Raw genomic sequence first — 144,179 nt, 5'->3', positions numbered from 1 at the left:
TGTGAATCCCCTTGGGACATTTTACTACATTAAAGCTGTCATGTATTCAACTATCATTGTAAACCATGTATAAGCTGACCTAAGTTGTACACCTTGAGAACATTGACCACAAGGGGGTGAACTTGTGGGAGACACTCCTAACCTAGACTTTCAGGTATAAAAGGGGAAGCTCCACCCACCTTCATCACTTGAGTTCTTGGTAATAAAGGTAACTGGTCACAGAGTGACCTTCTCTCAAGCATGGGCCTCGTATGCATTTATACTGTGTAGTAAGGACATATCATTGGTGACGAGAGACTGGGATTTAAACCATGCGAGCATGGCCACTAGCAGCACAGAAGAGAGGTACTGTGTTGGTGATGATTGGGACAACTTTATTGAGAGACTACAGCAAAGTTTTGTGACTAAGGAATGGTTGGGACAGGATTCGGCCGACAAACGCAGGGCTCATCTCCTGTCAGTTTGTGGATCCAGAACGTACTCCCTGATGAAGGACCTCCTAGCACCAGAGAAGCCGGTGGACAAGACGTTCGAAGAGCTCAGTAAGTTGATCGGGGAACACCTTAAACCGGCGAGCAGCGTGCACATGGCGAGACACCAGTTTTACACGCACCGGCAGCGAGAAGGGCAAAGCGTTCAAAACTTTGGGGCAGATCTCTGACGACTGGCGAGCCTATGTAAGTTCCCAGATGCTTGCAGAGCGGAGATGCTGTGAAACTTTTTTATTGAGGGCATCGGACACGCTGGGGTTTTCAGGAAACTGATTGAGACCAAAGACTTGACCTTGGAAGCGGCGGCTCTGATAGCCCAGACATTTATCTCAGGGGAGAAAGAGACCAGACTGATGTATGACAAAAATCTTGGCTCAAATGCGGCAAACGACCAGAGAGTCAACATTGTTAACGCGGCACACAGTTCTCTAGGCAGGCAAGAGCAATCAGACATGCCCCAGCATGTAGTTGAACCCAAAGGGGAAATTCAACAGAGGCAATGGCTAGCTGAACGGCGATTCATGCCATCGCAATGAACAATGCGGCTAGTAATGGGGCCATCAACACCTGTTAATGGTGCGCTTAAGGACAGTTACAGAGACAGTCAGAGACGATCGACTGGTAATGGACCTTTTGTTTCCAACAATGGGGCCTCCAGCTCATGCTGGAGGTGTGGAGGCAAACACCCAGCCAGAGCTTGCAGGTATCAGCAATATACCTGCAGAAACTGCAACGTCAGCGGTCACTTGGCGCGTATGTGCAGGAAGCCTGCAGCCAGGTTAATGTACGAGGAGGACGGGCCCGATGTAAGCCCTACGAGGCCAAATGAATACTGGGGGAAATCGCTGGAAGCTGAAGTTCAGCGAGTTCATGTGGAGCACATATACAGTTCATATACCAGGACGCCACCGATAATGATGAAAGTGCTCCTCAATGGCATCCCAGTATTAATGGAGCTCGACACAGGGGCCAGCCAGTCCCTGATGAGTATCAAACAGTTCGAAAATTTGTGGGTGTCCAAGGTAGGAGGCCAAAATTATTGCCGATTGACGCACAGCTACGGACATATACAAAGGAGGTCATTCCGGTGCTAGGCAGCGCCACGGTAGTTGTGACCCACAAAGATTCGGAGAACAGGTTGCCACTCTGGATTGTCCTGGGGGATGGTCCGGCACTGCTGGGGAGGAGTTGGCTTGCTGTCATGAACTGGAAATGGGGCGATGTCAATGCAATTTCTTCTGTGGAGCAAGTATCATGCTCAAATTTGACTCATTATTTCATCCTGGCATTGGCACTTTCATGGGGGCCAAAGTAGTGATTCACATAAACCCGGATGCCAGGCCAGTACACCACAAGGCCAGCGGTGCTGTACATGATAGAATGTGAATTGGACCGCCTGCTGAGGGAAGGCATCATCTCGTAAGTCGAATTCAGTGATTGGGCAAGCCCGATCGTGTCGGTGCTCAAGGCGGATGGGTCGGTCAGGATATGTGGCGATTACAAGGCCACCATCAATCGGGTGTCACTCCAAGACCAGTACCCGCTACCGAGAGCGGAGGACCTCTTTGCGACGCTATCCGGTGGCAAACTTTTTTCAAAATTGGACCTGACCTCAGCTTACATGACCCAGGAGCTGCCGAGTGAATCGAAGAAGCTGACCGCCATCACGACACACAAGGGGTTGTTTGAGTATAACAGATGTCCGTTCGGGATTCGTTCGGCCGCCGTGATCCCTCAGCGAAATATGGAAAGCCTCCTCAAGTCGATTCCAAGGACGGTGGTTTTTCAAGACGACATCCTCGTCACAGGTCGTGATACTGAAGAACACCTCCACAACCTGGAGGTGGAGCTACGCAGACTGGACCGGGTAGGGCTGCGACTGAAAAAGGCGAAGTGCGTCTTCTTAGCTCCAGAGGTAGGATTCCTGGGGAGGAGGGTAGCAGCAGACGGGATCAGACCGACTGCGTCCAAAACGGAAGCGATCCAGAGAGCACCCAGACCCCGTAACACGGCGGAGCTGAGTTCGTTCCTGGGGCTCCTGAACTATTTTGGTAACTTTCTTCCCAAATTGAGCACGCTCTTAGAGCCGCTACATGTGCTCCTATGCAAAGGTCGCGATTGGGTCTGGGGGATAGCCAGGAAAGGGCTTTTGATAGAGCATGCAATTTGTTATGCTCCAACAAACTGTTAACGTCATATGAACCCGCGTAAAAAACTTGTTTTAATGTGCGATGCGTCGTCCTATGAGGTCGGTGTGTGTTGCAGCATGTGAATGCCAATGGTCAGTTACAGCCGGTAGCTTATGCCTCCAGAAATCTGTCCCAGGCAGAAAGGGGCTACGGAATGGTAGAAAAGGAAGCGCTAGCATGTGTATATGCAGTAAAAAAAAATGCACCAGTACCTGTTTGGCAGGAAGTTTGAGCTGGAGGCAGATCACAAAGCCCTAACGTCCCTTTTGGCCGACAACAAGGCCATAAATGTGAATGCATCGGCCCACATATAGAGGTGGGCACTTAAGTTAGCCGCCTATGACTACACAATTCGGCACAGACCGGGCACTGAAAACTGCGCCGATGCACTCAGCAGGTTCTCACTAGCCACCACTGAGGGGGCAACTGAGCATGATGCTGAGATGGTCATGGCTGCTGAAGCTTTCGAAAGCGAAGGCTCATCTGTGACAGCTGGTCAGATTAAAGTCTGGACAAATAAAGACCCGCTACTGTCTTTAGTTAACAAATGTGTCCTGAATGGGGACTGGGCAGCCACATATGGGACATGCACTGAGGAATTTAAACCGTTTCATAGGCGCAATGATGAACTCTCGATTCAGGCCGATTGCCGACTGTGGGGAAACCGAGTAGTCATGTCCCAGAAGGGCAGAGAGGTGTTTATCAGAGAACGTCACAATGAGCACCTGGGCATTGTCATGATGAAGGCAATTGCCAGGTCACACGTTTGGTGGCCAGGGATAGACGCAGACCTGGAACTTTGTGTTCGCAGGTGCAACACGTGTGCTCAGCTGGGCAACGCACCCAGGGAAGCCCCCCTTAGCCGTTGGTCCTGGCCCGCCAAGCCATGGTCACGCATCCATGTGGACTACGCAGGTCCTTTCATGGGAAAAATGTTTTTGGTTGTAGTAGACACCTACTCCAAATGGATTGAGTGTGCCATTTTAAATTCAAGCACATCCTCTGCCATGGTAGAAAGTCTATGGGCAATGTTCGCCGCCCATGGTCTACCAGATGTCTTGGTCAGCGACAATGGCCCGTGCTTCACAAGCACTGAATTCCATGGCAGGCAATGGAATCAACCATGTCAGAACGGCACGGTTCAAGCCGGCCTCAAACGGCCAGGCGGAACGAGCACCGGAACCAAGTGGAGGAGAGCCCAGTCACTGTGGGCAGTCCGGACAGGCCTGAGGCACCGCAAACTGCAAACACTCAGGCCAGCGCCCAACAACCGGAGCCCCAACTCAGGCACTCTACAAGGGAGCGTAAACCACCAGAGAGACTTAACCTGTGATCCCAATAAGACTTTGGGGGGAGGTGATGTCATGTATTCAACTATCATTGTCACCCATGTATAAGCTGACCTAAGTTGAACACCATGAGAACATTGACTTCAAGGGGGTGAACTTGTGGGAGACACTCCTAACCTGGACTTTCAGGTATAAAAGGGGAAGCTCCACCTACCTTCATCACTTGAGGTCTTGGTAATAAAGGTAACTGGTCACAGAGTGACCTTCTCTCAAGTATGGGCCTTGTGTGCATTTATACTGTACAGTAAGGACATATCAAAAGGTGCTACTTGGTTCCTGTCTACTTGGTTCCTGTCCTTGGGGACAGGCAATCTAAAGCAGCCATAGTGCCACCCATCCAGATGTGATTGAGAAAGTATAGAAAGTAACCTCTCGGCAAACGTATTGTGAACAAACACCTTCCTGAGATAGAAGAATAAAAAACATAAGAAAATAAGAAATAGGAGCAGGAGTAAGCCATACGGCCCCTCAAGCCTGCTCCGCCATTTAATACGATTATGGCTGATCTGATCATGGACTCAGGTCACTTCCCTGCCCGCTACCCATAATCCCTTATTCCCTTATCGGTTAAGAAACTGTCTATCTCTGTCTTAAATTTATTCAATGATCCAGCTTCCACAGCTCTCTGAAGCAGCAAATTCTACAGATTTACAAACCTTTGCGAGAAGAAATTTCTCCTCATCTCTGTTTTAAATGGGCGGCCCCTTATTCTAAGATTATGCCCCCTAGTTCTAGTCTCCCCTATCAATGGAAACATCCTCTCTACATCCACCTTGTCAAGCTCCCTCATAATCTTATACGTTTTGATAAGATCGCCTCTCATTCTTCTGAATTCCAATGAGTAGAGGCCCAACCTACTCAACCTTTCCTCCTAAGTCAACCCCCTCATCTCTGGAATCAACCTAGTGAACCTTCTCTGAACTGCCTCCAAAGCAAATATTCCTTTCTTAAATATGGAAACCAAAACTGCACGCAGTATTCCAGTGTGGCCTCACCAATACACTGTGTAACTGAAGCAAGACTAGCCTGCTTTTATACTCCATCCCCTTTGCAATAAAGGCCAAGATTCCTTTGGCCTTCCTGATCACTTGCTGTACCTGCATACTAACCTTTTGTGTTTCATGCACAAGTACCCCCAGGTCCTGCTGTACTGCAGCACTTTGCAATTTTTCTCCATTTAAATAATAATTTGCACTTTGACTTTTTTCTGCCAAAGTGCATAACCTCACACTTTCCAACATTATACTCCATCTGCCAAATTTTTGCCCACTCACTTAGCCTGTCAATGGTCTTTTGCAGGTTTTTTGTGTCCTTCTCACACATTGCTTTTCCTCCCATCTTTGTATTGTCAGCAAGCTTGGCCACGTTACACTCAGTCCCTTCATCCAAGTCATTAATATAAATTGTAAATAGTTGGGGTCTCAGCACTGATCCCTGAAGCAACCCACTAGTTACTGATTGCCGACTCTGTTTTCTGTTAGTTAGCCAATCCTCTATCCATGCTAATATATTACCCCCAACCCCATGAACTTTTATCTTGCGCAGTAACCTTTTATGTGGTACCTTGTCAAATGCCTTCTGGAGGTCCAAATACACCACATCCACTGGTTCCCCTTTATCCACCCTGTTCGTTACATCCTCAAAGAATTCCAGCAAATTTGTCAAACATGAGAAAGCAGTTGTGAGTGTGGAGTATTTGTTGCAGTATTTCCGTGAGATTGATTCAGCCTCCTCAATTGAGCTGTGTCACCCCCCTTGCCTTCGCTGGCGAGTTTCAGGTTGCCCGGGAAACCCGTGGATATGCCGTTAAATTTGAAAGTGATTTTAAATATCGCTCTAATTGAGCAATTAACGTACATTGATAGGCAACTCGTCTCTCCCGAGGGAGTTGCGCACGTAGCCTAGCTCGCTCCAGTTAAACCCGGAAGTTGGGGCCGGCTTCCTGATGCGCTGACAATTTTACGGATTTTAATCCCTCACCCGCACTCAAACCCATGTGCTCCTCCAATGTGGAAAAACATTATTACAATAATCAAAGCAACAAAAGCAAGTGCACAAAGTCAGTACATTACAACATGAGCATTAGAAAAAAAGGGTAAGGAATCTGCTAATGAGGGTTTAAACTGTGTAATTCTTATTCCTTTAGCAATGTGAAGTGACAGAAGACTTCAAAGGCATAAAGAATGTATTTACGGTTTTGTGGCTCATTGAAACCTTACAGTACAGTGCAGCTTGAGTAATAATTCCTAACTTGTTGGATACACACCAGCCAGCATCTGATTGACTTTAAAATAAAATCAAGAATGCTGGAATTACACTGCAGGTCCATTAACTCCTGAGGAGAAAAAAGAGAAAAGACAGGTTCATGTTTTGGGCGTAAAACTTCAGACATGTTTATGTTATGACAGTGATCCCAAATCCCCAACTCATGGGTTTTGCTTTGGTTAGCATCGCGACTCCAGGTGAATATTACTGTCTTCACAAACCAAGGGCAGGATAATTCCAGTTTATGCTGGGTCTCCTAGTCTTCCTCTAGACCCCGAAGTCCTTGGAACTGCCCAATGAACATGTGGATTTTGATTCAGCAAAAGAAAGAAAGAATTGCATTTCTATAGTGCCTTTCATGACCTCAGGATGGCCCAAAATGCTTTACAGCCAATTAAATACTTTTGAAGTGTAGTCACTGTTGTAATGAAGGATGTACAGTAGCCAATTTGTGCAAAGCAATGTCCTACATGTAGTGTCTCTGCACCTTATTACAAACTCACACGAGGCATGTATATATCAGACACAGTCACTCTGTGACCTGCACTTTATTCCCAGGACCAAGGAGTGCTGACCCTGGGTGGGACCTCCCCTTTTATATCTGGAAACCCAGGTGAGGAGTGTCTCCCACAAGCTCACCCCCTGTGGTTAGGGTGTGCATTTCAAGGGGACAGGTACAGTTTGCATGAGTTACAGTTACATAACTATTGTCATTGCAAGATGGTGAAATAGATGACAACACCTCCCCCCTTAAGTCTTTTAGTTTCAGAGGTTAAGTCTATCGGGTGGTCGACACTCTCTCGTGGAGCACCGCAGTTGTGGCTCTGGTGGCTGAGCCTCAGCACGCGTATCTGTCACTTGAGGTGATTCCGGCCTGTCCGGGCTGGCCGCCGGGACTGTGCATGCTGTCTTTGTTGCTCGTACGCTGGCAGTGGTGTGGGTGCTATCTCATCATGCTCTTCTTCGGGTTCCTCCGTGTCTATGCTGAACCTTGTCTTTACTTGGTCCAAGTGTTTGCGGCATTTCTGCCCATTGTTTAGTCTGACCACCATGACCCTGTTTCCTTCTTTGCCGATTACAGTGCCCTCAAGCCATTTAGGTCCCAAAGCATGATTCAGAACAAATACCGGGTCATCTATTTCTATACACCTCCCCCTTGAGCCTCGATCATGGAGCTCGGTTTGGGACTGGCGCTTGCCCTCAACAATGTCTGCCAGGTCTGGGTGAATGAGGGACAGCCGTGTCTTGAGCATGCGTTTCATGAGGTATTCCGCTGGCGGGACTCCCGTGAGCGAGTGCGGCCGGGACCTGTAGGCCAGCAGGAGGCGTGATAGGTGGTACTGAAGGGAGGGTCCTTAGATGTGTAGCATGCCCTGCTTTATGACTTGGACTACCCGTTCTGTCTGGCCATTGGAAGCCGGCTTGAACGGTGCTGTCCGGACATGCTTGATCCCATTGCCCGACATAAACTCCTGGAATTCATGGCTGGTAAAACACGGGCCATTGTCGCTGACCAGGATGTCCAGCAAGCCATGGGTCGCGAAAACCGTACGCAGACTCTCCACTGTGATGGATGTCATGCACGAGTTCAATATGATGCACTCGATCCACTTCGAGTATGCATCGACAACAATCAGGAACATTTTCCCCATGAACGGGCTCGCATAGTCTATGTGAATGTTTGACCATGGCCTGGTGGGCCAGGGCCACGGGCTGAGTGGAGCCTCCCTTTGGGCATTGCCCAGCTGGGCACACGTCGTGCACCTGCGAACCCAGTGTTCCAGGTCTGAGTCAATCGCTGGCCACCATACATGTGACCGAGCAATGACCTTCATTAACACGCTGCCAGGGTGCTCGCTGTGGCGTTCCCTGATGAATGCTTCCCTTCCTCTCTGGGGCATGACTACCCGGCTGCCCCATAACAGGCAGTGGGCTTGGATGGAGAGTTCATCTATCCGTCTCTGAAACGGCCTGACTTCCTCGGGGCACGCGCCCAATTCCTAGCCAGGACACATTTCTTTATCATGGAAAGGAGGGGGTCCCTGTTCGTCCAGAGTTTAATCAGTCGGGCTGTGATGGGGGAGCCCGCAGTGTTAAAAGCCTCAACGGCCATGGCCATCTCGCCGCTCTGCTCCAACGCCCCCTCGGTGGTGGCCAGTAGGAGCCTGCTGAGTTAGTCAGCGAAATTTTCAGTGCCTGGCCAGTGCCGTATGGTGTAGTCATATGCAGCCCGCGTGAGGGCCCATCGCTGTATGCGAGCTGATGCGTTAGCGTTGACAGCCTTGCTGTCGGACAACAGGGATGTTAACGGCTTGTGGTCCGTCTCTAGCTCGAACTGTCTACCGAAAAGGTACTGGTGCATCTTTTTCACACCGTACACACACGCGAGTGCCTCCTTCTCGGCCATGCCATATCCACGCTCTGCCTGGGAGAGTGACCTGGAGGCATAAGCCACCGGTTGGAGTTGGCCGTCATCGTTACCCTGCTGCAACACACACCCAACCCCGTAGGATGATGCATCGCATGTTAAAACCAGTTTTTTACAGGGGTTATACAAAGTCAACAGTTTTTGGAACACAGCAGGTTCCTCGTCTTATTGAAAGCCCGTTCTTGACAATCCCCCCAAAACCATACATACCCTTTAGGGAGGAGCATGTATAATGGCTCCAACAATGTGCTTAAGTTTGGCAGAAAGTTCCCAAAATAGTTCAAAAGTCCCAGGAATGATCGCAACTCCGACATGTTGCCGGGCCTGGGTGCCCGGCGAATCGCCTCAGTTTTTGATTCAGTGGGCGGATCCCGTCTGCAGCAACCCTCCTGCCCGGGAACTCGACCTCTGGGGCCAAAAACATGCACTTAGCCTTTTTCAGCCACAAGCCTACCCGATCCAATCGGCGTAGCATCTCCTCCAGGTTGCGGAGATGTTCCTTGGTGTCTTGACCCATTATAAGGATGTTGTCTTGGAATACGACCGTTCCAGGGATGGACTTGAGCAAGCTTTCCATGTTTCGCTGAAAGATAGCCGCTGCCGAACGAATGCCAAACGGGCACCTGTTGTAGACAAATAATCCTTTGTGCGTCGTGATGGTGGTCAGAAGCTTGGAATCTTCCACCAGTTCCTGAGTCATGTAGGCCGAAGTGAGGTCCAACTTCGTGAACAGCTTTCCACCTGCCAGCGTGGCAAAGAGGTCTTCCGCTCTCAGAAGCGGGTATTGGTCTTGCAGCGACACTCGGTTGAACGTGGCTTTGTAGTCGCCACAAATCCTAACCGAGCCATCTGCTTTAAGGGCAGGAACGATGGGACTTGCCCAGTCGCTGAATTCAACGGCCGAAATTATGTCCTCTCTGAGCAGCCTGTCCAGTTCACTTTCAATTTTCTCACGCATCACCTACGGCACCGCTCTGGCTTTGTGATGCACTGGTCTGGCGTTCGGAGTGATGCGTATCACTACTTCAGTGCCCTTGAACGTTCCGACACCGGGTTGAAAGAGTGACTCGAATTTTTGCAATACCTGCGAGCATGAACTTCACCCCACGGATGAAATAGCATGCACATACCCCCATTTCCAATTCATCTCAGCGAGCCAACTCCTCCCCAAAAGCACGGGGCCATTTCCCGGAACAATCCAGAGTGGCAGCCGGTTCTGTAATCTATTATGCGTTACCACCAAGTTTGCACTGTCCAGCACTGGGATGATCGCTTTGGTGTACGTACGTAGCTGGGTCTCAATGCGTTCCAGTTTGGGCCTGCTAGCTCGGTGTGGCCATAGTCTCTCAAATTGTTGGGCGCTCATGAGTGACTGGCTAGCTCCTGTATCCAGCTCCATGTGCACCGGGATGCCATTCAGTAAGACTTTCATCATCATGGGTGGCATTTTAGTGTATGAGCTGTGGACGTCAGCCACATGAACTCTCTGAACTTCAGCATCCATGGTTGTTCCCCAGGCCTCATCCTGCATTGCAGACCCCTTGTCTGGTTCCTCTGTCTCGCAGACTAGCCTCGCTGCTGCCTTTTTGCATATCCTGGCCAAGTGTCCACTGACATTACAAATCCTTCAGGTATAAAGCTAGAACCTGCAGCTTTTGGCAGTGTGTCTACTCCCACACCTCCAGCATGAGCTGAGATTGCTGTTAACAAAAGGACTATTCCCAGGCATTCCTCTCTGATGGCCCGTTTGGCTGTTTCTAAGCACTCTGATGGAGGGTATTATTGGTCCCATCACAGGATGCATTGTTCCTCGTGATGGCGTGAATTGCCGATCCCCTTTCCATTGTCCCTGTTGCGGGCCCACCCTGGAGCTTGAATTGCCCTTGCCTGCCTGCCTGGGTGGTGTCGCATTGCCCTTGCCTGCCTGCGGGGTTCTGTATCACTTTTACAACATTAACTCCCTGGTTCATCGCAACCAGGGCTGCGTGCGTAAATTAGCTTGGTCTCCTCTTCCCCTGCCATAAAGGTCTGAGCTATCAACGCCGCCCCTTCACAAGTCAAGTTCTTAGTCTTTATGAGCTTCCTGAAAATGCCGGCATGATTAATGCCCTCGATGAAAAAGTCCCTGAACATCGCCCCCCTGCAGGCATCGGAGAACTTACAGAGACTGGCCAAACGCCGCAGTTCCGCCACGAAGTCCGAAACGTTTTGACCCTCCCGACGACGGTGAGAGTAGAACTTGTCGTGTACGCTACTTGCTGGCTTGAGATGCTCATTGATCAGCTGGCTGAGCTCTTCGAAGGACTTGTCTGGCTTTTGGGGTGTGAGCAGGTCTTTCATCAGCGCATACGTCTGTGGACCACAGCTGGTCAGTAGATGCGCCTTTCGCTTGTCAGCCGCTGTCTCTTCCAGCCAGTCCTTTGTGACAAAGCTCTGCTGGAGTTTTTCCACAAAGTTGTCCCAGTCCTCACCCACACAGTAGCATTCCTCTGTGCCACCGGTGGCCATCCTCGTGGTTCAGTGATTCCCGTTTCTCGCCGCCAAATGTAGTGTCTCTGCACCTTGTTACAAACTCACACGAGGCATGTATATATCAGATACAGTCACTCTGTGACCTTCACTTTATTCCCAGGACCAAGGAGTGCTGACCCTGGGTGGAACCTCCCCTTTAATACCTGGAAACCCAGGTGAGCTCACCCCCTGTGATCAGGGTGTGCATTTCAAGGGTACAGGTACAGTGTGCATGAGTTATAGTTACATAACTATTGTCATTGCAAGATGGTGAAATACATGACACTACAGATAGCAACGTGACAATGACCAGATCATCCGTTTTAGTGAGGTTGGTTGAGGGATGTATATTGACCAAGAGACTGGGGAGAACTCCCCTGTTCTTTGAAATAGTGCTGTGGAATCTTTTACATAAATCACCATGTGCAGTTGACATCATAAGCCGCCACTGGGCTCTTGGCTATTATAGATGTCATGATTTCATAATTCAGTCATGAACTGTGACAAAAACAATCTTTTTACACTTCACTACAAAGTTAATTTCAGTTGTGCACTGTCAGAAAGCTGCTACAAATGTATTTCCTGAAGTTCATTTTTTTCTCTCTCTGTGACTCTCACTGCATTGCAGCAAAGTTGTGGTTTTGTATTTTCAAAGGAACTGTTTAAAAAAAATTGTGACAATTAATTGTTGGGACAGATGAATCAAAGAATCGCATGTAGATGTTTGTCATCAATCTAAAGACTGAAGTTTTACAATCAGTTGGGAGATATCCAGCGAGCTTTTGCCAAATTTAAGTGCGGTTTGAGACTCATATCCTCATACAGGGGGAGTGGAAAATGGTGCAAAGTTGTTTGGGAGGACAAGTTTCTTGGTGCCAAAAATGCAGTTTGGCAGGCAGAACCTGTACTGTCCGCACCTGGCACCATCATATCCAAGGTTTTATGAGAAGGTACCATGACCTGAAAGCTGGTATGAAGGCTGCGTCATTTTACAGGTTCCTTGAACGGCAGGACACAGGATGGAGGAAGAACAGGACACGTACTTCTGGCTTGCAATTGCACGCACCTCACCCACAATTTTCTGTACACCAATTAGAGGGAAAATTCACTCTAACATGCTTGGAATGCAGAAGTTGGCTTATTGTGTTGGAAAAATTGTTACAAATCTTGTCATTTTTTTTGAAGCATTGATGTTTCATTATAGCTTGCTCCCTGCGTGAGCTTCTGTTGCTATGGAAGACTCCATTTTTGCATTAAAATGATTTGGGGGGAAAAATTTGGTAGCGCCATGTTTGGGGCGTTAATTTTATATGATTGACTATTTAGCGCCGAGCGAGATGGGCTGCAAAATTGTAGCAAATTGGGCACTTTTCCCTCAAAAATGTGCCTCAGTGGGGCGTTGCAGGGGCGTTATTATCGGGGCTGCACCCAATTTCAGCTGACGTTCATTCACTGATAATAAGGCTGTTGTTCATTCCAATTCTGAAAGGGGATGTCATTTCAGGCAGCACATGGTCATTCTCATCATTTCTTGAGTTGACTGAGCTGCAAAGAAGGTGTGTGATGGCTGCTCCAAGAGCTCATGCAAGGACCTCTTGGTTGAACGACCTGGCGTTGGAGACATTGGTGGGGGCAGTAGAGAGTTGGAGGGAAGCACTGCTCCCTCCATCTGGGAGAAGGCCAACTCCACAGGTTTCTAGGGCCATGTGGGCAGAGGTGGCTGCGGAGGTGTCGGGCAGCACGGTCATGGATAGAACCGCTACACAGTGTTGCAAAAAATTCAACCACTTCACTCAGGTGATCAAAGTGAGTACATGTCTTATATACCAGCCTCTGAGCCTCTGTCTGTGCACACTCTGCAAACCAGCACTTAACCCAGTATACAACCACCAATTATCTGTGCCTACTCATAGTCACAGCTTCATTTCATGCCTTGCCTATATTCACAGATATTTACCCACAGCAGGCATATCTTCCACATACATAACTGGACACTTACTCACACAGCTTCCTTTGTTTTGCAGGCCAGGATGGCACACAACAGGATGCAGCAGCAGCAGACTGGAGGCGGGACGCTGAATTGCGCCAGCTTTCCGACCTGGAGGAGCGAGTGCTGCGGCTCATTGGCCCGCAGGTGATGGACCCTGTAGCCGCTGGAGACATCGAGCCTGCTGAGGTCACCAATGGTATCTTTATTCCTTCTTCTCATCCCACTTCCCCATTAAACCAGAAGGGCTCCAAGGCTCATACTGTCTGCCTTCCTTGCTCCATTCCTGCCCCCCTACCCTCACCGTAGCACAACTCTTGTGCCATTTATGCTTTCAGATAATCAGCCAGCAGATGAGCAGCCTGTGCCTGAGTCCACCCCCAACCCAGTCACAAGGGAGAAGAAGAGAAGGAGGAGGATGATGAGTGGGAGGAGGAGCTAAGCCCGCGTCAGTGCTTCTCTCACCCGCAGTCACCAGCTCAGATACTGGCAGTACCCGGTCATTAGAGGTTAGCTTAGGACATGGGTATGCACTGAGTGATGCACCAGGGCCTAGTGGGCTACAACACAGTCAAGAGGAAAGGGAACCTCGGGAGCCATCTCTCCGGAGGGTGAGTTTGGGCACCAGTTCTGCTGCACAGGACTCTGATGAGGACCCCGATAGGGAGGCATTCACACAAAGGGTGATGGTTATGCACTCCGACATGATAGGGGCAATGGCAAGGGTGCCTGAGAGCCTGTGGCAAGTGATGAGGAGCATGGAGGAGTCTCCCTCCCACATTGTAGACAGATCTGCACACACCTTGGAGCCCATCATTGCCAGTGTGCAGACGATAGTGCACTCCCGGACAGACCGTGCGATCCAGACCTCATGATGTGTGTCATGGTGCTGCCCGGGGGAGTGGCACTGGGTCAGTGGAGCAGGAACCTGCTGGTATCTCTCAGGAGGACAGCATTTCTGATCTCACCACTGCCATTCCGCCATAGCACTTGTCCATGCCTGTCACCCAGCCAGCCCAGACTGCCGCCACCCAGCCTGAGGTGATGCAGTCTGTAGCAGGGCCTTCCAGGCCCAAAGCTGATCAGAGGGCATCCTACAAAGCCATCTTTAGTCTCTGGCCCTGACACACAGCAGCCTTCCACCAGCCATGCTGCAGCCACAGGGGAGACACTGTGGAGAAGAAGTAGAATAGGTGGACGAAAAAGAGGCTATAAGGAAATGCACAAGTATGATGATTAAATGCGCAATTATACATTTTATTGTTTCATAAATTGTGACTGGAATGTTTAAGGTTTGCTGTTGTCTCTCATTTCAATGTTGAGGATTTGGCATGGAAGGGCAAATTGATGTGGTGATGGGGACGTCCACAGAAACCGAGAAGTGGGATGGAAATCAGTGGAAATGAGCTCTGTTGAGATGGTCACGGACCTTCCTTGCAGGATCGCGATGGACTCGCTGCTTCCTCCGTCGCAGCTGTTGCTGCTCCTGCTCCTCCTCGTCTTTGCCCTCCGAGTAACCAGCCGCAAGCTTCATTTGGGTTCTGGAACAGAGCTGGCAGACTGGTCTGGCACAGGCTGAAGGTATCGCGGCTGTTGCCAGTATAGCTGCCATTGACCATCATTATTCTGCATGTGTGGTCACACACCAACTGTACATTAAGCAAGTGGTAGCTTTTGCGGTTATGGAAGATCTCTGGATTGTGCTGTGGTGCCCTCAAAGCGAAGCGGGTGCAATCAATGGCACCCTGCACCATGGGGAAGCCCGCTATCCTGGCAAAGCCACATGCCGATTGTGCTGCTTCTCTCTGCTCATGGGGAAGGAAATGTATTCCCTCCTCCTTCTCTACAGAGCATCTGTCACCTCGCGGATGGAGCAATGGACGCCAAACTGGGAGATGTGGGAGATGGGAGATGTCTCTTGTTGCTCCCTGGAAAGATCCATTGGCATAGAAATTGAGAGCGATAGTGACCTTGACTGCCATTAAGAGAGCCATCCTCACCCTGGTGTGAGGCTTGAGGTCTGGTTGCAGTAGATGGCAGAGCTCTGTGACCATGTCCTTCCTGAATACAGCCTTCGCACGCACTGCTCCTCAGTGAAACTGAGGTAGGAGAACTGCTACCGGAATACCCTGGGAGAGTAAGGCCTGCTGTTGCCAGCCCTGTGGTGCCTTCTTCCTTTGGCAACATCTTGATATGCTTCTCCCTGTACTGCTGGATGTAGTTGTCCCTGTACTGCTGCCTGTGGCTCTCCCTGTGCTGCTGCCTGTCCCTTTACCTGTCCCTTTCCCTCTCCTTTTCCCTGTCCCTGTGCCTCTCCCTGTAGCACACTCCATAGGCTTCTCCATGGGCCTCTCCCTGTGCTGCTCCCTCTACTTGTCGTAGCCTTTCTCTCTCCCTCTCTCGATGCCTTTCCCTCTGTAATTGGCCGCATCTTTGTCTTCGTTGAAACATCCTCTGACAGTGAAGTCGGAGCAGGCGGTCGAGTGTCAGCACAGACCCCATGAAGTGACAGAAATGGTAGAAAGTCGAAGTCGAAGGGGAAAAGGTAGGAGGCAGAAGAATCTTTGAGCAAAAAATCGCTGCTATCGGTCCATCAGCCACTCTGCCCAACTGTTGGAAACCAGAAGTAAGTAATGGAGCGGTCACTTCAAGGTTAGGCTGCTCAATGTGTAAGCTCTATCAATCGATTCTTCAAAATCACATCAGGATCCTATTGATGTCATAGGAGCCCAATTTGCATGGGTTAATTAGTATTCACAAGGGGTCCCCAGGAATGTGTCGGTATTTGCAGGGGTCTCTGAGAGTTTGTCAGTATTTACAAAAAGGTCCCCAGGAGTGTGTCAGTATTGGTAAGAGGTCTCTGAACGCGTGTCAGTATTTTTAGGGGGTCTCCAAGAATGTGTCAGTATTTGTAGAGATTCCAAAGGAATACCAGTATTTATAGGAGGGCCCCAGGAGTGTGTCAGTATTGATAAGGGGTCTCTGAAAGTATGTCAATATTTACAAGGGGTCTCCAGCTGAGTGTCAGTATTTACAAGGGTCCCTAGGAGTGTGTCGGTATTTATAGGGAATCCCAAGCAGTGTGTCAGTATTCATAAGGGGTCTCCGAAAGTGTATAGGGAATCCACAGAAGTGTACAATATTTGCAGGGAGCTTTCCACACAGAGGCCGCGATTTCGCCTACCGAAGCGGGAGAGAGACGGACGACATCCGGGGCGGGCTACAACCCCACTCCAGGCTCCATGCCAGCTTCCCCCATAACTCTCCCCTGATTGAGCATTTTAAGCTCTCCCTCTCTCTCTCTCTTTATCTACATTATCACATCCCCATCTCAGTAGCCACCGCTCACACTCATCCTCATCCTTGTCCAATCAAACCAACTACCAACACACAAGGTTAGGCATTTGCAGCTTTTAGCCAATGTTTATGTAAAGTTTCTGTTAATGTGTTGTCAAATATTGAAATCTTTATTTTAAATTCTTTGCCTTCTTGGACAGATTTGTGTGCACCTTTGGAAGTGGATTAGTGAGTTGTAGTGAATGGTCAGAAATAACGATGCCGCCCGCAATGGTAATGTGTGTGAAAGGAATGGCTTAAGCGTTATAGGGATGCTTTATGGTGTTGTAGTCGGGTGGTGCCAATCCAGCGCATCATGTGACAGCCAGGATGTTCAGCATCACGAGAAGTAAATCTGGCCATGGTGAGTCCATCCCTGGCCTCCCGGGTAGCAATGTGGACATGTGCTGATGCCCTGTGTCCTGTGCAGAATCAGTTGATTGTGGAGAAGGTTGGTGTTGTTGTTGGTGCTGCTGGTGTGTCTAGTGATGTTGGTGTTGGGGCTGATCATGGTGGGATTCTGAGGACCAAGGTGAGATTTTTTCAAGGGCACCGATGCTGCTAGAATAGATGGCAGCTAAAGTTGAGATGACAGAAGCAATCTGTCAATGGTGAGAGAGGTTGCTCCAAGGAGGTGACACTGGATAGAGAGTTTACTCGAAACAGTTCCAACATTCCTAAAGCTAAAAAGTGTATTTCAAATCTTGAAGGCTTCAGCTTCTAAGATTGGAAAGTGAACAGCTATGAAATGGTATCTTTTACAAGCAGTTTGGCAGCTGTCACCTATTCAAAGCAATAGATAGTTGTTGAAAACCTGACCTACTTAGCTGACATGATCCCCGACCGGCATGAACCTCGTGGCAATGTTGGAAAAATGGTTAGTAGGTGGTAAAATGCTGTAAAACTACCTTTAAACACTCTTTTAACTATTTCAATTGTCTCACCCGCTGCTTAGTGCCGGGTCTGTAAAGCATCGGCAGATCCGGCATTTGGGAAACTTACACGGAGCCGGGTTCAGAGCGGGATACCGCCCCGCTGTCAATGTTTTAGATTTTGACAGTAGAGCCGCCTCCAAACCCGTCTTTTGACACCGGCTGTCAAGTATGTAACCAGCATACTACGTAACCCTTATACAATTGTAACCCTCAGGTAACCACTACAGATTATACATACTTACTAGAAATGCACACCTTGGCCACAGGGGATGTACTTGTGGGAGACACTCCTTACCTGGAGATTCAGGTATATAAGGGGAGGTCCCTCGCAGGGCCAGCACTCCTTGGTCCAGGTAATAAAGGTGAAGGTCACAGAGTGACTGTGTCTGCAGTACGTGCCACGTGTGATTATGTTTAAGAGTTAAGGACTCAACACCTGGCGACGGGAAACGGGAATGACTGAACCCAGAGGATGGCCACCGGTAGCTCAGAGGAACGTTACTGTGTGGGTGAAGACTGGGACGATTTTGTAGAGAGACTCCAGTAGACCTTTGTCACGAAGGACTGGCTGGGAGAGGATGTGGCGGACAAGCGGAGGGCGCATCTACTAACAAGCTGTGGGACAAAAACGTATGCGCTGATGAAGGACCTGCTCGCACCCCACAAACCGGCCGACAAGTCTTTTGAAGAGCTCAGCCAGCTGATCAGCGAACACTTAAAACCGGCGAGCAGCATACACATGGCCCGGCATCAGTTCTACACACACCGACGTCGGGGAGGGCAAAACATCTCGGACTTCGTGGCAGAATTGTGGCGCTTGGCCAGTCTCTGTAAGTTCTCAGACGCCTGCAGGGGGGAGATGTTAAGGGATTTTTTCATTGAGGGCATTAGCAATGCCGGGGTCTTCAGGAAGCTCATAGAGACCAAGGACTTAACTCTAGAAGGGGCAGCATTGATAGCTCAAACTTTCATAGCGGGTGAAGAAGAGACCAAGCTAATTTAAGCGAGTTGTCCTGGGTCCAACGTGCCGACGGACCAAGGAATTAACGTGATAAACGCGGCTCAAGATCTCGCAGTCAGGCAAAGGCATTTTGAAACTGCAGCAGTCAGACAAAGGCATTTTGTAACTGCCCAAGCTGAAACCGACTCTAAGGTGGGCCCCCGACAGGGACAATGGAGAGGGGAGCGGCAATTCACGCCATCAAGGGGACCATTAACACCCACCATCAGAGTGTTTAGAAACAACCAAGGGAACAATCAGCGAGGAATGCCTGCTAACAGTCCTTTTGTGAACAACGATCTCAGCCAATGCTGGAGATGCGGGGGCAGACATTATGCGAAAAGCTGCAAATTTCAGCAGTTCGTCTGAAGGAATTGTAATGCCAGAGGACATTTGGCTAGGGTTTGCAAACAGCTGGTAAAACTGAGGAATCAGGTGAGGGGCTTGCAGTGCAGGGCAATGTCTGGGGTAAAGCCATGGATGCTGAAGTTCAGCGGGTTCATGTGGCTGATGTCCACAGCTCATACCATGATGATGAAAGTTTTATTGAATGGCATCCGGTGCGCATGGAGCTGGACACGGGAGCTAGCCAGTCCCTCATGAGTGCACAACAATTTGAGAAACTATGGTCACACAGAGCTAGCAGGCCCAAACTGGAACGAATTAATACGCAGCTACGGATGTACACCCAAGAGATAATTCCAGTGCTAGGCAGTGCAAACTTGGTGTTAACACACAATGGGTCACAGAATCGGCTGCCACTCTGGATTGTTCCGGGAAATGGCCCCGTGCTTTTGGGAAGGAGCTGGCTAGCTGAGATGAACTGGAAATGGGGGGATGTGCACGCCATTTCATCTGTGGAGCGAAGCTCATGCTCACAGGTACTACAAAAATTCGGGTCACTGTTTCAACCCGGTGTCGGAACGTTCAAGGGCACAAAAGTAGTTATACACATCACCCCGGACGCCAGACCAGTGCACCACAAAGCCAGAGCGGTGCCGTACGTGATGCGTGAGAAAATTGAAAGTGAACTGGACAGGCTGCTCAGAGAGGGCATAATTTCGCCCGTTGAATTCAGTGACTGGGCAAGTCCCATTGTTCCTGTCCTTAAAGCAGATGGCTCGGTTAGGATCTGCGGTGACTACAAAGTCACCATCAACCGGGTGCCCCTGCAGGACCAATATCCGCTCCCGAGGGCGGAGGACCTTTTTGCCACGCTGACACGTGGCAAGCTGTTCACGAAGCTGGACCTCAACATGACTCAGGAACTGGCTGAAGAATCCAAGCTTCTGACCACCATCACGACGCACAAGGATTTATTCATCTACAACAGGTGTCCTTTTGGCATCCGTTCGGCGGCCGCCATCTTTCAGAGAAACATGGAAAGCTTGCTGAAATCCATTCCTGGCACAATCGTATTCCAGGACGACATCCTAATAACGGGTCGAGACACCGAGGAACACCTCCACAACCTGGAGGAGGTGCTACGCCGACTGGACCGGGTAGGTCTGCGGCTGAAGAAGGCCAAGTGTGTGTTTTTGGCCCCAGAGATCGAGTTTTTGGGCAGGAGCGTTGCCGCAGACGGGATCCGGCCTACCAAATCCAAAACAGAGGCGATTCGTCGTGCGCCCAGGCTCGGCAACACATCGGAGTTGCGATCGTTCCTGGGACTGTTGAACTATTTCGGGAACTTCCTGCCGAACTTAAGCACATTGTTGGAGCTGTTACACGTGCTCCTGCGTAAGGGTTGCGATTGGTTTTGGGGGGACTGTCAAGAACTGGCTTTCAACAGAGCGCGGAACCTGCTTTGTTCTAACAAACTGTTAACGTTGCATGACCCTGTAAAAAACTAGTTTTAACATGCGATGGATCATCATACGGGTTCAGTGTGTGTTGCAGCAGGGTAATGGAGACGGACAACTCCAACCGGTGGCTTATGCCTCCAGGTCGCTCTCCCAGGCAGAGCGTGGGTACAGCATGGTCGAAAAGGAAGCACTCGCTTGCGTTTATGGTGTGAATAAAATGCCCCAATACCTTTTTGGCAGACCGTTCGAGTTAGAAACGGACCACAAGCCATTAACTTCTCTGTTGTCCGGCAGCAAGGTGGTCAATGAAAATGTGTCAGCTTGCATACAGCAATGGGCTCTCACACTGGCTGCAATGACTACACCATACGGCACCAGCCAGGCACCGAAAACTGCGCTGACTCATTCAGCAGGCTTCCCCTTGCCACCACCGAGGGGGCAGCGCAGCAAAGCGCTGAGATGGTCATGGCTGTTGAGGCTTTTAACACTGCAGGCTCCCCCATCACAGCCCGCCAGATCAAATTCTGGACCAACAGGGACCCCCTCCTATCCCTGATAAAGAAATGTGTCCTGATGGTGGATTGGGACGTGCCCCGAGGAGGTCAGACCGTTTCAGAGGCGGATGGATGAGCTCTCCATCCAAGCTGACTGCCTGCTGTGGGGCAGCCGAGTGGTCATGCCCCAGAAGTGGAGGGAAGCATTCTTCAGGGAACTCCACAGCGAGCACCCTGGCATCGTGTTAATGAAGGCCATTGCCCGGTCACATGTATGGTGGCCGGGGATTGATTCAGACCTGGAACACTGGGTTCGCAGGTGCACGACGTGTGCCCAGCTGGGCAACGCCCCCAGGGAGGCCCCGCTCAGCCCGTGGCCCTGGCCCACCAAGCCTTGGTCACGCATTCACATGGATTATGCGGGCTTGTTCATGGGAAAAATGTTCTTGATAATTGTTGATGCATACTCGAAATGGATCGAGTGCATCACATTGAACTCGTGCATGACATCCATCACCGTTTAGAGCCTGCGCACGGTTTTCGCGACCCACGGCTTACCGGACATTCTGGTCAGCGACAATGGCCCGTGTTTCACTAGCCATGAATTCCAGGAGTTTATGTTGGGTAATGGCATCAAACATGCCCGGACGGCACCGTTCAAGCTGGCTTCCAATGGCCAGGCGGAACGTGCGGTCCAAGTCATAAAGCAAGGCATGCTCCGCATCCAAGGACCCTCTCTGCAGTACCGCCTATCGCGCCTCCTGCTGGCCTATAGGTCCCGGCCGCACTCGCTCACGGGAGCTCCTCATGAAACGTACGCTCAAAACGCGGCTGTCCCTCATCCACCCAACCCTGGCAGACATTGTTGAGGGCAAGCGCCAGTCCCAAACCGAGTGCCACAATCGTAACTCAAGGGAGAGGTGTATAGAAATGGATGATCCGGTATTTGTACTTAACCATGCATTGGGATCCAAGTGGCTGGAAGGCACCATAATTGGTAAAGAGGGAAACAGGGTCATAGTGGTCAGACTCAATAATGGCAGATATGCCGCAAACACTTGGACCAAGTAAAGGAAAGGTTCTGCATAGACACCGATGAACATGAAGAAGAGCATGAGTTTTCAACCACACCACTGTCAGTGGACGAGCAACAAGGACAATCATCAACAGGCCGGAAGCACCTCAGGTGACAGAAACGCATGCCAAGGCTCAGCCACCAGGGCCTCAACTGCGGCGCTCCACGAGAGAGCGTCGACCACCTGATAGACTTAACCTTTGAGTCAAAAAGATGTGAGGGGGGAGGTGATGTCATGTATGTAACCAGCATACTACTGTAACCCTTATACAATTGTAACCCTCAGGTAACCACTACATACTGTACACACTTACTAGAAATGCACACCTTGACCACAGGGGTGTACTTGTGGGAGACACTCCTTACCTGGAGATTCAGGTAGAAAAGGGGAGGTCCCTTGCAGGGCCAGCACTCCTTGGTCCAGGTAATAAAGGTGAAGGTCACAGAGTGACTGTGTCTGCAGTACGTGCCTCGTGTGATTATGTTTAAGAGTTAAGGACTCAACATCGGCAAAATCCAGCCCTCAGAAAAACTTTTGAAAATCTCTGCTTTAGATAACAATGAAGAGAATGCAGGGAATCAGTTTCTGAAGTTTATCCTCAATTTAGGTAGTCAGGACTTTAATTCTGATCCAAGTTTCAGATTTTTTTCAATCAGTTCTGAACTCCTTAGCTACAAACAGCCACAGATAGGAATTGGGTGGTGGGCTTGAGAATGGTGTATTATCTATAGTAGAGACCAATTCAGTAACTGTTAGGAAAGCTTGATCATAATGTTGCCCACTTGCTCCTTTTCCATTATAGTGCAAGCTCTTTATCGGTTAAGAATAATATAAATATAATCACATCCAAACTACACAAGGCTAAGCAGATTTTAAGATGGCGAGGGAAATTGGCAGGACAATGAGAATTCTGAAGAAACCTATCTTGTTACATTATATCAAACCAATATCTGCCCAGTAATTATATCTTGTAGCTCTGTTTGTCAAACCTCTGGGCTGAATAAAAACAAAAATTATTGGAGTGAAATTTCATCTTTCATGCTGTCGGTGTTGAGCTTCATGTGGTGGAGTACTAAAGATCCAAATTAACCTTATTAAGATCAGATGGTTTGTTTTTATGTGAAGTATTTTGCGTGTGCCCACAATAAATCCCAGCTACATTATAACAGTAACTACACTTCAAAAGTACTTCATTGGCTGTAAAGTGCATTGGGATGTTCTGAGGTTGTGACGACACGATATAAATGCAAGCCTTTCGTTCCCCATTGCATTGCCCACTTACATATTTTGTAGATCCTGCCACAACTCCTCAGAATAAAATGCCCCTCCTAGCTCAATATTATCTACAAATTTGACCAGTTTTCACCGTGTTACTGAATCTATGTCCTTGTGCAGAGACAGTGGAAACATAGAGCCCTTGGCACCCCACTCTGCATGTTCCCCTGCCCACCCTAACATAACTCCTCCAACAAGTACTTGCTACTTCCTACCCTTCCGCTGTATTTTAGCGCGTATGTGATTGAGCCTACTGTTAAACCACTCATTGTGCTGGGTGGAAAGTAACAACTATAGGTATCTGTACAAGATCTGAGTCAGAGGTTGTGGGTTGAAGTCCCACTCCAGGGACTTGAGTATATAAATCTAGGCTGACATTTCCAGTGCAGTACTGATGGAAATGCCATCTTTCGGATGAGACGTTAAACCGAGATCCTGTCTATTCTCTCAAGTGGACATAAAATATCCCATGGCACTATTTCGAAGAACAGAGGAGTTAGCCTCGGTGTCCTGGCCAATACTTTTCTCTCAATCAACATCAATCATTATCACATTGTAATTTGTGGGAGCTTGCTGTGCGCAAATTGTCTGCCGTGTTGCCTAGATTACAATAGTGACTACACTTCAAGCAAGTACTTCATTGGCTGTAAAGCACTTTGAGACATCCAGTGGTCATGAAAGGCGCTATATAAATGCAAGTCTTACTTTATCTTCAACTTGCCTATGTAAGGGAACAGAAGTTCTAATGTCAGGCTAAGATTCAACCTCCGACCTCCCTGTCCAAGCTGCAATGTACAAGTGGCTATTGCCGCTGTATCTCGTGTCAGAAATAGAAGTTTTTATTGCAAAGAAACCGAAAACATTTGTAATTCATTTGAGTTAGACACAAATGTGCTACTGATTAAGATGCAGTATCTTCCTTAATCTTCTGTGATACAGCGCGGAATAAAAATAGCAATTATAGTGAGGGTGATGGATTATTATTACATTTCTACAGAAATTTGATTAAGGATTGCTTCTGTTGATGCAGTGGTGTCATGGCAACAGACCTTTGTGGAATTAATTATCTACTCCAAGGGTGGGGATTTAAACAACTTAATGTGAAATTTCACTGCCTGCACCAGGGGAGCAAATTAAAACCAAGGATTCCTGAAGATGTTAGAATAAGATAAAACACTGTCAAAAGTAGAATGCGGAAACATTGATGAGAAGAGTTGCTAGCATTGACCTTTTGCCTTACCATATTGCACCGCAGTAAGAGAAAAACTGTCACAACTAGGAGACACAATTCAAAGGTGTAGAACGCATATAACTGAGCTAGCATTGAGTCCTGGGAGAGAGGCCAAAGAAAAGGGTAGGAATTTGAATGCAATATGTATTGAATGCACAAGAGTTATAAAGGGGTAAAGGATGAAAAAGGATGGAAGCATATACCCAAATTCCCGATACGTCCTCCCAGCGAGGGAAGCTCCTCACTGAGAGCGGCAGAAATGCAAACTCTTACGGTGTTTGTTTGGTGCAGCCATTACATCACCGCCATTAAAATAGTAGGCTAAGTTGTTGTTGTTTTGTATGGCGGGAGAAGCTTATAATGGGATGTCTATTTTGGCTGACTTCCTGAGATGCCAAGTGAAAATATGAGGTGACTCCCACAGCAGATCGTAGTGGACAGGTTGATGTGATGTGTTCCACAGTCTGGGAATCATGGCCACAGTCGCACTTCGGGTTGTCCCTCATCTCTCACTTGTACAGCAGGTGGCCACATTGTCCATGCCCTGTGCAGATTCGGTTGAATGCTGTCCACTGTCTTTGAGGGAGGCCAGTGATGAGATGTTGGTTCTTTATGTTGCATGCATCCCACGATTCCGTCCATCTGAATAGTAGATCGATACCAGCTGCATGAATATTGGCCCCTGTTTCCCAGACTGGCCGGCGTTATTTTAAGCATTTTCATCATGAATGGGAAGGTCAATGTTGCTCATGACTTTTTTCCATCTCACGGTGATGTGGTGGCGAATGGCAGGCGGGACAATGTGGGACAGCACCAGGAGCTACTCAGTTGGAGTGGACTTGAGCGTCCCTGACACCGTCCTCATGACGGCGTTTAGCTCCACGTCCACAATCTTTGTGTGGCGGCTTCAGGACCATGAGGCAGATCAGTATTCTGTAGCAGAGCAGACTTGGGCCACTGTTGCGGTGCGAAGTGTTCTGGCTGTGCTCCCCTCTGATGTTCCAGCAAGTTTCCGGACTAGGTTCACGCTGGTTTTTACTTTTTGGACGGTGTTAGCAAGATGAAGCCAATAGGTGAGAGTCCTGTCCAGAGTGATGCCCAGGTAATTTGGATAGAGTTCAAGGTTAAGTAGCCTTCTGCAAAAGGACACGTTGAGTTCTTTCCCGGCAGCGTTGTTGTTCAGATGGAACGGCGACACGACTGTCTTCTCTGCATTGGGGCAGAGGCACTAGGTCCAGAAGTAGCATTTCAGTAGGTCCAGATCATTTGTTAGCATCCTACCTGCTTCCTCTAGCGTTGATGCCTGCGTCAGCAGTGCTATGTCATTGGCATATGCAAATTCCCGGGATTTGGTGCAGGGCATGTTGAAATAGATGTTGAAATAGGCTGGTGCGAGCACCGACCCCTGTGGCAGACCGTTGTTGAGCATTAGTGTTCGGCGGGTCTTGTCACCAAGATAGACGTGGAACTTATGGTCAATGTTCCCTCTTATTTTATTTGTGTGCACGGCCCACTCACAGCTTGAAAGAGCTGGTCCCGGCCTGTGTGGGACTGGCAGAGAGGTGCGAGGCCGCGTGGCTGCACACCTTACAGGGAACGTTGCTTACGGTTGCTCGTTAGGGTGTTGATAAGACTGAGAGTCTTGCGGGATTGGATGATTATTGAAAGCTTCAGAAACAGACCTTTGTGCCAGACATGTCGTATGCCAGTCTTCAGCTGCTTCTGTAACCCTGCCTCAGTGTTGGTAGGTCAGAGCAGCTTCTCCTTCTCTGCTCATTTGGGAGGGCGGGTTCTAAAGCCGGTTTTATCCGGTTAAGGATGAGCTGTTCGACCACTTTTTAGATCGTAGAAAGAAGGGCGATTGGGAGGTAGCTTTTTGGATTGTTGGGTGGTTTTCCTGGCTTTAGGATGGCAACAACTTTGGAATGGTGCCAAACTTCTGGGATTATCTCAGTGTCAAGGATGTTGGAGGCAAGTTTGGCCAGCCACATCCGTCCATTTGGGCCCTGGTTCTTGAAAAATTCTAGGTAGATGCCATCGATCCCAGTGGCCTTCCCAGGCTTGGTGGCTGTCGGCGCTGTGTCCACCCAGCATTAATGTTGGATCTGACCCTGATCTGCATTCTGGGCAATGTGCCACATTGTCACGCACAGAGTGCTGCTCTGGAAGACTGGAACTGCCTTCATAGACTTGTCATTGGCATACAACATGTCTGCTGCTTCTGAAGCTTTCAATAATTATCCAATCCCGCAAGACTCTCAGTCTTATCAACACCCTAACGAGCAACCGTAAGCAACGTTCCCTGTAAGGTGTGCAGCCACACTGGTGTATTCTGGGAGTCTGCTACTTTACTTGATCCTCCTAACTTAGGGACCTGGTGAAGCAGCAAACACAAGTCTAAAGCTTCTAACACAGAGACACACCTCCAAACAAAAACAGTTATGAAGATGAAACAAATGGTCTGTAGGGGAAAATCATATTAATATGGATTGTTTAATTTTTGTATGTTTTTCATATGTCAGAAACCTTGTCCTAGAAATTTGATCGCTCAGTTGTCAGGTGCAAATGGGCTGCGTAAGCTTCCAATATGGTGGCCCACCATGCGCCTTAATTATGTGCCATTAGTGCCTTGCCCGCCATATTGGTAAAGTTAGAAAAAGAGGCGTTCATGGCCCACATCTGAAACAGGCATTTAGCTCTTTGCATATGCAAATAGGGAGGGGTCTAACATCTACTTGAGGCCCCCTTTACAAAATTGGGCTGTCCTAACATTGCTTACGTACAAACTAACCAGTGTTGTTTAAAGACACTAGTGGAGGTCGCCATCGAAAGGTAACTTAAAAAATTTACTTTTTATGTGGAGCCAGGAGGTGCAGGAATGCTCCTCCTATCCCTATTGCAGTGCTGCAAACCTCTGCTCAGCTGCCTCCCAATTTCTCCCTCACTCCCCCCTCTCTTCCAGTCACAACCCTCGCTCCCCCCACCAACCTCCCCCCCCCCTCCTAGGACCTACCTGAGGGTTGCTTCCGGCGATGCAGTAGCCTGAAATTCAAATCCCCCATTGGGGAGGCCCAGCAGGTTGGTCTATAAACAAGGCCCGAGGCCCAATATCAGGTGTGCCTCAGGTCTATGTTCCTTGCGCCCAGTATTAGGCCCAGTGTTATGATTATCTTATAAGAACATTTAACAAGATCATGGCTGATCTGATCATGGGCTCAGCTCCAATTCACTGCCACTCCCCATAACTCTTCACTCCCTTATCATTCAAAAATTTGTCTATCTCCACCTTAAATATATTCAATGACCCACAGATCTCTGGGGCAGAGAATTCCACAGATTTACAACCCTCAGAGAAGAAATTCCTCCTCATCTCAGTTCTAAATGAGTGATCCCTTATTCTTAAACGATGCCCCCTAGTTCTAGATTCCCCCACCAGTGGAAACATCCTCTCTGCATCTACCCTGTTGATTCCCCTCAGTATCTTATATGTCTCAATAAGATTCTTTTATACTCCTGTGAGTATAGACCCAACCTGCTCAACCTTTCTTCATAAGTCAACCCCTTCATCTCAGGAATCGACCAAGTGAACCTTCTCTGAACTGCCTCCAGTGCAAGTATATCCTTCCTTAAATACGGAGACTAAAACTGTACACAGGACTCTAGGTGTGGCCTTACCAATATCCTGTACAGTTGTAGCAGGATTTCTCTGCTTTTATACTCTATCCCCCTTGCAATAAAGGCCAACATTCCATTTGCCTTCCTGATTAATTGTTGTACCTGCATGCTAACTTTTTGTGTTTCATGCACAAGGACTCCCTGGTCCCTCTGTACTGCAGCATTTTGTAATCTCTCACCATTTAAATAATAATTTGCTTTTTTATTTTTCCTACCAAAGTGGATAACCTCACATTTTCCCACATTATACTCCATCTGCCAAATATTTGCCCACTCACTTAGCCTGTCTATATCCCTTTGCAGATTTTTTGTGTCCTCCTCACAACTTGCTTTCCCACCCATCTTTGTATCATCAGCAAACTTGGCTACATTATACTCGGTCAATTCATTAATTTAGATTGTAAAGAGTTGAGGTGACTGAGGTGACTGATAAACTAACATGGTGACCAAAATGATTTTCAGAAAATATTTCGCTCAATTTCACTGGATATCCTGCTTTTTGTTTTAATTGGTTGTCTTTTCCCTGCTACTATTTGTGTCTGGTAGTTTTCATTCTCTCATACTATTTGTTGATTAGTACATTCTGTAGCTGTGATTTCTTTTGGTGTTTTAGGAGAATTATATTTGGCTCAATTAAGTGCCAGTGTGATGTTACACTTTCAACTGTGACTCTTTGAGATGTGATAGGTGCATTCCATGCATAGGACTTTTAGAAACTGACAGAAAAAAATCTTGTGCTCATCTCATTTGTGAAGCATTCATCATACACACAATCCTAATTGGCTCCTATTTTCCAGCAACAAACCAAAAGATACTGACTTCACTGTCTCTGAACATGTCTCTCAATGCTGCAGAAGGTTTGCTATTAGTTAAATGGTTGCATTAGACCTGTTATTTTCAATATCAAGAGTTAAAACTATACTGTGCTGGTGCAGGTGTGGTGCTTCTCACATCAATGCTATTAAGTTCAGAGACAACGTATTTTCTTCCTGGAGGATGGTCATGGAGAGAAGGGGGCCTTCAGCTGGTTCAGATCTTAAATTCTTCCGGTAAAATTCACATTATTATATCATATATAGTTTATTCAAATACTGCCATGTAGATTAATGTAAATCTGTTCACAGGGATTTTATAGGAGATTTTTAAGGTTGCCAACATTTATGGAACTCAAGGTGGAATTGGCAGTGAATTAGGACCATTGATAATTACACACTGTTAACTGTATAATATCACAGAAACCAGTGGTATAAAAGTTAGTAAGCTGCAGATGTATTGTGGTGATCCTCTGTGTTATCTAATTTACAGAGCAAGACCGCATTAGATTGGGAATAATGGGTCATAATTTGTTGTAGGAGTGAATTTAATGGTGTCTGCCATTAATTAAACTTGCCCTTGCCCGTTTAATCACAACGTTATTTTGCACCTCAAATTGCTGAAAGTACGAGTGATAATGTTGCAGTGAGAGAAACCGAGCATCTGGGATTGGAGTGAACAGGACAAGCAACTCCGTATCTCCTTAACCAATCAGATTGAAGGATTGTGAAATAAACAGCGCAACTGAGAACTAAGTGTAAATTAGAGTGGGTGGATTCAATGCCAAATCAGGTACAGGAAGAGAAATAAAGGGAGAGAAAGAAAGAATGGATCAAGAGAGACAGGAAAAGAGAGACAGAAAGAAATGTAAAATAAAAAGTTTTTAATTTTAAATTTCACATTTTTAAATATTCAACAACAATACCTGAAGGAATGAGATTCCACACGTAGAATAGTTATCTCTCAGTTCCAGAGAGGTTCATTGCAGTAATGAACAATTAGCACATCATTAAAAGAATCTCTGACAGCTAATCCAGATTTAATTAAATATGCGTTGACTTTAAATGGCTCCAAAACAGGCTCTTTGCAACACTTCAGACCAGCTCTAACTTTTCGTGTCATTTATTTCGAATCTATCATAAAAGAACAGTAACTTCACACCGCTCAATGTATTTCAATGGTGAGCCAGATGGCGAGGTGCTGTTTTCGTGAAGCTAATGGAGGAGCGGCGCAACTCAAACAGCAACTATTGGATTTCTGTGCTTAATCGCACATTTGCCCCTCGCCTAAACATAGAAACATAGAAACATAGGAGTAAGCCTATGCAGGAGTAAGCCATTCGGCCCTTCGAGCCTGCACCGCCATTCAATAAGATCATGGCTGATCATTCCCTCAGTACCCCTTTCCTGCTTTCTCTCCATACCCCTTGATCCCTTTAGCCGTAAGGGCCATATCTAACTCCCTCTTGAGTATATCCAATGAACTGGCATCAACACCTCTCTGCGGCAGAGAATTCCACAGGTTAACAACTCTCTGAGTGAAGAAGTTTCTCCTCATCTCAGACCTAAATGGCTTCCCCTTATCCTAAGACAATGTCCCCTGGTTCTGGACCACCCCAACATCGGGAACATTCTTCCCGCATTTAACCTGTCCAGTCCCGTCAGAATCTTATACGTTTCTATGAGATCCCCTCTCATCCTTCTAAATGGCAGTAAATAAAGGCCCAGTTGATCCAGTCTCTCCTCATATGTCAGTCCAGCCATCCCTGGAATCAGTCTGGTGAACCTTCGCTGCACTCCCTCAATAGCAAGAACGTCCTTCCTCAGATTAGGAGACCAAAATTGAACACAATATTCCAGGTGAGGCCTCACTAAGGCCCTGTACAATTGCAGTAAGACCTCCCTGCTCCTATACTCAAATCCCCTAGCTATGAAGGCCAACATACCATTTGCCTTCTTCACCGCCTGTTGCACCTGCATGCCAACTTTCAGTGACTGATGAACCACGACACCCAGGTCTTGTTGCACCTCCCCTTTTCCTAATCTGCTGCCATTCAGATAATATTCTGCCTTCGTGTTTTTGCTCCCAAAATGGATAACCTCACATTTATCCACATTATTCTGCATCTGCCATGCATTTGCCCACTCACCTAACCTGTCCAAGTCACCCTGCAGCCTCTTAGCGTCCCCCCCACAGCTCACACCGCCACCCAGTTTAGTGTCATCTGCAAGCTTGGAGATACTACACTCAATTCCTTCATCCAAATCGTTAATGTATATTGTAAAGAGCTGGGGTCCCAGCACTGAGCCCTGCGGCACTCCACTAGTCATTGCCTGCCATTTTGAAAAGGGCCCGTTTATCCCGACTCTCTGCTTCCTGTCTGCCAACCAGTTCTCCATCCACATCAGTACATTACCCCCAATACCATGCGCTTTGACTTTGCACACCAATCTCTTGTGCGGGACCTTGTCAAAAGCATTTTGAAAGTCCAAATACACCACATCCACTGGTTCTCCCTTGTCCACTCTGCTAGTTACATCCTCAAAAAATTCCAGAAGATTCGTCAAGCATGATTTCCCTTTCATAAATCCATGCTGACTTGGACCGATCCTGTCACTGCTTTCCAAATGCACTGCCATTTCATCCTTAGTTATTGATTCCAACATTTTTCCCACTACTGATGTCAGGCTAACTGGTCTATAATTACCCGTTTTTTCTCTCCCTCCTTTTTTAAAAAGTGGTGTTACTTTAGCTACCCTCCAATCCATAGGTACTGATGCAGAGTCGATAGACTGTTGGAAAATGATCACCAATGCATCCACTATTTCTAGGGCCACTTCCTTAAGTACTCTGGGATGCAGACTATCAGGCCAAGGGGATTTATCAGACTTCAATCCCATCAATTTCCCTAACACAATTTCCCGCCTAATAATGATATCCCTCAGTTCCTCCTTCTCACTAGACCCACTGTCCCCTAGTACATTCGGAAGGTTATTCGTGTCTTCCTTCGTGAAGCCAGAACTGAAGTATTTCTTCAATTGTTCTGCCATTTCTTTGTTTCCCATTATAAATTCACCTGAATCCAACTGCAAGAGACCTACATTTGTCTTCGCTAATCTTTTTCTCTTCACATATTTATAGAAGCTTTTGCAGTCAGTTTTTATGTTCCCTGCAAGCTTCCTCTCGTACTCTATTTTCCCCCTCTTAATTAAACCCTTTGTCCTCCTCTGTACAACTCTAAATTTCTTCCAGTTCTCAGGTTTGTTACTTTTTCTAGCCAATTTATATGCCTCTTCCTTAGTTTTAACACTATCCTTAATTTCTCTTGTTAGCCACGGTTGACCCACCTTCCCCATTTTATTTTTACTCCAGACAGGGATGTACAATTGCTGAAGTTCATCCATGTGATCTTTAAATGTGTGCCATTGCTTATCCAACGACAACCCTTTAAGTATCCTTGGCCAGTCTATTCTAGCCAATTCACGCCACATACCGTCGAAGTTACCTTTCCTTAAGTTCAGTACCCTAGTTTCCGAATTAACTGTGTCACTCTCCATCTTAATAAAGAATTCGACCATATCATGGTCACTCTTCCCCAAGGGGCCTCGCACAACAAGATTGCTAATTAGTCCCTTCTCATTACACATCACCCAGTCGAGGATGGCCAGCTCTCTAGTTGGTTCCTCGACATATTGGTCGAGAAAACCATCACTAATACACTCCAGGAAATCCTCCTCCACCGCATTGCTACCAGTTTGGTTAGCCCAATCAATATGTAGATTAAAGTTACCCATGATAACTGCTGTAACTTTATTGCGCGCATTCCTTATTTCTTATTTGATGCTGTCCCCAACCTCACTACTACTGTTTGGTAGTCTGTACAAAACTCCCACTAGCGTTTTCTACTCTTTGGTATTCCGCAGCTCCATCCATACCGATTCCGCATCATCCAGGCTAATGTCCCTCCTTACTATTGCATTAATTTCCTCTTTAACCAGCAACGCCATCCCGCCTCCTTTTCCTCTCTGCCTATCCTTCCTAAATGTTGAATACCCCTGGATGTTGAGTTCCCAGCCTTGGCCACCCTGGAGCCATGTCTCTGTGATGCCAATTACATCATATCCGTTAACAGCTACTGCGCAGTTAATTCGTCCACCTTATTCCAAATGCTCCTCGCATTGAGGCACAGAGCCTTCAGGCTTGTCTTTTTAACACACTTTGCCCCTTTAGAATTTTGCTGTAATGTGGCCATTTTGTATTTGCCTTGGGTTTCTCTGCCTCCACTTTTACTATTCTCCTTTCTATCTTTTGCTCCTGCCTCCATTTTATTTCCCTCTGTCTCCCTGCATAGGTTCCCATCCCCCTGCCATGTTAGTTTAACTCCTCCCCAACAGCACTAGCAAACACTCCCCCTAGGACATTGGTTCAGGTCCTGCCTAGGAGCAGAACTTCCGGTTTGTATTGGTCCCACCTCCCCCAGAACTGATTCCAATGTCCCAGGAATTCGAATCCCTTCCTTTTGCACCACTCCTCAAGCCATGTATTCATCTGAGCTATTCTGCAATTCCTACTGTGACTAGCACGTGGCACTGGTAGCAAACCTGAGATTACTACTTTTGAGGTCCTACTTTTTAATTTAGCTCCTAGCTCCCTAAATTCGTCTCGTAGGACCTCATCCCGTTTTTTTATCTATATTGTTGGTATCTATGTGCACCACGACAACTGGCTGTTCACCCTCCCTTTTCAGAATATCCTGCACCTGCTCTGAGACATCCTTGACCCTTGCACCAGGGAGGCAACATACCATTCTGGAATCTCGGTTGCGGCCACAGAAACGCCTATCTTTACCCCTTACAATCGAATCCCCTATCACTATGGCTCTCCCACTCTTTTTCCTGCCCTCCTGTGCAGCAGAGCCACCTACGGTGCCATGAACTTGGCTGCTGCTGCCCTCCCCTGATGAGTCATCCCCCTCAACAGTACCCAAAGCGGTGTATCTGTTTTGCAGGAGGATGACTGCAGGGGACCCCTGCACCACCTTCCTTCCACTGCTCTTCCTGTTGGTCACCCATTTACTATCTGGCTGTGTCCCCTTTACCTGTGGTGAGACCAACTCGCTGAACGTGCTATTCACATCGTTCTCAGCATCGTGCATGCTCCAGAGTAAATCCATCCGCAGCTCCAGTGCTGCAATGCGGTCTGTCAGGAGCTGGAGGTGGATACATTTCCCGCACACGTAGTCGTCAGGGACACCGGAAGCGTCCCTGACTTCCCACATAGTACAGGAGGAGCATAACACATGTCCGAGCTCTCCTGCCATGACTTAACCCTTAGATTAACAAATTGGCAACAACAATGCTAAAAGTTACTTACTGATATAGAAAAGAAAAAGAAAAACTACTCACCAACCTCCAGCCAATCACTTACCCCCTTGGCTGTGACGTCACCTTTCGATTTCTTTCTACTTCTTTTTTGCCTTCTCACCCCACTGCAGCTGCACTGGTAGGCCTCTTGTCGGCCTCCCAACTCGACGCTGCTCCTCCTCCTCGCTCTCCCGCTCCCCGACTGCGACTGATGGGCCTCTTGTTGGCTGTGGCATTTGCATATAAATAACGGCGAGCATCATTCGCCTCACCATTATTTTGACAGCTAATTATGGGCCAACGTGACAGAGATAAGATCAGAGAAACTTTAGGGGGTACAAATTGCCCCCACCCGAAATGGTGCACTCCCACTCCGTTTCAATGGTTTTTACGCACCTGCAGTTCAAGTCGCCTCTTGAACGACATTCGGCTCTTTGTTATTTATTTTTTCTTGGCTCCGGAAGTTGCTCTTATTGAGGGTGGTGACAACACGGGAGGGGCAGATACGGGGCAATGGCAATACCTGAGGGGCGGAAGTTGGGGACGGTGCAGAGTGACCGCTGCGATGACGTCATCACGGCGCCGCGTCACCATGGCACTCCCCTTCATTTAAAGGGGAAAGCTTTCGCAATTTTAAAACTTAAGCCCACTTGGCTACCAGGGAGGGTTTCAGCTGGGCCAACGGCCTGGCACCCAAGAGGGGGTGCCAAGCTTGCTGTTGGTGGCCCGGCTGAACCCAGGGGCATAATTGTCGGGCCGACATGGCAGTCGGCTGACAAAAAAAAACCACGGCGGCAGCAGCAGTGCATCCTCCCCTTTAAGGGAAACCGCACTGCCATTGCCGAAGGCCACAGCCTTTCTGGACCACCAGAAAAAAAAAGGGTTTGGCTCTCCTGGGCAGGCCGAAGATTTTCAGAGGGGAATGTCGCCATCGGGGAGGGGGGGGTAGATCGGTGGTGCGCACGGTGATGACATGCTTACCTCTGATTGGCAGCAGCGGAGCGGTAAGGGGGGGATTGGGGAACTGCTGGGAAACCTCGGGAGGGCAAGTGGGCTAGTAGCGGCCATTCCATGAAAAGTCAGTGGCCACACCACTCCGCAGCGTGGCCGCCGGTTTACGGTGGTAACAGGCCTTAAGGAGAGGGGCAATTTCGGCCCTGTTATTCATACAGAGAATTAACTTTTCTCTTTTTTACAACATAATTCAATCCGAGACCCATACTAACCTCTATAGCTACACCTATAGTAGGCATTAATACTATTATGCCCCTGCAGTTAGACTTACATTTATTGCCTTGTTACATCCAGTATAAGAGGATTAGTATCAGGACAGGCCTTGTGCCTTGCCCATCAACCTTACACAGTTCAACTTTAGGAGGTAGCGAGAGAGTGGGGGGGAGGGGCGGCGCGAGGGTGCGGGGGGAAGGAGAGAAAAAGACACAAGGGCATGAAGAAGCTTTCATATCCAGCCAATACACTGCAGAGGACGGGGGAGGCATCAGCAGAAACATTTTTAGGAGGAAGTGGCATTTACAAGTCTGTACCTAGGCGTCATGATTGTGTTGATAATGGCTGCACTCTGAGCTGACTAAACGAGATTCAACCCTTTTGACTTGGACTCGATAAGGTTATATATTACTTGGAAAATAAGAATCTAAATGGGGTATAGGAGCTATAATAGGAGTATAAATACACAAATTATTCAAAGTAGTGATGCAGGTTAATAAGGCCATTAAAAAGCAAACCAAGCACTAAGGTTTATTTCTGGAGGGATAGCATTGAAAAATAGAGAAGTTATGCTCAACTTGTATCGAACCTTGGTTAAAGCACACTTGGAACACTGTTTACAGTTCTGGTAGTCATATTAAAAAAAAAAGGATATAGAAGCACAGGAGAGGATGCAAAAAAGGTTTACAAGGTTGATCCCAGAACTGCAAGGTTATACCTATCAGGAAAGGATGATTAGGCTGGTTTTCTTTTAACTCAAAAAAGAAGGCTGAAGTGTGACCTAATAGAGGTGTTTAAAATGATGAAAGGTTTTGATAGAGTAAACACAGAAAGAGTGTTTCCACTTGTGAGGAAAAGAAAAACTAGAGGCCATCAACATAAGATAGTCACCAAGAAATTAAATAAGGAATTCAGAAGAAACCTCTTTCCCCAGAGAGCGATGAGAATTTGAAACTTTCTACCACAGGGAGTTGAGGTGAATAGTATTGATGCACTTAAGGGAAAGCTGGATATGCAAAATAGGGAGAAGGGAAATAGAGGGCTATGCTGATAGAGTTAGATGAGGAAGGATGGGAGGAGGCTCAAGTGGTTTGATTCTGTGTTGTATATCCAATGTAATTCTATTTGAAGCAAAATCCTGGAGAGGTAAATGTTGAAGATTTTTCTGCCGTGAAAACAATCCAGGAGCTGCTGTGCTGTGTGGGTTGATAAACCCATCTGTTGAGGATGAAGGTTATCTAATGCCGCATTGCTGAAGTTGTTGGAAAAACACCAATGAAGCTGATTAACTGAGGAAGATCCAGTTATATATGCCATGTTGTAATTACTTCATACTTAGGTGGCCTATGGACCAGTCGCCTGCTAGTCGAGGTTAGAGTTGGCGCTAAATGGACAAATGGGGAGAGATTCATGTTCGATACAAATCGCCACAGAAAATGGCCGCTCGCTAACAGGACTAAATTCATCTGGGGGCCTGGCGGTTAATGGTACAGCGCTTAACTTCTGTGCAATGCCGTTCTGGTAGTGTTAGTGGAGGCATCCGACCCGAAGTTCCTGTCCAGGTGGGGTGTTCGAGCTTCGCTTGCAAGGAATTATGGACAATGAAAGGGGCTGAGAATTGAAGAGGCCATGCACTCAGAACTAATACAGAATAAAATGCAGTGAAACAATGCAGTTTACAGCCCTTTCTGCCTTTCAACAAAAGATAACGGTGTTGCGCAGAAGTTAAGCGCTGTACCATTAACCTCCAAGCCCCCAAATGTGAATATTCAGCTCTTAAAGCTTCCTAACCTAAAAAAAAATGGGAAAACTGCTTCACCACTAACACAAATGGCTCAGCAAGCCAGACAAGGGGAACCCAGGATCTCGCACACAACACTCCAGCTTTGTGCAGGGGGTCAACTCCGCAACACAGGTTCTCGAACCACAGAAGCCAGGAGGCTCTCCAGAAAGAAGGATGTGGAACCAGATGCCGTCACTGCCAGCAGTGTCACCCCTACCACCTGGCTCCAGTGCCCAAAGAAGCTTCATGACCTCAGACCATTGGTCAAGGTCAGTAAAAGCATCTTCAAAAGCCATCTCCTACCAACTACAACACTAGCCTCACAGGAAATTAGTTCCATGGTGGATACCATAATTTTTCCTTCAAGTGACGGACCAAACATAAATTTGGGTAAAAACCATCGCCATCCATTTCAATTAAAGGAGTCTCTCCTGTGCCAAGGCAGATGGTACAATATACGGATCTGATGGATAACAATGTGACAAAAATAATCATTTCTGTCTGGAGTTTTACATGGATTCAAACAATTTGTGTATCAAATAAAAGGCAGCTCCTTCACTAGATCTAAAATGGAAAACAGAAATGCTCCATCTGCATGAACCTGGCAAGGTTGTTGTCCACAAACGAGCTGATAACGAAAATCTCCTTTGATGACAGGGCAGCAAGTTTAAAATGTTAATGTATGCAGGTTGGACAGATGGAGATATAAGCTGGCAGCAACCCCTCACTGTGGCCCTGAGGGGATTGCTGAGGCTTAGGCTGTGCCACATTTTGTGGTGAAGAAATTTCACTCTGTGGGAGGGTAGCTATACTGCACGCCCAGGAAACCCTTAATAGCATCTCAAAAGTTACGTAGTTAGAGGCTCACCAGATTTCAAGGAGCTCTGCCCTGGGGGCTCTGCTCACCCCTATAAAATGGGGATGTCATTAATCCTCATAGCTGACCTGTGCAAATAGTTTCTTAAAGGGCGATTATTGCAGCACACTTCGGGGGTCATTTTGACTTTGAGTGATAGTGTAAAACAAGCAGTATTGATTCAGCCACCTGTTATACATTATTGGAGTGGAAATCAGGAGAGATGTATAATGGGCGGCTGAATTGATATGGCCTATATTACACTATCACCCAAAATCAAAACGATCTCCTTTAATTTGCAACTTTGGAATTTTTGGGGGGCTGGCAGTTAAATTTTGCTACATCCATTAACTGGATTTACTGAGTAGTTCGTCATTTTGCCTTTTTTTCTCAGCCAGTACTTCCCTTCATTATTCCTGGTTGCCGCTACCATTTAAGTAATCCAGGTCGAACCTCTCTAGTCTGGAAACATCTGTGATTCGGCATTAGTTTGCGGAACTGCCGCTTTGCGTGGGTGCCTTCCCGGTTTCTGCACTGTTGGTGACGTGCAGGATCCTCACAAGCTTACTTCCTTTCTGTGTCTTATATTGCCATTTTGTGGGCACCTTTTGTCAGTCTGCTCTTTGTGATTCCTATGGGGCATCTGTGCTTTCTTGATCTATAGTCCGAGGGGATTGAGTGCTGTCATAGTTCGTTCTGAATGACGGGAGCTGATTTTGGTGGGTGGGGGGGGATTTATTCTATCAACGCCTTTATTTATGACTGTGCAGCAAGGATTGTTAATCTTGTTCCTACTCTGAAATAATTTCAAACCTCCCTGAGGGAGCATTCGCTAAGAAAATACTGCTGATCTCCCGTGGTTCGGAAACATTTTTGTTCCGACACTGGGTCAGGTCCCGAGGATGCCGGACCACAGAGGCCCCACCTGTGCAGACAAATTGGTGAGGATTGTAATTCCATTGGGGCTTCTAAAAGCACTGCATGATTGAGATGAGGAAGATGATTCTGCGAGAAGGCAACAAATGCAGGTGCAGCAACAGGTGAGATATTTTGTTCACATCCCTCATTACCCCATAAATACCTTCGTACCTATTTGGTCGGAGAAGACAAGTCTTTGCTGCCTCTGCTTCACAAGTGGTGTCATCACAGAGTTAGACCATCTTCTGGCATCATCGAGACTTTGAGCACCTTGAGTCTCATTGCCGAGAGCATGCAGAAATGAAGCACAGGCAGTGGAAAGAGCGCGCGGCAAACCAGTCCCACCCACCCTTTCCCTCAACGACTATCTGTCCCACCTGTGACAGGGACTGTGGTTCTCATATTGGACTGTTCAGCCACCTAAGGACTCATTTTAAGAGTGGAAGCAAGACTTCCTCGATTCCGAGGGACTGCCTATGATGATGATGATGATGATGAGACCATTTTCTGTAGGATGACTTGCAGGCAACATCTGGAGCAGGAATGGTTCTTCCCATAGAAGTGAAGGTGAACGCAACATGAAGCATTCATGCTACTGGATCCTTCCAAGTCACTGCAGGGGACTACTACCACATCAATGCACACCTACATCCCTTCTGGTGGCAGACCCTATCCAAGCTGGGAGCTCGCCATGAATAAATGATGAAGCTGACCCTAGGAAGTCAAGTGAAGTGAATCAATTCCACAATGTGAACATGAAACTGGTAGCACTCCAATCCAGCTGCTAAGGTGGTGTGAACAAAAAAATCAACCCTCCCAAAATTACAGAAATTATTTATCCACATTGCCATAAAACCCTGCTTTATGGGAACATAATCTTGGAGGCTGTACAACATTTCCAGTCTACCATTCAACCCGACTGGTGGTGTTCAAAGGAGAGGGAAAACCTTGTGTTGTTTTTTAACATCAAATAATGGCAGTTTCTAAAGTGACCGCAATGATGGTTGCAACATGAAAGGTATTAAATACCCCAGTCACAAGCTGTAAGACATCAGGATCTGAACGCCTGCTATCCTGTTCTGCCCCTGGGCACCTGTGCCAGTATTGGCACAACTGAGGTGCCTGCTAGGTGAGGATCAGGAAGATGTGGTAGTAGCCAGCCTGTTAGGGCCGATAGGTCTGGTTGAAGATTTTGGTGAAAGCCAGAAATTAGCTCCTTTCCAAGAAAAGCTCATTCCCTACTAGTGAAATCTGTTTCCCTCATTGTTCCAGGCCATGAGAGGACCTGGAACACCCATGTGGGTCCCCACTTCTGCCACCGGAGGAACTGTGCACTTGCCTCTTGCAGGTATACAGTCATTTGGGGCCACTGGAGACTGGTTTAGCGGGAATTACGTTGAGTAATGCATTCCAATTGTCGCTCCTCCATTCATGGTTAAGGGAGCAAGGGGATAGGTGGAACAAACAGCACCACCGCTGCCCCCGCCCACACCCACCACCCCACCCCACCACACACACTTCCACAGGAAATCCTGACAATAAGCTGAATGGGGCAAGGACTTAGTATATCTGGGTCCCACCACAATTCCCTCCATGAATAGTCTCCACATGATCTGAATGCACTCTGAATCCGCCAGTAAATTCATGCCCTCCGTTACATTCTGCTTGGGAATTCAGTTGCTTTGCAAATAATCCAGAACTGTCAGATGTAATTCAGCTTTCTCTAACCAGATTCAGAAAAATGTTTTATTATTTTATTTTTTGAGTTGAACTGTTCCATTTCATCTGTTCCTATGCAAACCAGTTTTCGGCCAAAAGACAGGATGTGGTGTAACAGGAGTCAGACACATACTTTTTATTCCCAATGACAATTGACGGAGCAAATTTTACATGCAAATAAAGCATCCCGTAAGCAAAACAGTCAGCTGCAAACTCTGTTACACTAACTGGACTGCCAACTGGTGTTATTCCAATCAATACATTACTCTTCTTTGTGCCCTGCCTTTAGAACTCCAGCTGTAAGGGAAAGGCCTACTCTGATGGCAGAATGGATGTATCTTATTGGCAGTTGAATTTTAAACATTCTGACCTGTTGATCTTTTTGATTAAGGCAGTAGATTATATTTAAAAAAAGAATCAAACCATTCTGAGTGTATCTGTCCAGTATTTTCTCTCTTGGGTTATGCACAAGGAGCTCTAGTTGGGGAACTGCAGGCCCACAAAGCCTTCAATTTTCCATCCACTTAAATGAATAGAAGGAAAATCAAGGGGCTGAGGGCCTGTGATTTGCTGATCAAAGATCCCGGCAAGCACCCACCTTCATCCAGAGTGCCTTATTGGGGAATCAGCCCTCAATGTGTGTAGGGGTAACAACTCAGGTTGGACGTAATCCTGAAGGTTTCATCACATGACCTCCCGCCTCCAACTGCCCCACCCCCATCATGGGTCTGTCTATAGCATGCTGCTTCTACTATTTGACATGTATGTAGTCCAGTGTTGTAGCTTCACCAATTTGGCACTCCATTTTCAGGTACACCTGATGCTGCTTCTGACATGCTTTTCTACACTTTTGGACGTCCTATGGTTATAAAAGTCGCTATACAATTGCAAGTTCTTCTTTTACCAATAGGGAAGATTCAATTCCCTCAAGCTACTGATGATTTGCATCCAGCAGATCAAAATCATGCATGTCAGTGCACACTACCCACTGAGTGCCAGTAAATTCATTATCACCTTTGAGGCCAATGGGTTTGCAGCGAGGAAATCAAAAAGCGTATTCAATGTCTGCTCTCAACAGTCAACAAAGTCCAGTTTTCTGACTGAGATCTCACAGTTCTTCTTGACAGCATGTACAAGGAACAAAGGGGGGAAAATTCAATGGAAGTTTAGCAGCGTAGGTAACCGGTAGTGCCCCGCTCCTACTGGCAGCACCCCGCGCCACTGCCCCGGCGATGACAACGTCATCACCATGCGCAGAGACCCGTTTTTGCCCTGGAGCAAAATTTTGGTAGCGCCCCATGAAGCTGCCGCTCGTGGGGTGAAAATTAAAGGGGAGGTGTGACAGGGAAAAAAATGGCGGCATTCTTCTTTGTAGCTCGCAGGGTTTGTTCCGCGATCTTGCAGCACAGCACTCCGCTTGTATGCCAGGCTGCTGCCGCGGCACTCTGCTCTCTGGTAGTCCAACTATGGCCCCGTTTCCACCCGCAGAGTCGGCAGCTTGGCCCTCCCCTTTAATGGAAGGGGAGGGGGCTGTCTACGCGCTAGCGATAGCCACTGCGTAGCGCTGCAAATTTCACGTGGCTTTACGCCCCATTGCTGAACCCCGAGAGGACTTGCAGTGCGATATTTTGCATTCCACTTCCTCTCAGGGGCGGTAAGCCCAATATAGGTTGCGGGGCAGGACCTCCCCACCTGGCGCAGGAACTCCCGCCTTGCGGCTGTTACCATCCCGGTACCGGATTTCACACTCGTCATTTTCAGTATCAAAGCATGGCTTGCTAATCAAGTTCAGGCACAGTGTGCCTAGCTATAGGTTAATGAACGTGTCAACGCAGGATCAGAAATGGAAAGGGCAGGAAAGGATGTGAAGAAATAACAAAACTTGATGATAGTCAGCAAGATAATGCACAAAATGAAACTGTGAATTCATCTTTACCATGCACTGCATTCACATATTTCAATCTGGTTTTTAAGACACTGCAAAGGTTGCCATTAGAAACAATGCATTGCCCTCATAATACTGAATAATTCAACCAAATCACACTTCAGTCTTCTCCTTTGTCATTTAAAAGCATTACACTGCAAATATTTATTAAACTAGCAGATCCCCCATGGCATTGCTGACTGTATGTTGGATGATACATTGCTCTCCAATAATGGGCGTGTTAGATCATGCAAGGCAAAGTGTATTATCCACTGCTAAGGTAAAGTTATGCTTAACTAGACCTGTTGCTTTAAGGTCAGTCTACTTGCTAAAAATAAATACAGCTGGAGGTCAAAGACCCACAGCAATGTGGTTGACTCTTAACTGTCTTCTGAAATGGCTTAGCAAACCACTCAGTTGTACCAAACTGCTGCAAAGAAGTATACAAAGAATAAAGCTGGACAGACCACCTGCCATCGACATTGGCACCATACATAACAACGGTACACCCAGCCCAGTCAACCCTGCAAAGTCCTTCTTACTAATAGCTGGGGACTTGTGCCAAATTTGGGGGAGTTGTTCCACAGGCTAGTCAAGCAACAGCCTGACAGAGTCATACTCACAGAATCATACCTTTCAGCCAATGTCCCAGACTCCTCCAACACTATCCTTAGGTATGTCCTGTCCCACCAGCGGGACAGACCCACAAGAGATGGCGGCACAGTGATATACAGTCGGGAGGGAGTGGCTCTGCGAGTCCTTAACATTGACTCCAGATCCCATGAAGTCTCATGGTGTCAGGTCAGACATGGCAACAAATTGCTGCTGCTAATGGCCCACAGTGGCTCATGGATGCCCAGCTTTGAACTGCTAGATCTGATCTGAATCTCTCTCATTTAATACGGTGGTAGTGTCACACAATACGATGGAGGTTGTTGTCAATGTGAAGATGGGACTTCGTCTCCACAAGGATTGTGCAGTGATCACTCCTACCAATACTGTTGTGGACAGATGCATCTACGGCAGTTAAATTGTTGAGGACGAGCTGCTGCTGATTGCCACTACCGCCCTCCCTCAGCAGAAGAATCAATACTCCTCCATGTTGAACACAGCTTGAAAGAAGCACCGAGGGTAGCAAGGGCACAGAATGTACTTTGGGTGGGGGACTTTAATGTCCATCACCAAGAGTTGCTCAGTAGCATCACTACTGTCCGAGCTGGCTGAGTCCTGAAGGATATAGCCACCAGACTGGGCCTGCGGCAGGTGGCGAGAGAACCAACACGAGGGAAAAACCTACTTACCTCGTCCTCACCAATTTACCTATTGTAGATGCATCTGTCCACGACAGTATTGGTAGGAGTAACCACTGCACAGTCCTTGTGAAGACGAAGTCCCGTCATCACACTGACAACACCCTCCATTGTATTGTGTGACACTCATCATCATAGGCAGTCCCTCGGAATCGAGAAAGACTTGCTTCCATTCTTAAAATGAGTTCTTAGGTGGCTGTACAGTCCAATACGAGAGCCAGAGACTCCGTCACAAGTGGGACAGATAGTCGTTGAGGGAAGGGGTGACAGGTTTGCCGCATGCTCTTTCCGCTGCCTGCGCTTGATTTCTGCATGCTCTCGGCGATGAGACTCGAGGTGCTCAGCGCTCTCCCAGATGCACTTCCTCCACTTAGGGCGGTCTTTGGCCAGGGACTCCCAGATGTCAGTGGGGATGTCACACTTTATCAGGGAGGCTTTGAGGGTGTCCTTGTAATGCTTCCGCTGCCCACCTTTGGCTCGTTTGCTGTGAAGGAGTTCCGAATAGAGCGCTTGCTTTTGGAGTCTCGTGTCTGGCATGCGAACTATGTGGCCTGCCCAGCGGAGCTGATCAAGTGTGGTCAGTGCTTCAATGCTGAGGATGTTGGCCTGGTCGAGGACGCTAATGTTGGTGCGTCTGTCCTCCCAGGGGATTTGTAAGATCTTGCGGAGACATAGTTGGTGGTATTTCTCCAGCGATTTGAGGTGTCTACTGTACATGGTCCATGAGCCATACAGAAGGGCGGGTATTACTACAGCCCTGTAGACCATGAGCTTGGTGGCAGTTTTGAGAGCCTGATCTTCAAACATTCTTTTCCTCATGCTGCCGAAGGCTGCACTGGTGCACTGGAGGTGGTGTTGAATCTCTTCGTCAATGCCTGCTCGTGTTGATAGGAGGCTCCTGAGATATTGGAAGTGGTCCACGGTGTCCAAGGCTGCGCCGTGATCGTGATGACTGGGGGACAGTGCTGTGCGGTAAGGACAGGCTGGTGGAAGACCTTTGTCTTACGGATGTTTAGCGTAAGGCCCATGCTTTCGTACGCCTCAGTAAATATATCAACTACGTCCTGGAGTTCAGCCTCTGTATGTGCGCAGACGCAGGCGTCGTCTGTGTACTGTAGCTCAATGACAGAGGTTGGGGTAGTCTTGGACCTGGCCTGGAGACGGTGAAGGTTGAACAGATTCCCACTGGTTCTGTAGTTTAGTTCCACTCCAGTGGGGAGCTTGTTGACTGTGAGGTGGAGCATGGCGGCGAAGAAGATTGAGAAGAGGGTTGGTGCGATGACGGAGATTTAGAACAGATCCAGCAGCTTAAAACTGGGCAATCATGAGCCACTGTCAGCCATTAGCAGCAGCAGAATTGTATTCCACCGCAATCCATAACCACATGGCCCGGCATATCTCTCACTCTACCATTACCATCAAGCCAGGTGACCAACCCTGGTTCAATAAGGAGTGTAGAAGAAAATGCCACGAGCAGTATCAGACATAACTAAAAATGAAGAACCAATCTGGTGAAGCTGCAACACAGGGCTACATACATGCAAAATAGTGGAAACAGCATGCTATAGATAGAGCTAAACAATCCCAGAACCAACAGACCAGATCAAAGCTTGGCAGTCCTGCCACATCCACTCGTGAATGGTGGTAGACAATTAAACAACTAACGGGCGAAGGAGGCTCTATGAACATCCCCAACCTCAATGACAACAGAGATCACCATGCAAAAGACAAGGCTGAAGCGTTTGCAACTATCTTCAGCCAGAAATGCCGAGTGGATGACCCATCTTGGCCTCCTCCTGAGATCCCCATCATCACAGAAGCCAATCTTCAGCCAATTCGATTCACTCCACGTGATATCAACAAACGGCTGATTGTACTGGATCCAGCAAAAGCTATGGACCCAACAACATCCTGACTGTTGTGCTGAAGACCTGTGCTCCAGAACTAGCCATACATCTAGCCAAGCTGTTCCAGTATAGCTACAACACTGGCATCTATCCGACACTAGAAAATTGTCCAGCTATATCCTGTCCACAAAAAGCAGGACAAATGCAATCCGGCCAATTACTGCCCCATGTCTACCCTCAGCAAAGTGATGGAAGGTGTCATCAACTGTGCTATCAAGCAGCATTTACTCACCAATAACCTGCTTACTGATGCTCAGTTTGTGTTCTGCCAAGGCCATTTGGCTCCAGACCTTATTACAGCCTTAGTCCAAACAAGGACAAAAAAGAGATGAATTCCAGAGGTGAGCTGAGAGTGACTATCCTTGACATCAAGGCAGCATTTGATCAAGTGTGGCATCAAGGAACCCTAGTAAAATTAAAGTCACTGGGAATCAAGGGGAAATCCCACTATTGGTTGGAGACATAACTAGTGCAAAGGAAGATGATTGTGGTTATTGAAGGTCATTCATCTCAGTCCCAGGACATTGCTGTAGGAGTTCCTCAGGACAGTGTCCTATGCCCAACCCCTTCAGCTGCTTCATCAAAGACCTTCCCTCCATCATAGGGTCAGAAGTGAGGATGTTCGCTGATGATTGCACAGTGTTCAGTTCCATTCGCAAATCCTCAAATAATGAAGTAATCCGTACCCGCATGCAACAAGACTTGAACAACTATTAGGCTTGGTCCAATAAGTGGCAAGTAACATTCGTACCACTTAAATGCCAGGTAATGACTATCTCCAACAAGAGAGAGTCTAACCACCTCCCCTTCACATTCAACGGCATTACCATCGCCGAATCTCCCAACATCAACATCCTGTGGGTCACATTGACCAGAAACTTAACTGAACCAGCCACATAAATACTGCGGTTACAAGAGCAGGTCAGGGCTGGGTATTCTGTGATGACTGTCTCACCTCCTGTCTCCCCCAAAACGTTCCAACCTCTATGAGGCACAAGCCAGGGGTGTGATGGAATACTCTCCACTTGCCTGGATGAGTGCAGCTCCAACAACACTCAAGAAGCTCGACACCAGCCAGGACAAAGCTGCCCGCTTGATTGGCACCCCATCCACCACCTTAAACATTCACTCCCTCCACCACCAGTGCACTGTGGCTGCAGTACGTAACATCTACAGGATGCACTGCAGCAACTCACCAAGGCTTCTTCGACAGTACCTCCCAAACCCATGACCTCTACCACCTAGAAGGGCAAGGGCAGCAGGCACATGGGAACACCATCACCTCCAATTTCCTCTCCGTGTTACACACCAACCTAACTTGGAAGTATATCGCCGTTCCTTCATCGTTGCTGGGTCAAAATCCTGCAACTCCCTCCCTAACAGCAAAGTTGTGAATACCCGCAGTGGTTCGAGAAGACGACTCACCACCACATTGTCAAGGGCAATTAGGGATAGGCAATAAATCCTGGCCTTGCCAAGGATGCCCACATCAGCTGAACAAATTTTTTTTTTAATTGTTGTTTGGTGAGGGAAGTTAACACCTTTTAAAGGGAAATGGCCAAAGAAAGTGGAGTGCTTGATGTGGTGGGCAGACATTTGTGGAGGCAGAAGTAATGATGGTGTCAAGAATAAGAGACTGGCACAATTTTCTGTGTGGCCCACTGATGGCCGGAGGTTGGACAAAGAGAGGTCTGGCACACCTCAGGGTGGCAAAAGTTTGTGTAGGCAGGAAAAGTAGTCTCGCACAATTATTCAAGCAGTCCCAGACCTGAACACTCTAATTGATGGATAGCAAAGTGGAAATACTGCTGCATGAAGCGAGTGTCAGGAAGATTAACCGATTTGCCCTTCCCAGAGGACAGCAGTGGCTGAACTTGGTGATCAGGGTCAGCCCTGTGTCCTGGAATATGCAAGACCTTAAGGAACCAAAGTATGGCTAGCTTGTAGTACCACATTGTTAAGTGGATGGCCCCAAGATTACATGCCACAAATTTTTGCCTGTCAATCTGTTACATGTTTACTGTTGGCCCATGCCAACCTTCAAGCCTTTCTTGATATCATGCATGTCATACTTGAGGATGGCACACATTTAAGTTGCAACTTATAACTGAAACCATTGACGCGCTGATATTTTAAAAGGGCTTCTCTTAGGAAATCATTGTAATACAACTTAACTGCACAATGGATGGTTAGTTACTGACACAAATGATGGGCTGCAGGTTCGTTAAATATCTGTTGCTATATGTACTCCTTCAACTTACAACAGCTCAAGGCCACTGTTCTGCTTGCAAAACAAGATACATAATACATGAGACCTGAAATTATAGGCATTTGAACCCCTTTGAAAAGGTCATTCACTATTCAAGAACATTCAAGCTCATTCAAGGAGTTAGCATGGATTTGTTAAGGGAAGGTCATGTCTGACTAACTTGATTGAATTTTTTGAGAAGGTAATGAGGAGGGTCGATGAGGGTAATGCATTTGGTATAGTCTACATGGATGTTAGCAAGGTCTTTGACAAGGTCCCATATGACAGGTTGGTCAAAAAAGTTGAAGCCAATGGGATCCAAGGGAAAGTGGCAAGTTGGATCCAAAATTGGCTCAGTGGCAGAAAGCAAAGTAATGGTCGAGGGCTGTTTTAATGACTGGAAGGCTGTTTCCAGTGAGGTTCCACAGGGTCAGTACTAGGGGCTCAATTTTCCACAAGTCCGTTTTCTGGTGTATTGCCAGAGTTACGCCCGTTTTTCTAGGCCAGAAATGCGGCAGAAATATTTTGCTAAAGTTTCCCCGATGTATAATTTGAATTTGCGCCGCACAGCGTCCAATCGCCTTTGGCAGTGGAGCCTGCTGTCTGCGCTGAATAACGAAACCGCACCTTCTGCACATGCGTGGGAAAAAAAAGTTACATTTTTGACGTTGTTCCAATGGATGCGCATGCTCAGTACAGCTTGGACTTGGGGCAATCGGACATTTTTAAAGAGCCAGTTGTTTGTGTGAGAAGGAGTGCTGTGTGAGAGCATTTGGAAAATCACAGCTGCAGTAATACAAGATGCAACACAGTACAATGACCAAGAATTTCTTACAGGATGATGTGGAGGCACTAGTTACTATGATTGAGAACAGATGGCAGGAGCTGGATACCAGCAGAGATCACATAAAAGTTGCACCCAAAGGAATGAAGAAACGCTGGAACCAAGTTGCAAAAGATTAGTGCGCAATAGTGACCACCACGAGATCTGGAGGCCAGTGTAAAAAGAAATGACAGGACCTTGGCCAAGTAGTTAGTGTAAGTAATATTTTAATTTATTCAATGGAATTGAAATTGCAATTGTAAATGTGACCAGCTGTATATGTCCCACCCAACAAAAAGTTGCATTTTCATCTTTGCAGAGGAAGGTGGCACATAATAAAAGGGAAAGAACTCGAACAGGAGGAGGCCTGGCAAATCTGCACCTACTGACACCCTTGGAAGAGAGGGTCGCTGCTTTGATGGGTCCTGCCTGGAAAAAAGCAATCACCACTGCACAAGCTGGGCCCACACTCGAGGGAGAGGGTAAGTCCTGCAAATTCATCGCGGTCCTTCAAATCAGCCTGCTGCCTGGCCTGCGATGTGTGAGCCTACTCATGCCACCCACCATACCCCCTCCTCTGCTGCTAACCATTTGACTGTTCTGTTATATTTTGCAGAACTTGAGGCCAACCCTGACGATGCAGAAGAAGATTCAAAAGTGGACGAGCCTGAAGAGAACAACATCTTATAATCCATCCATGGGGGTGAGGGAGAGGGGATGGAGCTGGATGAAGCTCCCACTGTTGTACTGACTTTGCTGTTCATGGAGGTGACAGCCCCTTCTGTGACTAGTGGTTTGAGTGTTGGTGGGACATTCCATGGTTTCCCACCTTCCGAGGCTGTGGATCCCAGTGGTGTGGTGCAGCAAGGCACACCCAGGGCCCCACCTTCCGTGGTTGCGGGTCCCAGTGATGGGGTGCAGCGAGGCACACCCATGGGGAGGAGGGGAAGGAGAACTCGATCGCGCTTTCCTGAGGTGCAGGATCTAACAGATGTGGTTCAAATGATGTCATTGAATGCGGAGAGCATTGACCTTACCCGATCACTTGTGGACGCCATCAGTGGGGTGAGTGATGGGGTAGCGGGACTGTCGGGAGAAGTAATAGCAATGACATGAGAAATGGGAACAATATCCGTGACCATCAGTGAGGGGATAGTGGCCATGAGGGAGGGAATGTCAGAGGTAGTGCCAACCACGTCACTGAACATGAGGGAAATAATGTTGCAGGTAGTTCAGACAGTTTTGCTCAACATGAGGGAGGGAATGTTACAGGTCGTTGAAACACTGTCAGGGCGCATGAGGGATGACATGTTGGAGTTAGCTGCTGCAATAAAGGAACACGCCCAGACCCCACGTCCATTGACAGAATCAACTGTCACTCCCATTCCAATCCCCACACCAGCCTCTGAAGATCCCAAAGCCGGGCCCTCCAACTTGCCGCCTGGGCCCTTCAACTTACCGCCTGACACTGATGCCCCCCCGCCCCCCCACCCTCAAGAGGTGCACAGTACCCGAGATGTTAGAAAGAATAAACTTGGTATCAAGCCCAGAAACACCGCACCACTGCCTGCAGGCAGGGGTCCAAGACAAAATGCAACGGACGGTCTTAGAATAAGGGGGATGTGAGATGGGTGCAGCCTTTCTTTGCTGCTGTTGTTGTTGTTTGATGCACCAATGTTAGTGTCCTCGACCAAGCCAACAACGCCAGCATCGAGGCACTGACCACACTCGATCAGCTCCGCTGGGCGGGCCACATTGTTCGCATGCCTGACACAAGACTCACAAAGCAAGCGCTCTATTCGGAACTCCTACACGGCAAGCAAGCCCAAGGTGGGCAGAGGAAACATTTCAAGAACACCCACAAAGCCTCCTTGATAAAATGCAACATCCCCACTGACACCTGGGAGTCCCTGGCCAAAGACCACCCTAAGTGGAGGATTTGCATCCGGGAGGGCGCTGAGCATCTCGAGTCTCATCACTGAGAGCATGCAGAAAGCAAGAGCAAGCAGCGGAAGGAGCGTGCGACAAACCATCCTTTCCTTCAACGACTGTCTGTCCCACCTGTGACAGGGACTATAATTCCCATATTGGACTGTTCAGTCACCTAAGAACTCATTTTTAGCATGGAAGCAAGGCTTCCTCGATTTCGAGGGACTGCCTATGATGTTATTATTATTGTTACTGTTATGTAACTGTTCTCAAATTAAGTTTTTTTAAGTTATGTAAATTTACAAGTTTATAAGTGATCTTAAAATTTTTAAGTGATCTTAAAGAGCGATATTGAAGTAAATTTTGATACAAGAATAATTTTATTAAAGTTAAGTACATTGTAAACTTTTGAAAAAAATATATATTTTACATTAAAACTGAATCAGGTTCCATTAACACAACACAACATTATGGAATAGCTCCAAACAGTAAACATGTCCATGTGGAATAGTTGTTGCTGAGCCCTCAGGCATCAGTAAAGCGCTCAGGGATGAGCTGCTGGTGCAAGGCTCAAGCAATTGTGAAAGGAGCACGATGGCCCGTCCTCCTCCGCCGTCGTGCTCCGGCCTCAGGCACTTGCATGGCTTCCTCATCCTCGTCATCCTCCTCCTCCTCCTGCTTGTCACCTGCATCTTCCACAGCAGTATCATCAGCCACTCTCACCGCACGTGGGTCTTCCACTACCAGGTGCTGCTGCCTCATGATGGCTAAGTTATGCAGCATGCAGCACACAACAGTGAACTGACCGACAATCTCAGGGGAGTACAGCAAGTAGCCTCCGGAATGGTCCAGGCATCGGAAACGCTGTTTCAATATGTCAATAGTCCTCATCAAAGGCCTCAATTTTGGCCGAGCCTGTTTTTCGGCGCACTTACCGGAGTTATCTACATTCCGAGGTGTGCCGAAAAATTTTGTTGCCACTTTGGCCGTTGTCCAGCCTCTTCACTGCAGTCGCGCAGCATGGCCAGTCAAGTTGGGGGTGGAGCCAGCGTTCTGCGCTGAAAAATGCGCCGGGACGTCTGCACATGCGCAGTGGAGTTTGTTGGTGATGTCCGCGCATGAGCAGTAGCGCTGCGAGTCTGCAACAACAGTAGGTCTCTCTCAGTTTCAGAGCGTGGCGATGTTCTTCCTCCCTGGGCTCCTTCAGGTAAAGTTCTCTGCATTTATTCTGCCTCCTTTATTGGGCTAGGGGCGGGCAGGAGAACTGATAGTGCTCCTGCCTGCCAGTATTTCTATCAGTTCTCCTGCCTGCCCCGAGCCCTGGCCGAGTGGCCTCCCTGTGTGTTGTCCCACTCCTAGCCCAGGCGAGTGGCCTCCCGCACCGGCCGGCCTGCTGCCCTCCCGGGCTGAGTTTGAAGATGAAGGTAGGACTTACTTCAATTTTTTATTTTTTATTGAATTCTTAGTACTTTTTGTTTGCAAGGTTTGGCGGTTTGTAAGGCTTGGTGCTTTAGGTACAGGTCCTCACCGCTTCCCTTCCCGCCCCTATCCCAAGCCGAATGGCCTCCAATAACCTACATGCGCTGCTTTTTTTAACTCTCCGCAAGGGTTTTCTGAAGTGGCGGCATACGCGGGCCTAAGTATAAATGGAGTAATTATTAGCTGGCCAAAGTTGCCTAAATGGGCAGAACTGTGGTGTAGGTGGCTGGTAACGCCCCCTTTTGAGAAAAAAAAACACACCTAAAAAATCGTAACTAACTCAGTTACGCTGGTGCAAATTGATTGGGGGAAATTGGGATTTTTAAGTTACGCCAGAAAAAACAAGTACTCCAAAAAAAATGGAGCAACTCCTGACCAAAGTTGAGCCCAATGTGCGACATGTTGTATTGACGGTCAGCTTCCGTCCGGGTTACGTGTAGGGGCGTCATGAGCCAGATGGCGGGTGAGGCCATACCCTTTGTCTCCCAGTAGCCAGCTCTGCCCTTCTGGTTGCTGCTGAAACATGGCAGATATAACGCTTTTGTGTAGGATGAATGCATCATGGGTGCTGCCAGGGCACCTTGCATCCACTGGCATGATATGATGCACGTTGTCACAAACGAGCGGCACATTAATGGAGTGGAAGCCTTTTCTGTTCCTGTACCTCTCGGAATCCTACAAAGGTGCTCGCAAGGCGATATGGGTACAATCAATGCAGCCCTGTACCTTTGGGAAGCCTGGAATCCTGGAAAAAGCTGGCACACCTACCTTTTTTGTAAAGTTTTTTCTGCCGGGAGCATTGAGGTGGCCTTTGAATCGGTTTTCGGGACATAGTAATTTTTTTAACGTTGGTCTGGAAGTCGGTCATAGTGGGGGCGGACGTGCAGCAGTAAGTCATACTGGGGGGCGGAATTTGGGGCAGGATCAAGACTCCGCCGCTGTCAGTCAGCGGCAGAGCGGTGGTTACATCACAGCGCATGTGTGTCATTACACTCTCTATCCTCCGTTAAAGGGGAGAGAATCGGGCATTTTTTATCTTCGGCCACTAGACCACCGGGGAGGGTTTCGGCCGGGCTAGTGGCCTGGCACCCAAGAGAGAGTGCCAGGCTGCCTGTTGACGGCACGGCCGAACTCGGGAGTGCAATAGTCCAGCCAACATGGAAGTCGGCCGACATAAAAAATTAGATGGCGGCTGCAGCATTCAGCCCTCGCCTTTACTGGCCGCCGCACTGCCAGGGCAGAGAGAGAGCAGACAAGGTGCCCTCGACAGAGAAAGCTGTCGGGGGCACTGTGCGACAGGGCAATCATTTTTTTAACAAAATTTTGGTTGGAGTATTCTGGAGGTGAGGGAGAGCAGTGGTGCACATTTTGATGACGCGCTTACGGTGGCAGTGGGGCGGAAGTGGGGACAGGCCGAAAAATCACCGATCTGAATTTGGGTCAGGGTGGCCAATGGACTGCAACACGGTGGCCACTCGATTCCGCCGCATGGCCGCCACAAAACAACTGAAATGGGCCTTATATGGACTCTGAATTTCGGCCCTATAGCCTTGACATGCAAGCTCTGGTTGAAGATCTGTCTTGTAGCGGTTGTGGTAACATTTATCCCTTTTTCTGTAATTACAGGGCTAGAAGAGCAGCCTCACAGCAATGCCAGTGGATCAGAGCATCATCAGCATTCTGTGCCTCTCTCATCAATGTTTCCAAGCACCAGCACAGCTACACATATCCAAACTCAACTGGACCAACCACATAAAAACCGTGGCTACTAGAGCAAGTCAGAAACTGGATATTCTGCTGCGAGTGGATCATTTCCTGACTCCCCAAAACCCCTCCACCACCTACAAGGCAGGAGTTTGATGGAATACTCTCCACTTGCCTGGATGTTTGCAGCTGCAACAACACTTGAGAGAATCAACCATCCAGTGCAAAGAAGTCTGCTTGATCGGTAGCCCATCCACCGCCTGATACATCCACTCCCTCCACCACTGATGTACTGTGGCTGCAGTGTACGCTCTCTACACGATGCACTGCAGCAATTCACCAAGGCTTCTTCGACAGCACCTCCCAAACCCGTGACCTCTACCAGCTAGAAGGACAAGGGTAGCAGGTACATGGGAGTCCCATCACCACCAAGTTCCTCTCCAAGTTACACACCATCCTGACTTGGATATATATCGCCGTTCCTTCATCATTGCTAGGTAGAAATCTGGAACCCCCTCCCTAATAGCACTGTGGGAGATCTTCACCACATGGACTGCAGCAATTCAAGAAGATGGCTCATCACCTGCTTAAAGGCAGCTAGGATAGTCAATAAATGTCAGCCTTGCTGGTGAGCCCATGTCCCGAGAATCAAATTTAAAAGAAAGAGAATAATAGTACATAAGTGGTGGTGCCAGTAGAGGAGGAACATGGACCTGTTGCTCAGATTCCCACCTGGAATGTCATCAATGATTCCTATACTTTGATAAAAGTAGCTGTTTAGTGAAATTGGGCAGATTTGTAACATATTGAGGGTGATGGTGATCTTTGGCAGTGCCACCCCTATGGTCCAGATGGAATGGTCTGCAATTGGCCCCATGCTGACACGCAGCCTATGGAGGCAGGTGTTCTCCCTCATTGCCAGGTGGATGTGCCAGGATCTGCATGTACGGTTGGTGGCACATTAAGAGGTGCAGAAATATAAAAGCAAAATACTGCGGATGCTAGAATCTGAAATAAAAACAGAGAATGCTGGAAATCTGAGTGGGTCAGGCAGCATCTGTGGAGAGAAAAACAAAGTTAACATTTCGGGTCGATGACCCTTCGTCAGAGGTCCAGGAAGTTTGGCCCTGATACCTGCTGATCTCCCTGATGTGCCTTCTTGTATCTTATACCACAATATCCATAAAATGCTATGTTTAGTGCTCTTTAAGAACAGCATTCATCATTAATTTGAATGTGGCACACAGTGGATATGAAAAGGGTTGCCCTGTTGCCACACCTCTGGAAAAGTATGGAGGCAGCTGTGCCACCCACTGCAAATACTTGCAGCCAATCTGCATCTGTGAGGCCACTGGCAGGAGGATTGCGTGCTGCACCAGTCAGGGAGAGATTCAGCAAAAGGGATTCCCATCAATTACCATTTCTCCCAGAAATGTTCTGTGAAAGAAACACGTGCATTTATATAGTGCCTTTCACAACCTCAGGATGTCATAAAGCGCTTCACAACCAACTTTTTAAAGGGAAAACTGGGTAAGTATTTGAAACAGAAGAAGATGCAGGGCAAGGGAGAAAGCAGGCCAGTTGAATCATAGAATAGAATAGTACAGCACACAAGGAGGCTATTTGGCCCATCAAGATTATGTCGTCTCTTTCGAAGAGAATTAGTTTTGGATTGTTCTAACAAAGAACCAGTGTCGACTGGATGGGCCGAATGTCCTACTTCTTTGCTGTAAACTTCTATGGTTCTAATAAAGAAAGAAAAAAAGAAAGAATGAGAGAACTTGCATTTATATAGCACCTTTCATGACATCAGGACAGCCAAAAGCACTTTACAGCCGATTAAGTACTTTTGATGTGTGGTCACTGGTGTAATGTAGGGAAACACAGCATTCAATTTACGCACAGCAAGCTGCCACAAACAGCAATGACATACATGATCTGATAATCTGTTTTAGTGATGTTGGTTGAGGGAAAAATAATGGCCAGAACTCTCCTGCACTTCTTTGAATAACACCATGGGATTTTTTATGTCCGCATGAGAGGACAGATGGGGCTCCGGGTTTAGGTCTCATCTGAAAGTTAGCACCTCTAACAGTGCAGCACTCTCTCAGTGCACTCACTGCACTGGAGTGTCAGCCTAGTATATGTGCTCAAGTCTCTGAAATGGAACTTGAACCGACAACCTTCTGACTCAAAGCTGAGAGAACTACCACTGAGCCAATGCCACTGAACCTGTGCTAATGGGAACCAATTCGACTGACAAAAGTCCTACTGTTATAACTGCATGGCGATGTGTCACCCAGTGGCTCAGTGGGTAGCACTCTCACCTCTGAGTCAGAAGGTCATGGGTTCAGTTAGCACACCAGTAGATCCCATGGCACTCTTTCGAAGAAGAGCAGGGGAGTTCACACCGGTGTTCTGGCCAATATTTATCCCTCAATCAACATCACTAAAAAAACAGATTATCTGGTCATTATCACATTGCTGTTTGTGGGAGCTTACTGTGCACAAATTGGGTGCCATGTTTCCTACATCACCATCATCATCATCATCGTAGGCAGTCCCTCGGAATCAAGGAAGACTTGCTTCTATTCTTAAAATGAGTCCTAAGGTAGCTGAACAGTTCAATACGAGAGCCACAGTCCCTGTCACAGGTGGGATAGATAGTCATTGAGGGAAGGGGTGGGTGGGACAGGTTTGCTGCACGCTCTTTCTGCTGTCTGCACTTGATTTCTGCATGCTCTCGGCGTTGAGACTCAAGGTGCTCAGCGCCCTCCCGGATGCACTTCCTCTACTTAGGGTGGTCTTTGGCCAGGATCTCCCAGGTGTCAGATGGGGATGTTGCACTTTTTCAGGGAGGCTTTGAGGCCTTGTAACATTTCCTCTGCCCACCTTTGGCTCGTTTGCCGTGAAGGAGTTCTGAGTAGAGTGCTTGCTTTGGGAGTCTCGTGTCTGGCATGTGTTTCCTACATTACAACAGTGACCACACTTCAAAAAGTACTTCATTGGCTATAAAGTGCTTTGGGACATCCGGTGGTCGTGAAAGATGCTATATAAATGCAAGTCATTCTTTTTTATTGCATGTGCCACTGTCGTCCTTTTCTATCAACAATTTCAGTAAGTCAGGTGCTCAGTAAATAGGTGCATGGGCACGGCCAATGACCCTGAGAGATACAGCAATGATAAATACTTGCTGTATTTTTCTCACTTGCCGTTGTGTTGTCAAATGGCTAAAGGTGCAGTTATAAACTCTCCTGAGTAACACTTCAGTGACCTGCGAAACGACCTTTGACATTGCTGACTGACTGATGTATTCAGTGACACCAGCAGTAATAGAACTGGTACAGAAGGGGATGCCGCAGTCATAGTTGTTGCCACTAAAAAGTTAAAATTCTTGGCAATAATGACATCCCAAATGCTCTTTCAGCTCCTCACGGAGTAACACACTCCTATGAATGATAAATCCACAGAAGCAGTGAGTGAAAGTCCACTCCATGAGACTGATCTACTGTCTCGATCCTTTAGGGATGTGCTCTTTTACTGAACTTTCTATTCTTAGCAAACAAGGAACCTTCAGCTTGGATCGGTCTTGCTGACATCAAGGGTCAAGGTATACTTGGAAACTTTTCAGCTGTAAGTATAACATCTGTTTTAGGGAAAGTTTTTGAAACAAATTTGAGAGATCTATTGAGTGAGCATTTGTCGGAATAAAAAGAGCTGATTTGCCTCATCAGAAACCCACCTTAATGCCTGTTTCTGGAATGTTCCACTGAGAAAAAATAGGGACGGGCAGTGGAAACTCCAACGCGAAACATGCAGGAGCTTCAGTTTAATATCCAATCACATGGGAGCACTGCCCTAAGCCCTCCTCTCCTTATACACTGTGTCTATGGAAACAGAAATGAACTCCAATTATAATGATCACTAATATTGAGACCATCCGTTCAGCTGTCTCTGCTGCTTCTCCCTCTCCCCTTACCGTCCAAGCTAAACCACCCCCATCCCCTGAACCCACATCTTTCTCCAGTTTCTCTCCTATTTCCCCCCACCATTCCCTCTCCGAGCTCAGTTTATCCATGTGACCCACGTTTTGCTCCTTTGATCTCATTCCCACTCAGCTGCTGACCACGGATCTTCCCTTCCTGGCCTTCATCGCCAGCTGACGTTGTTAATGATTCCCTCTCCTCAGGTGCTAACCCCTCCATTTCCAAACGCTAGGCAAAAGTAAGGGTTCATTGGCAGCAGTCTTGCTCCCTAGTCAGAAGATTCAAGTCCCACTCCAGAATATAACCTAGGCTGGTACTCAGTGCAGTACTGACTGAGGGAGTGCTGCATAACCAGCGGAACCATCTGACAAGCGCGATGTTAATCTGAGGCCCTGTCTGCATGTTCAGGTAGATGTAAAAAAAACATAGCACTATTTGAAGAGAGCAAGGTGCTCGCCCAGGGTCCGAGCCAACACTCAGCCCTCAACCAACCCACCAAAAAAGGTTAAATGGTAATTTATCTCATTTGCTTAAATTGGGTGCGATGTTTCCCTGAAAAACATCGGTGACTACACTACTGAGAACATGAAAGGCACTACATTAATCCACATTCTATCTCTTAATACTTTAAGGGGCCGCAAATGCCCCTTTCTATAAGACCCTTGGCCGCCTGATGGCCACGGGCCTTAGAGAAAGGGGCAATTTCGGGTCGGTGCGGACTGGCCGCTGAGTCTCCGTGGAGGGGCTGCCATTTTTGAAATTGCCCTTGCTCTGTTTTGGAGCAGTGCAGGGGACCCACTGCCCGTTTTCCCGCATGGCGTGCACACGCTGACCCCTTACCAACCGATAGCGACTCCTTCCGAAATTGTCCCATGGGAAATTGCCTCTTTCAAAAATTGCCCCGTGGAAGCGGCATGCCTCCAGTCGATGCCACTCACAGCTTTTTGTGTTGGTGACCTTTCTATGCCTTGGCAGCACAGCTGCCCTTAAAGGGGAGGTGGCGCTGCCAGCGACTCCATGTTTTTTTTTCTTGTCGACCAACTGCCAGGTTATGACAGTTATGGCCGTGGGTTCGGCCGGGCTGCCAACAGGCAGCTTGGCACCCCCCTCTTGGATGCCAGGCCACTAGCCCGACCGAAACCCTCCCTGGTGGTCCAGTGTTTGCCACTAAAGTGGCTGCAGAGTTCACAGTGGCCCTCCCCTTTAACTGATGGGGATGGTGGTTGTGACCCTCCAGCGTGATGATATCATCAGTGTGGCGCTGATGACTTGCAACGTTGCCTACTCCGCCCTGTCCCCACTTCTGCCCCGCTAATGACAGCCACTCCGCTCCGCCCCAACTTCTGCCCCGCTAGTGACAGCCACTCTGCTCTGCCCCAACTTCTGCCCCGCTAGTGACAGCCATTCTGCCCCGCCCCCACTTCCACCCCGCTAGTGACAGCCACTCCGTCCCACCCCCACTTCCACCCCGCTAGTGACAGCCACTCCGTCCCACCCCCACTTCCACCCCGCTAGTGACAGCCACTCCGTCCCACCCCCACTTCCACCCCGCTAGTGACAGCCACTCCGTCCCACCCCCACTTCCACCCCGCTAGTGACAGCCACTCCGTCCCACCCCCACTTCCACCCCGCTAGTGACAGCCACTCCGTCCCACCCCCACTTCCACCCCGCTAGTGACAGCCACTCCGTCCCACCCCCACTTCTGCCCCGATGATGTGCCCACCTCCGCTCCACTTCAAAAAAAAGTATGAAGTGCTGAGCTTCTCCGGTTTGGCCGCCCCATGTATTGGGCGGCCAGGACACTTCAAGATGGGTAGGTGCGACTTGTTTCGGGCGGTGGGCAATTTCTGCCCCTATAGGTCTACAGAAAAACTTGTTTTGGGGAACATTGTGGTCATCTTTTCTCTCAAAGGTTCACATTACTCTTTGGGCCAATCATTTAATTTATTTTTTCACAACACTATTAGAGCTCCCAATGGGTTTCCCAATGGGAATCTCCTGATGTTAGAAGCTGGGAAGAAGAAGAGGACCTTGAAGGGATGACAAGTGGGTTGCAATGCATGTGAGGTGTCCTGTGCCTACCCGCATCTGCAGACAGAGGTGACCAGGCCTCACTTTAGCAGATGATTGGTACAGGTTGAGGCTGCAGCACTAAGGTTAGGTTGTGACAGTAGGCCTGAAGGCACAGTGAAGGTTTATCTGTTATGTTGGCTGGCTACACAACTTATCATGTCATATTGTGCTTTGTGTGGTACTGCGTGACAGAAGGCATTCAAGGGTGATCACAGGACCGTAAACCACGATTGGACGCCAAAATTCCAAGACCAAGGTATCAGCCATGGCTTAGTGTTAACACTCTCATCTCTGAGTCAGAAGATTTTGGGTTCAAGTCCCACTCCAGAGACTTGAGCACATAATCTGGGCTGAAGCTCCAGTGCAGTGCTGAGGGAGTGCTGCACTGTTAGAAGTGCCATCTTTTGTATGACACATTAAACCTGGACATAAAAGATCACAGGGGAGTTCTCCCCAGTGTCCTGGCCAATAAATAATCCCTCAAACAACATCATTAAAAAATAGATGATCTGGTTATTATCACATTGCTGTTTGTGGGACCTTGCTGTGCGCAAATTGGCTGCCGCGTTTCCTACATTACAAAAGTGACTACACTTCAAGAGTACGTAATTGGCTATAAAACGGTTTTGGACATCCTGAGGTCATGAAAGGCGCTATATAAATGTAAGTCATTCTTTCTTCCTAACAACAACAACAACAATTTCCATTTATATTGCGCTTTTAATGTCGTAAAATGTCCCAAGGCGCTTCACAGGAGTGGTTATCAAAAACAATTTGACATTGAGCCACAAAAGGAGATATTAGGGCAGAAAAGGTTTTAAGGAGCGCCTTAAAGGAAGAGAGAGGTGTGGAGGCGGAGAGGTTTATGGAGAGAATTCCAGAGCTTAGGGCATCAGCGGCTGAAGGGATGGCGGACAATGGTGGAGCAATTAAAATCAGGGATGCACAATATATCTCGGAGGGTTGCAGGGCTGGAGGAGGTTACAGAGATAGGGAGGGGCGTGACTATGGAGGGATTTGAAAACAAGGATGAGAGTGTTAAAATTGAGGCGTTGCTTGACCAGGAGCTAATGCGGGCCACTCTTTCTTTGCAGATACTGAGGCGCCCGCCTGGCAATTGCAGTGGGGAAGAGACTTTGCCATCTGTTGTAAGCATAGCTGCTGCCAATTTGCACCACAGGGCTGGCACAACAATTTACAGAATCAGCCAGCGGCAATCTCAAACGTGAACGTAGGGCTTATTTTGCCTTTGCTTTTGTCTGTCACTTCTTAATGCCTGGCCCCCTCAACCTTGGCAAAGGGTACAAAGGGGTCGCGTGAAGCTAATGGGACCCCAATGGCATTTTAACCTGCTCCTGAGTGGGCATCCCGCCAAATATAACCAGCGAGGCAACTAAAGGTAAATTTAAAACTAAATTCTTCGCACTCCTGCTCCTCCTGGCTCCACAAGGGAAGTCCAGGCCTCTGCTGTCCCAGTCTATCCACCACCCCCACCACAACCACCATGGGACTCTCAAAACAGCCCACCCCCGCCCACACCCCCAGACTCACCTTGGAGCTGGCGGGTGGCCTGTGAGTAGCTCAATCTTCACCGCCCCCCTCCACGCCCCGCCAGATAGATAGCTGAAAATGGCGGAGCAGCTGTCCGGCGGTATTCAAGTCAGTTAAAAACTGCTGGGCCCCCGACTCAAACCCCCCCCCCTCCCCCCCATGGCGGGAATTCCGTCTGCTCCTGCGTCTGCTGGCTTCCTGTTGGCAGTTAAAATCAGCTCTTAAGTGTTGTAGAATTTTAGGCTGGCCGTAAAAGGCTGGTTGAAAGCTTGAGCGCTGTGCCAATCTAGCAGGGGTCGGTGAAAGGGATTCCCTGCTAGATTTCTTGACATTCCCACATGCACTGAATGTGCTGGCTGGCAAATCTACCCTTATTCATGAGGTACCAAGTGATTTGCGATAATGTTTGGCTGGGAAATTCACACAATGTAAAAGATTTGCAGATTTGACTGCTAATACTGGCATTATAATTAGAGAAGCTCTGTACCACCCACACACAGTTATTTTCATGATGGTTGAGATATTGTTCCTGACAAAGCCTTTTATTCAGGTCATCAACCGTTTCTTTGAATAATGGAGGAAAATATTACAGAGCGGGTGTTCAGAAATGAACAATGAATAGAGCAACAACAACAACACTGAGATCTATTTTTTGTTTTAGAGAAGGAAGATATGAATCTCCCCTTTTATGGAGAATTAAAAAGCAATACATTCAAATGGCAACCTGGCTTTGTTTCTTACTGGATGACCTCTTGAAAACGGTTTCTGTTCAGTTAACTTCAGAAGCCTGGCCAAATCCGGATGCATGTGAACTAAGAATCAAGTTTTATTAGCTGCTTAACTAGTAATAAATAAATCAAAGGCCATTAAGCCAACTGCGGAATGCCCAAGACAGTTGTAATCATTGGGTACATTTTGCGGAGCTGCACTCCTCAGGAAAGATATATTGGTTTTGGAAGGGGGACAGCGCAGATTCATCAGAATGATACTTGGGCTTTAAGGCCTAAATATAAAGACAGGTCACACAAACATGGTTTGTATTCCCTTGAGTTTAGAAGATTGACGGGTGATCTAATCGAGATCTTTAAAATGATAAAGAGATTCGATAGGGTAGTTACAGATAAACTATTTTCTTTGGTGGGGGAATTCAGAAAAAGGGCGCATCATCTTGAAATAAGAGCTGGGTCATTCAGGAGCAAAATCAGGAAGCACTTTTTGACACACAGGGCAGGAGAAACCTGGAATTATCTCCCCAAAAAGTTATGGAATCTTGGTCAATAAATTTTCATGACTGAGATCGATAGATTTTTGTTGGCTAAGGATATCAAGAGATCTGGAAGAAATAGCGGGTACACGGAGCTGAGGTATCGATCAGCCATGATCTGTCTGAATGGCAGAGCAGGCTTCAGGGGCTGAATGGCCTACTCCTGTTTTTATGTTTCCCATGATTCCCAGTGTGTCCTTCACAACTCTGCTGCCTGCTGCCTGTCTTCTATCGCACACTAAATCCCACTCCCCCATCATCCCTCTCCTCTGCAACCTTCATTAGCCCACCACTTCCCAACACATCATTTCAAAATCATCCTCCTCGCTTAGAGAACCCTCCATGGCCTTGCCACTCCCTCCCTCTGCAACCTCCTTCAGTCCTATGTTCTTACACATGCACTCTGCTCTTCTGCACTCCTCCCCATCATACCTTTGGCCATGCCAGTCCCACATATTGGAACTTTCTCTAAAAATCCCTCTGCCTTGCTAATTCTCTCTCCTCCTTTAGAGGTCTCCACAAAACCCATCTCTTTGATCTTGCTTTTTATCAGCTGTGGGCCTTCTCCCACCATAGCTACAATTCTAATTATTTTCACTTCTGCAAAGCACTTTGGGATGTTTCATCCTGTCACACGTGTTCTATAAGTGACTGTGAAATAGTGTGGGGCACACTGACCTCAAACTGCCTTCGCCTCCCAAGAAGCTCTGTGCCAAGTGAGCTATTTCATAAAATCTACCCTTACATTCCACACCTGGTTGTAAGTACACCTCATAGTTCTGCTACTTTACTTATTATCTATGCTGGCATGGTTTCACCCAAATTGCATATGATAGCACAGTATTACGCACATCTTGTTGGACACTTTTCTTTTGAATATGACAAGCTGCTACTTGTCCTCTGCACTTTCAGCCATGCGCACATTTTGTGTAACACTTCGTACCACAGGCTAAGTTTGCTGAAGTTGCTATAAAAATACCAGTTGGTTGGTGTATGTTGCATTTCCACATGCCTAAAGAATAAGGTGGAAGGATACCAATTAAATGGAGGACAAAACATTTCTGAGGGGATCTTGCGAGAAACTCTAACTTATTCCCTGATCAGGTCATAGCTGTTAGAAACCTCTCGCCTCTGAGTCAGAAGGTTGTGGGTTCGAGTCGCACTCCAAGGACTTGAGCACAAAAATCTAGGCTGATACGTCGGTGCAATACTGGTGGAGGTGCCATCTTTCAGATGAGACATTAAACCAAGGTCATGTCTGCCCTATTAGCTCAGCGTAAAGGATCCCACAGCACTATTTCAAAGAGCAGGGGAGTTCTCCCCCTGTATCCTAGCCAACATTCACTCTTCAACCAATACCTAAAAAAGATTATGTAATCATTTATCACCTTGCTGCTTGTGGAGCCTTGCTGTGCACTTATTGGCTGCCACATTTCCTACATTACAACAGTGACTACATTTCAAAAGTCCTTCATTGGCTGCAAAGTACTTTGGGACATCCTGAGGTCATGAAAGGCATTACATAAGCAAATCTTTCTTTCTTTTTAAGTTCTGACTTGCTTTAGAAATGCTTAAAATATACGTGCGACTCCTGCCAAGTTCCATCTGAAAATATCAATTTCTGTACTGATGGTGACTATTGAAAAGCATAATGCGAAAAGGTTTGGGTTGTGCTCCATTCATATTACATTCACTGTTTTCACCATGGATAATTTTCAATAGGGACTATAAGAATAATGTTATACTGCTCTGAGAGTATCTGATAGAACTTATGTCCAAAAGATCAACCTGCCTTTTTCTTTCAAATGCTGATTCACTGGCTATTCATTTCTCAGACTTTTTTTAAAAATTCAGATTAAAAGTGTTCAGTTTTTAACCTTTCGAAGTATTGCTCTCTATTCCTACATTCTAGACCTAACCGTACTCCATTAATCTGCCTTACTGATTGATACCATTACAGGCATTGTGTGACTGATGAGAGCCCACTTCCATTTCTCTTAAAACAAATTTACTACAATCTCTTCAAACCCTCTTTAAATACTAGAGCTTCAGAAAGTATAATATTTCAATATTCCTCCCCTTTAAATACATATAGGCCCCAAAATTGCAGTCCTCAGTAGTTCTGGAGTACGCTGTGGACATGTGAAAAGAATATGAACCTACCTGATGGGGTCCTTCCTTCATGAACTTGCTCTCTGAAGCTGCATATTGGAGGGCAGCGTTTTGGTCCTCTGACACCAGGGGCATAGCTTGTGTGGAAGCGTACCTGGGATCACATGGGCCTTGTCCTTCAATCAGCAAACAGAATTAGATTTTACATTATTTCAGAAAAGAAACTTGTAATCAGATTTAATTACAATGATTTTACAGGAATGGAATTTAATTCCTAATTAGCTTCATTCCCCCAACTTCACTACATCTTAGTTCTGTTCGTAAAAATTGAATGTTGCTGATAATTATCCACGCCATTAGAACTCCAATCTTTGCAAAACCAAGTTAAACTCATGTGATACAATTAAACAATCTAATTTCTGAGATGAAATTGATTAAAACATACCTGAGGTATCCCCTTACACTGATGCAAACAGGCTCTGCACCTGTTTGTATCAACCATAACATTTTCATACACCAATTGGTAGTTGGTGATCAAATAGCCTAACTCTGCACCAGCAATTGGTTTTTCTTTGGCCGTGCGGATGATCTGCCAACCCATACGTTGGCAGGTCGCAAGTTCGGGATTTAGCGTCTGCGCAAGCGCATGCGGAAATCCCAAACTTACGGGCAATTTCAAAGGCAGTATGATGGTGTCATCTGAGAGTACATCATTATACCAACCACAAATTCTGGCCCAATACGTATATAGTGGGATCAAATGCCCCTTTATGCAATGCAGTGGTCTGACGGTGAGGGGACGATTTCATCTCAGTCATCTCCCCATCCCAGTTCATGGGATCTAACTGAATGGAAATAAAGGGTCATTTTTTGCTGGTCCTTGAGGTGAGTGAATGGAGCTCCACCCTGAAACAGGTAAAAGCTTCATTATGGGAATTACGCCAAAAAGCCTCCATGTCTTTTTCAGCCTTTACACAGGTGCAAATCACGTCCATATATAATGAGCCTGCAGGGTTTCTAGAAGATCAGCTGCAAGTGGAAGTTCATTTATAGGGACATTAAATGAATAGTTTTGAGCCTATTTCTGTATTGATTCACTTTTTCCCCCCACTTGCTGCCACTTAGGCTTTCATGAACCTTTGTGATAATGGCCTATGGCTCCATTAGTGCCACCAGTGGATCTCCTAATAGGAATCCCAATATCTGTGAGCTTTGTGGAGGAGTAAGAGAAAAGCAAGAAAGACTTGCATTTATGAGGCGCCTTTCATGACCTCAGGATGTTCCAAAGTGCTTCAGAGTCAATTAAATACCTTTGCAGTGTAGTCACTATTGGCCAATTTGCTCACAACAAGGTTGCACAAAAGCAATTGAGAATGACCAGATAATCTGTTCAAGTGGTGATGGTTGAAGGATAAATATTGGTCATGCCACCGGGGAGAGCTCCCGTGCCATGGGATCTTTTATATCCACCTGAGAGGGCAGACGGGGTCTTGGTTCTATGTCTCTTGCCTTGGAGTCAAAAGGTTATGGGTTCAAGCCCCATTCCAGAAAGTTGAACACATAATCTAGGCTGGCACTTCTGTGCAGCACTGCGGGAGTGTCAGAAGTGCCGTCTTTCAGGTGAGACATTAAACCGAGGCCCCTTGTGTAGGCAGTAGGAGGGAGCTGACTGCAGCAGTAGGTGGGAGCTGACTGCAGCAGTAGGTGGAAAGCATCTCTCCTCCTCTTTGAGGAGTGGGTCCTCGATATTCCAGGCCACAGAGTTCAAGAGCTTTCCAGAGATGGGAAAGTAGGAGGGCAAGACCCAGCTAAAGACATTTATCTCCCAAAGATCATTTCTGTGCACTGCATCCAAATGCACTTTCAGAAGCACTGCCACACAGCTTATTAAGACTTGATGAATCATGCCATGTGCTTGCCTTGGCCAGCTCAGGACTACCACACTATCACTTCCTCCTAATAGCACTCTTTTTTTCCTTATGTTTGCCAGAACCTCTCAAATTGCAGGAGCTGACTGCTTCTGGGTCTCTTCACCATGCAACAACAGTGCACCAAGCACCCTGTCATTGCATCAAACCTTTCTACTCACTAGTATGGGGACATTCAGCAGGAGCAGCAGAGAGGTTAAGGCACTTCGTAAGAGTGGACAGGAGAAGGTGGAGGAAGAACAGCAGGAAGCCTCTCACCAGAAGTAGGGGTGGGCTGTGGGGGGTCACAACTCACAACTTTCTGAGCCATGGCCCACACTGTAACGTGGAGTTTTCCAGGCTTCTCCACTTGGACATATCGCAAACGGTCGTCACTGACGGTGAGCTAAGTGGCAGTGTATCAGAAATGATGTGTTCGTGCCTGAGCTGTGGTGTGGTTGAGTATGGAGCACGTTGTGATGAGAAATATGCACTGATAATGGCTACAATTTGCAGAGAATTAATTTCCTTTTCTTTTTATTTTGTTGTGTGTACACAAACTGTCAGTAAGTAACCAGCGTTTCCAGAGGTTGCAATAACAGTTTGTACAGCTGCTGTTTCCAGAACATTTGGAGATTGCATTCCTTCAGGGCATCAATCCGCACATTTGAATGTAAAATCATTCCAACAAAATGTGCCGTTTATGTTCTGGAGAGAACTGACCTATCCCCGGATCTCACCTGCTTGTAACCACATGTTTATCAAAGAATGAAGGCCAGGTGCTACACTGTCTGTAACATTCTGTTCTTTACAGGAAGCATAACAGATCTCCTCATCCTTGTTCCTTCTAGAAACCTGGTGGGTTTAACTGTTTCCCTCCTATATCATGAGGATGTAGCTGCAACTTCAGCATTGTGATACACGGTATGTGAGGAAAGAGAAAGAACCAGCATTTATATGGCACCTTTCACGACCTCAGGATGTCTCAAAGCACTTTACAACCAATGAAGTACTTTTGAAGTGTCATCACTGTTGTAATGTAGGAAACGCAAATCATCAAAGTTGCAAATTTTAGCCTTAATTTAGGCAGGACCATTATAGCAACTAATAAGACATTTGAGATAACTCAACCCAAATTACAATGAAAGGAAGAAAGAAAGACTTTGATTTAAATATTGCCTTTCACGACCACCAGACATCTCAAAGTGCTTTACAGCCAATGATTGGAACACTTCCATCAACCTAAGTTCAAAATGATCGTTTACCATTTAAGAACATAAGAACATAAGAAATAGGAGCAGGAGTAGGCCATTTAGCCCCTCGAGCCTGCTCCGCCATTCAATAAGATCATGGCTGATCTGATCATGGACTCAGCTCCACTTCCCTGCCTGCTCCCCATAACTCTTTACTCCCTTATCGCTCAAAAATCTGTCTATTTCTGCCTTAAATATATTCAATGACCCAGCCTCCACATCTCTCTTGGGCAGAGAATTTCATAGATTTACAACCCTCTGAGAGAAGAAATTTCTCCTCCTCTCAGTTTTAAATGGGTGGCCCCTTATTCTAAGACTATGTCCCCCAGTTTTAGTTTCCCCTATGGGTGGAAATATCCTCTCTGCATCCATTTTGTCGAGCCCCCTCATTATCTTATAAGTTTCAATAAGATCACCTCTCATTCTTCTGAACTCCAATGTGTATAGGCCCAATCTACTCAACCTATCCTCATAAGTCAACCCCCTCATCTCCGGAATCAACCTCGTGAACAGCCTCCAATGCAATTATATCCTTCCTTAAATACGGAGACCAAAACTGTATGCAGTACTCCAGGTGTGGCCTCACCAATACCCTGTACAGTTGTAGCAGGACTTCTCTGTTTTTATACTCTACCCCCCTTGCAATAAAGGCCAACATTCTATTTGCCTTCCTGATTACTTGCTGTACCTGCATACTAACTTTTTGTGTTTCATGCACAAGGATATCCAGGTCTCTCTGTACTGCAGCACTTTACAATTTTTCTCCATTTAAATTATAATTTGCTTTTCTATTATTTCTGCCAAAGTGGATAACCTCACATTTTCCCACATTATACTCCATCTGCCAAATTTGTGCCCACTCACTTAGCCTTTGTCGATTTTTTGTGACCTCCTCACAATTTACTTTCCCACCCATCTTTGTAACATCAGCAAACTTGGCTACATTATACTCGGTCCCTTCATCCAATTCATTAATGTAGATTGTAATTAGTTGAGGACCCAGCACCGATCCCTGCGGCACCCCACTAGTCACTATTTGCCAACCGGAAAGTGACCCATTTATCCCGACTCTTTGTTTTCTGTTCGTTAGCCAATCCTCTATCCATGCTAATATATTATCCCCAACCCTGTTGAGCTTTTATCTTGTGCAATAACCTCTTATGTGGCACCTTATCGAATGCCTTCTGGAAATCCAAATACACCACAACCACTGGTTCCCCCTCATCCACCCTTCTCGTTACATCCTCAAAGAACTCCAGCAAATTTGTCAAACATGATTTCCCTTTCATAAAACCATGTTTGCTCTGCTTGACTGAATCATGCTTTTCCACATGTCCCACTACTGCTTCCTTCAATAGTTTAAAGAGAGTGTGACTGTATTATGGGAACATGGAGTTAGTGAGTGTGCCCATGTTGTGTGGGCTGATTGATTCCATGTTTCTAGTTATTAATACCACTAATATATGACTGAGTCAGTCTTTCCTTATCTAGCCAGCTGTTGAACAGGAAGCTGTCCACACAATAAAAATGACTCTTTGCTTGATCCCAGATTTTTTTCTGTTGCTTAGTCGTGTCTGCTGATGTGAAAAAAGCTTAGAAATTACCTTTAAAGGGAACACCAATTTCTCGGATTCCGATGTTATTTTTGAAAATGGAGTACTTAACTGAAGTGTGTCTCCAGCCATCATCACTGGACTTATCTTTAAAACTGCCTTTTGGTAAATTCCATTAAATGTTTAATTTAGTTGTCATACTAATATCCTGTGAGAATCCAACTGAGCCATGCAGAGGGCTTTACAATGAAGTAACAATGCAGTTCAAGGGGCGATGTTACCATATGGTGGAGGGGAAAATCGATCTGGCTTAGTTTCTGGAACAGTGAGGAAAATCCTGCTCCAGAAACTCAGCAGCAGAGCTGCGTCTTAGATACAATGACGAATCTGTGCATCATCACATTTATACTATGTCTACTGTCACACAACTTCATCCAATGCAGCCTTCATTTTTAACTCTATTTTATCGACATGTCAATATATTGGCCCGGATTTTGCGGTAAGAATAACAGTGAGGCTATCAATGCTCACCATTATTAAGGAGTAAATCAGATAGCAACTTCTGGCGTCCGCACATGCGCAATTAAACATGGAAATCAGGAAGTTGCTGTCCGATTTGCCCTGCTCCTCCACAAGCTTTGCTACACCAATGCTTCGCAGAGTGATTCGGCATTAAAATACATGAAGGGTGTGAGGTTGCGGTACTTACCCACTAGTTACCTACTAAAGATGCCAGAAAAAGTTAGGGCTTTCCCATTCAAGTGTAAGTGAATTTTTAACGGCATGATAAGTCATAATTATTACCAAACAACCTCTCTGGCACTCAAAATTTAGTTTTTTAGTTATTTGTTCGAGATTTTTTTTAATTAAAATAATTTTTTTAATACTTTTTCTCTGTCTCTTTTATCTCTATTAATCCCATAATTCTTTCCCTTTCTTTATTTTGATTTCTGTATATGATTTTACATTGAATTAAATATTCTAATTTATAATTCCTGGTTAGACTCTGAAAGCTTCAGTAAGGATTCTTCCATCTGATTGGTTGAAGAGACACACAGTTGCTTGCCTGTTCACATAGGTCCCAGATCCCCTGTAGAGGGTGCCATGCTGCTTTAGACTCCCGATGACCGTAAGTCGCCCTCAAAAGTCTGTGGCAAGCTGTAAGCCTAATGAACAGAGAGTGTCGTTCATTTGCCACTGACCGCAAAATCCGGGCCATTCAGTACAGGAATCCGCCAAATTTGGCTTTGATTGTTCGGCCTCAATATTAACCCCCTCCCCATGATGGGCAGGAGAGATTTGGAGGGGGGCTTAAACCATTAAACACACGAAAGGTGACCCTAACCCGCCACACATGCCCGTTGTCTTTTTTACGGCGGTGGAATTTGAAGTGTCCGAGTATCCCGCCGTGGAGAGGCAGGTCCTTCATTAACATATTTAAATCATGCTGTGATCGGGAGCCCGAATTGGAATTAACGGCGGCTGCATGAGTTTCCCGGGAAATTCGGCAGTGAAACCGAGGTGAGATTGAATAGCACTCTTTTGGGTCAGGAAGCCAGATCTGAATAATGGTTCAGTGCTCACAGCTGTTTGCTCAGTTCCTTCTGGGAAACGGTTTGGTGAGAGTACTTGTTGTAAGAGACCTCTTTGTAGAGTTTGGAGGTGTTCACACTGAGAACAACTCTTTTGGGGATACAAAATAAACATTAGTTCAAGTGCCCCCCGATCTGGGGGACACTCCAAACATTTTTCAAGGCCCTTTTTTGTGTTATTTTTTTGGTTTTTTTGTAGTTTTTTTGGTGTTTTTTTTGGGCAGTAAAACCATAATTTACAAGTGCCCCCTATAAAAGGGGAGGGGGACACTAAATCCTGGCAATTAAAACAAATTAAACTTTAAAACATATAAAATCAAATTAAAATTTGGTTGCTGGGGGTAACGATGCACTCCAATCCCTCCGGTGCCCACCTCTCGTGGAAGGCTGCGAGCGTACCGGTGGACACCGCATGCTCCATCTCCAGGGACACCCTTCACACTGAGAACATCACGATGGGTGACACCACAGTTGCGTTTGATTGAACTTCAAATGAGGAAGGGATTGAGCATCAGCAGCAGCAAGGGCGTGCTGTGGAGGCAGCTGCAAGTGGCCAGCAGCGAAGGGATCAACAGAGGGGTCGTGGTCGCAGGAAGCACTACCCACTTAACAAGGTCAACAGACAAAGGCTCAGCTTCCTTGACATGCTGGAGGAGCAGTGCTTCCGAAGGCTGGCATTGTCCTGACAGGTGGTCGCAGACATCTGAAACCTCCTAGTATATGACCTTCTACCTGCTGGACTTGGCATCCAAGCACTACCAGTGGCTGTGAAATTCACCACCGCTCTCAATTTCTTTGCTTTCAAGGTGCTACCACAGACATAGCAAGAGTATCATAGTCGGCTGCGCATAAATGCATAAGGCAGGTAGTGGATGGATTGTTTGCCAGGGCTGGGAGATATGTAAACTTCCCCTGTGATGACAATAGCCAAAATGAGCGATGATGCTTTCATACTGCAGCAATCCAAAATCCCCGACATGTTCAGACCTGGAACCAGCCTTAAGTGGTGGTTGCTAGGCAATAAAGGATATCCTGTTCAAACCTGGCTGATGTCACCTCTGATGAACCCCACTGAAGAACACCAGGAGCGGTACAACGTGAGTCATATGACAACCAGATGTATCAAAGAGCAAGCCATTGGCATGCTCAAGTTGCGCTTTAGGGGCCTCGTCAGTTCTGGAGGCTCACTTCAGTACTCACCAGGGAGGGTCTCCAGAATAATTGTGGTGTTCTGTGTGCAGCAGCGAGGATGAGAGGTTCAGGAGGAACAAGCCACTCAGCACTCCTTATGAGGAGTCCAGTACCAAGGAGGAAGATGGTGCGCCCAACGCCAGAGCAGCCACTCACTGCTGCTCGAGATGCCAGGGATGTGTTAATAGTTCGAAGGTTCAGTTAGTCACTCACGCTGGATCAAAGTTATTAAAACATTACCCGCCCACTTAAACAAGCAAACCACTCATTACATATGAACCAATTGGTCTCAGCCAGTTCCACTTAGAAACATAGAAACATAGAAAATAGGTGCAGGAGTAGGCCATTCGGCCCTTCTAGCCTGCACCGCCATTCAATGAGTTCATGGCTGAACATGCAACTTCAGTACCCCATTCCTGCTTTCTCACCAATAGAAACATTGCTTTCTCACCAATAGAAACATTCAGCACTAAACAAATGAAAAGCAGAGTTAGCACTTGCCATGCAAGAATGAGGTACACAGGAAAGTGGTGCAAAGTAATTCATTTAATGGGCTTAATTTTCAGCTCATTTGCGCCTCAGTTAGTGCCCCTGCAGGGCGTTAAATGCTGTTTTTGGGCGTTATGCCGAGCGTCCAGGATTCAGCACCCTGCCGGAAGATTCGACTATTGGTTTGCGCTGGCGAAAAACTTACCGCCTCGCCCTATGTTTTTAGTGTGATGATGACATCAATAGTCGTGCAAAGCTGCGCTAGCGCCCCGATGGAATTTTCGACCTTAACGCCTCATTTATCGCACGCCCCAGGAAACTCTGAAAAAAACACGCAGTCCCAGTGTGCAGCAGGTGCTATTGCCGCCATATTTAAACAGAGGCTGGAGGATTATATATCGCAGTTGTCAGTGACTGCTACGGTTGCGCGCAGAAAGCTGTGCGAGTCTCCGAGTTGCAAACAGTGCTTTTAAGTGCCATGACACTTTGCGCTTTAGGTCAGTGAGAGATTTCAATGGGGGCAATGCTAGTTCGCCAGCGTATCATGCTGGTTGCTATTGGCAGGTGACTTCAAGCTGGGGGAAGGGTTCTTGGCCATGTTGGGCCACAGATTCGAAGAGGTCGTAGACGTATTGGGAGGAAGCATTAACTCCCACGGGTTTACAGGAAACATCGCTCATACCTCCAGCTCTCTGAAGCGCAGTGCGTTAGAAGACTGCACTTCAGCTCCTACAGCCTACCAGCACCAACAGAAATGTGCTACCCATCGTGGTGAAGGTGATTGTGGTAATGGTCTTCTATGTCTCCTGCTCCTTCCAGGCAGCAGTAGGGGACATATGCATCTCTCAACTTGCTGCACATAGCTGCATACCAGGTTACATCATCATCATCATAGGCAGTCCCTTGGAATCGAGGAAGACTTGCTACCACTCTTAGGTGACTGTACAGTCCAATATGAGAACCACAATTTCTGTCACAGGTGGGACAGATAGTCATTGAGGGAAGGGGCGGGTGGGACTGGTTTGCCGCATGCTCTTTTTGCTGCCTGCGCTTGATTTCTGCATGCTCTCGGCAACGAGACTCGAGGAGCTCAAGGCCCTCCCCGATGCACTTCCTCCACTTAGGGTGGTCTTTGGCCAGGGACTTCCAGGTGTCAGTGAGGATGTTGCACTTTATCAGGAAGGCTTTGAGGGTGTCCGTGTAACATTTCCGCTACCCACCTTTGATTCGTTTGCCATGAAGGAGTTCCAAGTAGAGCGCTTGCTTTGGGAGTCTCGTGTCTGGCATGCGAACTATGTGGCATGCCCAGTGGAGCTGATCAAGTGTGGTCAGTGCTTCAATGCTGGGGATGTTGGCCTGGTCAAAGACGCTAACGTTGGTGCGTCTGTCCTCCCAGGGGATTTGTAGGATCTTGCGGAGGCATCGTTGGTGGTATTTCTCCAGCGACTTGAGGTGTCTACTGTACATGGTCCATGTTTCTGAGCCATACAGGAGGGCAGGTATTACTACAGCCCTATAGACCATGAACTTGGTGACAGTTTTGAGGACTTGATCTTCAAACACTCTTTTCCTCAGGCGGCCGAAAGCTGCACTGGCGCACTGGAGGCGGCATTGAAGTCACCGAGGAGGATCAGTTTGTCGCTCATGGGGACGCAGGACAGGGATTTTTCGAGGTTGGAGTAAAAACCCTCTGCCATCAATAATGAACAATGCCCCACCCAACAACTCAAAATGATACAATGATTAAACCAAAACTAACTAAACATTACCTTCTTCCTGCAGCAAGTCAATGTAAAATAAGCTATTTCTTAACACATAACTATTTACAATTTGAACAATTCTACATAAATGCATGAGCTCAACCTTGTGCCAGCCCTTGATGGCTCTTAGCCACACTTGGCCCCCACCTCCCCTTCCCTTCAGCCTCTTCCCACACCTGCTGCTCCTCCTCAGTGAGGCCTCAGTGCCTACAGCAAGGCTGCTAGAGGGCTGCTATGTTTGGGGGCAGACCATGCAGACGGCATCTGAGGACGACCTGGACCAGCTCTTGGCCTGGATTGCCCGGCTACAGACTGTTGCGCCTCATCATCGGCAGAAGCAGTCACCGGTGGCTGGGGTGTGAACCGTGTATGGTGCATGTTTGGCGAGTCAGTGGTGGGAGCTGGAATGCTGTCATCCTGAGAAAGGACAGCATCTTCCATTCCCTGGGAGCCACTGACTCTATGATGGGGCTGGGCCTCAGCATCCAGAGCACGATGTGTCTCCACAACATGCTGGTCTGCTTCAGCTCCGTCCCTTCCCCGTTGGATAGTGGGGAATGCAGAGAGGATGGCAGCAGTCATCGAACACATCACATCACCAAGCTGAAGTGTAGCTTGTGCCTGCGATGCACCCAAGGCTGTGATGTTATCAAGGGCACATGCCACACTCTCTGGAACGCCGCTGTCGCTGCTCGTGGCCACCAGCCTCTGTGTGTGGGCAATGATGGCCTCGCTGGACTCCTGAGTTGCATTGACAATCCATGACACTGCCTCTGCAACAGTCGCAGTGAGCTTGTTGATGCTCTTTGGAATTCATCCCAATGCATCCATAAGCACACAGTGCATTCCTGTGTTTTCCATGGACATTTCCACCAAGTCCAGTTCCATATCTGCCTGTTGTTGAGCAAACCGACTTTGCCGACTCACCGTCCGAAGAGCTGGCCTGCAAGATTGCCCTCTCGCACTACGTTGCTGGAAGCGACTGGGGCCAGGCGCCTCCGAAAACTCAAACCCCTGAAAAATCTCATTGTCGCCAAATAAGGAATGTTGAGAAGGGGCAACTGGTGGGCTCAGCGGCTCAGTGATGTTCGTTGTGTCCACAACCTTGTCATCACCGCCATGGCCTGAGGTTGATGCATCCCAGGAAGGCTGGCGGGATTGTGGTTGATCTTCTGCAAGCACTAAAACACAAACGTGTGGTTAGCAGCAGGGGAGGGGGCAGGGTAATATGAGGAAGATGGTGTTGCACATGTTCATTTGAAGGCCTGCTGCCACTTTATTATATTTCTCAATGCAGTCTCTTCAGTCACGCTATCCATTTACATACCCTCACTACCCGAAGGGGGCTCAGCATCACCCGCGGAAACTCCCCGAGCTGCTACTCCAACGAGGGCCGACATCCGTTCCTCGACATCAGTAAGTGGTAGTATTTGAGATGGCCCCAGCCTGTGCGCAGCTGCTCCCTCCTGTTGTGGGAGTGCTTCAACTGTAACAAGAAAAATAGGAAGGGTTCAGAAAGGGTTGCTCTCCTGTTGTGGCACATATGCCTATCATAGTGCAATAGGTGTGACTGTGTGAATGTTCCAGTGGCTTCCGTTCAATCTGTTTGGATGTTGCATGAGTTTCGTGAGTGATTGTTAGAGGTTAGAGGGATGTAACATAGGGGCTGTAGGTGATATTTCTGAAAGCCATAGCAACAGTGGGAGTGTAATGCAAGGAAGGATGTAAATTAGTGAGTTTATGTGTATCGATCATTAGAAGGCAATGGGTGCAGAAGTAAGCTTTCATCTTTCTTAAGCGTTGTGAAACCCACCCCACAGATAGCAAGACTTTTGAGAGGGAACATATGCATAAAACATTTCACATAGTGCTGAGATTCATATTAAAAGGAAAGGAGGCATACATAAATGTGAATGGTACTCACCCTGATGAACCTCGTAAGGTCATTGAACTTTTTTCGACATTGTGTCCTAGTTCTGGGCACAGTGTCTGCAGCAGACCACCTGTGCTATCTCCCACCACAAATATAGGTGGGAGTGGTCTGGCTCCCCCAGTAAGATGGAGTGAGGACCACCTCCTCTCCAGTGCATGGAGTAAGGCCTCACTCGCCTCATTAGAGAAGCGCCTGGCATGCTGCCTTCCCTCCTGTTCCTCCATCTCTGTAGAAATGGGGTGGTTTATATGCGCATGCACGCAGGAAGCTACCCCGCCCTGCATTAGCAGTTGCGGCGGGAAATAAAAAATTCACTGCGCATGCACAAATTGCCCGCCTCCTTTAACATCGCAAGTTTCGGCACGGGAGCACAAAGTCAGTTGTGTAAGGCCTGACTTAAAGACAACGCTCCTCCAACTTACATTTTCACAGTCAAAGGCGCAAACAATTTTGAGGTGCTGACTTTAGTGCCCCACCGCGATTAATGCTTCGAAATCCAAAAATCCCAAAATCTAGCCCAATGTGATTTAATAAATTAAATATATTAATACATTTTCAAGAACACCCATGTGCATACCCACAGTGAACTACAAAGCTTTTCTCTTTGTATCTCTAGCACTTCTACGTGGTGCAATCCATGTGGCTTCAGCAGAGGGAGTGGTAGGCTGCTCTGATCCCTGCTCCAACTTTAGAGGTGCTCGTGACCGATGACCTCTGGGTGTTGCAGCCCCTGAGGGCCCCGCCAAAGATTGCTCCACCTGCACTTGTGCAGGGGAAAACTGGGCCAGAGGGAGAAGTGGCAGCATGTTGTGCACTGGTTGAAGGGGGAGGGGTGAGGCAACGGGTGAGATGTGGAAATGTTTTGAGAGGAGTTTGCACTTTCATCTTCCCTATCGCCATTGTCCCTCTGCTGGGCCAGCAGCACATCACTCATGCCTCTCTGCGGGAGAGCAGCTTGGAGAAGATCAGTGACATGCTGGAAGCCCACGTCTAATCTGTCAGTCATCCTGTGTAAGGCGCTAGGCATGTTGCCATCTATCATTTGCAACGTCGCCGTCTGGGTCTGCAGGGACTCATTAGTGGGCTGCGTTTCACATTCCACGAAGGAGGCCACACTCACAGTGGAAGTTTGTACCTTTGCAAGGGCCTGTGACATCACTCCAGAAATGCTTGAGCTGGACTCCTCTATCCACTGGGACATTGTGGTTAGTGTGCTTGGCAGGACTGTCAATACCTTGCACGATTGCTGCTTACCCTCCTTTTCATTGATGGCCCACCGGGTTCAGCATCTCTGTCCATCTGAACAGAGCTTGGAGTTCGGCCTCCAACGTAGACTCACCTCAGCTGTCTCCACCACCAGCTCTCTGCTCATACTCACTTGGGAATTGTGATTCACCTGGTGAGAACCCACTGAACTCTCTAACAGGACCCACCAAAGTGTTCGTATCGGCGCTGGTGTCTGGTACGCATGTCTCCTGTGATAATGCACCATCAACAGGAATAAGCTCCTCTGAGGAACCTACATACAAAAAGGGCAGGGCTACTGTTCATCGCATGATGGACTGGAGGAGAGAAAACACAAATGATTTAGTCATGGGAAAGTACAAATGTTGAAATGCCATGATTAAGGTGACCATATTTCATGAACTGCTGAAGTCAAGTCAAGATAACTTTGTCTTGTCGGAGATGTGGGCCTGAAGGATTAATTCTGTAACCCTGCAGCAAAGCACTATCAAACTCGCCATCTCCGATGCTGAGGGAGGCATAAATGCCACTTATCTCCAACTCTTTTATGATCTGTGGGGGTCCGTCTCTGGACCTCTCCCTCTTCCTTGTATTTTACGCTTTCTTCTCCTGCAAGGGACCACAACAGACCAATGAGTGTCTGTGAGGCATGTGTGTATGTGGTGAATGCAGTGCAGTCAGTGAGGGTGATAATCAGGCAGAAGCATCGCAAGTGGCAGGGCATGCATTTGAGGAACGTGTTGACTGTGCCATTTGAGGACATGTGCTGAGAATCGGAGGAATTGACTGAGGTGGTATCACATTACAGAAAGATTAGCGTGAATGGTAGTGAGGATGTGCATGGAAACAGAACGATGGGTACTGCTGAAACTGAAGTAGGTGTGAGGGGTGATGTGAATTAACAAGACAGTGTGAGGGGGTACATTACAGGATGTAGGTAAATCTGCAACTTTGCTCACCTTTCCTGACCTGCTTATGTCATTATAGTGTTTGTTGCATTGGATCCATGTCTGCATGATGTTGCTTCTGCTGCTGACTTAATGTGCCACCTCCAGCTGTGCCTTCTTTGTAGTGGCTGCAGCTTTCTTTTTCCCATTACTGCATCAAGCAGTGCATCCTCAATGTACCTGGGCGCTGCTTTTGGCCTCATACATTCCATTGCTCTGCTTCTACTTCTCCCAAGACAATGCACAAAACTCCAAAGCTACTCCACGTTAAACCTGTGAACTGGGCTTTTAAATATTCGAGGTGAAATCACATCACACCCGATCATGCGCATTGAAGATGCAAAACATGGAGGTAAAATGATGATGAGGCATCCCTGTTGAATTTGGACATTCCCATGATGTTGCGTGTTTGTCGTCGGCTATCGGAACCTCCCCCCACCCACCCCATCCGCCCAGTCCGATCTCGTCTCCATGTTAACATCGAGCCCCAATGCATGGAGCAAAATAATTCTTCTTTTCAATTTGTAGAACCCTTCCTTTTTTTATTAATTCATACCTTTACTATCTTACGTACCACAAAAACATTGGACAGGTGACATACATCCAAGCCTCTGGCTATTAGCAACTTCAATGGAACAACCTGGGAGATTCTCTGTCTTCCTCCAAATGGGAGAGTCCCAAGCATGTAGTTACCATTTTCCTTAATACCAATAACAGGACGAGGAGATTGCTTTGTGTTGAATTATTAGCGTAAATGCTGCTGAGCTACCATGCTCCATTTAAGATGGGACTTAACTCTGGTGGGTCCAGGAAATACTGAAAATAAAGTAAATGAAATTGCGCTCAACACTGTCCCACATCAAACTCAGTAAGAGCTAGAAACGTCACTCTCCCGGTTAATGAGGTATAATATCTGCGGTAAATTTTCATCTTAACTGCCTGCCGGGAATCTGGCGGAGCTGAGCGCCTGATCATTATTGGAACCCGCCAAACTTTATTTCACTGTGATGAAAATTGAGAGCGGTATCTACAAAGGACATCTGCTTCACCAGATTACCAAGCCCAGGCAGTAAAGATAGAAATTTGCCCTTCCGTGTCCCAGTGCAGGAAAAACAGCCTGTATGATTTTCCACCTACTGAAGTGTAAGGATGGCAATCTGGATGGGCTCCCGATGGGCACACTCTCCTCCCTGCCTGATTTTACTCCAGGAGATCCAATACACACAGGTGCAATGACGGAGAAAATCTGCCCCTCAACCTATTCAAACAGTTTTCCAGTGAAGTTGCCCACAAACATTCGGGAAAAAATTGGCTTTCTCTTCCTGCAACTGTCTCTTTACTTGTCCCCCACTCTTTCTCCAGCTGTGAAAGGCAGCGTCTACCCGTCTTGTTTGTTTTTCAGTCTGTCTTCCTCTCTCCCTGTGCATACTTGTAGGGCTAATTTTATGAATACCTGCCAGCTCAGCTATTAGGAAATCACAGGCCTGCTCCCCATGATTCTCAGTCCAATTAATTAATCGATGGAGTGGGGAATCGGGTAAAGCACTGGGTTCATTTCTGGGACCTGGGTTAAAATGCTGCCCAGACTGTTAGCTGTAAGGGTCCAATGTGAAATGAGTTTGAACATGTGGCTACAGTACATAACTGTCTAGGTTAATTGGATGCTGCTTATCAGTATTGCAGTAATACTAAATTAGGTCTCGCTATCTATCCTCAGTCCATGTTCATTTTACAACAGCCAGCTGACTAGAAAGGGATATTTTTTCAAGCTCATTAACAAACTAACTAGTCATTAAACTATTAATGAGGGCTAAAATATAGAAATGCAGGGAGAGGGTGGGGTACATGTTGGCATTGAATGTGTACTCATCACTTCACAATTTATGCATATGCGGGACCAAAAACAACTCAGGATCACGGAGGGGGCTATAATTCACACAGATCGGCCATTATTCTCTATATTATCTCCATCGTCCAGACAAGAAACTGAGGAGAAAAGAAATATGATGGTACTCACAGTAGCTTTAAAGATAGGTTACATGCACAGGAGATCTTATCTTGTAGATGGGCACATTTATTTTTGTCAGTATTTATGGTCTGATAATAAATGATGTACAGTGCCTTGGAGAACTGAGGAAGCAAGAATATAGTTTGTGGTTATTCAGAAACATTTTGGGCTGTAAGCAGTCTAAGTCAGTCAAAGGTATTGTACCTTGGTGTCAATGGTAGCAGAAAAGAACTTGCATTTATATAGCACCTTACACAATGTGCAACAGGTTGAGTCCAGAGATGAGGGAGTTGACTTATGAGGATAGGTTGAGTAAGTTGAGCCTATACACATTGGAGTTCAGAAAAATGAGAGGTAATCTTATTAAAACATATAAGATAATGAGGGGGCTCGACAAGGTGGATGTAGAGAGGATATTTCCACTCATAGGGGAAATTAAAACTAGGGCACATAATCTTAGAATAAGGGGCCACCCATTTAAAACTGAGATGAGGAGAAATTTCTTCTCTCAGAGGGTTGTAAATCTATGGAATTCTCTGCCCTAGAGAGCAGTGAAGGCTGGGTCATTGAATATATTTAAGGCAGAGATAGACAGATTTTTGAGCGATAACGGAATAAAGGGTTCTGGAGTGCAGGCAGGGAAGTGGAGCTGATTCCATGATCAGATCAGCCACGATCCTATTGAATGGCGGAGCAGGCGCGAGGGGCCAAATGGCCTACTCCTGCTCCTATTTCTTATGTTCTTATTTCCTAAATTCCTTAACAGCCGATGAATTGCTTTTGAAGTGTAGTACCTATTGTAATGTAAAGAAACGCAGCAGCCAATTTGCACACAGCAAAGTCCCACAATCAGCAATGAGATTAATGACCTGATAATCTGCTAATCGATTAATCTGTTTTAGTGATATTAGTTGAGGGATAAATATTGGCAGGGACACTGGGGAGAGCATCCCCGTTCACTCGCTATTCTTCAAATTGTGCCATGAAATCTACTTAAGTGGTCAGACAGGGCTCCAATTTTAACACCTTATCTAAAAGACAAATACAGCACCCCCAACAGAACAGTACTCCCTCAGTACTTCACTGAAGTTCCAGCCTAGATCACTTGCTGAAGTCTCCAAAGTGGGCCTTCTGAGATGGAGGCAAGAGTGCTACCACTGAGCCAAAAGCTGTCACCTAGAAACGGTGGACATTTTGAGAACAGGAAAAAGCCATTTGGCCAATGAAGCCACTCCAATTTTTGGTTGCTCAAACCTGCCATGTGCCTTCTCACGAGGGCTAATTTTTACTGAGGGTGTGAAGGTCCATTTGCTGGGTGTGCATATCGGCAAACCGTTCCATCCTAAAGTGTTAAAAAGGTGCAAGCAGTCCACCTGCAATTTTGTAATATATTGGCGGTCAAGGTTCACATTGCATAATCGGAAAATCGGCTCTCATATCTCTATATCCCCTCTACTCCACTCGGCGTGATGTTCTGCTGCCTGAATAGCACAGCAGAAGCATTTGAATGGGACTGCCTATGTGGCAAGTAAAATGCTCCACTTACCTGAGCCATTATTATTAAACATCATTATGTGCGCTGTATCTGATTGGCAGTAATGTGTCCTGTAACCAGGTCTGTGCTATATGATATGATGCGAATTTTAGAGTTGAATTGTCTCAGAGAACTCATTAGTATTGGGTCTAATGTGTGACAACATATGGGAGGTTATGAAAGATCTGTTTCAGAAAAGCCCAAGCAGTACTGGGTCATGTCCTTGGTTAATCACATGGAGATAAATCACTGACTTTTGTTTTTCTTCAATGTATTGATGCTAACTGTTTATAGGGCCCATATTTTAGAGCTCGTTTATGGATCAGTGTTCTGGATACCTGGCTGGTGTTCTAGATATAAACTCACTGGGGAGCAAGAGAAGGAACAAGGTGAAATTACTAAACAACAGCATCTCTTGTGTTGTGAAAAAGAGACGAAGAAAAATGAAAGACACAAAGAAAAGAAGCATAAAGAAGCAAAATCAAGCACAACAATCGAAGTCAGACCACCAGTAAAGTCTCGTACTTGGGCTGATTTATAATCAGCAATGCTGGTAGGAGAATTGACGAGCTATATAAAAGTGATGTAGTGAAATATTCACAGATATTAAACAGAAATAGTACTAGGCTTTTCTGCTATTAGACATTTGATCCCTGGTCCTAGTGGGCTAGGCCCCTGGTTGCCTTTTTTTGCAAGTTATGTGGCGTTTTGTCACCGTTTTATACATTTTTGAAATTCTGTTAGACAAAGACAAGAGCAGAGGTTTTTAAAAAAAGGACAGAATTTCTGTACTCAAAAAGTGAAAAGTTGCTTAGACCACAGTCAGACCCCCGGGACTTACCTTCAATCTGCTGCTGGCCTGCAATCATCCCCCTCACAGCCATGTCCCTCCATACCCAGGGACTTACCTTCGAGCCATTCTCGGCCTGCGATCGTCCCCCTCACTGCCTTGTCCCTCCATACCCAGAGACTTACCTTCGAGCTATTCTCGACCTGCAATTGGCCCGCCTCACAGTCTGTCCCCCCAGCTCCCGGGACTTACCTTCGAGTCTCTGCTGGACCGAGATCGGTCCCCTCACTGCCTGTCCTCTAGCCCCCGGGACTTAGCTTTTTAAGTCACTGTGGTTGAGCCGTCCCTGGAGTCACAGAAGGCTCGCTCAAATAATATCAATGAGGCCAAGGTCCAATTGGGATGAGCATTCCATGCACAGCACCCATTTTGGACCTGAAAATGGGCCTAAGGTCATTTCTGAAGTCAGTATTACTATCCATATATTTCTGAAACTTTGCACAATTTAATTCCAATGCCTGACATACAATCAGCTGCTTTAGTTGTTCGATGCACTGCTCAGTGTGGACAAGAACCGTGTGAGAGCAGGAATGTGCCAGGTTTGAGCTCTGGTCACTGCTCAGTTAGCTGACTTCAATCTGGCAGCAGTGGGTGATACAGTTAGCTGCAGTATCTCTGAGATAGGCTGCAGTGTGTGCTATCCACAGTGCCATTCCTTCATCATCACTGGGTCAAAATCCTGTGACTCAATATCGAACAGAATTGTGGGAGCATGAGGCAATGTGTTGTACTTGAACTGTAGTGACCTTAGTCCTCGATTGATAACTCCAGATTGAGGATCACACCTGGTGGCCTGCCTATTATACTAGGCCAGGCACAACTGTACAGGTAACCTACAAGTCTCTCACTGCTGTACCCTCTGGTGGCACACCTTGTGATAGTACCAATAGTAGCCATGTAGGATACATGACATCACTCTCCCCCAAGCTTTTAGTGCAACTCGCCTCTGCATTGACTGTCATTTATCTTACATTATTATATATAACTGTATCCTAACATGTTATACATGACTGTGATAAGATATGACCTGTAGCCACCAGCATACCTTACCACCAGGGATGCACTTGCAAGAGACAGGTATATAAGGACAGGTCTCAGGCAAGTGCAGCATTCCAGAGCTGTGAAATAAAGGTGCAGGTCCAGTGTGACCTTGACTTCACTACATGCCGCGTATGCATCTGTACTGAGGGGACAGGACTTTACAGTGGCGACGAGTTACGGGATTACAGAATCCACAGAATGGCGAACAACGGATCAGATGAAAAGTACAATGCGGGAGACAATTGGGAGGACTTTATAGAAAGGCTCCAGCAAAGCTTTGTAACCAAAGACTGGTTAGGCGACGATAAGGCAGACAAGAGAAGAGCCCATCTCTTGACCAGCTGTGGCCTGAAAACATACGCTTTAATGAAGGATGTGTTGGCACCCAAGAAACCAGCAAGCAAGTCGTTTGAAGAATTGAGCACACTGGTAAGAGACCACCTGAAGCCAGCGAGCAGCCTACACATGGCCAGACACAGGTTCTACAACTACAGACGCTGTGTGGGCCAGAGCATACCTGACTTCGTGGCGGAACTTCGGAGGTTGGCTAATTTATGTGAGTTCTCTGATGAACTGAGGAGAGAAATGCTGAGAGACTTTTTCATTGAAGGAATAGGCCACGCAGGCATATTCTGAAAGCTCATAGAGACCAAGAACCTGACCTTAGAGGCAGCGGCACTGGTTGCACAGGCATTCTTGGTAGGGGAAGAAGAAACGAGGTTGATTTACAATGCAGGTACGACAACTAACGAAATATCGGAAGAAGTAGTTCACAGCACTAAACAAGCTGCTACCCCCACACACAGAAAACCGGGAGAACAGGCTCTCGACAGCATGCAGAAGCCATCAAGGGCCACAGGAACGGCCGTTCACACCTCATCAACCCACAATGCGAGCAATCAACTACAAACTGAGAGAAGCTCAAGAGAGATCAGCCAGACGCAGCTCATTCTTTGGGAACACTTTGAACAATGGAACAGGTCTGTGCTGGAGGTGTGGGGGTGGGCACTTGTCAAGGGGATGTCGATTTCAGCAGGCTGTATGCAGAAATTGTGAATATACAGGTCATTTGGCCCGCATGTGCAAAAAAACGGCAGCTCGGCTGTTATACGAATCGGATGGGTCGGAAAGCGGACCAGAAGATGGTGGGGACAGTACCTGAGACACCGATGTACAGTGGGTCAACAAGATCAATGGCCGCTGCTCCTACAACAGAACGCCTTCTATAATGATGAGGGTCCTACTCAACGGGATATCTGTCAACATGGAGCTGAATACGGGAGCGAGTCAATCTCTCATGGGCACTCAACAATTTGAACAACTGTGGCCGCATAAAAGAGACAGACCAAAACTCACAAGGGTCGACACCAAACTAAGGACCTATACCAAAGAAATCATACCAGTCCTTGGCAGCGCCATGCTCTCTGTCACATACAAAGGGACGGTGAACCGACTTCCCCTGTGGATTGTCCCCGGAGACCCCCCAGCACTGCTGGGGAGAAGCTGGCTGGCAAAATGAAACTGGAAATGGGATGATGTCCATGCCATGTCATTAGAGAAACGGACCTCCTGCTCAACAGTTATAAAGCGATTTGAATATCTCTTTCAGCCAGGTGTGGGCACTTTCAAAGGGGCCAAAGTCAAAATCTACATCACACAGGATGCTAGACCGGTTCATCACAAGGCCAGAGCTGTACCCTATGTGATGAGGGAAAAGATTGAACACGAACTAGACAGGCTTCTGCGGGAAGGCATTATATCACTTGTGGAATTTAGCGACTGGGCAAGTCCCATCGTCCCAGTCATGAAGCCTGATGGATCCGTACGAATCTGTGGGGACTACAAATCTACCATAAACAGAGTCTCCCTACAGGACCAGTACCCGCTGCCCAGAGCAGAGGACTTATTTGCCACATTGGCTGGAGGTAAACTTTTCTCAAAATTAGACCTCACATCTGCGTATATGACGCAAGAATTGACCGAGGAATCCAAGCTACTCACCACCATCAACACACATCGAGGCCTTTTCATGTACAATCGATGCCCATTCGGCATCAGGTCGGCAGCTGCCATATTCCAGCGCAACATGGAGAGTCTGCTCAAGTTCATCCCGGGGACGGTTGTATTTCAAGACGACATACTTATCACTGGCATGGACACCGACTCCCATCTTCGCAATTTGGAGGAAGTACTAAAGCGATTAGATCGGGTAGGCCTACGAGTCAAGAAATCCAAGTGCCTGTTTCTCGCACCCGAGGTTGAATTTTTGGGCAGAAGGATTGCCGCTGATGGAATCCGCCCAACAGATTCCAAAACAGAAGCAATTCGCCTGGCACCCAGGCCCCAGAATGTCTCAGAACTGCGCGCCTTTCTTGGGCTACTCAATTACTTTGGGAACTTTATGCAGAACTTAAGCACGTTGCTGGAGCCTCTCCACGTGCTACTCAGGAAGGGGTGCGATTGGTTTTGGGGGGACGCCCAGGAACGCGCCTTCAATAAGGCACGCAAACTTCTGTGTTTCAAAAGTGTTTTGACTTTCTTTGATCCAGGTAAAAAGCTCGTTCTCACATGCGATGCATCAGCGTATGGGGTCGGGTGCATTTTGCAACATGTCAATAGTGCGGGCAAATTACAACCCATAGCTTATGTCTCCAGGTCACTTTCGCGGGCGGAGCGCAGGTACGGAATGGTAGAGAAGGAGGCGCTCGCGTGCGTGTACGGTGTCAAAAAGATGCACCAATACCTTTTCGGGGCCAAGTTCGCTTTAGAAACCGACCACAAGCCCCTCACATCCCTCCTATCCGAGAGCAAGGCAATAAACGCCAATGCCTCGGCGCGAATTCAACGGTGGGCACTCATGCTGGTGTCCTACGACTATACCATAAGGCACAGACCAGGCACAGACAACTGTGCCGACGCACTCATAAGGCTACCCCTGGCGACCACGGAAGGGTCTGACTAACAGGACTGTGAGATAGTCATGGCAATCAATGCCTTTGAGTCTACAGGTTCACCCATGACGGCTCGCCAAATCAGAGTCTGGACGGCCAGCGACCCCACGTTATCCTTAGTAAAAAGATGTGTCCTAACCGGTGACTGGGCAGAGGCTCGCGATGCCTGCCCCGAGGAATTAAAACCCTTTCACAGGCGCATGCATGAGCTATCACTACAAGCAGACTGCCTGTTGTGGGGCAGCCGAGTAATCATGCCTCTGCGAGGCAGAGAGGCATTTGTCCGGGAGCTCCACCGCGAGCACCCGGGGATCGTTCTCATGAAGGCCATAGCCAGATCCCACGTCTGGTGGCCTGGTACTGACGCGGACTTGGAGCTCTGCGTCCGAAGGTGCACCATTTGTGCCCAACTCAGCAATGCCCCCAGGAAGGTTCCACTGAGCCCCTGGCCCTGGCCTACCAAACCATGGTTGTGGGTGCACGTAGACTATGCGGGCCCATTCATGGGCAAAATGTTCCTCGTAGTTGTAAATGCATTTTCAAAGTGGATCGAATGCACCATTTTAAACTCGAGCACAACCTCCACCACTGTGGAGAGCCTCGCAACCATGTTTGCAACGCACGGAATCCCTGACATATTGGTCAGTGACAATGGTCCGTGCTTCACCAGCGCAGAATTCCAAGACTTTATAATTGACCACGGCATAAATCACGTCAAGACGGCACCGTTCAAGCCGGCCTCCAATGGCTAGGCGGAGAGAGCAGTGCAAATCATTAAACAAGGCATGCTTAAAATCCAAGGTCCCAAGCTGCAGGGTCGCCAGTCGCGACTGCTACTGGCATACAGATCTCGTCTGCACTCACTGACTGGGATCCCCCCGCGCAACTGTTGATGAAAAGGACTTTAAAAACAAGGCTCTCATTAATCCTCCCAGACATGCACAAAATCGTTGAGGCAAAGCGCCGTAAGCTGACTGAGTTCCATGACAGAAATTCGAGCGGGAGATGGAATGAGATAGGGGACAAAGTGTTTGTACTAAACTATGGCAGGGGTCCCAAATGGCTTGCAGGGACAGTAAAGGGCAAGGAAGGAAACAGGCTACTGGTAGTACAAATGGACAATGGCAAAACCTGCCGGAGGCATGTAGACCAAGTCAAAAGCAGATTTACCAACAATACTGCGGAACCAGAGGCAGACTACAATGTGGAACTCGCACCACACCTGGTGGACAGACAGAGGGAACAACCTGAGGAAAGAGCAATCCCAACAGACAGCCCAGGCGAGTCAACAACAATCACCCAATTGAAACAGACAGCCCAGGCGAAATACCAGCAACCACACCCAAAGAAAAACAGACACCAAGGCAAACAACTGAACCACAACTCAGATGCTCCACGCGAGAGGGTAGACCACCTGAGAGACTGAACCTGTAAAGACAATAAGACCTTGGGGGAGGGTGATGTCATGTATCTTACATTATTATATATAACTGTATCCTAGCATGCTATACATGACTGTAATAAGATATGACCTGTAACCACCAACATACCTTACCACCAGGGATGCACTTGCAAGAGACAGGTATATAAGGGCAGGTCTCAGGCAAGTTTAGCATTCCAGGGCTGTGAAATAAAGGTGCAGGTCCAAAGTGACCTTGACTTCACTACATGCCTCGTGTGAATCTGTACTGAGGGGACAGGACTTTACATTGACTGTGCTCTGGGCTTAGCTCTATCTGGTTGACCCTTGGCGGGCCGTTTCAATCTTGGGTGAGTGGTTGGTGTTTCGTTGGCAGTAGAGTGCTGGTGGTTGCTGTTTGTCTGTGTCCCTGACCACCCTATTCTTCCCCCCCCTCCAACCACCACATATAGATTATGCCGGAGGCTCATTGCATTCATGTGCATTCAAGTCCAGAAAAACAAGTTTGCATTACATTTGTGGTTCAGTTTTGAGACAAGTACGTTAGACTGGTGAGATACACTATCAATACATACTGGGGAGCGGTAACCGGTGGGCAAGGACAAGCTAGTTCCAGAACTGCTGGATGGTGTGCAGGTAGTCTGGTGGCGGCGCGGTGCCCAGTGCTGGCAGTGGGAATCTGGTTGACTCAAGTTGCCTGCTCTTGGAGCTGTTGCCATTGCTCCTAGCGTCGGGCGGGTTCACAGAGGCCTGTGACCTCCCTGTCCTTTCTTTGTGCTCTAGGTCACTGCTGCTCCCTGAGGAGCTGTTGTCTAGCAATGCACAGGGAACTGCTGACTCACTGGTCTGGGCATTGTTTGGTTTGGGATCCTGGCTTGTCCCGGTCCCCTTTGGGAGGACTGTTGCGGGTGATCCTTCGTTCCCGGGTATGGCCTTTGAGGAGATGGGGTCTGGAGGCTGAGCCTTAGCACAGTTTATTCTTTCAGGCTCGTGGCAGTTGGTGCCATCGTTTGCCTGAGAAGCGGAGCCGAACAGGGGCAGGGTTTCGATACCGGTGCCGTTGCCCTCTTGAGATCGCTTGCTCTGCAGCTCGTGTTTATTGGCTGCTTGTGGCCACACTCCATGGTGCATAACTCTGGTCCCAGGGACACAGGCTACAGCGTTGGGTAGCTCGCTGGACCTGTGTGCTCCCGATGGGTGTTTGCCCGCTGCATTGGCTGTGCAGTTGAAATCCTACCTCGCACAACGTTTCATTACTTATTGTGAATACCCTGTAGAGCCGATAGTGATCGCGCGACTTTTCCTTGCTTGCTGCATGTGCACAATTCTGATTGTCAATTACACATTTTACATGATCGCAGTCCGCGACTTTTCCTTGCTTACTGCATGTACAGAACTCTGATCATCAGTTACACATTTTATCTCTAACGTGCGGTTGCTATTACATTGCTTGAGTGTGTGGAACTGTCCCTTGATGTGTGGTGGGTTGCAGGCCTCCTTTAAGAGAGCCTTGCTTTCTTTACCCCAATCCTCTTCTCCGTTTGGTGCCACATGTTGCTCCATCAGCGCTGCACCTCATGGTCTGGCCGCCGCCATCTTTTTCTTCAGTGCATCACCTCGTGGTTTGGATACCATCTTTCCTCCATCCACGATGTCGACGGCGGTGATCTTCTTCTCCCTGGATTCTGCCTCCAAAGCTGGGAAGTCGCCTCTGGATCTGATTTTCTTCCTCTGGAGTCCTGCCACTGGAGCCTGGAAGGTGCGTTCGGGTCGTCTCAGCTGGATCACCTCCACACAGTCATGCTGAGCTGTCTGTGTCTCGGGTGCTGTGCTGGTCTGCTCTCTGGTGCCGGATCCAACCTCAGGTGAGGGCTTGCTTTGCCTCTGAGTGCAGAGGACGTCGATCGCTGGAGGGGTGAAGTCTTCCCACTTCCAAAGGATTGTCTCCATCCACCTTCTGCCGAGCAGCATGGGTCCATCACCTGCAACAATCCACAGAGGTAACTTGTGCACCGCGCCCTTAACATCCGCACTACCAACGACTGGGATAATTTCATCGGTGTAGGTGCGCAGCTTTGCCTGAACTGGGACCAACTTGGGTCATTCAGCTTGATTGTCCCATAGCCTCGCAAAGGCTTGTTGATTCATTACTGACTGGCTCGCCCCCCTGTCCACTTCCATGAAGACTGGAATGCCATCTATCTCGACTTCCATCCTCAACGGGGAACACTCGTTGGTGCAGGTAAACATGCTATATACCTCATCGTGGGGCTGAGCTGCCTCTCTGCCTATCGTTTCATAATCCGCGCTGGATTCGTGGCTATCTGCAGACTCTTCATCGACACAGTAAGTCATATTTCTCTTACACATTCACTGGAGGTGGACCTCTGTGCTGCAGCCTTTGCATACATAGTCTTTAAAATGGCACTGGTGAGCCCTGAGATTCCCTCCATAACGCCAGCAGGGAGCTACTCGATGAGCCCCCCTCGGCGGACCCTGAGTTAAGGGACTTGGGGGCCTGTTCTCTCTTCCCTGAGAAGGTTCGCGCTCTACAGTCCAGCCTCTAAAAGGCGCCACTCTGTGCACAGTACTTGCCCGGTTTGAGTCCTGAGGATGAGTCATCTGCCTAGAGCCGCAGGTCGAGGTCATGAATGCCTGGCTCACAGAGATGGCCTTCTGCAGTGTGACTGTGGTATCCGCCGACAGTAGCTTGTGAAGAAGGCCCTCATGGCCGATTCCAATGACAAAAATGTCCCGCAGCGCTTCGGTGAGGTGTTTGCCGAAATCACACGGTGCCGCCAGCCTCCTGAGGTCTGCAGCGTATTTCGTGATTTCCTGGCCTTCGGGCCGTCGGTGGGTATAGAACCGATGTCTGGCTGTGAGGATGCTCTCCTTGGGCTTGATTTGCTCATGCATCAGTGTTACGAGCTCTTCGTATGCCTTGGTCGTTGTCTTCGTTGGTGCCAGCAAGTCCCTGACGAGGCCATAGACAGTGGGCCCACAACTGGTTAGCAGGATAGCTCTGCGCTTGTCAGCCAGTGTGGCCGGATTGTTGCCTGCCAGGTCGGTTTCTGTGAAGAAATGGTCGAGCCTCTCCACAAAGGCATCCCAATCATCACCATCGGCGAACTGCTGCAACGTACCAAGGGTAGCCATTTTCGCGTGAAAGTCCGTAATCTCGTCGCCAATTGTTATGTCCTTGGATGCTCTGATAATGACTCCATGAGGCAATGTGTTGTACTTGAACTGTGGCGACCTTAGTCCTTTATTGATAACTCCAGAATAAGGATCACACCTGGTGGCCTGCCTTTTATATTAGGCCAGGCACACCTGTACAGGTAACCTGCAACTCTCCTACTGCCGTGCCCTCTGGTGGCACACCTTATGATAGTACCAATAGTAGCCATGTAGGATACATGACAGTTTTCTGGTGGCACATGTTGGAAAATTCAAGTACATGAATGTCAGATAAGCCTAGGATTGGTTTAACTATGATGCCTTCCACAGTCTAATTGCCTGCTGACACTCATTAGCTAGGCTTGCCTGAAAGATGCACCTGGGTGAGGTACTGAAAGAGGCAGGATCATTGTGAATCTGTACCCCAGCATTGGTCAGTACCTGTGGAGGAGGGGAGGGGAGAGGAAGAAATCAAAACCAGTTAATCTCTACCACATGGTTATTATTCACACAGAAAGAAGAAAAGGAAATAACTTTTATTGATAAAGTACCTTTCAGAACCTCACAAAGCGCTTTACAACCAATGAAATATCTTTGAAATGTAGTCATGTTGTAATGTTTTTTTTATTCATCCACGGGTATTGCCAGCATTTATTGCCCATCCCTAACTGCCCTTGAGGAAATGGTGGTGAGCCATCTTGAACTATGTGGTGATGATTTTTTTTCATAGCAGTTTGCTACAACTGAGTAACTTGCTAGATCATTTCAGAGGGCAGTTAAGAATCAACCAAGTCAACATTGCTGTAGCTCTGGAGTCACATATAGGTCAGACCAGGTAAGGACGGCCAATTTCCTTCCCTAAAGGGCATTAGTGAACCAGATGGGTTTTTTACAATAATCTGGTAGTTTTATTATCACCATTACTGATACAAGCTTTTTAATCCCAGATTTATTTAATTAACTGAATTTAAATTCCCCAGCTGCCGTGGTGGGATTTGAACTCATGTCTCTGGATCATTAGTGCAGGCCTCATGATTACTAGCCCAGTAACATAGCCACTATGCTACCATACCCATAATATAAGAAATGCAGCAGCCAATTTGTGCACAGCAAGCTCCCACAGACACCAATATGATAATGACCAGGCACTCTGTTTTAGTGAGATTGGTTGAGGGATAAATAGTGGCCAGGATACCAGGGAGAATTCCCTTGCGCTTCTTCAAAGTGTTGCCATAGAATCTTTTACATCCACTCTGCGAGGGCATGCAGGGCCTCAGTTTAACATCGCATCTGAAAGATGGCCCTTCTGACAGTACAGCCTTCGCTCAGTACTGCATGGGAGTGTTAGCCTAGACTATGCGCTCAGGTCCCTGGAGGGGGCCTTGAACCCACAACCTTCTGACTCAGAGGCGAGAGTGTTGCCACTGAGCCAAGGCTGACAGCTGACACATATTTAATATATATGTGTAATCTTGGGAAATTATGCAAATCTGTCCCACATATACTATTCCAGGGAAATTAAGCAGATATATACAATATATACTATTCACATTAGAAAAAAAGGAATAGCCAGCCTGTCTTTATGTTTTAATATAATGTGTATTTTATTCATAGTTCTCTCCAGTCCATTGTCAGCACACCCTTAATTTCATCAGAAAGGACAGATGCCCCACCATAGACATCTCCACAACCTCAAACCAACACTAGTCCTGTGAACCGAGGTGGACTCCCTGGTGATTTTTCCCTTCCTTCTGTCAGCCAGTCAGCTTGAGAACTGTGGGCTCCTAATGTTAAAAAGCTAATAACCTATTTAAAAATTTTGATAGCCTGGGGGCCACTGGCAATTATAGATTTCAATTCCTGCCACCCACTGTTTTTTTTGACAGCCTAATGTCACGGTACATAAGCACTCACAAATGGGACTTCTTAGGCCCCTCGTCTTTGCAGTTAGTTGCAGTGAAAGGCAGCCATTTTGGTTCACACACACAGACAATAAAAAGCTATTACATCTTGACAGCATTGCTCATAGAGTTGTCACTCTGGTGCTATTAAAGGCAAGAGAGAACAGATCAAATCCATGGAGAATTTTACAATTAAACAGTCTCCGTAGTGTTCTAAATATCTTCTTTGCCGCCATCTTTGATCTAACTTGGGCTGCTTTGAGAACAGGTAAATGAATTCAAGTTCACAAGTGACCTGATAACACGCCGTTCTTTAAGACCCGTGACCTTTCAGAGCACCATTTTTAAAAAAACGCTCTGCAGGAGTTTGAAAAAAATGTTCAAAGCATCTGCTTCAGCAGCAAAGCGAAAAGGTCACTTTGCACTACAATGAATTTTTCAGTGCTTTTTCCCATAATTTAGAGATACTCGCTGAGTTTTTCTTCCTAATATTCGGTTGTGTTCCTTTAGTGTTCTGAATTCTTTTTAAAACCTTTTAAATGGTGTTAATTTTTCTATTTGAACACTACAGTGTAAATAAGGTTCAGTTTTTTAATATTGAAGTAAGACTTACAGAGGAACCTGGATGTAATGTGATGAAACATCCTGGGCACAGCTGTAGAAAAATAAAACAAAATGCCTCAAAAACATACAATGAACACCAGAGCCTCGATTTTCCTGTGTTCATAATGATCAGGCAATGTACTAGCCATAAACGGAGGACCACAAAACTCTCCCTGAATGTATTTCTCTGTTGTTTTAGAAGAGAGGATAACCATTTACTTTCAATGGATTGGAAAATCACTTCAGAATTTGTATGGTGTCAGCTGTGGTTCAGTGGTAGCAATCTTTGCCTCTGAATCAAAAGGTTATGGGTCCAAGTTCCACTCCAGAGACTTGAGTATAAAATCTAGGTTGACACTCCCAGTGCAATACTGAAGGAGTACTGCACTGTCGGAAATGCAATCATTGGATGAAACATTAAACTGAGGCCTGTCTGCCCTCTCAGCTGGGGGAAAATGATTCCACAGCACTATTTTGAAGAAGAACAGGGGACTTTTCCGTGGTGTACTCCCAATATTTATTGCTCAACCGTGGACAAACTGTAGCAAATGGATTTCAATGTAGGCAAATGTGAGGTCATCCACTTTATACCTAAAATGGATAGAACAGATTATTTTCTAAATGGTGAAATGCTAGCAACAGCGGAGGTCCAAAGAATCTTGGGGTCCAAATACATAGGTCATTAAAATGTCATGGACAGTTACCTGACGTACTGTGAGCAATTCTGGGCACCACACCTTAGGAAGGATATATTGGCCTTGGAGGGCGTGCAGCATAGATTTACCAGAATGATTCCTGGACTCCAAGTGCTAAATTACAAGGTGAGATTACACAAACTAGGGTTGTACTCCCTGGAATTTAGAAGATTAAAGGGTGATTTTCTTAAAGTTTTCAAGACATTAAAGGGAACTGATAAGGTAAAGAGAAACTATTATCGCTGGTGGGCATAGTCTAAAAATTAGATCCAGGCCTTTTAGGACTGAAATTAGGAAACACCCCTACATGCAAAGGGTGGTAGAAGATTGGAACTCTCTTCCGCAAATGGCCATTAACACTTGGTCAATTGTTAACTTTAAATGTGAGATTTGATAGATTTTTGTTAACGAAAGGTATTAAGGGATATGGAGAAAAGGCAGGTATGTGCAGTTAGGTCACAGATCAGCCATGATCTCATTGAATGGTGGAACAGACTCGAGGGTTTAAATAGCCTACTTCTGTTCCTATGTTTCTATGTTTCCTATGTAATATCACTAACACAGTTTATCTGGCCATTATCTCATTGCTGTTGGTGGGTCCTTGCTGTGTGCAAATTGGCTGTTGTGTTTCCTACATTACAACAGTGACCACACTTCAAAAGTGCTTCATTGGCTGTAAAATGCTTTGGGATGTTCCGTGGTCATGGAAGGCGCTATATAAATGCAAGTTCTTTCATTCTTTCTTTACCTGGTATAGTGTTGAAAGATTATATCGGCTCAAGTCTACTTGCCTACAAAATGGAGGTAACAGCATTTGTTTTTCAAAATCAACGCAAAGGAAAGACTGACCTTTAAGAAAACTTGCAAAGTTAGGATTCACCAGTATTTTGTCATGTATCAAGAGTGAATTACATTTCTAAATCCATAAGCAAGTAGGAGAAGTATTCTACAAGGAAGCACGCAGAGGATATTACTCATGTTTGAACTAAGAGGGACAGAAGTGCCAAGTGAATTGTTTCCAGCAGAGCCACAGCATAAGATGGGTGTCAAAAGTCAACGGTTCAGTATTGGAATTTTGAAAGGCACAATGTGAAATGAGGAAAGACACAAGGTGGCCGCAGATTCCTGAAGTACGTTAAATTTCCGACAGCTGAGAGCAGAAGCCTGTGTGAATAAAAGGCCTCAATCACTTCCACCAGAACAAGTACAAAGCAAAAAAAACACAAGGGGGAAAACTCCGCTGAGCAGAAAAAGGGTCAAATTGAGATGAATGTAATTAGTCGCAGACAATTTTACTGGTGTTCCCATGGAAACTGTGCTATTACTACTCTACCAGCAATAGTCATTTCTAGCAGGTTACATTCTTTCTGGGAGCTTTCTCGATTGTCATTAAGACCTTCGTTTGAACTAAAATATGATCTTAAAGCAGTAAAGCAGTTGGGCCTGAATTCATTGCATAAAGATATTAGCAGATACAAAGAAAATCCTGGGAATGCTGAAAATCTGAAATAAATCTGGGCCTGTAATTCTGAACAAGCCTCTCTGCAGACGGAAGTGCGGTGCAGCGGGCACTGAGCCTTTCATTGCAGTGATATGCAGCTTGTGTCCTGGTGGGGGGAGAGGTGGGGGTCATCTGTACACTCGGGGTGATTAGGTATCACTGAAATATCTAACGTCTACGATCTAACGGGGGAGGTCACTTAAGTGGAGCATGGTTGGGTAGAGCACTGTATTATCATATCCAATATGATGAAGATTGCGGCATTGGGTGGAGGGGGGGTGGGGGTGGGGGTGGTAATCCGTTTTTCTGTATGTCAATAGTGCTCTCCCAACACACTAGGGACTGACATCTTGGCTGGCCATGTTGAATGGTCCCCTTTGTATAACGGCTGGAGTTGAATAATTTTAACAAAAGCATAACAATTTTTCTTTGGTGGTGCAGGCCGCAATCCTGCTCCAACCCCCCAAGTGCGGCACGTTAATGCCATTTGTTGGCACATATGATATGCTAAGACTCCTCTGTCACAGCAGAAATATTAACGCATTTAAAATAAGCGGATTAATGCCTGCGTTAAAATAGTGGACAGGAGAATGTCACGACACAATGTAATGTCTGAAGCGGCTCAATGAGTAGCACTCTCAAGGTGGGAGGGGTTAGGAGTGAGCAGGTGCTGCTGATTACTGCAGGAGTTGGAGTAAGTGTATAAAAAGTTGGTGGTGTTTTTTTTCACATTTTAGGGCCTTTTTGGCCCATAAACATCAGCCAGATGGCTGCTGAGGGGCCTGGAGTGCTGGGCTCCTCAGAAGACAATGCTCCCAGTGTGAATTTAACCAGGGGAGAGAATGTCTTGGGAAGGGGGAATAAACGGCCCAAAGATTTGGGCTGGGACCCCAGGAGGTTTGGAAAAGAAAGCACAGTGGTGGTTCACTGCCAGGATAAGGAGATGTGAGCTTGGGATATCATCCAGGCGGTACACGAGGACTGCGGTGAGGGAGACTGCTTCGCTTGCCGACCAAAGCCGAATGTTGGATTCGAAGTGACGGCCAGTGGCCGAGAGGAGGTGGAAAGACTTTTACTGAGCCTGAAGGTTGGTGAGAAGTACTTGGTTGTATCTTTGCTGTATTGCAAAGAGGTGGTAGTTTCATTTTTAAACCCGTCGGTTTATGTTGAGGACGATGTGCTGATAAAAAGGTTGGAGTCACGGGACATTAAACTTTGCTCTGTGTTAAAGAGGAGACACAATCTTGGATCACTGATAGCCGATGGAACCCGTTATGTAAAAGTGCGGTTTCCAGAGGGGTTGAAGTTATTACCCTACAGCATGAAATTCGAGACAATGGAAGGAGTGCAGTGCTTCCGGGTTCTGCATGATAACCAGGTGAAGCTTTGCTATTACTGTCTTGGACACGACCATTTAGTAAGAAGCTGTCCAGACCTGCACTGTTATAACTGTGGCAAGTCTGAATACATCGCTCGGAACTGCAAGGCAGAGAGCTGTGCGGTTTGTCACAAAGGCCCCACCCACCGATTGTGAGGCAGAAGGAAGCTCCTTGAGCGACGAGGAGATGGGAGAAGGAGCACGAGGTGTGACTGAAGTGGCCAGAAGGACACAGCCGCCGAACGGAATGAGGAAAGAGCACAAGAAGAGGCAGAAAATTGCGGAGCAGAAAACAGGATGGAGATGGTGGAAAACACACCAAGTATGGTGGAAAAGGACAAAGTCAGCGGAGGACATCACGGGTCAGGGACAGAGTCGAGCCATAATATGACTCGCCTTCAGGTGTCCATGGGGGGAGCAGAGGCGGGTGCGGATAAGTGTAAGTACTCCAAAGAGAGATGGGGAGTTGTACACCTTGGGGAGCAGGAAGGGGCAAGAACAGGAGAGAGTGCAAGAGGCAGGAGTCTTAAAGGAGCAGCAGGATGGGAGTGGGGAGACAAAGACGCCAAAATGGAGCAAGATGGGTGGAGACGCACCATTGTTGGAGAAACCATGTTAGCAGGAGGACTTTCTGAGGGAGATTCTATATCTGACGGGGAACAGAGACGGGAGATTACAGAAGAGCTCAAGAGTGAGGAGTCAGAGGAGGATGGAGACATGGAATTGGGGGGTGAGGGGGAGCATCATGTGGAAAGGGAAAGGTTAGTGAGGGGCAGAAGGAGGGAGAAGGGGCAGTTCCGTGGCCTAAATTTAATGTAAGGAAGAGGCTGAAACTGTAGGAAAGTTCAAACAGGAGGTGAAAAAGAGCCGGAGGCTGCAGGAGAAAGCAACATCTGCCCAAAAGGTTGGGAAGGAGCATGAGAGGAGGGTAGGGCCAGGGATTAAACAATGATGGGGGGATTATCAGACACACTTTTATTATGAGCAATGATTACATTGGTCTCGATTAATGTGAACGGACTGAAGGGGGAGAAAAAATTGCAGCAGATGTTGCAGTGTTTTAAAGGCACTGACCTGTTGTGTCTGCAAGAAACCTTTTGGGGTGAGGATATCCTAGAAAGAGTTTGAAAGGTTTGGAAGGGAGAAGTGTTTGCAAGTTGCGCAAATAATAATAGTAGAGGGGTTGCTGTTTAAGTGTGTTCGTCAATAAAAGAGAACGTTGCATTGATGGACAAGGACACTGCATGGAGATTTTTACAGCTAAAGGTACAAATGGATGAAGTGAATTGTGATCTCTTTAATATCTATGCACCGAATGACCATTGCAAGCTTCGTGAGTTTTTTCAGTGGTTATTCACAGAAGTGGCAGAGGTGGAAAACCCTTGTATAGTGGGGGATTTTATCTTGGATGGCCATTTTAGCCCAGATGACCTATAAGGATGATAACTCCAGAGAGATGATTGTAAAAATGATGGCAAATTTAAATTTGAGAGACTTATGGAGGGATCGGATCCCCATAAAAAGGGAGTTCTCCAGAAGAGGTTGCGTGAGTGCTGTTTTAAAACAGAGCCGAATAGATTTTGTGTTAATGCGGGAAGAGTTAATTTCTGAGGTGATGGAGATTTATTATAAAAAAGTATTTTTTAGTGACCACTTGGCTTTGGTTCTTAAAATTAGGAACAGCAGAGTTAAGATCGGTCCAGGGGTGTGGATTTTAAACAATCGGTACCTGAAATAAATTGCTTTTAAAGAAGGGATTTTAAATATAATAAAGAATGCTGGAAGGAATCTTTATTCTTGAAAGAAAAAAGAGTTTGGTGGGACAATTTCAAGTATGAGATTAAAGTATTTTAGAAACAGAGAAACATAGAAAATAGGTGCAGGAGTAGGCCATTCGGCCCTTCGAGCCTGCACCGCCATTCAGTACAATCATGGCTGATCATTCCCTCAGTACCCCTTTCCTGCTTTCTCCCCATATCCCTTGATCCCTTTAGCTGTAAGGGCCATATCTAACTCCCTCTTGAATATATCCAATGAACTGGCATCAACAACTCTCTACGGCAGAGAAATCCACAGGTTAACAACTCTCTGAGTGAAAAAGTTTCTCCTCATCTCAGACCTAAATGGCTTCCCCTTATCCTAAGAAAATGTCCCCTGGTTCTGGACCACCCCAACATCGGGAACATTCTTCCCGCATTTAACCTGTCCAGTCCCGTCAGAATCTTATACGTTTCTATGAGATCCCCTCTCATCCTTCTAAATGGCAGTAAATAAAGGCCCAGTTGATCCAGTCTCTCCTCATATGTCAGTCCAGCCATCCCTGGAATCAGTCTGGTGAACCTTCGCTGCACTCCCTCAATAGCAAGAATGTCCTTCCTCAGATTAGGAGACCAAAATTGAACACAATATTCCAGGTGAGGCCTCACTAAGGCCTCCCTGCTCCTATACTCAAATCCCCTAGCTATGAAGGCCAACATACCATTTGCCTTCTTCACCGCCTGCTGTATCTGCATGCCCACCTTCAATGACTGATGGACCATGACACCCAGGTCTTGTTGCACCTCCCCTTTTCCTAATCTGCCACCATTCAGATAATATTCTGTCTTCGTGTTTTTGCCCCCAAAATGGATAACCTCACATTTATCCACATTATACTGCATCTGCCATGCATTTGCCCACTCACCTAACCTGTCCAAGTCACCCTGCAGCCTCGTGGCGTCCTCCTCACAGCTCACACCGCCACCTAGTTTAGTGTCATCTGCAAATTTGGAGATTTTACACTCAATTCCTTCATCTAAATCGTTAATGTATATTGTAAAGAGCTGGGGTCCCAGCACTGAGCCCTGCGGCACTCCACTAGTCACTGCCTACCATTCTGAAAAAAAAAACATTTATCCTGACTCTCTGCTTCCTGTCTGCCAACCAGTTCTCTATTCACGTCAGTACATTACCCCCAATACCATGTGCTTTGATTTTGCACACCAATCTCTTGTGTGGGACCTTGTCAAAAGCCTTTTGAAAGTCCAAATACACCACATCCACTGGTTCTCCCTTGTCCACTCTGCTAGTTACATCCTCAAAAAATTCCAGAAGATTCGTCAAGCATGATTTCCCTTTCATAAATCCATGCTGACTTGGACCGATCCTGTCACTGCTTTCCAAATGCGCTGCTATTTCATCCTTAATGATTGATTCCAACATTTTCCCCACTACTGATGTCAGGCTAATGTTACCCGTTTTCTCTCTCCCTCCTTTTTTAAAAAGTGGTGTTACATTAGCTACCCTCCAGTCCATAGGAACTGATCCAGAGTCGATAGACTGTTGGAAAATGATCATCAATGCATCCACTATTTCTAGGGCCGCTTCCTTAAGTACTCTGGGATGCAGACTATCAGGACCTGGGGATTTATTGACCTTCAATCCCATCAATTTCCCTAACACAATTTCCCACCTAATAATGATGTCCTTCAGTTCCTCCTTCTCACTAGACCCATTGATCCCTAGTACATTCAGAAGGTTATTTGTGTCTTCCTTCGTGAAGACAGAACCAAAGTATTTGTTCAATTGGTCTGCCATTTCTTTGTTCCCCATTATAAATTCACCTGAATCCGACTACAAGGGATCTATGTTTGTCTTCACTAATCTTTTTCTCTTCACATATTTATAGAAGCTTTTGCAGTCAGTTTTTATGTTCCCTGCAAGCTTCCTCTCGTTTCTATTTTCCCCCTCCTAATTAAACCTTTCTCCTCCTCTGTTGAATTCTAAATTTCTCCCAGTCCTCAGATTTGTTGCTTTTTTTAGACAATTTATATGCATCTTCCTTGGTTTTAACACTATCCTTAATTTCCCTTGTTAGCCACGGTTGAGCTACCTTCCCCATCTTATTTTTACTCCAGACAGGGATGTACAATTGCTAAAGTTCATCCACGTGATCTTTAAATGTTTGCCATTGCTTATCCACCGTCGACCCTTTAAGTGTCCTTTGCCAGTCTATTCTAGCCAATTCTCGCCTCATACCGTCGAAGTTACCTTTCCTTAAGTTCAGGACCCTGTCACTCTCTATCTTAGTAAAGAATTCAACCATATTATGGTTACTCTTCCCCAAGGCACCTCGCACAACAAGATTGCTAATTAGTCCCTTCTCGTTACACATCACCCAGTCTAGGATGGCCAGCTCGCTCGTTGGTTCCTCGACATATTGGTCTAGAAAACCATCCCTAATACAGTCTAGGAAATCCTCTTCCACCGCATTGCTACCAGTTTGGTTAGCCCAATCGATATGCAGATTAAAGTCGCCTATGATAACTGCTATACCTTTACTGCACACATCCCTTATTTCTTGTTTGATGCTGTTCCCAACCTCACTACTACTGTTTGGTGGTCTGTACACAACTCCCACCAGCGTTTTCAGCCCTTTTGTATTCCGCAGCTCCACCCATACCGATTCCACATCATCCAGGCTAATGTCCCTCCTTACTACTGCATTAATTTCCTCTTTAACCAGCAACGCCATCCCGCCTCCTTTTGTTCACTGCCTATCCTTCCTAAATGTTGAATACCCCTGGATGTTGAGTTCCCAGCCTTGGTCACCCTGGAGCCATGTCTCCGTGATGCCAATTACCTCATACCATTAACTGCTGTCTGCGCAGTTAATTCATCAACCTTATTCCAAATACTCCTCGCATTGAGGCACAGAGCCTTCAGGCTTGTCTTCTTAACACACTTTGCCCCTTTAGAATTTTGCTGTAATGTGGCCCTTTTTGTTTTTTGCCTTGGGTTTCTCTGCCCTCCACTTTTACTATTCTCCTTTCTATCTTTTGCTCCTGCCTCCATTTTATTTCCCTCTGTCTCCCTGCATAGGTTCCCATCCCCCTGCCATGTTAGTTTAACTCCTCCCCAACAGCACTAGCAAACACTCCCCCTAGGACATTGGTTCCGGTCCTGCCCAGGTGCAGACCGTACGGTTTGTACGTTATGGGAAAGAAAGAGCAACAGCTAACCGGCGTCAAGAAGAGAATATAAACAGATATCTGTAAAGCAGTTGATGAAGGGGATAAGGGAGTAGAGACTAAGTGGAAGATTTTAAAGGAAGAGTGGGAATTATTGCAAGCTGAAAAATGCAAGGGGGCTATTCTCCGCACAAAGGCTAAAGATGCATTGGAGGGAGAAAGATGCACTAGATATTTTCTAGAGCAAGAGAAGTTGCGACAAAGATTATCATTAATTGGAGAGTTGAAGGTTGGGGAAAAGATCATTAATGAAAGTAGGGAGATTATGGAGATTGATAGCTTTTATCAAGAGTTATATACAAAAGAAGACATTTCCAAATTGGCGATGGAGAAGTTTAGTGCTTTTATTGAAGAGGGTTTAAAGGAGGATGAGGGAAGCATGTGTGACAAAGAAGTAGGATCAGCAGAAATAAAAGTAGCAATAAGTGAAATGAAGGCGGTGGGGGGGGGGTGGGTGCGGTGGGGGCGGAAGCCCAGGGTCCGATGGACAAAGTGCATAATTTTATGAAGAATTTTTTGAGATTTTAAGTCCATTGGTCTACGAGGTTTGTAAGGAGATTAAAACTGAGGGAAGCCTGGCCTCATCTATGAGGAGAGGTATCATAAGCTTAGCTTGTAAAAATAAAGGGGATGGAAGGGATCTGAAGAATTGGAGGCCCATCACATTATTAAATGTGGATTATAAGATCTTGGCGAGGGTTGTGGCAAATCGTACGAAGGAGGTGATGCCGTAGATAGTTTCGCCCACTCAGTCCTATGGAGTTATAGGCTGGAACATTGCTGACTCTGTGGTCTCAGTCCGAGATGCAATAGAACTCATGGAAGAGAGTGGGAGGGAAGCTTATGTGCTAAAGCTGGATCAAGCGTATGGGCTAGAAGCTTCACTTTTTTTGCATGATTAACACCCATTTTACCGCTGAAATGATGTATAACGTCCATATATTGTCCATTTTGGCACAAAATGGAAACTGACGGGCTTTTTTCGGAGACTTAACACCGAGCGTTATTTTCCCAATGTGCTTAACGCCAGGAAAAAAATATTAAATATTACTGCCCGCCCACTGTTTATGGGCGGAATCAGCAGAATGGGTGAAATCAACGGCAATAATATCGCCCAGCGTTACTTTCCACATGGAATTAACGCCGAGATTCAACATGAACGCCCACCCACTGTTTTTTGTCGTAAAGAGCATATTTACCCAAACTAGTGACCATGGAGATCACCCATCATCAATTTCACCATCTTACACACATAGCGCCACAATATAGCTCGCTCAAAAACCCACTCACAAAAAATGGCACGAACTGGAACGAGCGACAACAGTATAGTTGCCATTTGTTAAATCCCACTCTTACGTGAGGAGCTGATATAGGAAAGATTTGCCTGAAAGAGCGCTGATGTGAGTGACAATGCTGACACACTGCTGTGTGTGTGCAGCTCAGACATCAATGGTGCCCATCACCTTGGTGTCAGTTAAAGTTTACGTTGATTGATGTTAAGTTGTATTTAACCATTTCATGGTAAGGAATCACCCATGTGTAATGGTCCAGCTATCTGAGACAATGCGCAACAAGGTTATTTTCAATAACAAAAGTTTAATTCCAACATTGGTCTGAAATCATAAGTATCACAGCCAATAACACCTAACCCTCACCCACAACCCACTTTTTCCACCATTGACATCAATTACATGTTCAACATGTCCACCAACTCAGAATACAAAGGCAAAGATGGAGCGTGGTGCCCAGACCCCATACATTGCAACAAATTACATACACTCAGATGGAAATATAACACAACCATCACCTGCGCATATGCACCTCACTTTCCTTCCCCCCCTCTCCTTCTTCTCCCCACCTCTACCCTTTCCCCTCCTCAGGTGGTGCCTCATTGGGGGGGATGAAGGCAGATGAGGTGGTTGCATGGGTACAGGAGTGCGGGGTGCCGAGGGGGCAACATTTTCTGATGCAGAACCAGGATCTTGGTCCTTGCTCTCATCTGTCGTTCGCAGTGGTAGTGCGGAACCTCGGGGTGGAGTACCACGCTCGGGGACCACTGGGAGGCCTGTGGCAGCAGTATTCCTGGCTATCGCATCCAGGGCCTCCGCCATGCTGGAATGTACTCGGTCATGGTGGCCAGCTGTCGGGATATGCCCACCAATGCTTTGATGAGCTGGTCACCAATGTCTACAGTCCTCCTAGACAACTGTACCATCACTCCGCTGTCATGTCGCGCTCGTGGAACAGAGCTGCCGTGTCCACAAGACCTCCGCGCGGTCGGCGCCATCCTAGGGACAAATGGGGTGCCCTGTGGAGAGGTGCTTGGGGCCGGTACCTCCAGAGTGGAGGCGGGAATGACCGAAGGACCAATAGATGGCCTTGGGGTGGAATGGCTTCTGGAGCGTGGCGATGCAGGTTCTTTGAAGTCCGCGCTCTCATCCGTCAAGAACAGACCCAACGGATTGACGGGCGACAATTGGAGCTCCTCAGCACCAGATGTAGTAGGATCGTTCGCCGACTCCTGCCCCATGCCCCCACCTTCTGGCCTCTGTGGTCTTGCCTGAGGTCGCGCTGCTGGCTGAGCTTCAAAACACAAATGAGGTTATTAGAGGAGAAGGGCGTGCTAGGGTCACAAGGTGAGTCCATCACTTCACACAGCATGTGCACGACAAAAGCACCACCGCTATCAAAATCATCGCACAGATCACATTTCATGACCATCAACAAATTGTGCATTGCAATGATTTTCATTAGGTCAGCATTATTTCTAAGACACTTTTAGAAATCATCTATCATATATGATTGTTCGGATATGAGTTGGTGTGGCATCTATTGACTTTACATCACGCAATTGTGTAAGCTTTACTCACATGGCATCACTTCAGGGTCTGCAGATGCATCCGTGGCTTTCCGGGGTGTGCTTCCCCACGAGTGCGAGCACCCGCTCCTCCATCTCAGTGATGTCGCTGGGGACTGGTGGCCCCCACCCGTTTGCCTCTGCATGGACCTCTTCGTTGATAGCTTCTTCTGTAAAAGGTGACAGGACAACATGGCATGAGATCATTGCATGATATCATAGAGACTGATGCAACACATACCCAACAGATGTAATCATGATTATTATGATTATTATCATTCATTACCTAAAGACTTACACCGTGACCACAGGCTTTGAGTAAAACATTCCCGGTAAAAGTGCAAGACCTCACATCTGCTGATAGTCACTCATGACTTACAAATCAAATTATATAGATACGTAAGTACATGTAAATCAATGTAATACTTACTCTTGCGGATCCCACAAGGTCGTTCCATCATTTGTGGCATTGGTTGCCCTTAGAAGCTCGTTGGTCGCTGACGAGACCACCTCTGCTATCTCGGTCCATGTCCTCTGGCAGGCCTTTGGGTTGGGCTTCCCACGCCCTCCCTGTGTCAAATCACCCCAGTGTAACTCGACCTCCTGTAGGAGGGAGGCATTTGCCTCGTCCGAGAACCTCCTGGCTCTTTTGCGGCCTCCAATGTGCTCCTCCCATCTCATTGCTCTCTCCAGCGTCAGTCTCCGCAGCGTGCTGTGGTGCCTCCTCCTCTCTCTCCATCATAGAGCAAATTCGGTCAAATATGTGGCTGGTAACAGCTAATTTTTGTTTGCCTACTTACTGTGAAGCTCTAAAGTCTCCCTCCTTCCTCCCAAAGTAGCCATACCACACCCAGCCACACCTTCAGTCCCTCTGAGCTCTCTCGCTCTCTGTCTCCTCTTCTGTGCATGTCATGGTGACCCTTGATCTCCAGAATCGCGGGAATCGAGCGTTGCCATGCCTTTGCTAAGGACGGCCACACTTTACGGCAGAAGGTTAAAAAAATGTAACGCTACCGCCCATTTGATATCGCTCGCGGTAACGCCCATTTTCAGAAATGTAATGGGTGTTTTGAGAATGGGCAAGAAGCCGGCGATCTGAAAACTCTTTTTTACCGCCCACGCCGGAAATAACACCCATTTTTGGGCGATAAGCACAAAAGTGGAGGTTCTAGCCCAAAGCCTTTGATAGAGTTTCTCATGAGTTTTTATTGATGGTTTTAGAAACATTTGGTTTTGGGAAACATTTCATTGAGTGGATAAGGATTTTTTATTCAAACACATTTAGCTGTGTTAAATGTAATGGTTTTCTATCCAAGTATTTTCCAATACAGAGATCAGTGAGACAGGATTGCCCCCTGTCCCCATTGTTGTACACATTGGTAGCAGAACCATTAGGTTACATGATGCGAAACGAACAAGGCGTAGTCGGGATTGCGGTTCCCAGTTACAGGCAGGTGTCGGTGATACACCAATATGCAGACGACACGACCTCAACGTTGAAAGATGGGGAGTCAGTGAGAAAAGCTATGTGAGTAGTGGAGGAGTATTGTTGAGCTGAAGGAGCCAGAATAAATTATAAGAAGTCCCAATGCCTGGTTGTGGGAAGGAGTAGTGGGGAGTGGTTGGAGGAAAGCCCTATTAAGGTGGTGGAGGTTTTAGAAGTTCTTGGGGTGCATATGGGGTGCAAGAAGGTTAGGGATGAAGTGGATTGACTAAATTGGGAACTGAAGGTTAATAAAATGAAAAAGATTTTGGGAAGATGGGAAAGAAGGTGGTTGAAAGTGCAAGGAAGAGCAACAGTGGTGTCAGCTCTCCTGCTATCTAAACTATGGTACTTATTGACGGTGGAGGATATTCCTGAGTGGGTGGAAAAGTCTATCCGAGAGGCTTGTGTAAAGTTTTTATGGGAAGGGAAACCAGCCTTGATTGCTTACAATACCATCATTGGGCAGCAAAATCAGGGAGGACTCAATTTCCCAGATATTGATTTGAAGAAAAAATACTTTAGAATTAAATGGGTGAAGAGATTTCTTCAGAAGTCAAATACAAGTTTTTGGAAGAGATGTTTCCAGCATTTTTAAAAATTAAGTGAGATAGGAGGACAGGGAATATTTTATATGAAATACAACAATATGTTTTTGAAATCGATTAAATCTCTCCCTAGGTGTTATAAGAGGGTTGTAGACACTTGGGCGCAATTTTTAAAAAGAATGCAGTTTATATCTAAAGGTGCTGAGGAATTTTTAGAACAGCCCTTATTTTTGAACAGGTGGATCAACATTGAAGGAGAGGTATTATTTAATCAAGCTTTTCTACAAGCTGGTGTTATATGTGAAAGATGTATTATATGAGGTAATTCCAGGTTGGTTGCTGGAAGAGGTAGTGAGGGACACAGTTTGGGAGGAGGATCAGGAGGTAGAGGAAAAAGCAATTAAGATCATGTATGAGAAGATTGTGAGGACAATGCCACAGGATTGGATGGAAGAAATAAATACACAAATCTCCAAAAGAGGTATAATGCGTCCCGCTTTTCTTAACCTTCTGCTGGAGAAAGGGGAGGAGATGGTCCCAGGATCGAAGAGCAAGAGTGGGAATCCCGTGGGACTCAATTTTGAGATGGGGATTGCATGAGAGTCTGCCCGAGTCTAGCGGAGTGGCAATTAATGTAATTTCAGTTTAGCTAGATTTATAATTATGCAAAGAATGAATGCTGTTTTTTAGGGGAGAGGAATAAACCTAAAAGAGTATTTTAAATATAAACTAAAAGATCATTATAAGGCTCTGTGGATGTTTTATTCAGAAAATAATTTAAAGATAGTATTTTATGATCAATTTGTAAAGTACAATAGATTATTAAATTTTACAGGAAACAAATTAAACTTCAGGTTCTGATGTTAATATGCGTTGGAGGAACGGCTGTGCAGAGAGACGAAATGGATTTGTATGATACAATGGAATGATCATAATGTTGTAAATGTTCTTAATGTTCAATAAATATTAATATATATATTTTTAAGTGGGTAGCACACTCGCCTCTGAGTCAGAAGGTTGTGGGTTCAAGTCCCGCTCCAGGAACTTGAGCACAAAAATCTAGGCTGACATGCCAGTGCAGTGCTAAGGGAGCGCTGCACTGTCGGAGTTGCCTTCTTTTGGATGAGACGTTAAACCGAGGCCTCGCAGGTGGACATAAAAGATCCCGTGGCACTATTTTGAAGAAGAACAGTGGAGTTATCCCCGGTGTCTTGGCCAATATTTATCCCTCAATCAACATAACAAAAACAGATTATCTGATCAGCCACAAGCTGTTTCTCCGTCCATTTCCAGCACAGATTCTGCAGCCTTTCCACTTTCCACTCTCCATCCAGTTTCACCTCCTTGGAATAACTCTCTCATCATTGAGAGAATGCTTCTTCATCTGTACTTCAGCTGCCTTCTATTCAATCAACATGGGTGCCCTTTATACTGTCTTACCTTGGTCCTCAGAATCTGACCACGATCATCCCCAACAGCAGCAACACCAACCTTCTCTGCAATCACCCGATGCTGCACAGAGCAGAGTGCACCATGAAGGTGTCAATGTTTGACAGCACATTAACAGAAACTTTATATGAACATTGGATAAAAGACCCAAGTGGCTACCCTTATGTGTTGTTAGTTGTAATGAGCGCACTAGGATGAGCATGAATGTGAGGGGTGGCTAGTGATAATGTAGATAGAGAGAGAGGGATTGGTGGACATGCAAGGTATGTTGGTGTAAGAATGTGCAGGGGTAAGATAGGGAAGGCAGAGTGATAGGGATGTGATGAGAGGCACAGCAGGATGAAGGTGAGTGCTTTGTACTCACCTTTCCTGGTCTAATGAGATCATTGAAAGGTTTACGCCTCTGCACCCAGGTCCTCCTGACCACATCCCTGCTTATGCCCTCCTGTGAAATGTGCAACCAGGCTGTGTTGGCATCCTGGGGCAGTCTCTTCCGCCCATAGGAAGGAATGAGGACCTCCCTGTGTGCTATGACTCCCTCCATAAGCATCTGGAGGGAGTCATGGGAGAACCTGGCCGCCCTACACCTTTGTGCAGTACTTGTCAGTGTTTGCCGCACTTCAATGCTGTAGAACAGTGGCATCACAAATGTCAAAATAAAGCTGGCCATGGTTCCTTTAAGGAAACTGGCTGATGACACGTGATAAAATGATGTCATCAGACCCGCTTCATCTAATTGGCCTGAGAAACGTGCTGGGCAGGCTGAACAAGCCCCAGCAATGGAAAGTAATTTCACAGAGTGGGATGGAGCCAGCAGCGGGGTTGGGATATCCACCGATATCGCCCACATCGGAACCACTGAGGTAAGTAGAATCGGGGCCATAGTCTTGTCTAGGCAAATGGGAAGACGCTTACACTGTCACATTGATTTCAAAATCCATCACCTGATTCTACAATCCTTTCATGACCTCTACCTCTGCAGACTCCATGGTCCAGCTTGTGCCCTCCGGTCTGCTGAGTCTGGAATCTGTGCAGTTGGGCTGAATAGTCTGTTCCATTGCTGTATATTCTATGTAATTCTTGAAATTAGTCCTATAAGCATATGGTAATAAGGGGCCCATACCCTGTTTTAGGATCTCTCTGAGGAATTGTGCTGCCCTGAACATCAGGCCTATTCTGATTAGGCCTAGCAAGTGGCTGCCACCAAAAAGATAGGCCATTTATTTTTAAGGTTAATGTGGAGTCAGGAGGAGCAGGAGCACTCCTTCCGGCTTCACAACACTCCTGAGGGCCTCTCCCAACCTATGATTGTGTTCCACCGCCTCCACCCTCCAGCATTGTCTTTTCCTCTCCACCCCCTCCAGGACTTACCTGAGGGCAGCTGCCAGTGAGGCAAGCGGCCCAAAATTCATCTCCTGAATTTGCCAGTGCTCTGGAGGCACGATGGGCACTGGCAGCTCGCCTAATTTATTGAAAGGAGACCTAAGGCTCAAGTCCAAATTTTGGGCCAGCCTCGGGCCTCATAGTTGGGGCACACCAATTCTGGGCATAAAAATGGGCCCAGACGAATTTCTACCCCATTGTGTACAACAGGTTTCCATTGAACCGAAGGCAATTCTGTGCCTTGTACACTACTTATCCAGAAATTCTAGCCATAGACTGCCAATTAATATATTTTTAATAACATGTTCAGTTCTTTTGAACAAACTAGGAGCTAAAATGAAGCCATTAAAAGAATAAAATATAGTAAACAAAGCTGCCAATTCAGGTGTACTATTGATTATTTTTTATAAATACCAATTGCCATTTTTCTTTTCATTAAAACCATTTTATTAAAAAAGGGATTGGTCTAACTGCAGGAAATGAACTAAATTATTAGCTGGTGCTATTTTTTTCGATTTAAATTATTCATGCAGGAGATTGGCAGAATCTCCTTTCATGCTCTACTGTCATGAGCCATTATGATGATAATTTATTGCATTCTGTCACTCGCAACTATTTTAATTGACTTTACATTTATTGTTTGCAATGAAAATCTCTGCTCACAACATGATGAAATAATTCAAAGACAAGATTAAAAAATGACAGTGTTGATGTCCAGATTAATTAGTTAACACCTTGGGCCCAAGTTTCCACACGTGCCTAGAACGGTGCAGTCCCGACCTGGATGCCCGTTTTTCGCACCACAAAGTGCGCCTAAAAAAATCCTCGGTATTCTCCACCTACTTGCAGGTCCTCTGGCCCTCGGCACAGCCAGCACGAGCTGTGGGGGGGGGGGCGGAGCCAGGTCCCTGCGCTGAAAACAGTGCCGGGACCTCTGCACATGCGCGCTACAGTCGGCACGCAAGTGCAGTAGCTCCAGGCGCCGAACTGTGTGGGAGGGGCCCGAAGCACGCAGCCCTTAGCCCTGGCCCAATGGCCTCACTGGGGCTCCGTGAATAAGGTTCCTCCCACGGCCAGCTCCTGCTCCCCCCCCCCCCCCCACCCCCGACCGGACCCGACACCCGCTCCCCACCCCCCCTGCCTCCGGACCAGACCAGACCCGACACTCGCTCCCCCCCCCACCCAACCAGACCCGACACCCGCTCCCCACCCCCCCTGCCTCCGGACCAGACCAGACCCGACACTTGCTCCCCCCCCCACCCAACCAGACCCGACACTCGCTCCCCGCCCCCCCTGCCTCCGGACCAGACCAGACCCGACACTCGCTCCCCCCCCCACCCAACCAGACCCGACACTCGCTCCCCACCCCACCCAACCAGACCCGACACTCGCTCCCCGCCCCACCCAACCAGACCCGACACTCGCTCCCCGCCCCACCCAACCAGACCCGACACTCGCTCCCCGCCCCCCCTGCCTCCGGACCAGACCCGACACTCGCTCCCCCCCCCACCCGACCAGAGCCGACACTCGCTCCCCACCCCCCCTGCCTCCGGACCAGACCAGACCCGACACTCGCTCCCCGCCCCACCCAACCAGACCCGACACTCGCTCCCCGCCCCACCCAACCAGACCCGACACTCGCTCCCCGCCCCCCCTGCCTCCGGACCAGACCCGACACCCGCTCCCCCCCCCACCCGACCAGAGCCGACACTCGCTCCCCACCCCACCCAACCAGACCCGACACTCGCTCCCCACCCCACCCAACCAGACCCGACACTCGCTCCCCGCCCCCCCTGCCTCCGGACCAGACCAGACCCGACACCCGCTCCCCCCCCCACCCGACCAGACCCGACACTCGCTCCCCACCCCCCCTGCCTCCGGACCAGACCCGACACTCGCTCCCCACCCCCCCTGCCTCCGGACCAGAGCCGACACTCGCTCCCCACCCCCCCTGCCTCCGGACCAGACCCGACACTCGCTCCCCGCCCCCCCTGCCTCCGGACCAGACCCGACACTCGCTCCCCGCCCCCCCCTGCCTCCGGACCAGAGCCGACACTCGCTCCCCGCCCCCCCCTGCCTCCGGACCAGAGCCGACACTCGCTCCCCACCCCCCCTGCCTCCGGACCAGAGCCGACACTCGCTCCCCGCCCCCCCTGCCTCCGGACCAGACCCGACACCCGCTCCCCGCCCCCCCTGCCTCCGGACCAGATCAGACCCAACACTCGCTCCCCGCCCCCCCCTGCCTCCGGACCAGACCCGACACCCGCGGCTCCCCCCCCCGACTGACCCGACTCGACCCGCGCTCCTGTTCCCGCTCCCCGACTCCCCGACTGGACCCGACCCGACCCGCGCTCCCGCCCCCCGACCCGACCCCCCCCCCACTGGACCCGACCCGACTCCCGCTCCCGGACTGGATCCGACCTGACCTCCCCCCCCACTCCCTCCCTCTCTCTCTCCCTCTCTCTCTCCCTCCTTCCCCCCTCTCTCTCTCTCTCTCTCTCCCTCCCCCCCTCTCTCTCTCTCCCTCCCTCCCCCCCTCTCCCTCTCGCTCTCCCTCCCCCCCTCCCTCTCTCTCTCTCCCTCCGCCCCCCCCTCCCTCTCTCTCTCTCCGCCCCCCCCTCCCTCTCGCTCTCTCCCTCCGCCCCCCTCCCTCCCTCCTCCCTCCCTCTCTCACCCCCCCTCTCTCCCTCTCTCTCCCCCCCCCTCTCTCCCCCCCCCCTCTCTCTCCCTCTCTCTCTCTCCCCCCCGACCCGAACCAAACCTCCCCTTCCCGACCTGACCCAACCCAACGCCACCTACCTGTAAATCTGGTGCTGGGGACGGGCCCTGCCCGAAGTCTCGGGCCGGCCCGTTCAGCCTTCGGTCCCGAAAGGCCTGCCTGAAGCACTTTCACACAGGTAGGAAGATGGTTTATTTAATCTTTTCTTTGCTTATAAATGTTTATTCAGGTTGGATTTATTTGTATAATATTTGTATAAGTATAAATAAGGATTTATTATAGAATTTAATGACTTCCCTTCCCCCCCCCCCACCTCGTTCTGGACGCCTAATTTGTAACCTGCGCCTGATTTTTTAATGTGTAGAACAGGTTTTTTCAGTTCTACAAAAATCTTCACTGGCTCCATTCTACTTTAGTTTGGAGTACGTTTTCACTGTGGAAACTTTCAAATCAGGCGTCAGTGGCCGGACACGCCCCCTTTTGAAGAAAAAATTCTGTTCCAAAGTAGAACTGTTCTACCTGACTAGAACTGCAGAAAAAAAAATGTGGAGAATTGCGATTTCTAAGATAGTCCGTTCTCCACCAGTTGCTCCTAAAAATCAGGCGCAAATCATGTGGAAACTTGGGCCCATAAAGTGTAGTGGTTATGATCTTGAACTAGAACCTGAAAGGTCAGTGACCTGAAACATTAACTCTGTTTCTCTCTCCACATACGCTGCCTGACCTGCTGAGTATTTCCAGCATTTTCTGTCTTCTCAGAGACCTTCCTTTAACATCCAAAGCATTGCAAGCATCCAGAAATATGGTATTAATGGTTGGGAATTTCCCGGCCCCCTAGTTTTAGACTCACCCACAAGTGGAAACACCTTCTCTACATTTACCTTATTGAACACTTTCATAATTTTAAAGACCTCTATCACAGCATCTCTCAGCTTTCTCTTTTCTAGAGAAAAGAGCCCCATCCTATTTAGTCTTTCCTGATAGTTATAACCTCTCGGTTCTGGTATCATCCTTATTATTCTATATTGCAACTTCTCTAGTGCCTCTATATCCTTTTTGTAATATCAGAATGGTGCACAGTACTCTAAGAGTGGTTTAACAAGGTTCCATATAAGTTTAGCATAACTTCTCTGCCAGTGAACTCTATGGGTCCGAAATTGCCCTGTTTTGCGCTAATGGGGCTCAAAACTGTTTTAGTCCGGGGGAGGGGGGGCCGCAGGGGGGAGGGCATTACCGGCTCACGCGAAATTACGTGGGAGATAGCGGAGGCGATGACACGGTAGCGCCACGATCCGCTGGCCGTGCCCGAGCCGCTGCGCAACCACCAATGATGTCATCACTGTGCGCGGCGACCCCTTTCTGCCCTGCGGTGGAAATTGGCCAGCACCAGCCTGTCGGGTCGCAAACCAGCCCGACATCCGCTTGCGGGGCAGAAGTTAAAGGGGAGGTCGGGAGCGCCACGTGCCGCCATTTTGTTTTCAGGCCGACTCACCAGTCAGCCCCTTCTATGTCCCTTTGGCATGGTCCGGGCCGCCATTGTGCAGCCCGGCACTCTGTTACTGCCCGTTTGCGACAGCGATGCATTGGAGTCGAGAGGCCGCCGATTTCTGGTTGAATGGCTGCCGTAAGCTAAATTCAGCTCGGGGGGTTTTCTGGCAGTCCCCACTTCCACCCCGCCACTGTCGACCGGTAGTGCATGCGTCATCAGTGCGCGCACCACCCGGACCCCCACCTCCCATGAACTTTAGCGAGCAAAATCTTATTACCGCCGAGCAGTGCCCCCCGACAGCTTTTTCTGTTGGTGCACCTTGCATGCTCTCTCTCTGCCCTGGCTGTGCGGCGGCCATTAAAGGCAAGAGCCCAATGCCACGGCCGTCATTTTATTTTTTTGCCGGCCGACTTCCATGTCGGCTGGACCATTGTGTCCCTGGGTTCAGCCGGGCAGCCAACAGGCTGCCTGACACCCCCTCTTGGGTGCCAGGCCACTGGCCCGGCCAAAACCCTCCCTGGTGGTCCATCGTCCGATCACTACTGATGGCTGATTCTCTCTCCTTTAACATAAGAACATAAGAAATAGGAGCAGGAGAAGGCCATACATAGAAACATAGAAACATAGAAAATAGGTGCAGGAGCAGGCCATTCAGCCTTTCTAGCCTACACCGCCATTCAATGAGTTCATGGCTGAACATGAAACTTCAGTACCCCCTTCCTGCTTTCTCGCCATAACCCTTGATCCCCCGAGTAGTAAGGACTTCATCTAACTCCCTTTTGAATATATTTAGTGAATTGGCCTCAACTACTTTCTGTGGTAGAGAATTCCACAGGTTCACCACTCTCTGGGTGAAGAAGTTTCTCCTCATCTCGGTCCTAAATGGCTTACTCCTTATCCTCAGACTGTGACCCCTGGTTCTGGACTTCCCCAACATTGGGAACATTCTTCCTGCATCGAACCTGTCTAAACCCGTCAGAATTTTAAACGTTTCCATGAGGTCCCCTCTCATTCTTCTGAACTCCAGTGAATACAAGCCCAGTTGATCCAGTCTTTCTTGATAGGTCAGTCCCGCCATCCCGGGAATCAGTCTGGTGAATCTTCGCTGCACTCCCTCAATAGCAAGAATGTCTTTCCTCAAGTTAGGAGACCAAAACTGTACACAATACTCCAGGTGTGGCCTCACCAAGGCCCTGAATGACTGTAGCAACACCTCCCTGCCCCTGTATTCAAATCCCCTCACTATGAAGGCCAACATGCCATTTGCTTTCTTAACCGCCTGCTGTACCTGCATGCTAACCTTCAATGACTGATGTACCATGACACCCAGGTCTCGTTGCACCTTCCCTTTTCCTAATCTGTCACCATTCAGATAATAGTCTGTCTCTCTGTTTTTACCACCAAAGTGGATAACCTCACATTTCTCCACATTATACTTCATCTGCCATGCATTTGCCCATTCACCTAACCTATCCAAGTCACTCTGCAGCCTAATAGCATCCTCCTCGCAGCTCACACTGCCACCCAATTTAGTGTCATCCGCAAATTTGGAGATACTGCATTTAATCCCCTCGTCTAAATCATTAATGTACAATGTAAACAGCTGGGGCCCCAGCACAGAACCTTGCGGTACCCCACTAGTCACCGCCTGCCATTCTGAAAAGTACCCGTTTACTCCTACTCTTTGCTTCCTGTCTGACAACCAGTTCTCAATCCACGTCAGCACACTACCCCCAATCCCATGTGCTTTAACTTTGCACATTAATCTCTTGTGTGGGACCTTGTCGAAAGCCTTCTGAAAGTCCAAATATACCACATCAACTGGTTCTCCTTTGTCCACTTTACTGGAAACATCCTCAAAAAATTCCAGAAGATTTGTCAAGCATGATTTCCCTTTCACAAATCCATGCTGACTTGGACCTATCATGTCACCATTTTCCAGATGCACTGCTATGACATCCTTAATAATTGATTCCATCATTTTACCCACTACTGAGGTCAGGCTGACCGGTCTATAATTCCCTGTTTTCTCTCTCCTTCCTTTTTTAAAAAGTGGGGTTACATTGGCTACCCTCCACTCCATAGGAACTGATCCAGAGTCAGTGGAATGTTGGAAAATGACTGTCAATGCATCCGCTATTTCCAAGGCCACCTCCTTAAGTACTCTGGGATGCAGTCCATCAGGCCCTGGGGATTTATCGGCCTTCAATCCCATCAATTTCCCCAACACAATTTCCCGACTAATAAAGATTTCCCTCAGTTCCCCCTCCTTACTAGACCCTCTGACCCCTTTTATATCCGGAAGGTTGTTTGTATCCTCCTTAGTGAATACCGAACCAAAGTACTTGTTCAATTGGTCTGCCATTTCTTTGTTCCCCGTTATGACTTCCCCTGATTCTGACTGCAGGGGACCTACGTTTCTCTTTACTAACCTTTTTCTCTTTACATACCTATAGAAACTTTTGCAATCCGCCTTAATGTTCTCTGCAAGCTTCTTCTCGTACTCCATTTTCCCTGCCCTAATCAAACCCTTTGTCCTTCTCTGCTGAGTTCTAAATTTCTCCCAGTCCCCAGGTTCGCTGCTATTTCTGGCCAATTTGTATGCCACTTCCTTGGCTTTAATACTATCCCTGATTTCCCTAGATAGCCACGGTTGAGCCATCTTCCCTTTTTTATTTTTACGCCAGACAGGAATGTACAATTGTTGTAATTCATCCATGCGGTCTCTAAATGTCTGCCATTGCCCATCCACAGTCAACCCCCTAAGTATCATTCACCAATCTATCCTAGCCAATTCACGCCTCATACCTTCAAAGTTACCCTTCTTTAAGTTCTGGACCATGGTCTCTGAATTTACTGTTTCATTCTCCATCCTAATGCAGAATTCCACCATATTATGGTCACTCTTTCCCAAGGGGCCTCGCACAATGCGATTGCTAATTAATCCTCTCTCATTACACAAACCCAGTCTAAGATGGCCTCCCCCCTAGTTGGTTCCTCAACATATTGGTCTAGAAAACCATCCCTTATGCACTCCAGGAAATCCTCCTCCACCGTATTGCTTCCAGTTTGGCTAGCCCAATCTATGTGCATATTAAAGTCACCCATTATAACTGCTACACCTTTATTGCATGCACCCCTAATTTCCTGTTTGATGCCCTCCCCAACATCCCTATTACTGTTTGAAGGTCTGTACACAACTCCTACTAACGTTTTTTGCCCTTTGGTGTTCTGTAGCTCTACCCATATAGATTCCACATCATCCAAGCTAATGTCTTTCCTAACTATTGCATTAATCTCCTCTTTAACCAGCAATGCTACCCCACCTCCTTTTCCTTTTATTCTATCCCTCCTGAATGCCGAATGCCCCTGAATGTTGAGTTCCCAGCACTGATCATCCTGGAGCCACGTCTCCGTAATCCCAATCACATCATATTTGTTAACATCTATTTGCACAATTAATTCATCCACCTTATTGCGGATACTCCTTGCATTAAGACGCAAAGCCTTCAGGCTTGTTTTTTTAACACCCTTTGTCCTTTTAGAATTTTGCTGTACAGTGGCCCTTTTTGTTCTTTGCCTTGGGTTTCTCTGCCCTCCAGTTTTCCTCATCTCCTTTCTGTCTTTTGCTTTTGCCTCCTTTTTGTTTCCCTCTATCTCCCTGCATTGGTTCCCATCCCCCTGCCATATTAGTTTAACTCCTCCCCAACAGCACTAGCAAACACTCCCCCTAGGACATTGGTTCCGGTCCTGCCCAGGTGCAGACCGTCCGGTTTGTACTGGTCCCACCTCCCCCAGAACCGGTCCCAATGCCCCAGGAATTTGAATCCCTCCCTGCTGCACCACTGCTCAAGCCACGTATTCATCTGCGCTATCCTGCGGTTCCTACTCTGACTATCACGTGGCACTGGTAGCAATCCCGAGATTACTACTTTTGAGGTCCTACTTTTTAATTTAGCTCCTAGCTCCTTAAATTCGTTTCGAAGGACCTCATCCATTTTTTTACCTATGTCGTTGGTACCTATGTGCACCATGACAACTGGCTGTTCTCCCTCCCATTTCAGAATGTCCTGCACCCGCTCCGAGACATCCTTGACCCTTGCACCAGGGAGGCAACATACCATCCTGGAGTCTCGGTCGCGGCCGCAGGAACGCCTATCTATTCCCCTCACCATTGAATCCCCTATCACTATTGCTGTCCCACTCTTTTTCTTGCCCTCCTGTGCAGCAGAGCCAGCCACGGTGCCATAAACTTGGCTGCCGCTGCCCTCCCCTGATGAGTCATTCCCTTCAACAGTACTCAAAATGGTGTATCTGTTTTGCAGGGGGATGACCGCAGGGGACCCCTGCACTACCTTCCTTGCACTACTCTTCCTGCTGGTCTTCCATTCCCCTCGAGCCTGCTCCGTCATTTAATGTGATCATGGCTGATCCGATCATGGACTCAGGTCCACTTCCCTGCCTGCTCTCCATAACCCCTTATTTCCTTATCGTTGAAGAAACTGTCTATTTCTGTCTTAAATTTATTCAATGTCCCAGCTTCCACAGTTCTCTGAGGCAGCAAATTCCACAATGCAGCTCCACAATCCTCTGAGAGAAGAAATTTCTCCTCATCTCAGTTTTAAATGGGCAGCCCCTTATTCTAAGATTGCTCTCTAGTTCTAGTCTCCCCTATCAGCGGAAACATCCTCTCTGCATCCACCTTGTCAAGCCCCCTCGTAATCTTATATGTTTCGATAAGATCACCTCTCATTCTTCTGAATTCCAATGAGTAGTGGCCCAACCTACTCAACCTTTTCTATAAGTCAACCCCCTCATCTCTGGAATCAACCTTGTGAACCTTCTCTGAACTGCCTTCAAAGCAAGTATATCCTTTCGTAAATATGGAAACCAAAACTGCATGCAGTATTCCAGGTGTGGCCTTACCAATACCCTGTACAACTGTAACAAGATTTCCCTGCTTTTATACTCCATCCCCTTTGCAATAAAGGTCAAGATTCCATTGGCCTTCCTGATCACTTGCTGTACCTGCATACTAACCTTTTGTGTTTCATGCACCAGGACCCCCAGGTCCCGCTGTACTGCAGTAATTTGCAACATTTTTCCATTTAAATAATAACTTGCTCTTTGATTTTTTCTGCCAAAGTGCATGACCTCACACTTTCCAACATTATACTCCATCTGCCAAATTTTTGTCCACTTACTTAGCCTGCCTATGTCCTTTTGCAGATTTTTTCTGTCCTCCTCACATATTGCTTTTCCTCCCATCTTTGTATCATCAGCAAACTTGGCTATGTTGCACTCGGTCCCTTCTTTCAAGTCGTTAATATAGATTGTAAATAGTTGGGGTCCCAGCACTGATCCCTGCGGCACCCCACTCGTTACTGATTGCCAACCCGTGAATGAATTATTTATCCCGATTCTCTGTTTTCTGTTAGTTAGCCAATCCTCTATCCATGTTAATATATTACCCCCAACCCCGTGAACTTTTTTCTTGTGCAGTAACTTTTATGTGGTACCGTGTCAAATGCCTTCTGGAAGTCCAAATACACTACATCCACTGGTTCCCTTTTATCCATCCTGTTCGTTACATCCTCAAAGAATTCTAGCAAACAGGCGAGATACATGGTGACGCACACACGCAATGATGTCACCACTGCTTTGCTGCTGAGTAACCGCGGCGGAGAATCAGCCCCGCCTCCACTTTGCCCCTCACCAGCACTTACTGCCAAACTTCCGTCCCCTTTATAATCGACTTCCTGGCTGATTGAAAAAAAAGAAAAGAGCTGAATTTCACGTCCAAAATGGTGGTAAAAACTCCTAAAAAACAGTAAATGCGCTAACTTTCTGGCGGTGCTGAATTTCGGCCCCGTTACATCTGGGAACGGGTCGAGAATGCGCTGTCAACTAGCTCCTAGACGCCTTTCCCCCAGGGGTGTTTGTCAGCGGGGACCAACCCAACCGGCAGAGGCGGGCGACCAATTTAAATTATTCGTAGCTAGTTGTCAGACCCTTAAGAATGGTTTTATCCTTACATTTTAAATTTAACTGGAAGTACAAGGGAAATACACTGTTCGGGAACCACATCTGTCAACCTGAGGCGGGATTTCAGTGCCCATTGTTCCAGCTGATTAGTTAACATTAGTTTAGTTAATTTACGGGGAAGGTTATCTCTTGGGAGTCAGGAACTTTGCTCACCTGGAAGATGATACCATAAGTGATATGGTATCACAGCGGGGAATGTAGAATTTACCAATATTTCGCAAAGATTCTTGGTACCTTTCCCCTGCAGAGGAGAAGAATCCATTTCTGGACTTTTAAAATGGAAGGAAAAACTTCAGGACACAAATGAGTTTTAAAGGGGGAGACGAAGCCTGCAGGGGATAAAAGGGGATGCATTCATGGAGACCCCCCACGACCCCTCAGTGTTTGGGACTTTTTGAAAAGAGAATTCAAAATGGACCTAAATTACAGAAGCCTGAGATCCCTTAGACATCTATGGGAAGGAGCATATCAACTTTAAGATTCTATAACATTTTGTCTGCGAAAAAGAGTTACCGAATCCAGGAGGTGGGACTAACCTCTGTGAAGCAAATTCGTGTATTAAGGATCCCAGGCTGTCTGGGGAACTATGCAACACTAATTCACCCCCTAAGAGATAATTACCCAATCAAGCACAATGGAAATCATGGGCCCAACTAGATGGTCAGGAAACTGAACAATCCTAAAACAATGCAAAACCAGTGATAGCACATTATCACACCCTAATCGAGTTACTGCTGACTAGCCCACCAAAAACACTGACAAAGGAGACATTTGAAAATCAATGGACAGAACAGTTTAAACAAAGCCCAAGAACTGATTTGGCGCGAAGATAAGGAAACCTGTTTTAGTATAATTGAAGGCCTGTTTTGGCAGTTAGGTGTGCTTCTAGAGACACTATTAAGTTAGCAGTCTCATTGCAGAAGTTCTACACCAGCCTCGAAAAGTGGGACCCCGAAACATCGGCGAAAGGAATCTCTAAAACCCAGAAGGACAGCACCATGACAGCAAACAGACTGTCAAAATGACTATCGGAAAGTTGTGGGCCATCGCGACCAACTAAACAGTCAACCAGAACCAACCTGACAAAACAGAAGAAAAAATGAAGATTTTCCACTCTACAAGCTGAGCCTACGCTACCAAGGGGTACAGACTACAGAACGTGGACAACTAAGGCGAACCCCGGAGTTGGAACTGTCAAAAGGGGATTGATGAGCATGGCCCCTGAAACCCCAGAGCTCTAACTTAGTTAGGGGAATTGGGAGAGGTGGGGGGAGGTTGGGATAACTTGTGTAAATGTATCTGCATTCTCCTCTTTACCCCATTTAGAGTTTAAGCTGTATTCTTTTCCCCACAGGCTGTAATTTGACATTTTATTCAATGTGTTGTACCCCTCAGTGTGTATTGGTATTAATATTCTGTGTGTGTTATTAAAGGTGTGCCTTTTACTTCTTTTTTAGACACAATAAAGCCATACCTGCTTCCTACCTTGAAACCGATTGTCTGTCCAAGTCTGTCATAGTCCCTTCATAATTCCAGTGTCTAGAACCAAGGGTGTGGGAGCAATTTGGAACCACTCATATAAGGTCAGAAGGGAAAGCTGACCCCCCAAAAACCACCCCTTACAAGACCCTGAAGAATTGTTTTAACCTTACATTTTAAATTTAACTGGAAGTGCAAGGGAAAAACACTGTTCGGGAACCATATCTGTCAACCTGAGGCGGGATTTCAGTGGCCGTTGCTCCAGCTGATTAGTTAACAGCATCAAATGTAGTATAAAAGCTCCCACCTGACAGCTCATCACTTTCCTCAGCAGAAGCTGTTGCTGACTGCATTACCAGCACAGATTCTGCAGGCTACAAGTCTTTCCAGCATAGTCTCTGTTGTATATGGAAAAAGAGTCAGACTGAACACTGTGAGCTCAAAGTAAAGTGTGAGCTTAATCTTTTATTGCAGGTCTCCAGAGTGCCTCTTCAAACTGTGAAGCCTTCTTAAATACCTGTGCTCCCAAGGGATTATGGGATCCCTTGGGACTCCAGGGAATGAGCCTTTTGGTGGCTGTACAGAGTAAATACAAGTCCACATATATAACAACATTCTCCCCGCAAAGTCAATAGTGTAACTATTTACAATGTGAGTCGATCTGGGGCCCTTCTTGCCTGGTTGATCGTCTTGGTGTGAAAGCTGGTGTTGTTGAATCATTTGTTGTGCCCTCGCTGGGCTGCTGTGCAGCTGGCCTTGCTGGGCTGCTTGGTGTGTTGGGCCCTGCAGGGCTGCTGTGGATGATGGGTTCTGCTTCGTGGTCAACCGTGGTGTCGGTTGCCACTGGTGTGTGCGTTGGGGGATCAAAAAAGGTAGTGTCCAAGTGGGTTTCTCAGGGTAGTCCATGAATCTGAGTTTGATTTGGTCCAAGTGTTTCCGGTGAATGAGTCCATTTGAAAGTTTGACATGAAACACACTGCTCCCCTCTTTGGCCACGACAGTGCTGGGAGGCCACTTGGGACCTTGTCCATAATGTAATACAAATAAAGGATCATTGATTTCAATCTCACGTGACACATTTGCGCTATCATGGTAAGCACTTTGTTGAAGCTGCCTGCTCTCTACCTGTTCATGTAGATCAGGGTGAACTAACGAGAGCCTTGCCTTAAGTGCTCTTTTCATGAGCAGTTCAGCAGGTGGGATCCCAGTGAGTGAGTGGGGTCTCGTGCGGTAGCTAAGCAGGACTCGGGATAGGCGAGCCTGCAGTGAGCCTTCAGTTACCCTCTTCAAGCCTTGCTTGATGGTTTGCACTGCTCTCTCTGCCTGACCATTGGACGCTGGTTTAAACGGGGCAGATGTGACATGTTTGATCCCGTTACGGGTCATTAATTCTTTGAACTCAGCACTGGTAAAACATGGCCCGTTGTCGCTCACCAGGACATCGGGTAAGCCGTGTGTGGCAAACATGGCCCGCAGGCTTTCAATGGTGGCAGTGGACATGCTAGCCGACATTATCTCACATTCAATCCACTTGAAGTACGTGTCTACAACCACAAGGAACATTTTACCCAAGAACGGGCCTGCATAGTCGATGTGTACCCTAGACCACGGTTTGGAGGGCCAAGACCATAAACTTAGCGACACCTCCCTGGGTACATTGCTTAACCGTGAGCATGTATTACATCTGTGAACACAGGACTCTAAGTCCACATCGATACCGGGCCACCACACGTGGGATCTGGCTATCGCTTTCATCATTACGATGCCTGGGTGGGTACTGTGGAGGTCATTGATGAAGGTGTCTCTGACTTTCTTAGGGTCCACTACTCGATTGCCCCTCAGAAGGCAGTCTGCCCGTATAAACATTTCATCTTTGCGTCGCTGGAACGGATTTACCTCTTCCTGCATTTCCACTGGGACACTGGACCAGCTCCCGTGAAGCACACAGCTTTTGACTAGAGATAATAAGAGGTCCTGACTTGTCCAGATTTTTCTCTGCTGGGCAGTGGTGGGTGATTGCTCACTCTCAAATGCTTCCATAACCATGGCTAGATCTGCGGGCTGCGCCATTTCCACCCCTGTGGTGGGAAATGGCAGCCTACTGAGAGCATCGGTGCAGTTTTCTGTGCCTGGCCTCTGGCGGATGGTGTGGTTGTATGCGGACAATGTGAGCGCCCATCTCTGGATGTGGGCTGATGCGTTGGTATTGATCCCTTTACTCTCGGAAACCAGGGAAATAAATGGCTTATGGTCAGGTTCCAATTCGAATTTTAGCCCAAACAGGTATTGATGCATTTTCTTTACCCCATAGACACATGCTAACGCTTCTTTTTCAATTATGCTGTCGGCTCTCTCCGCCTTAGACAGACTCCTGGATGCATAAGCAACCAGTTGCAGTTTCCCGAAATCATTAGCTTGTTGCAATACACAACCGTTCGAAAGTCTTTTTGCCCATGATGGACTGGCTCATGCCCGTGTCCAGCTCCATTGAAACTTGTGTGCTGAGAGATGTGGTTAGTATTGTCACTGGTGGCAATGAATGCCTGGGCTATCGCTATGGCCTTACTCAAGGTTGGGGTCTTTACAGTCAAAAGCTTGCGAAGTATGGTTTCGTGGCCAATGCCAAGTTTGAAAAAGTCTCTGAGCATGTGCTCCAAATGTTCTTCAAATTCACAATGTCCTGCAAGGCGTCTCAGCTCAGCGACATAACTCGCCACATCCTGGCCTTCAGACCTTTTGTAGGTGTAGAACCGGTACCTCGGCATCAGAACGCTTTCCTTTGGGTTCAAATGCTCTCGGACCAGTGTGCACAAATTGTCATACGATTTCTCTGTGGGTTTCGTGAAGTGAGCAGATTTTCATGAGGTCATATGTTGGTGCCCCACAGACGGTGAGGACGATCGATATACATTTGGCAGCGCTCTCTTCCCCATCTAGCTCGTTGGTCATGAAGTATTGGTCGAGTCTCTCCACAAAAGTTTCCCAATCATCTCCCTCCAAAAATTTCTCCAGGATGCCCACTGTTCTCTGCATCTTTGGGTTCGCTATTTATATCTCGTCGCCAATTTTTGTGTATGGAGAAAGAATCAGACTGAACACTGTGAGCTCAAATTAAAGTGTGACCTTAGTCTTTTATTTCAGTCTCCAGAGTGTCTCTCCAACTTGTGAAGCCTTCTTAAATATCTGTGCTCCCAGGGGATTATGGGATCCCTTGGGACTCCGGGGAATGAGCCCTCTGGTGGCTGTACAGAGTAAATACAAGTTCACATACATAACAGTCTCCATCCAGTGTCACCTCATTGGACGAACTCTCTCACCCTTGACAGAAAGCTTCTGCCAGCTGTACTTCAGCTGCCATCTAGTCCATCAGCATGTTGCCGTTTATACTGTCTCACCTTGGTCCTCAGAATCTGACCACGATGAGCCCCAACACCAGCAGCACCAACAAAAACACCACCAACCTTCTCCACAATCAACTGATGCTGCACAGGACAGAGGGCATCAGCATCCGAGCACATTGCTTCCTGGAAGGCCAGGGATGGCCTCATCATGGCCAGATTTACTTCACTTGATGCTGTAGGCCAGATTGACACCACCCCACAGCAACACCATAAAGCATCCCTTCAATGACCAAGCCATTCCTTTCACACTCAACACCATTGATGAAGGTACAGTTATGTCTCATCACTCACTGCAACTCACTAAGCCACTTACAAAGGTGCACACAAATCTGTCCAAGACCAGCAAGTGTTGAAAATAAAGGTTTTTATGTGTGTCATCTTTCTCTTCCGCATCTTCCTACGAGGTGCTAGCCCTGTGGCTTCAGCTGAGGTCGAGGCACCCTGCTCACTTCCCTGCTAGCAAGGAGCATCTTGCTCACATCAGTGGGGCCATGAGGACCCACATCTACACTGACAACCCTCCTAGATAGGTCAATGATCCTCTGCCATCTATTCTCCATAGAGAACATGTGCTCCTGTGAATGGCGTATTAGCTACTCCATGCAGGTGGCCATCCTATCCATGGAGGAACCGACAGTCATCATCACCTGCGACACGGTGGTGCTCATGTTGGAGATTGACTCCTCTATTTTCTGACTATATCACGCTCACAAAACCTGTCAGAGCCCCCTGCACTTGTTCCGGCAGCTCCAGGATTGCTCTCTTTCTGGATGGCCCCTGAGGCTCAGCGTCTACATGCAGCTCTGTCGAGCTAGGAAGCTCCAGCGCCCCCCGATGAAGCTTCGCCACTGCTGTCCCTGACTCCACCATATGCTCTTGCTCACTTGTGAGTTGTGATACATCAGGTGACAACACTACTCTATCTTGTGTGGCACCCACCAAGGTGTGTGTATCTGCGCTGGTGCTGGGTGGACTTATGTCTGGTGACAGTGCCCACTCCGAGACTGGAGGATCCTCTGAGGAGTCATCTGTCATCTTCCTCTTCCTCCTGGACAGTGGTGGGGCAGGGTGGGGGGCTCTTGATGGACCTGTGATAGAGTAAAGAGATGAGTTAGATATGTCAGATGAAGAATGGGTGCAGATACCATTATGACCAGTCACTGGCTGCTGACATCAATCCCCATATGAGTGACTGTATGTAGCTGTATGATATGTAATTATGTCACCAGGTTGCTTAGATGTCCCTCTTTCTCCATCTCCCACCTCCAGCTGCTCGGTGACTCCAGATATTTCTAAAGCAGCCTCCTCTGTTGTTGTAAGGTTTGCAAATGACGGAGGGCCACTGCCGGTTCTCCCCCTCTCCCTCTTATTTTGGGCTCTCTTTTCCTGCAAGGAGGGAAAGAAGAGAAGGTTGAGTGAGAGTGATGGCATGAGTGTAAGGAATTCATGGGTTAGGGTTTTAGAGGGAGACTATGATGGAATGGGGTTCCAAAGCCAAGTGGCCTCCTTGCGTGTTGTTAGTTGGTATGATTGCACTAGGAAGAGGGTGAGTGTGAGGGGTGGCTAGTGAGATGGGGATGTGATAATGTAGATAGAGAGGGATGGGTGGAGTTGCAAGGTAAGTTGGTGTGAGTAATGATGTGCAGGAGTAGGGTAGGGAAGGCATAGTGATGGGGATGTGATTAGAGGCACAGCAGGATGAAGGTGAGTGTGGCTTTGTACTCAAGTTTCCTGATCTAATGCGATAATTGAAACATTTGCGGCACTGCATCTAGGTCCTCCTGACCACATCCCTGCAGGTGACCTCCTCTGCAATCTCCAACCAGGCTGTTTTGGTGTCCTGGGGAGGGAGTCATTGGAGAACCTGGGTGCAGCTCTCTGCCTCTGTGCAGTCATTGTCAAAGTGTTTTCAGCACACCAGTGCTACAGTTCACTGACAGCACTATGTTACATTGACATTCAAATCCAATGTGGCCATGGCCCCTTTAACGATCCCAGCTGAAAGTGTGTCATCATGAAGTCACCAGATCCGCAACATTCAATTGGGTCAGGTAACGCACAAGGTGGGCTTAATAGGCCCTATTAAGGGAAAGTCGTTTTCAGCAACGAGATGGAACCAGCAGTGAGGTCGCGATCTGCCATGGCCGCCGCTCACACCGGACCCGCCCAGGTAGGCAAAATTCCGGCCCATGTATAATTACATCCACTGCATTACTCTTGTCTATTCTTTTTGTTACTTCTTCAAAGAATTCAGTAAGGTTAATCAAGCATGATCTTCCCTTTTGAAATCCGTGCTGACTACTCTTTATTATATTTTCGGTTTCTAGGTGTTTTTCTATTACAACTTTGATTAACGATTCCAATAACTTTCCTATCACTGATGTTAAGCTAACTGGTCTATAGTTCACTGGATTTGTTCCATCTCTTTTTAAATATAGGAATAACATTAGTTGTCTGCCAGTCCTATGGCATTATTCGCTTTCTGACTGAATTTATATAAATATATATAAATATTTATACACTAGTGCCTCTTCTATCTCTTAGCTTCTTTGAGTATGCGCGGGTGCAAACTATCTTGACCAGGGGGCAGAAATTCATCACCTCTCCGCCTGCTGCCACTGCCTGCCACCCACTGCCACCAACATTGCTCTTGCGGATCTGCCCAGTGCCACTTTCGAGGTGGCCTGCAGTGGGCGGGAGGGGAGAGCAACCGTAAACCACCCACTGACGTCAGTGGACGGCCGAGTGGTGCATGTGAGCTCCTACCTGCTGAGCCCCCATATTCCTGCGGGTGGGAGTCGGAGGGACTCGGCGGCAGAACGGGATTGGATCGCTGGCTGGAGGCTGGTCTGTCCCCGACAGTGACTATGAAGAACCTGAAAAAAAGTAAGTGAACATTTTAAAACATTTTTTCCACAGCGACTTACCTGCATGGGATTCCCTGGAGGTCTTCCAATAGTTTTTTTATTTTTTACTGCTGAATTATTTTTCCTCCGTGGGCCCAATTCCATCCTCAATGGCACTTGGGTGGCAAGCGTCTCTGCTGCCGAGAATGAGACCTCCCACCCGCTGCCACCGAGATTGGCGGCGTACATTGTCCATTTGCCGCCGCCGACCATCGAGCGACCTCGGCGATGAATATCCCGCCAAAGGTACAGTCCGATACCTCGGCGGCCATCGGCGGAACCTTGGGTGGCACTTGGGCGGGTGGAGGCCTTGATGAAAATCGGCCCCCAGGGGTTTAATCCCCTAAGTTTGTCTAGTTTTTGAATTATCTCCCACCTTTCCATCTTAAATATCTTGATATCCTTTTTGATCTCTGCTTCTAATGTCATGTCATGTCTTAATGACAATATTAAATTGACGACCCTTCTTGCTGACTTTCAACCAAAGGAAATAGTCTTTCCCTATTTCCCCTATAAAAACCTTTCATCATTTTAAATACTTTCATTAAATCTCCTCTCAGTCTTTTCTTGTCTGTGAAAATAATTCCAGTGTCTCAAGTCACACTTCAAAGCTGTAGCTTCTCATCTCTGGTACCATCCTGAATATGAGTCTGTGCTTTATTTTTGATAAATCGCCACGGATGTGTATTCACAGGTATTTATTTCTGTATACAGGAACAGAGACTGGAAGAGACCCTCGCAGTCCATTTGACCAACCTAGAGTTTGGAAATCATGCACTACTCTAGCTCTCATACCCCTCGATAACTGTCCCAATCCCTTTTGATTTGCTGACACAATCCATCTCTACATATGTGTATATAAGTATGCATCTAATAGTGGTAGTTTCTTGCATTCACACACATATATTTATACTCACATTACAAACATAAACTCGTGAATGCACTCACACACACACAAAAATGCTCACATACATCACATTCACATGCACTCACACATCTGCACTATCACACACATGCCTACAAACACATTAATATATACTGACAAACACATACTCTCTCATACACATTCGTACTCTGACATACAGACACACTCACATTCACACAAACACACTTGTGCATGTACACATTCTCAGACTATCACTCATACATTCATACAAATACGCTCACATACATTCACGCACACACTCACATTCACTCATACACATTTAGACTCACAGACACACATACACACTTAATCATATATTCCTGCACACTCATACTCACGCACACTTTCATTTCCATGCACAATTGCATACTCACACTCTCTCACATACATTTATATTCTCATAGATGCATACACACAATCTTATACACACATTTCAATACTCACATAGTCACAAAGCTTCTGACACTCAGGCTACACACACACATACACAGAGTCTGTCATGCTCTCAGAGTTTCATACTCATGCATACACTCTCATGCCCACATTCATTTGAAAAATCTATTCTTAATTTCAGATGTGTATGTCTATATAGGGTGTGTCTATTAATGTATATGATTGAATAAAAATATATACAGGGTATTTGAAAGAATATTTATAATTGATGATAAGTCGGCAGTTCATCCACATTATATTGCTGCTCTACCTGGAGTATTTATTAAAAAATACATTTATAAATCTGGGATAAAATATAAAAAGATAAAACATGACTTTCTTTCTCCCTTCAGAGTTGATAGTGAAACCCTACTCAAGAACATTCTGTTTAATCTTCATATGGTCTGATTACTGTTGAGCAATGACTTTTTAAGAAATATTTATAGCCGGTGGGGTTGAATGTAAATGATATGATGCAGGCGCTTCAGAACATGGACAATGCAAACCAGAGGTGGATGACAGGGTTCCCAGTGGAGTCTGAACACTATGCTATGCATAGCTGAAAGATGCTGCTCGTGGCTTTAAATATATGCCCTTGATTAGTTCCTGCAAAGAAAAAGGAACCTTTAATGAGCTGGCTGAACCAGCACTCCATTTAGTCATTAGGCACCGTTATAGCTTCAACATACATCCTTAAGAAGAGCTTCATTAAGTCTGTGTTGAAGAGGCATTACTGCAGAAACATTAACAAAAAAAGTCACTCTAAAACAGGTGCAGATTGAGAGGTTTGAATAGAACATGTGTTTTCACTGTCCCTAGTACTCTTTTTCAAACAGGAGGGTGTTTACTATAAGCTTAAAGTGACAAAAGACAGAAATTGGTCTTCTTGTACAGGCAGATCTTGACATGGTGCTAAGTTACCTTGTAACAGATAGCCAGAACATTAGTTTATATAGCCCCAGCATAGTGATTGTGTTAAAAGTGCGGTGTGCTTTGGTTCAGCTGGAAATGACACTGTGCAGCATTACTATACAAGCTGTTAACACACTTGTATTAACTTCCTTTCTCTGTTGTTATAGTGGATATACTGGTATGTTGATATGATGTTATAGTGTCTTACCTATGTAAAATAAACCTGTTAATGCCTCTGTTGAAATAACAAAGAAGGTAAACACACTTGGTTGAATTCACTGATCCCGTGCTCCCAGTGGGGTGCCATGCTTGAAGGGAGTGTAAGTCAGACTCTACTTGGTTGTGGGTCCAAGTCTCTGGAGTGGATTGCATTACAACAATGACGACACTTCAAAAGAACCTCATTGGATGTAAAGCACTTTGGAATGTCCTGAGACTGTGAAAGGCGCTATATAAATGCAAGTTCTTTCATCTTTTTTCTGACTTGGAGGTGGGAATGCTATCACTGAGCCCGCAAGGAGCTTAAAACCAGGTAAAGTTCTGAAACTTATCTGGGCCTCTTCTGGTTGCTGCTGCCGGGCAACAGAAGTGCGGGACACCCACGGTGTTGTGGTTAAAAATAAGTCGTGGCGCCCATAACGTCAGCGGCGACTTTAGCATGTTAAGTAGATCCCTGGCTGCTTTTAGTTGGGGCCTTGTCCAAGGCCTGAATTGCTGTTGTAAATATTACGGCGGCTGGAAGTGAGGTCAGATCGCTCCAGTCTGATGTTTTAACCCCTCTCCAGCTCGTCAAGGGGATGGGGGTGGTTAAGATCGAGGCCAATATGTTTAATCACTTAAGGGATCACTTCTGAAGAATTATTCCCTGATCTTCAGAATGTCTCCATATTTCCTCTATTCAACCTCAGCTGTTTGCTGAGAAGACGCTTGACATTTCCTCAGCACCAAACGCACACGAACCATTGTGTTCTACGGAATATGTGATTACCTAAGGGGGCTGCTGGTCAGGATGTCAAAAGGGAAAGGACAAAAAAAAAAGAGAGAGACAGTGGAGCAGACTCACAAACAGATTGACTGAAGGGAGAGAGAATAAAAGACATGCGGTCTGACAGAAAGATAGAGACTGATAGAAGCAGAAAATCATATCGGCAGAAATACAGACAGGTAATGGGTCTGTTAATTAAGTGAGGAGTGAGGTGGAGTACATTCAGCATAGAAATGCTATTGGTTGGGGAAACTAAAAGCAGAAATCTGTAAAACTAGGTGTCTGAATTGAACTGAGGTATGAAAAACAGGGTCGGGAGGAAGGAGAGGGAGTGAACAAATTATCAAAAGTGTGAACTGAAATATGGTTCAGTTGGAGAAACAGTTATAGAATTAGCGGACAGGTTTGAGAAACCACCTTGCTCACAGGAAGCTCACATCAGATCCTCAGGTTTCGCAATTAGGTTTGGGGAAATCAATGTGTCAGGTTTCAGCCAACAGTTGCTGGGATGTGACTGGAATCTGGTGGGATTGTTGCGAAAATCAATGTAATCAATTGTGGTGTTAGCAGTGAAACCTCACAGACCCCAGTGCAGCTGTGACCTTGCACTTGTCCTTGGGCACAAACATCAATAAGCCCTCGGGGTATCTAGTGTGATTTCTCTCAAGCTGCTGTTTGAGCATTAGCCTGAAGTCATAGTCAGCATCCTAATTAAAGCGAATATCATTCTTAGAGGTAGAAAGTGAAGAATGACACACTTTACATTGCAAAAATCTGAAAGCGAAGGCAGTTGAGTTAAATGAGCTGAACTTGCATGCTTAGATCTCAATTCATTTTTAGGCTCCGATGCCGCATTTGATCGATGATCTTGCTTTGAAGTGCCATCTTTCACTAACTTATCTGTGCGATAATGAACTCACGTGGTGTCTCAAACCAGACAAGCATTATCGTAAATGCCAAGAGTGGTGTGGGATTGACTTTTAATAGGCCTTAAATCCTTCCAGCCAAAGGAATTTGGGAAGCGGAAGAAAATGTGTTAAGAATCATTAAATGTGGTTTAAGTGCAGAGGAATCTGGGCAGTATGGGTAAATTGATGTAAACCGATGTTCATCTTCCTCGTAGTGTTCAACTAATGGGTAAATGCAAAACATTAAAAAACTCAGATGCTGGAAATCTAGAACTTAAACAGAAAATGCTGTAAACACTGAGTGGGTCAGTCAGCATCTGTGGAGAGAACAACCACGTTATCGTTTCGGGTATAGACTTGGGTTGCCAACCCTCCAAGAATGCCCCGGAGTCTCCAGGAATTAAAGACTAATCTCCAGGACACTGCTGCGAGCAACCCAGGAGAAAAATCATAGGGGTGTTAAAAAATTGTAGGGTCGAAATTCTCCTGTTCTGCGCCCCCGGGGGGGCACTAACTGTTTTTACCTCGGGGGGGGGGGGGGGGGTTAGTGGTGCTACCGGCTCCTGCGCTGGAGTTAGCTGATGCGCAAAAATGGTAACACCCCGGGCCAACGCGCCTCCTGCGGTGAGGTCATCGCCATGCACAGCAACCCCTACGGCAATGCCGCCGCCAGCCTCGTGGCTCACGGACTGGGCCAGTCACCCATCGCAGGGCGCACCTTAAAGGGGGTGTGCGCTGCGCCGCATGCTGCCATCTTTTATTTCCCCCTTCACCCCGTTACCGGTCAGGACTTTCGCCATTCCATTCAGAGAGGCCGCATGGTGCCCCTGAGCCCACCCCAAAGGGAAGTGGAACATGCGACATTGTGCTCCACTTCCTGTGAGGGGCGGTAACTGGAATTTCGCAGCCGGACGGAGGAAGTTCCGCCTCACCTCGGTTACTGCCCTCAAATGGAGTATAACCGAATTTCAACCCGTGTTTATTATCGAAAAATCTTTGAACACTTTGGTTATTCGTTATAAAAATATCTGAGATGGGAAAAAAGGCTGTTTGACTGACTGTCAAAAATCATCCAATCGGGTAATGAAGTTTCGATAAGAACATAGAAATAGGAGCAGGAGTAGGCCATATGGCTCCTAGAGCCTGCTCCGCCATTCAATAAGATCATGGCTGATCCGATCATGGACTCAGCTCCACTTCCCTGCCCACTCCCCATAACCCCTTATCCTCTTATCGTTTAAGAAACTGTTTATTTCTGTCTTAAATTTATTCAATGACCCAGCTTCCATAGCCCTTTGAGGCAGCGAATTCCACAAATTTACAACCCTCTGAGAGAAGAAATTTCTCCTCATCTCAGTTTTAAATGGGCGGCCCCTTATTCTAAGATCATACCCTCTAGTTCTAGTCTCCCCCATCAGTGGAATCATCCTCTCTGTATCCACCTTGTCAAGCTCCCTCATAATCTTATGCATTTCGATAAGATCACCTCTTATTCTTCTGAATTCCAATGAGTAGAGGCCCAACCTACTCAACCTTTCCTCATAACCCCCTCATCTCTGGAATCAACCTAGTGAACCTTCTCTGAACTGCATCCAAAGCAAGTATATCCTTTCGTGAATATGGAAACCAAAACTGCACGTAGTATTCCAGGTGTGGCTTCACCAATACCTCGTATAGCTATGCGGTGAATTGCTTCGTTAAGGATGTGACTTCTTAAAGGGTGACAGTGCCTTCTAACGGCAAGAAACCCAAAGCCATTCACCTCCACTCCACTCTTACTTTGACTCCAGCAATCTCCCCCACTGCCAGGTTATGTCAGGTAGTGTGGAACCTTGGGGTATTATATGATCCTAAGCTGAGTTTCTTTCCCTGAATTTGTTCCTTTACCAAGGCTGTACTCTTCTGCCTTTGCAATATTGCCTCCCTCCTCTCCATGTCTCCACCACCGCTGTCAAGCCATAATCCATTCCTTTACCACCTCGCGGTTCAAGTTGTCAAGTGCTCTCCGAGCCCACCTCAAATTACAACTCACTCCATGGAGAGACTAGAGAAGCTGGCATTGTTCACCTTGCAGCAGAGAAGGTTAAGGGGAGATTTAATGGAGGCATCAAAAATCATGAAGTGTTTTGAGTAAATAAGGAGAAACTGTTTCCACTGGCAGAAGGATTGGTAACCAGAGGATGCAGATTTAAGGTAAATGGCAAAAGGTTCAGAGGTGAGATGAGGAGAAATGTTTTATGCAGTGAGTTATTGTGATCTAGAATGCACTTGTTGAAGGGATGGTGGAAGCAGATTCAATAGTAACATTCAAAAGATAATTTTGAAGGGGAGAAAATTACAAGGCTATGGGAAAAGAGCAGGGGAGTGGGACTAATTGGACAACTCTTTCAAAGAGCCAGCATGGGCACAATGGGCCGAATGGCCTCATTTTGTGCTGTAACATTCTATAATTCCATGATTGCAAATGCCGCAGAACATGTCTTTATCATGTACAAACTCCCATCAGCCAGACCTTGACAGGCCCATTAATGTTTTCTCCATGGCCTAGCCTTTCCTCGCCATATCTCAGTAATTCTCTCCAGCCAACACCTACTCACTACTCCTCAGAAACTTGCTTAGTCCTTGTTCGCTGCTACCTCTGCTCCACCATTTGCGCTTTCACACTTTATGTTGCAAGCCTCTGGATTTCCCTCCCTAAACCTTTCTGCTCTGCTTCCTCCCTCCTTTCAAAAGCCATCTAAAAACTTTCTGCTTTTACTTTGCTGTCAGCTGTACTCTGAATGTTTTTCCCTCTTTTTCTGAACTTCTTCCTGCTCAATGTCAACTTTTTCCCTCTACCCTGTAAAACTCTGAGACATTCCACCATACGTCAGGAACACCATAGAAATGCAAGTCATTGTTTTTTAAATCTTTCATGATTAGTTGCTTGTTAGTGAATATGATCCAATTGGTAGACTTTGTGCCCTGCAGGACATATTGGGTCAGATGTCAAATATATATGTGTTTTTATGAATTAACTGGCGTTTTCTTGTGTTTTAGTATTCTAGCTGACACCAACATGTGGCAATGTCTCCATGAGGTCGACACATGACTCAGTTTACACTGAGCAAGTAATGACAGAAATTTTTATAATTAAAATTCAAGAAACAATCTTGCTATGCATATATTGGAAGTGGAAAGGGCTATAAATAGGAAAAAAGATGTTCAGCAATTACAACATGCAGGTATATAGGGCTAGAAATTCAGGTACTTATTGCTACCTGGTAAGGTCCGTTTCGTGAAAAAAATGGCATCCACTTCACCTCCACCTGCTATACCTGCCTCTGGCGTGGTCTCAGTGGCCGTCATTTTGGTGAGGGCCAATGCGCTGGCCTTTAACATGCAAATCTGCAGTGCCTGATGTCAGTCGTCGTGCAACGCCAATTTGACGTTACGCTCTGCGAACTTGGAATTTTGCACTGAGTTTAGCACTGGGCCCAAAGCTTGCTCAGAAAAGTGAGCATGCAACAGACCTACAGAGACGCTGTCAGCGCTACCACACACATCTTTCAAGTACGTTTGTATTTAGGCTTTTGGACTTTTAAAATATATTTTATTGAAGTAGTAGCTTGGTGCAATAGCTGTTAAAAGTTTTTTAAGTGTGCAGGGACTGTAGGAAGTGCTAGTGGATGATTGCAAGGCCTTGGATGGTAAAGGAAGGCCCACTGAGAAAGACAGAAATACTCAGCAGGTCAGGCAGCATCCGTGGAGACAGAAACAGAGTTCACGTCTCAGGTCGAGATGTTGCCTGACCTGCTGAGTATTTCCAGCATGTCCTACTTTTATTTCAGATTTGCATCATACGCTCACAGAGGGAAGAGGAAGACGCAGAAGAGGAGGAAGCAGAAGAGGAGGAAGCAGAAGAAGAGGAAGCAGAAGGAAAGATGCAACCCAGAAAGCTGCTTTCTGGCTGGGATATCTGCGATGGAGTCATCCGCCTGTGGACCCAGTGACCATAATCCCAATTTCCTTTCAATATTTGTCCCACACCTTACCTTCCATCTGTTAATGACCATCACAGCATCCTCTTGGCCACGATGCTGAAATAAAAGCCACCACAAAGCAAACTTTCCAATCCAACTTTATACATCTATCTACCCAATATGACATCAAGAAATCAACTCATCGCCCAGCGTTATTAATTCCGGCACCCATTAACTGTGGCCCACGGTGGTGCCTGGAATCTCTAGGCCATTATCCCTTCACTGTATGAAAGACCCAAGGTGCTTCACAATAGAAATAGTTGAAGGGTACAAATGTTGAGTCAAGGAGAGAAAGATTAGAGGGGTGACTAACAATTGGATTGAAAAGTTTTGAGTAGGTTTATAAAGGTCAAGAGAGAAGTGGCGAGGTAGAAGGGTTTAAGCAGGGAGTCCAGAGAGCAAGACTGAAGCAGTTGAAGGTTCTCCAACTAATGGTAGGGCAAAGGGAGGGAGGGCTGCACAAAAGATCATGATGGAGGATGGAAAAATGAGGGATGGGAGGTAAGGTTGAAGGAGATTTTGCTGGTGGAGTGGAGCAAAGCCTTAGTGGCATTGGAAGGCAAGGACGAAGATTTTAAATTGAATCGATTGGAGGTCCGGGAGTCAATGCAGGGCATGGGGTGATGGGTGAACAGAAGATGGTGCAGGAAGGATATGGGCATTTGGGTTTGCGACAAGCTGAAGTTTATTGAGGATAGAAAGTCAGAAAAGGAACGTGTTGCCAATAGTGTCTTCAAGTCTATTCCTTCCAATAAATAAAGCCATTATCACTGCCATGGACTCTACAGTGTTTTGTTTTAACTAATCACCATTACTTGCTTTTGTATCATGGGGAGAGGACACTCACTGTTTATTTTCATTGTATTGGAGAATGAACCCGGAAGCCGGAGGGAGAATAACTTGCAGTGACTAGCAGAAAGAAGTAGTCATGATTAGGAGCCTAGCTGTGAAAATGCTGAGTACCTATAACCAATCAAGCTTTTATTGTACCTCTAACAGTGCCTCATCACTGCAGGCTCACAACATTGCATGGTCAGGAGCTAAAGATGCAAATGATGCTAACGAGCAGGTTGCCTTTACTTTAACATCATTTCAGAGAATATTTTACACCTGCACATTGTGCTGGCACTGATGATCAAATTGTAATATGAATCAAATTAAATAAGAAAAGCATTGATGCCAAAACCTAGCCAAATGTTTAGTTTTGAGACCAGGTCCATGTGAATTCTGTATTATGTTAATGGCACCCAGGAAATTGCCCGGAAATTTGTGGATGTGCTGTCACTGCACTGCTGCGCCCCACGGTTAGCACTCCGTCTTGGGTGCCGGGATGCAGGCCCAGTCCCACGCTGCCCTGGTGGCCTAGTGGAGGCCATGCAGAGTGCACAGCGGCCCTCCGCTTTAAGTGAAGGGGAGGGGCATTGAAGTGTGTCAGTGCTAAGCAGAGCATCCGTGTAGCGCTTGACTCACTGCCCCAGTAGCGCCCCAGGAACTGCCCCCAAAGGAAATGGAGTGTGCGAGATTGCGCTCCGCCTCCTTTAAGGTAGCCCAATTCAGCAGCGGGGGTGGGACTTCTGCGCCGGGTGCAGGAAGTCCCAGTCCCAGATGGTTACTGCGCCCCTGCAAATGCCAGAAAATTGCTCGAGGCCATATGGCATTGTACATTTTCCAGGCATCCGTGCTCTGTGAAATTAAGCGGTTTTATTCCATACAGAAAATTGGTGCAATGAGAACCAATTTCTACCCCTATATATTTTGGACGGGTATGGCACATTTGTAAAGGAGAAACTACTTCAACCTCCTTGGTTCAGAAGTTCATACATATTAAAAAATTATTAATTCAACAGGGTGATGCCGTGGTCTGGCACTCCCAGCGGGGAATGATGCTTGCGAGAAGTGCATTGTGGGAATTTCCAGGCGCACAGTCTATGATTTCCTGAGATGTGTTTCCTGTGGGACTGTCTGTATCACAGGATCAGCCTTTTGCTGCTACCTGGCCTCACTAACCTTCTGAGGACTGCAAAGTACAAGCTATTAGAAGGGGTGCTTCATTCATGAACCAATGACTCACCAAAATAATACAATGGCATCAATCACATTAGAATCCATCATTGGCTAAAGCTTAGGTCACAGAGACTGCTGAAGAATCCCTTTTTTTAAATTCATTCATGAGAAGTGGTCATTGCTGGGAACGCCATGAGGACCAATTTCTACCCATTGGAATTCAGAAGAATGAGAGGTGATCTTATCGAAACTTATAAGATTATGAGGGGGCTTGACAAGGTGGATGCAGAGAGGATGTTTTCACTGATGGGGGAGACTAGAACTGGAGGACATGATCTTAGAATAAGGGGCCGCCCATTTAAAACAGAGATGAGGAGAAATTTCTTCTCTCAGAGGATTGTTAATCTGTGGAATTCGCTGCCTCAGAGAGCTGTGGAAGCTGGGACATTGAATAAATTTAAGACAGAAATAGACAGTTTCTTAAACGATAAAGGGGATAAGGGGTTATGGGGAGCGGGCAGGGAGGTGGAGCTGAGTCCATGATCAGATCAGCCATGATCTTATTGAATGGTGGAGCAGGCTTGAGGGGCCGTATGGCCTAATCCTGCTCCTATTTCTTATGTTCTTATTGCCCATCCCTAATTAATCAAGAAGTTGGTGGTAAGCCATCTCTTGACCCGTAGTCCACATAGTGAAGGTACTTCCACAGTGACTTTATCATAGTGATTTGGTGGAACTGAGTGGCTTGCTAGGCCATTTTAGAGAGCAGTTAAGAGTCAACCACATTGCTGTGGGTCTGGAGTCATATAGAGGCCAGATTGGGTAAGGACAGCTGATTTCCTTCCCTAAAGGACTTAAGTGAACTAGATAGTTTTTCTATGACAATCTGTTAGTTACATGGTAACCATTACTGATCTGGCTTTTTATTCCAGATTTATTCAAATAACTGAATTTAAATTCCCCAGCTGCCATGGTGAGATTTGAACTCACATCTCCGGATCATTAGTCCGGGCTTCTGAATTACTAGTCCAGTAACATAACCATTATGCTACCATTCCCTCATCCAATCCTGACTGGAGCAGGACCGGAGCCTGCTCTGCTCATCACTTGGGGGCACACTCTTGGGATGGGGGGTGGGCTGTTTGGGGCTGGGATTGGGAGAGACTGCTTCACTCGGGGAGTTGTTGGCCTGTGGGGCTCCCTGCTGCGGAGGGTTGTTGATGCCAGTTCATTGGATGTGTTCGGGAGGGAGTTGGATGTAGTCCTTGTGGCTGGGGAGGTCGGGGGGTGTGTGGAGGGGGCATGGGGGGGAGGTCAGCCATGATCTTGTTGAATGGTGGTGCAGGCTCGAAGGGCCGAATGGCCGACTCCTGCACCTATTTTCTATGTTTCTATGTTTCTATGTTTCTACCACCGACCATTTTAGTACAAGCATCCTTAAACAGGTTCCAAATTTACATATGTACAGGGCCTAATAGGTGTTTCGAGTGGCTGCGACAGGCACCTGGGCAGCTGCCTGCACCAATATGGCAGCACCCTGTTGCTGATCAGGTGCAGGACATTGCTATCCAAAATTGCCCCTTGTTGCACCTGTTTTATACCACACATGATCAAATTTCTACCCACTTCAGATCACCAAGATGCAAGCTCTGGAAGTTGGCACAATGCTGATCCTCTATCTTAGCAGTCTCAGTACAAGGAAAGACTGGAGAAACCTCAGCTTTTCGCCCTCAAAATGAGGCATCAGAGAGGACCAACATGATGAGGAAAATTATGCCTGTCTCTTCCTCCTCCTCCCACAGACAGAAAACATAATGGGTTTGAATAACACTCATTCATAACAATTATGGCCCTTTAAGAAATGTATTTTGATTTTACTTTATGTAAATTATGTAAATTGATTAAACAAAGGCAGGTTGAAGGACCAATATTTTGAAGAAGTGAATTAGGATCATGGGGATAGGTTGCTGGGACTAACAACCGCTCACCTGATTTTCCATTTTTATATCACTTATGACACATTGAGCTGGAGATTGGCCTTATTTTATTGTTTTTCATTAATTTCTCTCTCCTCACACACTTGGTTGGAGTCCAGTGCTCTGTTAAGAACATACATAAGAACATAAGAAATAGGAGCAGGAGTAGGCCACTTGGCCCCTTGAGGGGCCTATACTCATTGGAGTTCAGAAGAATGAGAGGTGATCTTATTGAAACATATAAGATAATGAGGGGGCTCGACAAGGTGGATACAGAGAGAATATTTCCACTCATAGGGGAAACTAAAACGAGGGGACAGTCTCAGAATAAGGGACCGCTCATTTAAAACTGAGATGAGGAGGAATTTCTTCTCTCAGAGGGTTGTAAATCTATGGAATTCTCTGCCCCAGAGAGCTGTGGAGGTTGGGTCATTGAATATATTTGAGGCAGAGATAGACATATTTTTGAGCGACAAAGGAATAAAGGGTTATGGGGAACAGGCAGGGAAGTGAAACTGAGTCCATGATCAGATCAGCCATGATCTTATTAAATGGCGGAGCAGGCTCAAGTCACTATTGCCACATAAAATGAACATAATAATATGACCTTGTTTAATCAATTTACATAATTTACATAATACGTGAGTAAGTTTACTCAACCTATCTTCATAAGTCAGACCCCCATCTCCAGAATCAACCTAGTGAACCTTCTCTGAACAGCCTCCAGTGCAAGTATACCCTTCTTTAAATACGGAGACCAAAACTGTACACAGTACTCCAGGTGTGGGCCTCACCAATACCCTGTACAGTTGCAGCAGGACTTCTCTGCTTTTATACTCTATCCCCCTTGCAATAAAGGCCAACATTCCATTTGCCTTCCTGATTACTTGCTGTACCTGCATACTGACTTTTTGTGTTTCATGCATAAGGACCCCCAGCTCCTTCTGTGCTGCAGCACTTTGCAATTTTTCTGCATTTAAATTATAATTTGCTTTTCTATTTTTTCTGTCAAAGTGGATAACCTCACATTTTCCCACATTATACTCCATCTGCCAAAATTTTGCTCACTCACTTAGCCTGTCTATATCCCTTTGCAGATTTTTTATGTCCTCCTCACAATTTGCTTTCCCACCCATCTTTGTATCATCAGCAAACTTGGCTCCATTACACTTAGTTCCTTCATCCAAGTCATTGATATAGATTGTAAATAGTTGAGGCCCCAGCACTGACCTCTGCGGCACCCCACGAGTCACTTTTTGCCAACTGGAAAATGACCCATTTATCTCGACTCTCTCTTTTCTGTTAGTTAGTCAATCCTCTATCCATGCTAATATATTACCCCAAATCCGTGAACTTTTATCTTGTGTAGTGATCTTTTATGTGGCACCTTATCAAATGCCTTCTAGAAATCCAAATACGCCACATCCACTGGTTCCCCCTTATCCACCCTGCTCATTACATCCTCAAAGAACTCCAGCAAATTTGTCAAACATGATTTCCCTTTCATAAAACCATGCTGACTCTGCTTGATTGAGTTATGCTTTTCCAAATGTCCTGCTACTGCTTCCTTAATGATGGACTCCAGCATTTTCCCAACGACAGATGTTAGGCTAACTGGCCTATAGTTTCCTGCTTTTTGTCTGCCTCCTTTTTTAAATAGGGGCATTACATTAGCAGTTAAGTGCGAATCAATATGCCCTACCAACTAAGTATACAGTGTTTGCCATCATTACCCTTCTGAAATTGACCGTAACTTCAGGATGCAGCGCACATGCATATAAACGCAGATATCCTGAAGTTGCGGTCAGGTGTTCGCTGCTCCGACACTGACTGTTGGACCCACCACCATCCCAGAGCTGGAAATCCATAAAATCAGGGGAACTGATGAAAACTTGAGCTTTTCTGCTCTAATATCGCTATTAACATAAGAACCTAAGAATTAGGAGCAGGAATAGGCCATTCGGCCTCTCGAGCCTGCTCCGCCATTCAATAAGATCATGGCTGATCTTCTACATCAACTCCACTTTCCTGCACTGTTCCCATATCCCTTAATTCTCTTAATATTCAAAAATCTATCGATCTCCAGCTTGAATATAGTCAAAGACTGAACCTCCACCGCCCTCTGGGGTAGAGAATTCCAAAGGTTCACCACCATCTGAGTGAAGAAGTTTCTCCTCATCTCAGTCCTAAATGGCTGACCTCTTATTCTGAGACTGTGATCCCTGGTTCCAGACTCCCCAGCCAGAGGAAACATCCTCCCTGCATTTATCCTGGCAAGCCCTGTAAGAATGTTGTATGTTTTAGAGAGATCACCTCTCATTCTTCTAAACCAGAGAATATAGGCCTAATCTACTCAATCTCTCCTCATAGGACAATCCCCCCGTCCCAGAAATCAGTCTGGTGAACCTTCGTTGCACTTTCTCGATGGCAAGTATATCCTTTCTTGGATAAAGAGACCAAAACTGTACACAATACTCCAGGTGCGGTCTCACCAGGGCCTTATATAATTGCAGTAAGACGTCTTTACTCTTATACTCAAAGCCTCTTGTAATAAAGACCAACATACAATTTGCTTTCCTAATTGCTTGCTGTACCTGCATGTTAACTTTCAGTAATTCATGTACAAGGACACCCAGGTCCCTCTGAACACCAACATTTCAGAATCCCTCACCATTTAAAAAATACTCTACTTTTCTATTTTTCCTACCAACTGGATAACATTTTTCCACATTATATTCCATTTGCCATGTTCTTGCCCATTCACTTAGCCTGTCTATATCACTTTGCATCGTCTTCACAACTTAAATTTCCAGCTAGCTTTGTATCATCAGCAAACTTGGATATACCGGGTGAAACGTCCGAAATCCGGAAGCCTCAGGACCAAGGCCGTTCTGGATACCGGATACTTCCAGATTTCGGACCGTGTTTGCCTGGGCCAAGGATGATAGGTGGCGGAGGTGGGGGTGGTCGGGACACCAGTCAGGCCGCCGGAGGTCAGGTGGGGGTGGGTCGTGGGTCGGGCCACCGGAGGTCAGGGGGGTGTTGGTTGGGCTGAGGCCAGGGGAGATCAAGGGCGGCCGGGCCGAGGCGGGGTTGGACGGCCAGAGTTCGGGCTGCAGCGGCATCGGGCAGCTGGAGGTCGGGCCGAGGGGGGGGGGGGAGATCGGGGGAGGCTGGGCCGAGGCCGGGCGAGGTTGGGCCGATGCGGGGGAAGGCTGGGCCGAGGTGGGGGGAGGCCGGACGAGGTTGGGCCAAGGCGGGGGTGGCCGGGCGAGGTCGTG

Source organism: Pristiophorus japonicus, chromosome 5 (assembly GCF_044704955.1).
Source record: "Pristiophorus japonicus isolate sPriJap1 chromosome 5, sPriJap1.hap1, whole genome shotgun sequence".
Taxonomy (NCBI): domain Eukaryota; kingdom Metazoa; phylum Chordata; class Chondrichthyes; family Pristiophoridae; genus Pristiophorus; species Pristiophorus japonicus.
This window is presented reverse-complemented; position numbering follows the sequence as displayed.